Consider the following 144,179-nt stretch of genomic DNA (forward strand, 5'->3'; position numbering starts at 1 on the left):
GGAAAAAAATTGGATGCGTTACTTCAATTAATTTGAAAATTATATATTTTATAAAGCTGCTTAAACCTCATACCAATTCTTAAAATATTAAACTGAAACAAAAACTAATTTAAAATAATTTTTGAGAGATTAATGTGTTTTGAAGATCTCAGCTGCAGTTCTGCTAATTAGATTCACAATAATCATGTTCCCCATGTTCCCCATCTTAATTAGTCACATCAAACTTTCACATTTTTGGGAGTCAGATATCACCATGATAAACAGATTATACAGCACTAGCTACAAAACCCACTATCCCAAGAAGCTACACTTGTTGTTCAGGTATCTGGTGTCAATGAATCTAACAGGACACAGACCTAAAAAAAAATGTTCTAAGGGTTCAGAGTGAAAGGTCATTTACTTAAATCCCTTCAGCCTCCTCTTTTTGTCTTTGCAGCTAATCTTCCATAGAACAATACAAACAGCAAAACAGAAACATGCAGTTAGAAAAACTCTCAGTGCTTTTTTCATCATTTACAACGTAGAGCAGTTAAACAGGGTGTAGCATTCCCAAGTTATTTTACTAATATCAATCAGATATCATTTCTGCAGAAAAACAAAGTTGCACTGAGAGAAGAAATTACAAGACTTCTTCTCAAGCAAACAATGCCATAAAAAAACCCCTAATATCTTCTACAGTTAACTTGAAAGGGATATACTATCTCTAGATAAAATTTAAATACATTATTTGTGTTGAGACCAAAAGATATTTAGAGTCTAAAAGCTTCTAAATAACTAATTGTATATTCACTATATACTTAAGAAAGAAAAAAAAATACCATCAAAATATTTTAAAGATGTTAAAATGGTCACTTCCACAAATATAATAAAAGCAAACAAATTTTGTCATTATCTACCGAAGTTTTCCTTTTTTTTTCTTCCCCCAGGAATCTCCAGAACTCTGAACATAATTAAACACAGAATTTTTCAGTTCATGGAAAAACCACACAACAGCAGTCTTCACAAATTTTAACAGCTAACTTTTGTGACAGACAGTGACTCAGATGCCTCCTATGTACTGAAGTTTTCTCATAAATATATCAAAGATAATAGAAACCGGGTATAAGAAAAAAAACCTTGCCTGACTTACTAGACTAGGTGTTTTCATTAAGAGCCAGGTCCATCTAAATACGCTGGGTTTTTAAAAATAATTCTATTTGCTTAAATGTTATTTAAAACAATATTTATAACATTTTTGTTACGTTTCATTTACTGCTTACCATGCCCATCCTCAGACCCAACTGCAAGGACCCCCATGACCTATTACAAGTTGCTGTTGTGTATTTAACTGTGGCAATAGCAAAACAAAGCTTGCTCAGCACCTTGAAAACAATATTTTTGAAGCACATGAATCAGAAAGATCCAGTTTCATTTGTCCCTGCACCTCCTCATCTTTACTGTCCTTAAGCCCAACCTGGCCCCTCATTCCTGTGGCTTGGCTTCCTGTTCCCTGCAGACAGTCCTTGTCACCTCCCACATGCCTTGCTATCCATAACCATACTGCCTCGGGACATACTCTATGTGATGTTCTTGAATTATCCTCAAGAAAAGCTGGAAAAATACACTTGAAACATGCCAGTAGGAATATTTTAGTTAACAAAGGGTATTCAAGATATTGAAGAGTTATTGTGAAAAGGGAGAAAGCATCTACCCCACAAGAAAAAAAGGGGAAGGTGCCATCCTTTGTTTCATCCACCAAGTGGTTCTCAGAAAAGGGAAAATGTCTAATTGTTCATTGTCTTCATGAGATGCTTCCCAAAGTGCAGGGAAGGCAACAATGCAGGGCCAAATACCAGATTAGGCTCAAGGCCAACTCTTTTATCATAGCTCTCCCAGGCAAAACACAACCAAATGATACACTGCAAATTCAGCCTTTAACAAGCCCTCAAATTTGATGTGCAGGAAAAAAATAGGGAGCATGGCAGTGATTAGATAAACGAATACTGTGAACATAAAAATCAACACTGTGACCAACAACTGTCAAACAGATCATAATTATCAGTTCCTTCTATAAGAAGCTGTGGTCAAGTCTGTTATCTCAAACCCGTCAAGCCTGACTCTGGGTGAAAAAACAGGACTGTTGTGATTCAACTTCACTCAGCTGCTCCCTCAATCCTCTGCAGCAGGATAGGGGACACAATCAGAAAGGTAAAAGTGAGAACATTTCTGGGTCCAGATAAAGACAGTTTAATACGTAAAAAACAAAAACAAAACAAAACCAAGGAAAACAAATAATGCAAAAACCCCTCAATTGCTTGCCAGCAGCTGATCGATGCTCAACCAGTCCCTGCGCAAATGCTGCTCTGGCAATCTTTCTCTGCAGCTTTTACTGCTGCACATGACACCTATATGGTACTGGACATCCCTGTGGTCACTTGGGGTCAGCTGTCCTGGCTGTGTCCCTCCCAACTCCTTGGGCACCCTCAGCCTGATCACTGCTGGGGTGGGAGGCAGAAAAGCCCTTGACTCTGTGCAAGTGCTGCTCAGCAACAGCTGAAACATCCCTGAATAATCAACACTGTTTGCAGCACAAATCCTAAACACAGCCCCATACCAGCTACTGTGAAGTTAACTCTAATCAAAAACCTGCAGAGAACCAAGTCTTTATAAATAAATTAACCCGCATTGAATACTTCATTTACGTGTTACAGAAGTAACAATACAGAAGGGAAGCTGGTACAGAAGGAATTATTCAGGAGGGAAACACCCACATCTATTATCTTAGTATATATAAAGTTAAAACAACAGAGGGTGTGCTCCCTCACATGAATGCATCACAAGAGATTAAGTCTATAGACACAGCATTTATGCGTTAATAATTAACAATTAATGATTTCACCCCGTGTAAACCTATAGCAATGTCAGCTACTGTTCACCGTTTTTCCTAGGCCAAGGTTCAGTAAACAGTTCCACATATATTTAGATGTGTTTGTGCATATCTATCTGTCTATCTATCCATCCATCCACACACACATACATACACAGATACATATTCAATTCTGGATACATACTAACTACATTCATAAGTTAGTTATCAGATGTGTCATCACCCAGTTGAGGTCTCAGTGCAAAAGGGAAACTGCCAGTTCTGTTCCCAAGGCAAAGTGGAAAAAGTCAGAAAAAAGGAGGCAATTAAAAGAATCCATAGTGATACACAAAATATCTCTTAATACATGGATACAGAAGTCTTCCTGAATGGCAAGACAGCTTTATACATGTAATAGTTTAAGGTTTGCCAATTGTAATATATTTACCTTTTGTTGTGAAATAGAATTACGAGTAAAAGTAAAGCAGGCCTAAAACTTAAAAAGGGAATAAAGAAAAACTTTATTAACAACACAAAGAATAATAAGTTCAGAACAGATTTTCAGACCAGTTCTTCTTTCCCCCTTTGTTACAGCTTAACAACATACAGGGACACTTCAGTCAATTCCTTACTTAAATAATCTTTTTCAATTCACTTTAGGGAGAGGAGTTTCTTTTTGATTAGCTATAAGGATTTTTTACCAAGAGAGGAAATCACCAGTTCTCTCTTGACTCCACTTTTTCATGATTAACAGCTGCCCGGGATCCGCTATCATGAATTTCCTCACACTTTAGTCTTTTCAGAACTGAGTTGCGGGCCACGTTAAAAAGTCATGGGGTATTACTTTTAAGGATGAGCTACTCAAAGGCAAAAGTTCTCTTCAGCTCACTGCTCTCTGTTCATTCTTCATTCCCAGGAACAGAGATCCCCTTCTTTTCCTCGGGGCAAAGGATTCTTCAAACACTTTACACCTTGCTCCACCCCCCACGTCTTTATTTTTTTTCGTGGTTTAAAGGAATTTTTAATGTAGTACAGTCCACCCCTATAACTTACAAAAAGATTTTTCAGTCAACCTTCATGGTATCTCCTCATTCTTCTTCCTATCTAGAAACGTAGCTTTTGCTTCATTGACTTTGGTGTATCCTTTCTGTTCTTTTTCCTCTCACTCAAGGAAGGATGGAAAGTCTGTAAGTCTTATCTGAGCATTGGAAAAGTTAAAATCTCCCCCAGAAGTTGCAGGGGCTGTGCCAGGCCATGCTGGAGCTGTGTCAGTCTCTCAGACCGCCCAGGCCACGCTGGAGGGGCAGGACGAGAACTGCAAAGTGCACGCAGAGGAGAAATGGGTGCCAAGGCCGTGTGTCCATGGCTTTCCCCGGCGCTGCCCGCCCCCAGCTCCAGCCGCAGCCCGGGGGTTCTCCCTCTGCCCTGCCCAGCACACAAAGCCCTGGGGGCTCTCCCGAACCGGGCCCGGCTGCCTCCCCCCAGCCCGTGAGGGCGGCCGGGCGGGCTCGGCCACCCCAGGGCTGCTCCGAGCCGGGGCAGGGCAGGGCAGGGCCCCCCGAGCCACGGACACACCGGGAAAAGGGCCAGGATCTCAGCAATGGGCTCGGCTTCTTTTGGTTATCGGGGCTCCTGGTTAAAGACGGGGCCCAGCAGCCTCTGGAGCCCGGCACCGCTTGGGCCGCATTGAAAATGGGCCGGGCCAGGTCAGTGTTACATTTTAAGAGGGCGGAAATGCAAGAGAGCTTTCCCGGGCTTTACTTGCTTCAAATGTGATTCACGGAGAGAACCTATTTTTCCAATTGGTTTCTCAAGCTGTCAACAACTAAACCAGCCTCCAATTGGTGCCATCAATTCACAGAGGAAGTTCTCATGGAGGAAAACTTCCTAGTGTGCCCTCCCCTCAGGGTAAAACCAGCATAACAGCATAACATTAAAAAATAAAACCAGCATAACATTCTCCCAATAATGAAATACTTTTTGAGTTAGGTGTTCCTACACCCAGTTCCACAGACAAACAAAAGTATGAAGCATTTAGGGCAGAGGAGAAGAAAAGGGTCTGCCTCTTTACAGCATCATGAGTTCACTGTCTAGAAGTGTATGGGTTTTTTTCCTCCTCAAGGAAAAGAATTTTAAACAACCAGAAATTTTGTTTCAGAAACACTGTTAGAGAAAGCAGAGTATATCGAGCATTTCCTTGCCAGGATGAGCTGCTTTAGAAAAAAAACCTTTGATGAGTAAAGGCAACATATTTGTTTCATGCTTTGCTACAGAAAAATGATAGCAAATCTTATGTTGTAAGGAAAACATGATTTCTACTGTCATGTGATGGAAAGTTGTGAAGACTTCCCAATACTAAGTGTTCGGTGAATAACAACCTGTAGTTACAGTAACGTGGTACTAAACTCAAATGTGAGGGACTCGGAACTGATGTCTTAACTAATAATTTAATTCCCTTTATTGACAAGGATTATGATATAAGACCTACAAGTCTCTGCATCTCATATGCACGATGCAAGAAGCCTTTTTTAAAATCAAGCTTTCATTTTTCCCAAATGTCTGGGACTAATCTAAAACAAAAAAAACGCAGCACACAGTGAGAAAACTACCTTTTTCCTTTTAATATAGATGTAATACAGAATGTTTAATTACAGCAGGACAGTGCTTCCAGTTAAATAAAATTAAAAACCTTTATTTTCCCCAAATATAAAATTACTAAATTAATGTCTTAAAAGAATAAGAATATGGAAAAAGCTTTAAATTATACCACCATTTACCACAGTAACCATGATTACCAATTACATACTCCATTGCTTTGGCAAAAAAGGTTTTTCTTTTAATAACTGCATATAAACCTAACATAGCAAAGACTGTATACATCTTTATATTGCACTTATTTATATACAGGGATAAATGAACTGTAAAGTCTGCATATATTTGGAATGAGCAAATTTTCAAAATAAACTGAAAGCAGAATGGCAAGAGCTAGTATGAATATTTAAAAATGCTTAGAAATGTAATACATTTATGTACAGACTGTATGGACTGTATTAACAAACAATATTTACATAACAATTTACTACTATTGATATTTTAGTATAACTCCGTGTTCATTAATACAGACCTTTGGTTGTATTTAGTTGTTTAGTAAGATCTAAGCTTGCATACCGCCGAAATGCAACAAGGTATAAAATAAAGCACAACAATTTGCCAAATGGTACAAAAACTACTATTGTCAGTTCCATTAAACCCTGAAAACTAGTGTCTCTGTCTAGCCCCAAAATAGTTCTTGTACTTGGAATCTCTATGTGCCATACACAAAAAGAACACCTGAATGTTACATATCTGCAAAATTACATCCCACAACACTTTTTTTTTGTAATGTGAAATTCATTTTAATAATACTTTCTAACAAAAAACAGAAGCTAACTTCAACTTCATAATTTTCCAACACGCACTTCTTCAATGACATTGTGAACACTTTTAAATTTTACCAGCATGATAAAAAAAATATGTATATGTATATATATATATATGTGTGCGCCTCCCTTACCCTAAAAGACAATTACCAGTAACTGCTATTTGCTAAGTGTGCTCAGACATTCGTATGAACTACGCAGTTTGCATGTGCCCAACATTTAGCTTCTAGGTCATCCTGAGTTTGCACACAATGAAGCAAGTCCACAAACTTGAAAAGAAACGAATACACTTTCCTTTACAAAACAATCATGCAACTGAAGAAGAACTGGGCATCCCGTGAACTGTTGTGCTTGTTGGAGTTCCACTTATGGCGTTGAAAATGTGTAGTGAGTTGGGCATGACACTGGCCTTTTCTTCCACTGGAGTAATCTTAAAATGAAAGACATGTATTTACCACCATGTTACAAAATGACACAGGCATGTCTAAAACAGATAACCAATTTCTTGATGGGCTGCTTACCCACTCAACCTCCCAGTACTTTTTCAACTGCTCTAAACTTTTTGGAAATGGTTACTCTTTTCAGCCATCTTCTCCTAAATTTAGGAGAAGTTATTTCTTCAATATCCGTTCTCCTAACTCAGATATTACACTGTCCTCTGTAGAGGATGCTTGGACAGTTTCTATCATTCCTCCTGTTAACTTTCAAAAGGAGTTTTTCATAGTGAGAACAAGCTCACTTTTTGCCCTTTTTTTTGTTTTCCTTTTTTGATTTAGAGGTATGACTTGAGCATTTCTTACAAAAAGCTCTTGCAGCACCAAAGGATTTCATTCTTAACAGCTATAAACAAATTGATGCTAAAATTAGAAATATTAAAAAAAAAGGAATTATATAAAGATTAGACAAACTAATAGAACAGAAGTAGAAAAAACTAATTACCATCCCATCTGACCATACTGTGAAGCAGCAGAGGAGAAAAAAAAAAAACTGTTAAGATTCTTTTATGCATTTTTATAAAGATTTTTTTGCAGTTGCTAAGACCTTGTAGTGTTACATTACAGATAATAGTTTATTCAGTGATGCAAAGCTCTTTCTCCCAAAACAGCAACAGGCAGATACGTAAAGGAGACATTTTTAAAGATTTAAATGAAGACCTTCATGTCTCTAAGCCTTCCGAGAATTATCAGTCTAATTGAAAATAAAACTAAAGCAAAACAAAGCAATAACAGCAACAACACTGCATGTTTTAATTATGTACAACTAATTACATTTGTAAAAGAACACAATGCTAGGCTATTAGTACATATTCTGCAGTCAGTGCTGTAATCCCATTTTCTGTTCACAGTATTTTATGGATATCAGTTGTTTGTCTAAGCATAAACCAAGAGAAGGGGCAATGTGATTTACTCCTGATGTTTCAGGACATGCTTTTTCTTATCACCAATCTTTGGAAACTCCCATAGTTCAGCATTTTTTTAAAAAAATCTACATCTTGCACTGAGTTCAAAGTACTTCTTCTTGAGTGTGTACAATTTTTCATTATATTCTTTTACTTTTTCCTATGCTAGGGGAATGCTAATCTTGCATTTATCATTAAATTCTTTGACCAAAACACTTGCCTCTCCTGTCCAAAGGGGTATTCTGTATCTCTAATTCTCTGATGTACCTTGTCCACCTCAATCAGCTTTCCAATCAGCTATCCTCCATTCCAAACCTTCCTCCTCTTATCAGTGAATCACAAGGAAATGCAGTCAAACTGTCCTACTTCTGTTAGTTAAGCAAACTCTTTTTCTGTCCCACAAAACTTTCAAAACTATTTTCTTCTACATCTGTTTTTTATTAAGAAACCACAGCCAACCACATAATTCTGGAGAAATGGTATCATTTCCTATAAAGTTTGGTTCACAATGTTTTCTATTGATGATATTTAAAAAGAGTTAGTTGTGTCATAAGCTCTTCTCTTTGACAGGATATCAAAAAGAGTTGCCATAGGAGTTTTGGGTACCATCTAAGCAAAGGTAGAATAATCTCTTAAGAATTATAAAACAGTCTGTGGTTCTAGAAAAAGGTTATAAAAGTAACAGTGGACGAAAGAAAAGGATGCTGAAGTTATAAATATAATGAATAAAAAAGTCAAGAAGGCAGGGATCAAGCACTGAACTTCTGCTCTTCCTGTCCTCCTGGAAATAATATCCCTGGCCTTTGAAGTCATGAGACATTTCTACCATGGAACTCAGATGCAAAGGTTGAGTGGTACATCTCACTCCACAAAAGTTCTGGTTTTCTTTTCCCCATATTTCCAGCTTGCTAGTATTGGACTTCTCTCAAGAAAATGTATTGGAATACCTATTGGTACAATGCCAATGTATTGAAAAGACATTTAACTCTTTGCTGCAAAAGCAATTATTTACACCTCCAAAATCAAACAAGAAAGGGCTAAACTTGCAGATTGTATATATTAATTTCATTGCATTTGTTTTATCTTTATTGTAGTCTTCCTTGCCTACAAAAAAACAGGCTGGTGTCAAGGAAATACGCAAGCAAAAAAAAAAATGAAGCTGCACAATTTCATTACAGCCTTATACTCAAATAGAAAGAAAAAAAAAACCCCAGTCCTTTTGTGTAAAGAATTACACACATTTCCCCTATTCATTAAACATTATAGTTACATTCTGAATTATAGTATGGATAATTTAATTTCAGCACATACTTGTTCATGCATTATTTCAGAAAGCTCTTTTGCCATTTCTCTGTAGTTTGCCTTCATTTCTTCTTGATATTCCAACTGATCTTCCTTTATCAGTCGTTCATTTACACCCAGAGCATGCCCACAGGCTTCAACAAATTGCCTGATTCAGAGAAAATAAGGAAGTTCTCAAACAGAAATCCAAAAGATTGATTTAAAATGTCAGCTTAAAGTATGTTTTTAATGAATCAGAACACTCTAAAAGTTGAAAGTTCAAAAAGTAATTTTTATGAGTCTTGCAAAAAAGGTTAATTTCTTTTCTTCCCTCTCCCCCATCACCAAGAAATCCCAAACCTTCCAAGCCATACCTAAAAACTTCTTTTAGAAGCTTTACTTTATTGTCTGGATATCTTTTCGTGTTAGTGTCATCTAAGAAAGCTCTTGCATATGCTAATGGACCAGCATTAACCTAAAAAGAACAAGAATTAAAAAACAGTCAGATATTTGATGTACTGTCTTATCAATAACAGGTAATATAGGCATTTATTGGATTTGATTTTCTTATGAGAATACATTGATTTCAAAAAAGCTGGACTTGGAAAACAAGAAAACTGCTACAGTTGGAGCATTAGAGCAGGAGAGGTCTCTCCAGTGCTATAAACCTGTCCTGGCACAAAGAAACCACTCCAATGATGTGTCAAAGTAACAGTGGATATTGCCAATCTGCCATTTCTGTTTATGAAATTAGGGAGGAAAAATAAGCTAAACCTACTTCTGTTTGGTCTGTGTATCTAGTGAAAACAGTTTTCCAAGCTGAGAATTCTGCAAAAACCTGCAGAAGTTTAATCGTGGTCTTATGGCAGCTACAGGAGAAAAGGTTTCAGTGACTTCTGCCTCATCCTTATTATTCCTTCATATTATCAATACCAGCCTCTCCCTTCTCATCCAAATACTAGTTTGACAACTTACTGATTCTGGAACCTTGGTTTGGTTTGTTTCCCTTTTCTGATGAATATGACAGTTGGTCATATCAGATGACTGTGTTAACAATTCCTTTGTTTCCAATCAGTTCAAAATAACAGAGCAGCACTTCTGACACTGCATTTTTTGCAGATCTTTTCCATATTGACCTGTACATGCTACATCTGCTTCAGGTACCCTATTTTGGTCAATCTGATGGCTTCTTTATACATTCCAGTTCCTGCCTGCCTTTGGGAAAAGGCACGCACAGTGAGATTTTTCTGTTATTATCTTTTTCCTATATATAATCACTCATTCTTTACCTTGATAGGATTCTTATAAAAATATGCTAGACTTACTGTGGGCAGACCTACAGCTAGGCAAAATATTCTAATTTATCTTCAGGTTCATTTATTATCTTTTAGCAGTTTCAGCTTTACACCAAAGTCTGGTGGGGCTCGGAATGCACCATATTCCAGACGTGAATCTTAATTCTTTTGTGTAAATGTCTCTGACCAGTTGTTGTATTAAGTGCTTTCATTGCTTCTCCTATTCAGGAAATAACTGCAGACACTGAGCATATTTCTAATTTAGGACACTCTCGCATGTACAGAATAGAAACCAATTATAAAATGCTACTTATATTTTTTCAAGGACAGAAGCAAATTAAACAGCTGTTTAAACAGCATGGCAAAGGTCTTACCTGAACACTCACACTTCCCTGTAGCTTCAGCTGCAATTTGATCATATCTACTTCAGCTGAAGAGCAAAGCTGCCTAAGCTCTGCAACTTTTTTACTCATTTCATCAATGGCTACCTCAATTGGGTTTAAATCAGTGTGGTGCTGGTACATCACTGGAATGCGCTTTTTGACATATGGGAAACAATGTATAGCTGTGGACAGAAACAAGTTTAACATAGTCAGGAAAAGATTTTTTAATAAGGTGTGCTCTGAGAGAATCTTATGTTAAAATCTCATTTTGATGTAATTAGTTACCCAATTTAATAACTTCTAGAATTAGAAATACTACCAAATGGACAGGGAAACAAGACGCTGAAATGTAAATATGCATAGTGTTACATGCACTATAGCAAAGAAAGATCACTGTCATTATTGCTACTAAGAACCGCCAAGAAATAAACCACTGCAACTTAATTTATGTGAGATCTGTGAAAAGAATTGCTTAACACTCACAAATCTCAAAGAAGAGAAGAAGCAAAAATAGCAAAGCTGTATTTTCTATTTCTTCACAAGTACTGGACAGCTATAAAGTCACTTAAAAAGTCATTTCATTAATATAAAGTCATGTGTTTGTTTTTACAACTATATTAATACAGAAACAGATACTTAACAGAGACAAAACACAAAATAGCCTTTGTCTAAGAAAAAGGAAAGCCAGACTCCAGATTCAGAATTCTGGAAGCTTAATGATAAAGAGATAATAATTTTGAGGATTCCCCACTGAAGAAATCAATCCGAAAAACCTAGTTTTGGCCAAAAATATGAAAAATATTTTAGCTGATAGATATAAAGGAATTAGGTGAAATGAAAAAAAACCCATACAGAATAAAATCAGACCATTTGAACTAATGCTTCCAGTCAAAGCATTCCATTCCATCAGTACCTGTCAAAATAGTCCGTCGCTTACACTGTTCTTCTACTCCTCCTTGTCTTTTACCACCTTGAGTAAAAGGCATCTCAAACATAAAGCGACGAATGTTATGAGTCCTTTCAAAATCTGTTTTTCTTTCCTGCAGCTCCTTTTCTTCAAAGTATGGAACTACGTGTGTAACTTGAATATATGCATATTTTGAATCTAAATCCTTAGGATTTACCTTAAAAACAGGACAAAAAAAAAATCTACATTGTGAATAAAGTGGGTCTAATAGTAGTCACACAACTTCCAGAAATTAAATTTGGTCTCTTAACCTCTAAATTATTGAAAACATGGGAAATGTTCATGCTTTCACAGTGGTTTCCTGTGCTAAGTTTTTAACTGAATTAGGAAGACAGCCAGAGGCATTACAGCACATTGTGGATTTTTTGGTTTGGTTTGCTTTGATTTTGGAGTTTTTTTAACTGATCATGATCATGAAACCAGACTTTTCATCAAGTCCTCCTCTCCTTTTAAAGTTCCAGTATTGAAATGCCCACCATTGCTGCACTTTTAAGGCAAAAAAGCACAGAAATGCTTGAATCAAGGATTCAAAAGGATTCTTATCAAGAAACAAAAAGAGCCATGAAATTCTACAAAGTGGAAGTCACCATAAAGTCTAAGGCTCAGGTGTGGAAAAGGGAGGAACTTCCAAAGAATGACTGTGCATGAATGGGTAAGAAATACAGCTGAAGTTAACACAGAATATGATCATAATCCTTCTAAGATACAATTATTGTTTTGAGGGGTAATACTACAGAAGTTAAGCTTTTTGGTTGTTCTAGAAGGCATACTCAGTAGGAGATAATACTCCTTTCATGCCTTTCCAACAATAGAATTCTCAGCTACGGATCTTGTGCTCCAAATGAGTAACAGACAGTGATCCCACAGTATTTCAAGTAAACCAGTAAAAGCAACATATTAGAATTTTTAGACAGAATAAAGATCATACTTTGCCAGAATCCTGTATCATTTTTACATTTTCAGCTCCAAATTTGTCAGAGTAGAGCTTTTGGAGTCTTTGGGAAATTTCTGAAAGAGGTGTGAGTTTAGGCTCTTTATAGATATATTCCTTTCCATCTTCATCCTCAAAGAAACCCTGTAAGAAATGAAGTAATCAAAATCTTGGGGAATAAAACATATAGGGCAATGACTAAGATGGACATAATGTGTTTGGTTCAAAGGAAATATAAACATTTAACATTAGTATTCAAGCAAACATAAATAGAAGACAGAAATTAAAATCTAAGTAAAAAGGTTTCCTAAGAGAATAAGAAACAACAGAAAAATGTAATTCTCTACTACAACATGAGTGAAAGATAATGGAAACATAGAGTTTAAATTTTAAAAGTTGGTAGCAATTCTATGGTGTGCCAAGCCTTTGAGATAAATTTCCTTCACTTTTATTTAAAAGTGAACTTGCAGCACTGTTTCACTTGCCAAAACTACAAGTCTTGCCCAACAGGACTATCTGATTCACTAGTGACTATTTTGGCAAAAAGTTCACACAAAAATAATCTGAATTTTTTCCCTTAGGTAGTAATAAAAATTAAATCCAGAAGATGAAATTTAAATACGCAAAGATAATAATTTTTTGAGGTACTATTGGTATATATACTTCTTTATTTTATTACACATACTGCTGTTTTTAAAACCACCACTAAATGCACAATGCATGGCAAGTGAAACAGTTCATTGGTTTAAAACAACAAGCCATGTTGAGTTCATGTTTGAAACCAGAAAATAAATAATTTTGTCATAAACGAAACAGACGAAAGAGAAAAGCACAACATGTCATGTATAAACACAGGCTAGATTGACAAAAATACCCACACCAAACTAAGGTGAAATGCAGTAGTTTGTACTGCATTGCTTGCTTTGTAAGCGGTCACTGTAATTACCTCAACATCTGTTTCACTGTCTGTAAACTGGTATTGCTATAAAGTCATAAAAGACAACAGAATACATGTGAAATTATACTGCTCAGAGTATTTTACAATTCTCCATGCTCAGCTGGACAATTAAGCAACTGGGCTATGCATGTAGAGAGTGTATTACTTGATACTGCGTGATACCATAGGGATACAGAGGCATTCTAGACACATACCAGAGGATGTGAAGCTGCCCCATACACAGCCAGAACTTTGGTTTGAAGCATGCAAAAAATACTGATGCAGAGAAAAGAGTGATCCGTTCTCTAAATGGAGCTTGATGTTACTTTTTGACTTGCAATGGCTATTAATGCATACCAATCTAAGAAGCAGCCTTGCAAACCACACCGTAGCACTACGAGACATTAAGTCAATGCATTGCTAAAAACTGATATTACAGAAAACTTACCGCTGCCTTAAGGTAGTAAACAAAAGAAGAAAAAAGGAAAAAAGGCAAAAAAATTTACTGAGGAAAATTATAAGAATTTTACTGGAATTGATAAATGTTTTAAAAATAAACTACTGATGGTGTTTCTTTATTTCATACAGAACACATAGTCCTTGTGTTTTTCATGTCACGGTATCGATAGAGATGATGAAAGAGTAAACCTATGCAGGTTTTTCTTACTTCATAGAGCAGACCAGTGAAAGCAACACTCACTTGTCCAAAGAATGCTACCCTGAAATAAGTTCCCAGCAGCCTCTTGCCTGTATGCATAACTTCTGTAACTTTACTGTATGCTCGATGAAGGGTGTCATATAAGTGAGCAAGCCTCTAAAAGTAAAAGAAAACAATAATGAGGGAGAAGAACAAAGATCTTTCCAATCTTAAGATTACAAATTATGTGCTTGTAGTCAGTAACAACTGAAAACATTCTTTTATTGAATGGTAGTATTAGGTTTAGCACTTGTATCAGGATGACAATATGTAAAACTAATTTTTAATTAGTTATAATTGAAGAAAATAATATTTAAAATTGAAACCAAAATTTAAATGCATTCAAATTTCAGCTACTATTTTAATACTCTTATTATGTGATATCCAATTTGTCATGCAGTTAGACTTGAAAATTCAGCATTATTTTGCCTGAATTTATTTTTGATGAATTAAGTACCTCAAAATCTCTCCGTTTTTCATAAATGGGAATTATAAGTTTATATATATCAGCAATGAGTTCATAGCGTTCCGCCTTCCAGAGTCCATCAGCACACTGCTCCAACAATTCCATGAGCACATCCTAGATTTGGACAAGTATTTGAAAGTGTAACACAATTCAGTACTCATCAAAAGCACAGCAAATAATTATACCAAAGAACTTCCCAGTGAAAAGGGAAATCTTCCTTCAAAACAGAATTATCTACGCTTAGTAATTTAAGCTATTGTGGCAATCAAAAATTGCTAGAAGGAAACAAAACAAGACAGAATGGTCTGGGTGTACACACATACTCCTTGTATTTACAAACAACATGTCTCTTTTAGATAGTCTTGAAATTTCTTTGGATCTTCTGTCATTCTTGCATCACAGTGGTAAAGCCAGAAGCTGGAAAAAACTTCTTTCATGCTTAGAAAGCTACTCTATTCCTCCTCCTTCTTCCATTTGGTAGAGGACTAAGTCCTCTAAGATCACTAAGTTCTTAAACACATTACTAAGAAAATCAATTTTTAACACTGCAAGCAAAGAGACTAAAAAATAGCACCCTTATCCATGTGCTGCAACACACCTTAAAACATTTCCTCCTTTTCCCCAGCCATTTTGGGACTGTACAGACTCCCCAGTATCTCCATTCTAGCAGCCAAGTGGTGACAAGTGACAGACCAGTGTCACTGGTGGACCACAAGGGTTGTCCACAAACATTGGTTCATGACACAAGTCTTAATTCAGACACCAGAGGGCATCCAGATGCAGCAAAAGAAGCAAAATTTTGTTGACAAAGGGGAAAAAAAACCATAAAAAGCACAAGCTTCAAGCGGGAGAGCTGATAGGAAGGAGCAAAAGAGCACAACATTTCTGAGCCACATGCCTCCATGTTTCTCCATTCTCATGGTAAAAGCTTTTTTCAATATATGCAGTTTCCCTTGGCACCTGTGAGAACAGCCTCTTGCTCTTTAGTGGTGATCTTCTTGGAAAAGACTGATCCTTCTATTAATTACTTCAGGAGCTGGACTTTTCCCAGTTTGTTGATACCTGTCTTGACTTTTGGTGGTCAGTGCTGGACACAAGGTTAGAGATGGGGCTCCACAAATGCCAAGATAAAAGGGGAAAATCTCACTTCCCCCTGCTTCTTGAGTCAATCCTCTCAAACACAGCCTGCACTGGCTTGTGTTTCCACAAAGCCACACTGATGATTCCCATTCAATATGTGGTCTACTAGAACTTCCAGGTCTTTCTGCAGAGCTGCTTAACCTGTACTTGTTTGTTTGTGGTTTTTTTTTCTTTGTGGTTTTTTTTTTGTTGTTGTTTGCTTTGTTTTGGATTTTTTTTTTGTCTTTGTACAGCCTTAAGAGGACACTGTGTTCCTGCAAGGCTCTTCCATCTACAAGTCAGGATAATGCCTCTCATGGAATGTTACAGGCAACCGACTGTTTTGATGCAATGCACACAGTAGCCTTGTTAAAAAAGGAAAATCCCAAACTAAATTTTGGTTTTCTTTCATCTGGCTAGCTTAGGTAACCCTGGCCTCAGACAGAATTTTTAAAAATTGAGAGTCCCAAAATCTCATTTTTTTTTAAAATGAGAAACTATATGAAGTCTTAAGAAAAATTTCACTTCATTAGGGAGAGTTTTTGTAAACTGGAGAATATGAAAGATATTTTGTCCCTTTTAGAAACATGAAGATATTCTCTCTGATCCTCCAATACTTGTAAATGCTCATTTGGAGCTCTAAAATAACTAGTAAAAAGGGAAATCTCAAGTTTTAAGGGAAGAAATTCCACATGGCTTGTTACCACGTATAGGAAGAATTCTCATCAGGGCATCATTTTGTTAAGTAGTAGTAAAATACAGCCTGAAAATACAGCCTGAAAGATGTTTCTGTTTTTTGACTTCTGTACCCAATCTATTTTTTTTCTCAGACAATGCAGTTCTGCTTACTTATGAACACACTGAGGAAACACAGTCCATTCCTGAAGGAACTGGACTACCTGTTCTGAAGCACTTCTGAAATGATTTTTAGTCTGCTAAGGCCAAACAGTTCTTCCCTATTTTTACTCTTGTTATTATTGCTATTATTACTGCTCCCCTATTATTACTTTTCCCATGTTTCAGATAACTTTTGGAAGTTATCTGAAAAATAGTAATTTTTCCAGTATTTCATCAGTTAGAGTACTAAATGGTTAAGTTTAAAACGGATTGCATGCAGGGAAAAAATGAAATTTGTCTTGTTTTTGATCCTTCTGCAAGCTGTACAGGCTTACAGTTTCACTTTTGGCTTACTTCCGTCCCACGGAAATACTGAGAGAGGGAAATAAATTTGTGTAGGGTTCATTGACCCATAAAAAGCAGCATATTCTTTTTGCAGGGAGTGACTAATGAGAAAAGAATAAAAACATTACAATTTTTTAAAAAATGAATAATACTTGAACCCTGACAAATGGTCTGGCAGGAAAACAGTGACAGAAATTTCCACCAAAACTTTCCACCAGCAGCAGTCACTAGAATTCCTGATCTTCAATAACTCAGAGCAGCCTATATTTTTCTTTGAGTAACACGCTAAATTTCATGCTGAAGCAGAAGAATCAATGATTAAAAAAAGACAGCACAAAAACTGAAAAAAAAAAAAAATACAAACCACAAAACAATTTGCAGTCAAATAATATTGTCATACAGCTTTACCATACACTAATTAAAACACAAAAGAAAAATATTTTTGTTGTACAATTATGCTTACAAACCAGGGGTTTTCCAACACGACTGCTGCCAGTAGTGGTCTGTCCCTTTCTTCCACAACTAAACCAGCAACTACATAGTGCAGACATAGCTTTTCACAAGCAAGATTATCATAATATTTTTATATAGGCTGCTTACTAGTAAAATTTACTGTAGAGCCAGCACAGATGGATCAGCAAAGACAAAACAAGTGAAACTTAAGCCAGAAAAAACACATGGACACAAGTCGAGTGTCAGTAAAACTGCTTTCATTGTTATGGCATATTTGCTTAGGGAAACTGTAAGCAGCTGAAACCAGCAAACACATTTTCATGATTTCTGGTGGAGTAATATTCTAAATCCAAGTCAGTTTTACAAAACAAGAGATTCTGCTAACTCTAATAAGTAATCCACATTAGTGTTCATCCTGTCAACTAGAATAAAACCCCATTTGGCTTTTATTCCAAAAGTGGTGTTGAGTTGATGTGCTACCACTATATTTAAAATATATACATAGTAAATTACCTAAATCTGAGACATTTCATAGATTTTTTTTATTTCAGCTTTAGGGTACAAATGGCAGATCAGGAAAGAATTACTGTACCCCTTATATCAGTAATTCTCCAGACTGAAACATAAAATATACAAAAAAAACCAGCCCTTCCATGTATACAAATTTTAACATTTTTATGTTTACTTACTTCATTGAAGTGAACATCTTGCATTCCAACATCCTCCATCATTGAAGCCTCTTCATCTATATTCGGTGTGATTACTCTGAAAGCAGTACAACCTTGCCTAAACATCCCTGTCATTGGAATAAAAATATAGAGAAATTAAATTTTCTCCAGCAGAATAACACTGGGCCATTTAGTGACCCTGCACAAAGCAGGAACCATGTTTAAATATACCTACCACCAAATAAATAAAGAAATAGATCAGCATCCCACTGATGCATGATTCAAACACAAGACTTCACATTACTGTCAATGTACAAATAGGTTTTAAAAAACCCAAAATTGTTAATATCTGGACCCTTACCTACCACACTAAGTACTGTCTGAATCTTCCTATCTTGAATTTTTGTCTAATCTACTCCACCCTAAGTCTCAGATACTCAAGGTAACTTGTACAGTATTTAAATAAACTGCCATGAAGTCATGCTGGAACTGCATACAGGGGCAGGAGCTGGCATGTCATTTTTTCCAGTCTGAACAATATGAATGACATTAAGCATAAAAAATGTTAAAGGGATGGCAAACCAAATTATCCAAACATGGAAAACCAGGAAAAAAACCTAACAAAATACCAGTCTACCTTCATCTACTGAAAAAAAATTAACAAAAATGGGGTATAGAATATTCCGACATGAAACCCATGTGTTTTACTCATGCTGTTTAGCTCTTTTTTTATTACATCAGATGCTGAATTAAGAAAATGGGATTTTCTCTATCATTTAAAATCAGAAGGGCAATCAGTAAGTATTATGGAAGCACAAGGATTTGCATGTATTTATTTCACAAGCTATTCGTACAAGGATTCTTTCTACTCAGTTAGGAGTTCTAACCATCAGAAGTTTTATTGAATGATTGCCTCAAATGCAAGGGCCTTTTCTGTTCTTAGAAGTACCACAGATGGAAGTTTGATCCTCTGCATTTCTGAGAGGAAACAGATTTTATATAACAGTATACAAAAATAGCAGAACACCCAAAGGATTCACTAATTAATAGAGACTATCACTAGTTCTCAGGTATCATCAGGCTTCCAACTGGACACATTAATTTGTCCAAGCTGCTTATTGCAGATTTGGTCTTAGAGAAGGTTCTGAAATCACTTGGGCAAAGAAAATAGCCTATACACTACACAGGCATTTGGCAAGAAGCACAACAAGAACAGCAACAAGTCATCTTTTAGACTCATGATTTTCCTTAATTTTAAATGGTCAGGCAAACTTTAAGCTAAAAAGCTGGGAACATGAATTTGCCCACAAATCCAAAACACTATCTCAACATCATAACCAGTTTTAACAGATTCCTGAAATTTTCTTTGAGAGGGGTCTTTTTGTTAAGATAAGCCATATCTCAGATCCCTGACTGAGAACTCTTCTGATCCTATAGATGAAAGGTGGTTTTCTAGCCTATCTCAAGGGTCATCAGAATGCACTTTTACAAACAGCTGCTGGCACAGAATACACCACAACAAGGTGAAATGTCCTGAGCACTGTTATCATTGACTGAACATCTGAAAATTTGTACAAATTTATTTTGACTCCTCTTGCAATGCCAGATTTCCCTAGAGGCAGCGAGAGACTGACTACTTGTAGAACAAGAATATTCCTGGATAACTTTGCTTTAGAAAGGAACTCATTTGAGCTATTAGCATTTCAGGCATAAAATTAAAATTTTTACTTTTCAAAAATTTTACTTTGCCTTTGTCTGAAATGCTGCCCCTTAGATATGCAAGTATACTCTTAAGTATGTGAGGATGCTACCTGGTTAGGTCAGATTTTTTTTTCCCTGGTGAACACTGAAATACCCACAACTTCCTCAAGGAAATTATTTTCCCAAACTCTAATAAAAAAATGTATTCAAATACGTTAAAATAAGGTTTTGAAATCGTACCTTTTCGTGTGAGATACTCTGCAACTAGTGCTGCTACATGGACATAGCACATTGCTGCCTGAAACAGAAACAGTAACAATATTTTAAAATACAATTAAAATGGGACTACTAAAAACAAGGTATATAAGGAGAGCAACAGTACAAGACGATTTCTTCAGTTTTCCTTTTTGCTTCTTTGCAGGAGACATTCTATGACTACTGTAAGAATTCTCCACCTCATTGATGTAAAATAGTAACTCCGCAAGTGCACTCACTCCTTCTTAACCAGAGCACTGAGTTGCAGGACAGAAGTTCACAATCTAAGAGTGGGTCACAAATCACAAGGCAAGAATATCATGCTGTAATAAAAACAACTGAATCTCTCTTTTGGGGGTAGGTGTTTTAAGCGTTAAGCTTATTAATGATCCTACTCAACATTTGGTAGCCCTTCTGCTAACCTGTTTTGTCTGCTTTTTCTGGCTCCAGAACAAGAAAATTGCAGAAGAAACTGGTGACAGGGCATTTGAAAGCAGCAAGAGAGATCTGACTTAAAAATGGAATTGGAAGGAATTTGGTTGGTGCAGCTTGGAAAACAGGAAAAAGAAAAAAAAAGAAGAGGGACAGTAATTTTCAGATATCTGAGATTTTTTATGGATTTGACACTGACCACTTTTCTCCACAGAAAGGACATAAAAAAAAGAGATTTGAGATCCTTGTTTTATTAAAAAGGCTTAGGCTTTCAGCAAAGCATTACTCTGACTGTAACTACTATTTTAACAGCTTACATATGGAGGGTGCACAACCTCAAATGATGGACATGAAGGAAAAAGGTTAAGAATGTGCCAGAAATTCTAATTCATACTCTGTGTCAAGTTGAACTTGATGATTTGCAGACATCCTCATCTAATTGCACAGTGAAAGATTCTAAGATTTTAATTTAAAAAAATTAAAAACATAACTTAAAAGGCCTGAAAGACCTTGTCTTCTCAGATAGCTGAAGCTGTTCAGTTTAAAAGACATGCTAACAACAGAGTAATGTGCATGCCTTCTGTGACACTACCATGCAGAAGAAGAGAATTCTAGTACTAAGAATTGAGTTAGGAAAGATAGCACCTTCTATTTCTTGGAGATCTTGACTTGCTTACATGATGCTCATTTTAACAGATGTTTATGAAATGCAATGATTTCATGCAAAGCAATTGGAAAAACCTCACAGAAAGAGACAAAATTAATCTGTATCCAGTTAAAACGTTAATGTCTCATTAAGACATATAGCAATCCCCACACCCAATTCTCCTTTTGGCTAGAACTATTATTTTAGGAGCACAGTTAAATCAGAAAGCTTTCCTTTTTTCAAACAACACAAGAAATTATTTGTTAGTTTTAAGAATATTAGGAGTTTCAGTAACTAATTTGGAATAAAATCAAGCTAATTCTGTAAAGGCAGCTGGAGGAGAATTCAAGGAGTGGCTTTAAGTGTTTAAGCAAGTAATAACAAAGATATTTTTAAGCAAAAGGCCTCTCTCCCATGGCTTGCACTGTGCATTCCATTCTCAGTAGTGTGTCAGCTATAGCAGTTAAACATGTTCCTTATATTAATAACCAGAAATTACTTACAGATGTACTTGGGTAGGACAAAAACTTATCGGCTATTGAAACCAATCCAGTAACAATTCAAAAATTCTTAAAAATACTTATTATGTTACATGCTAACAACTACATATAGTACATTCCCTTTCTATAAAGATTAAGATCATTACAGACCTAAAACTAATTTGAGGTTTTTTTCTCTTACCTCTGAAAGATCTCCATTTTTAACATGGATCCTTGCCATGCTGTCTAACCATGTCTTCCTCAGTTCAGGTGTACTTGCATAAGACTTTGCCAAGCTGTACTGGAGGTCTACAAGCATCTCTGGATCATTCTCATGTTCCTTCATCTGAGCTGTAGCCATCAGTACTGTACGAATCCGTTTGGTTAAATCCTTAACATCAGAAGGGAATGTAGTGTGCTAAAACATGGAAAAGTTGGGTTAACTGCTATGTTTTCCTAGTCATTGCCCAATAAAATGATAGAACATAACTGGAAAAGATGCTATGAAAGAGTCTTCAAGCATCCTTCTACACTATGGAAATAAGAATAAGAACAGACCTTAATAATTCTGTCATTATTGGCACAATTGTTGATGATGGAAAGAGACTGCTGAAATCTAGTTCCTCCAATTCCAACCACATCAGCAATTAACTGGCTTACTGAAATAATAACCTTGAGAGAAACAAATATCTTGTTAGTGCATATTTCATTTAATAACCTTGAGATGTATCTATGAGGCAATTACAAAGGAAATTTTGTTCTTTTTAATTGAAAAATTATTCTCCTAAATAAAATAATGTTTGGGCTTTTTTTTCCAATTACTTATACAATAACATAGGCAAGATACAACAGGCTTATGTAAATTCAAGACATATGACTGACTGCCAGGTGAACTAGCCAGAAGTCATTAAACTGGCAAACTACTTCCCAGCTTTGTCAGGACACACAATTTTCTAATTATTTGTTTTATTTTATTTGCTTGTTGCTGCATTCTTTTCCTGCAACATGGTACACCATTTAACAAACAAAATGACATCTACAAAACAGAATGTTTGCACTGACAAATTGTATTTCCTACAAAACACAGGGTCACCCAACCGTTTCTAAGTATTTCCTTGTACTGAATATATTTTTATGGCCATCTTCCCTTCTTACTCTTAGTACCAGCCTTGCTTGAAACCCAAATAAATCCTTTTAAGTCTTTTTCTGACAGGACTTTGAACACTGGTATGCAACTGTGTATCTACAATATTAAAAAAAAAAAGGAAGAAGAAAATACACTAACTTGCAGATGTGTTCGAACAAAAGACTTCTTCCCTGTGTAGTCAAAATTATTTCTCATCAAAAAGTACAGTAACTGTGAAGCTTCATTGCGAATTGAACTCAGCTTGGAATTACAGTACTTCAGAATTTCATAGCACAGTGCAGAACACATATCAGCTCTACCTTCATAAAATGTAGAAGGAAACTGAAGAAAAATAAGAAAACAAAGAATTTATTCATTAAAACTAGAGTCAGAGCTTGTTAAAATAAGCATGTCAAAAAAACCACAAATATATTCATATCTTCAAACTGTGGAAAAAACAAGAGTTAAGAGTAGTTCATGACACAATACAATTTTTACAGCAAATCAAAGGACAAAGATTCCACACTGTTGAGATCAGATTAGTCCTTATTCATCAGTTTTATTTTGGGATGTTAGTTCTTAAATTCTTGCACAGTAAATTGCTAACTAAAGAAATGGACAAGTACTTGAAGATTAATGTTTTTAAACTTCTTACCTTGTAAATAAGTGCCCTTAAAGCACTGAATACATTTTTCAATGCTGTTTCAGACTGATTCTTTTGAAGGAAGCAGAGGTATACATCAAATACTTTCTTCATCAGTGGATTATGTCCATGATCAGTCAGTAGCTGGTTCTTTAAAATGATAGCAAGAATTTAGGGTGTTTGTACAGAAATACATTTATACTACCCTAAGAACATACAGAGATCATAAAAAAGAAGGACATTTAAAAAATATAACCTCTGTGGCATTAGCAAGATGTTTAGTAACACACACATACCTGAATTCTAATTACATATTTATAACACTTCATTAATTTTGCTTATAAAGGAAGTGTTGCCTTCTGAATAGCCTTGCAGAACAATTATTTTTATCAGTTGTTAATTAAATCCATTACCATTAATAGTTTTTTGAGAGGCACAATCAAAATATTAACAGACTTTGCTCACACTGGCTTTAGCAGCTCAGACAGGGGAACTTTCTCATGGCAGAGAAAATTTTCTCATCTCCTGCTACAGAGTGATTCTACAAGGTCTTGTCCCTTTTGCAACTCACCTCAGTGCACTCATTCCACTCTTCCTTGTCCTTACTGTATACAGGCCTCCAAAGGAGTGGAAGGGGGTGTGTTCAGACTGGACATAAGGAGGAGTTTTTCTACAGTGAGGGTGCTGAGGCAATGGGACAGATTGCCCTGGGAAGTAGAGGATGACCACTTCCCTGGAAGGTTTTTTCAAGGCCAGACTGGATGGGGCTTTGAGCAACCAGGCCTAGTGGAAATTGTCTCTAGAGTTGAACTAGACGATCTCTGAAAGTCCCTTACTACCCAAAACATCATGTGACTCTGATTTTATGTATTTTAGTGGAGTTTATTGAACAGAAGCTCCTGATTCTCTTAGCTTTTTTGTTGGGATCTTTGAGACTATTCTGGCATGCTCTTATCTACTTTCTCCATATACAACACGCAGATAACCTTGAAGGATTGGCATTCCAAGCATGATGGGTTGATAATTAAAGGATTAGTGTTCCTTCCTCATTAAATCTTTGTAGCTAGGTATCTTAATTTTCAGTTCTACCACCAGGTCTGCGGACAGAATTGGCTCCGAACTCTATTAATTAAATTACCAGAAAAAGGAATCTCATTGTAAATAAGCTCATGTTTTCATAACTACATTAAAGACAAGACACTAAATTTGAATCTTCAAGCAAGAATCTGGATACACTGCCCCAGTTAGAGGAGAAACAAGCTAGAGTTATCTCTCCTTTTTATGGCTCCAAATTTAAAGTCTGGAAAACCTCAGGAGAACAGCCAAGAAAGGTAAGTAAGCAGGTGTGCTATATAAAGATTCCACAGGAGAGTACCGCAACTAATATAACTAAAAGAAGCCTTATCAGTGGACAAGGTTACAGAAGAAGAATACACAAATCAGTATTAAGGAGAGTATTACTATAATAAGCAGCCAAGTTCAATATGGAAGTCCACTTAAGAGTTTTGCAATAGATCGTTTACCTCACATGGCCTTTAAAAGCCAGTTTTACTACTAATATTAGGTAGACACTAAAGCTTCTAGAATAATTTTAAGTTAGGCTGAGGAAGGAGCTTTTCCCACAGATTACTGCTAGTATATGATGTGTAGCTGAAGCCAAAGCATTTCGCTGTGAGATACTATAATAAAATACAATGCTAGAGAAGCTAAAAATAGCAATGTTATTTAACTTGACCATACAAATATAATTAAAGATAGTTTTTAAAAGTATTTAGTCTCAAGGATACTTATGGGAAAAGTTAACACCAAGTCATGAACAAACCTTAAAAGCCATTGTGAATAATGACAGAGTGTCCAGAATTGTAATGCAAACTTCGGTGGCAATATTTGCTTCAAGCAAAGACTGGTGAAGGACATCTGCATCTGAATGGCCATAGCCTACAGAAATTCCAAATGAAGTGTAAGTTCTGGATGCACTCATTTAAATGTTTCTTATTTCCAAAAGACTTGCTGAACTAGGAAAAGATTAACAAGTGAAAAGCCTGACAGAAGTTAGTGTTCAATACAGGAAAACAATTAATATGCATTTAAATAGTTTCAAATACGGTCAGATAATTTTTCTAACATAATTTGCACAGGATTATAAAATATATTAACTAAGAATTTCAAAACTAGAAGCATTAAATAGCAGTTAAAAACGATGTGATATTTCATATATATGTGAATGTATACACACATGTATATATATATATATAAAGCTACACATATGTATATATATACACACACACACACACACACACATAAATTGATAAGTAGTGCAGTAGGATGAAGTTACAGCTGAAAATATGTAATTTTGGCAATTTAGTGATGTTACAATGGTCTCAAAGTTAATCATAAGTCAACCAAGATAAAAATACAAAATAGTACGATTTGAAGGAACACAATCCTGTACTTATATGCAGTTTAACAGCTAAGCAATGAATTCTGCTCTTGTAGGAGTACAGTGCAATAGCTTCATATTTAATAAAAACATTCTATCACTTCTAGCTCCATTGTGTGTTTTAATAATTTTAAAAACATATCCTGCCTCAGAGCTGATAATGTATCACTTATGTTCCTTAACAGTGGTCATTAAGCACCAGATTGACAAATGTGACTGGGTTGCTTTATAAAAATTTGGTCTGGGTCATGTTTATATTTTAGATTTACAGACAACTTAGCATCACTAAATCAATGACAAGGATGACAAACTTGTTGAGATCAAGTAAAGAACAGAAGAAATGCCAAACTCTTTTATAATGACACCTGGCCACTTCTTTCTGCACCTTCTTGCTTCCCTGGCTGAACTACACATGTATACCTGTAACCACCAGTTTCTCTAGATTTATACATTCTTTCTCTAAGCACAAAACTATACTGAAATTTCTCAGAGATGAAAGATGTCACTTACTCAGTATTTCAGTGCTATTTCTATCTTAGGTGGTCAGAAATGGAGAAAAGTTTATAACTTCACTAATAGGCAACTATCTTGCCAAAGAATCTTGATTTTAGAAACAAATAAAGCAACTATTTCTACCAAACAATTACTTTCTTCATGTGTTGCACATAAAATATCTACAAGATTATTCAAGTTCTGAATGCTACTTTGGATACATGATAGAGGCAGAGTGATAACTAAACAAAGCTGGATGTTAACAACAACAAAACCAAATATATAATAACAAATTTCACACTTGATGTGGTTTTCACAGCAACATACTTTCAATTCGTAAAATGTTGGTCAATACCATGTGTAATATACTGATATTTATTAATTGTCCATTAATACAAAAACCTATTATTAGTTTAGACAAAGTTTTCTGAATAATACACCTTCCTTCATAACTTCCTTCACTTGGAAAAGAACAGAAAGTTTCTTTTTACATAAGCATGCATTTTTTTAAAATCTTTCAGCTCACTGTTTCCTAAAAAATCAGTAAACATTGCCAAGTTCTGAAAGCATGAAATATGTTTGCACAGGGATGTGTTATCTGTTTCTCTTAAGTCTATCTGCAAAGTATTATACTGTATTGAATGTGTAGCCACATAGTGTAAAGGCTTTTTTTTATATATCAACAACCAGGTAGAAATTATGATTATACAGCAGTAGCAGACAGATTACAAGGGAAAAAAGTAATTTCCACAGACATACTTGTCTGACATATTAAAAGCAAGCAATTGCATTTCTTACATTTAAACAGATGTGAAAATACATTTATGAATAGAGAGGTTTTTTTTCACTATTACACAAGACAATGCATTAAGTCTTGTGCAATTAGGCTAAGTTTTGCTTTGTAATACAGAAAAAGAGCTAAAAGATTTTAAGGGACAGTTAGATATGCTTTGAGAAATCAAAGAATGAACACAGTGAAAATACAGTTAGCTCAAATAATTGTTTTACTGCACACAACTCTTTTCAGTACCAGTGTTGTATTTTACTGAATTAGTCAACCAATTTCATTGTTTTTTGAAGCTGAAAATTGAAAAATGGTGCTTTAGAATACTTTACATACAGTATATTGCAATTTAGAAGCAGAATGTTTAAAAAGATAGGCCACAAGCAGATTTAGTTTTCAATACAGCAGTCTATACAAGCTGACTTCAACCTGATTAAATCTTACCATTGTCTACAGAAATTCCAAGAATACTTGATATCTTTCTCACACTGAAAACAGAAAAATCACTTCATTATTGGACGCTTTTTCACTTCCAGACAAACTAAATCATGGGCTCACAATCTTTGTAAAAATTCTAAGACACTTATTTCTCCTGAGGGGATGTCAAAACATGGAGATATGGTCAGAATATGTACAATTAATTTTAGACTAGTAATTTGTAAGTGAGAGGAAAAAAAATTGAAGCTTAATAAAGCAAATAGGAAAAAAAATTGTAACTATGTGCAGCACACGTTTGAGGCATACGTAACTAAAAGAAAATATTAAAATACAGTTCTAAGATACTCCACGCAATTAACCATGCTCCATGTTATGGCATCAGCCAGCAGTGATTGTTCTATCACAAAGCAGAGAACAGACCATCAACTGCTTCCAGCTATTTGCTCGACCTGGAACAGTAAAAGTCATTGGGATGCACTGGTGTGGCTCTGGGACCTGTCTCTGGTGTTGTGGTACTGGTTGGAGGATGACAGATGTTATCATGTCATGAGACTTACTGTGGTTAAAAGTGAGAGAGTTATCCAGGCTGCTCAGCTGCTGCAATCTGGCATGCATCATTCCTGTTCTGTTACGGGAAACAGGCAATGTCTGAGATTTTCGATCATGAACTATGGATCCTAACCCCTCCTGGTTCCTGCAAGATGGGTGAAATGGGATAGAAGCAAAAGTTAGACATGTCAAACTGCAGCAAGACAGGAAGTGCTGTTAGTTAAGCACAAGAAGTTTTACAGAAAGAATTATAATGCAACCTATTCACTGTTTTCTTTATAAAACAAAAATAGGTAGCTTAAAAAAAAGCATCACAGCAAACTCTTTCTTAAAACCTCAAAGCATGAAAGCAAAAGCACTCGAGCAACCACTCTTGAAGTACTAAATTTACTTCAGAGCTTCTGAAAAAAAAATTTTGAAAACATAAATATTCTGAAAATATTCAGAACCCAAAACTGAATCCTCTATTTTGATTGCAAAAATTTTAGCAAAAAAGTTAGCACACACAGCAGTACAATTAGAAAGCACACATGCAACAGGAGAGCAAGAATTAACTGAGACAGTTTCATATACTTCTTACCCAAGCAGGAAGGGAGAAGAGCCATAGACTTTGTTAAATTTGCAGCAATCAGATGAAGAAAACAGAAAAGTGATCTGTGTTAGCAATCAGTACAGGCTAACTTCCTATTGTGTACCACCACCAGAGCTGATGAAAAATGAAAACCAGTGCTTGAATTGCAGAACTCCCTGTTTCCTTTCTTTCTCTGTCATTTGTGTATTTTAAGAGTACGTGCATTGACTGTGACATACTTCAGTGTAGTGACAACGTGAAAATTACATTTACTGGGAAAATTCACAACACCAGATGCTTTCAATAGCTCGACATTTTCAACATTAACATGCAGCACACAGACCAGGTGATCAGTAAAGAAAAAGGAAGTGTGGTAGTGTCCTCTACAAACTAGTCAAACAAAGCAGTTGGAAGAATTTTTACAAAAAGCCTGAAAATTATAGACTCCTGTAATTCCAGAGTTTGACGTACACTTGAACACAAAGATTACAATCAAAACCTAAAGAAAGCCAGATTTTTGAGGTTTTTATCTTATGTGAACATTTCCCCCCCTCCCCCCCCCCAGAAAAATCTTCAAGGAGATAGTCAAGTTTGTAGAAGAAGATTCACATTATCTCAATTAAAAACATAAAAAGCTAACATTATAGTTAGAATGCACTGCCATCCACAGTCAGCAACAACTTTCTCACTGAGTTAAAGAAGGCCAGAATTTTAACCACACCAGTTTAATTATAACAGTATTAACAGGTCAATCACAGCATAAAGCCTAAAGAAGTTGCTATATTTTACTCCATTGGAAACCTCTTCGTATTTTAAAAAAACGGCAAAGATATAAAAATAAATTAATACAAGTTTTTGACTCCCACAGATTTTCTTCAGACTTCAAACTGAAATACAGCAGGGTTGGAAGGCTCCCTACTCACCTTCAAGTAAAAACACTATATATACAAAATTTCTAAAACATTTCAATTTATGTGGTTTATGGCCAACTGAATAAACAAAAGATCATAAAACTTCTTTCCCACAGACAGTATTCCAAGGAAAAAATTCTGTAAAAGGTAGCATTTAAGGAGTGGATTTTAAAGTCATCGTTAACAAACAGCTCACAGATCATTTTTAAACAAACACCAGACTTCCAGACAGGATACAGATTTGTTAATGTGGCAACCAGTTACTTACTTCAAAATCTTATGCATCACTTCACAGTAACTCTTCTACTTGTGCAATTTATTTGTTACAGAGGTTCAAGGCATATTTACACAGTGTAATTATTAGCAAACAAGGCAGTGAAATTTAAATTCCACACAGTACCTGGCTATGTATCGTTTTCCCATGTACTGGAACTGATGTAAGCACACTCTGCAGAGAACACAAGTCAGAGAAGCCACACTTGAAAAAACCTTTTCTAGATTTATGTAAGCTGGAATTATTCAACAATTATTGTTAACTTTAAACTCTTACATCATAAAAGTTCTTTACTTCTCCCAGCCTTAAAATTCCCTACCAGATCCCAGGCCAAGAAAAGGTAAACATCTCACAGTCATAGTTATCTACAAATGGAAAACAAGCCAGGGCAACTAACATGGAAGAGGGAAGCAAAGAGATAACCAGACATTGCCTATTAACACAAATTTTGTAAATTATGTGTAAGTGTCCAAAACAAGGGCAAAAAATTTTGCTTCTCCCCACCCCAGTCTAAACTCACTTGGCTACAAATAGGCTCTTTTTGTTTTGTTGGGTTTTATTTAAGGTCTCCAGATTCTAGGATAACAACAGGGTTTCTGAAAGAACTATTTTCAAAAGGAAATATGCTTTTAAAACAAGATGATGACAAAGTAACAAAAGATTTCATTAAAAAAATAATCTATATTACTGGTAAGTGCACAACACTAATGACTAATTAACTAGAAGTCGTATTTTCAAATCAAGAGAAGTGGTGTGAGTAGTGGCTGTAATATGGATTTTATTTTATCCTTTTCACACCATAAATATTAATTCAAATAATACAGAAAACAATGCAACACCCCTTAGTTCCCCCAGTAAGATGTCCTAAGAGTTCTTTAAAGTGTAAAGCCAAAATGAAAGCCAGTTTTCAGGCTCTGTCTCCCATGTGCCTGCTGAGAATGAGAGAAAAGATTGCCACAATTTTTTACTGAGACCTTGAGTAGCTTAGCTGCCTCCAACCTGCAAAGTTAGAATGGTGTTTGCCTTCCCCAAACTTGTAATTCTGAGCACAAAATAACCTCAATTCCCCTTTCTGATATCTTCTTGTCTTTTAGATTCTAAGTTTTCAGATGGAGCGTAAGCTGATGACAGCAAAGAGTGGACTCATCCTGTATCTATTCCCTTAGAGAAGAGCAGAAGACACATGAGGAATGCTAGGAGCACGGTTCTGAAGTTATGCAATTCAATCAGTTCTGCTATGCAACAACATATTTGCTATTTAACAGCTGATGTTAAAAGATGCAATTCAATGCAGAAAGGTATCGAGACAGTTGGTTCCTCTTCCATGAGCACTGCAATACTCTGAGCACTGCTTGTTGCTCAAAAACTTCCTGAGACCGCTTCTGTATAGCCTGATTCCAGAGGCTATCATGGAATTGGACAGATATGCAATTGTGGACACCAAACTGGGGACTTCTGAACAGATCAGGACAATATTATTTAAAAAGCATTTTCACATGCTTATATCCACGCTCATGTTGTTAACAGAATAGCAAAAGATACAGCTGCATGACAAGCACAACAACAACTTACTCTGTAATCGTGAAAAAGTCCATGAGTTCAGATTTTGTAGCCTTGTTCCAATATGTAAACAATGCATCTAGTAAAATGAAAAACAGTTTAAAAGGTAACACTTACTATTTGAAGTTCTCCTTAAAGCTGATTATACAAATGCACATATCAGTTCTCCAAATGAATTTCTGCAATACGATGTTAATTAATTAACCCATAATACTCCCATCACTTTAATATTTTACACAGCAATAATTGTATAGCCTGTAGTGCCAGCAGCCCTGTAACAATGTAAGACTTCAGAATATTTCAGACTGTTAGTCCTATAACCTGCTTCTTTACAGATTGGTCCCAACATTTTTTCTTAAAATTAGAATTTATTATTTTTTTCTTTGACCACAGACAGGGATGATTCCAAGATCTATCATCCTAACAAGTAAGATGTGCCATTCGTGGCATATTTCTGTACCCCTGTAACTTTCTCCAGGATAACATGACTCTTTCAAAAATTCAGTGGATCATCTCACAGACCTCTCAGGAGAACAAAGAAGCACTAACATCCCCATATTGCAGAAATGGAAATATATGCAACAATCAAATCATTTGGTCCCTTGTAACACAGCAATTTCTGCAGAACAGAGGAACAAACTAGCCCAAGACACTTCTACAGAACAATGAATTATTCTTCACCTGTGTTTTCCAAATCAAACAGTATAATCACACACAAATATTCACTTTCTTAAAAAGTCCTTTAGTTGACCTCACACTTTGAATAAATAATGAACACTTAATGTTTACAGGGTTTCAGTCAGAGTTTAATTTGAGTGATCACACATATTTGTAAAACACAGCACATCATGGTACCTACACCTAAAATATTCTGCTGATTTTGAAAAGGTATTTTAATAACAGGCATAAATCCACCAAATTACTTTGAATTTATAAAAAGCAGGAGGAATTACCTACCATCTGACATGCTTCTTAAAATATGAAGGAAACACATGAGCAGACTTTTGATCTCTGCTTGGTCAAGTTTGTCGTATCGAACAACAGAACTTCCTAAAGTGCTGCTCTGTTGATTCTAAAAAGCAAACAAATATATTTTGGCTGTAGAGCTCTTAAACTGAGAACAAATTAAATTGTTTACAATTGTTTTAATAATTCCTGCAACAGAAAAAATATCTCAGAATGGAGACAAAAATGTTTCATGTAGAGACGGGTCACTAAAACACACATTACACACATGAAGTATACCAAATTAAGCCTCTTTGCTTTGCTTGTTTTAATTCCTTCTAGGTGTATTTTTTTCCCTAGGAGCAAAAGAAAAAGTCACCTAAGAGTGATTATTAAATAAGTTAACTATACCTAGGTACTCACATTGTAGAAATCAAGTCTGCCCCTTCTGCTTAGATTGAATACTTGAAAAACAAATGCTACTGTTAGGTGATAGATATGCTCCTTTACTTTTCAAGAGGCTTTATGTTGAACTGTAGACAGGACTGCCTCTACAAAATTCGTTCCATTTAAAGATTCAAGAACCTCAAGAAAAACATACATGAAGGGCAATAATATGCATTCTGGAAGAAATAACTATTACTAAGTAACTTGGTCTTGCTCTCCCCTCCTCCTCCAACATACAAACAAACCCAAACAAAATCAAAACCCTCTCCCTGTTTCATTTTTTAATGTAATTCCTACACTTGCGGGAAGTTTATCAGCAACCCACAGTACCATTGTCTGTGCAAAAAGAAAAAAGCTCATAATTGGTCTTTCAAAATGTATACCACCAAACAAAATGGAAAAATAAAAATTGTAAAAATACAGAAATTGAACTTCGGCCAAAGACCCGTAAAAGAATAATTTCTACACAGTCAAGTGTCACAAAATCTTCAGTCTGAAGCTTTTATAGATATACTGTATAAAATTTTGTTTAAAGTGTAAATTATGCCCTTTACAGTGCCTAATTATCACATCCAATATGCCACTTATGCAAATGGAAAATGAACCAGACATTTAATAAGTTTTCTGTAAAGTCAACAGTCTGGTATAATTTATCTGTACAACGCTTTCTATAAAAATTTACAAATACAAAGGTAGACTCAAGGGAGAAAAGCACTTGGTTTCACAAACAAAGCAAGAAGTAACATTAGAACAACCCTTCCTGGAATACTCCTAACTGAAAGCAGAAGGCATACTAACCATGAAGGAACATTTCACACCAATCACAACCATTGACTGCTGAGCCCTTTTTATGCTCCTTATTCTGTTACAGTAAAGAATTCCTGTCCTAAAACAATTTGTGTAAATCTGATACCAGTAACTGTGTAAATCACATACTAGTCACGGAATGGATGTACAGTGTAACTGAATGCAAAACTATGATGAGTATTAGCCAGAAGTTACTGTAATTTAGGAGGTGGTGGATACCTCTATAAGCCTGATTATTGCAGATTCTAAAAACCTCAAAACTGTTTATCTCTGAAATATCTCTGGTGAACAAGGAGGAGCTACTCTGCAGCTTTCTGGATGCTATAACAGAGCAGGCAATCAAGGGGTGACAGAGCAGAAACAGAATTTGTGTTTTCTACACTTCTAGAAACTGCCCAGAGCACTAGATAATACTCCCACTAAGACTGTTGAACATATACATGGGTAAAATAGGATTATAGCTACTCAGAGGCTTAGTTAAAAAACACGTCAATAACCTATAAAGTATGCACATGTTGATATAGAAACTGATATACTTCCAGTCTATTCTGATTCCACAAGCATAATGCTACAGATTATTCTGAAAGAAAATTAGAACAAAAACGTCTCTTTGCTATCATGATATCAAGCAATAAGCAAAAACTTGGAGACAACATGCACTGAACAACTGATCTACTAGAAAGAAAGTTCAGAAAGCAACAAATAAGAAGCCAGGATTAAATATTATTTGGGAAAATACCAACAGCATGCAAAACATAAATCCTGTGTTACCTAAATTGGCAGACCAGAGTAGAATTTTCAAAGGATGTTGACTCCTTTGAAAACCCTTTTACTGGGTGAAAACACTACACATTAGTAATTAACAACATGACAACTAAGTAAAAGATGACAGCATTGCCATTTAGCAACAGTGTATACCAAGGCATTTCTTTATTACCTGGGTCAATACCAAAAGAGAACTTTCAGTTCTATCAAAGACCCCAAGACTCAAATTCTGCAGTTATTTAAACTGAATGGATTTTTTATACTTAAACTAGATCACGTGCATGTACGCCAGGTTTGACCTTTGAACATATTTTACATGGTCAAATTGCATACATTGGGTTTGAGATTCAACTGTTGCAAAGAAGCGGCAAAACTACTGACCACACACTTCACTCAGAAGCTGAACTATACCAAGCACAAAAACCAGATACTTCTTGTAACTGAAGAGAGAAAGAAGTGTGTAAAATTTTCTCTGGCAAAGCTGGGATTGTCAGAAGTGAAAAATCCATAGTAACACGGTTTTTCTTTGGAGGGTGAGAATTTTCTTCTTCTTCTTCTTCTTCTTCTCCGTTTGGGCGCAAAGCATGAGCTGAGTGCCTTCTGAGAAGCTTCTCTCTCTGCCACACGAAGGCATGTCAGAGTCAAGGGGAAAAAGTTAACATGTTGTGACTTGCACAACCAGAGCCAAGAAAATGAAAGGTGATCAGTACTGACACAAACTCTAGAAAGACAGGACTGAATACCTCACAGCTACTTCAGCCAGAGCTCCTAACTTGTAACAGCTTTAAAGTGAAACAGTTTAGAAAAGTCAAACTAGGATAAAAGAAATCACTCAGAGAAGGCACAACTGTTTTTTTCAACATTTGAAAAATGCTAACTATATTGAGCATAGAAAGGGATGGAGTGTTGGTCTCCACAAAATCAAAAAAGCTCTTCTAACTGGAATTCAGTCCTCTCGAGCAAAATTCAGTACACTTGATCTAGTGCCTTTCTCTAGCAGAGGAAACAATAACCGCTCGCTTTTGTCTCTATATTGAAAATTTGTTTGCATTTCTGTGAAACAGCTCAGTAAATGCAGTGCAAAAGGAGTTCACAAGATAATTATTTTGCAAAAGATTTACATAAAATACTGCTTTGAAGTTATTCAAGAAAGCCCATTCACAATGGAGATCAGAGTAGTTAACTTCTGTGAGACTAGGATGAAATTATAGAAATACACTTTTAGGGTTTATCTTGGTTTGTTTTTTATCTTTTTTTACCTTGTCAAGAGAATTGCTCTTGTCACTGTGTCTTTCTGGAAGACTGTTTCCTGAGTCTGTGCTTATAAGAGAGCCTCTTGAGTCAGCATTCCTCACACTATTAATATTTGGAGTTGATGTGGTATATGGGGAAGCTTAAAAAAAAAACAACAAACAAACACAACCCCAAACAACATAAAAATCTCAAACAATACATACAAGTCAATCCATAGTTCAGTCAAGACTTTTAAAATCACCATATATTTTTGAAGAAGGCAAATAATTAGTTCCATTTGGTTAATTTTAAAGAAGACAAATTTAATCTAGAATTCCATCAAAATATGTATGTAAACACAAACACACCGACTTATGTACAGCTATGTAGATAAATATATTAAAAACATAAGTAGCAATACATACACACTTCCATGAAGAAGCATGTCTATTTCATAAAAAAAATCACCTTTCCCATTTTTTTTACATCTTAACCATCACCTCTGACAGGATAAAAAAGCTGCCCTGCTCCAGAAAATAACTTTAGTATCATATAGAAGAGCAAACCCCAAAAGATCCCAAAAGACAGATTTCATGTACAGACTGAAAAAATTAAAAAGGTCCTCTTTAATTACTTTATTATACTTTTTTTAAGTGCTTACCAATGCCAGAGATAACACCAAACAGATCTTTAGGAAGATTGTTATCCAATGTGTTTCCTGATTTTTGTGGTGTTACTAACTGACTTGCAGTTGGCAAAATCTGTGCATCATCTTTTGTGCTCTGTTTGGAGAAGAGAGGAAAATGTGATTATTTTCCTATATTACAGACTTTGTGAATATGACACATCTTATAAAGAAATATTTGTTAAGTATTTCTTCCTTAAATTTTTATTTCTCTTAAATAGGCTCAAAAGAGATGTTCGCATATTTGCAGAAGCTTGGGATCCCCTAAAACTTAAGATACTTTAGGAAATATTGAAGAAATGAGTATTCAATTGAATTTTAAACACTATAAAGCAGATATTTCTAAAAGACTCACATTACTTGCATTTCAAACACCCAAATATTTATCTTGTTGGAAGAGTTTGGGCGATTTTTTTTTCTTAATACTAAATGGAACACAACAAGATAAGGACAAAAGTAAAATACATGCATAATTAAATCTTAGATTCAGAAACTGTTTACAACCATATCAGTGTATACTCTTCACACAGTACATTTCAATTAATTCTCCTGTAGTCCTCTTGCACTACAGCTCTTTCAAAATCACACTCCTTTAGGGTTAACTTCTGTAATTTCTAGAAAATTAGCAATCCTCTTGTGGTCCATTTGTTTCAGTGTTGGACTGCACTGAAAAACTGCAGAATTCTGAAGCTTATGAAGCTCCTTCTTTGCATGGAGTATGCAGTGTTTCACATGCATGTTACCAATAAATTATGATGAAGACAAGTCAGAATACCAAACAGAAATTGTCACTCACATTGCTGGAAGGGTTAACAGGAAATGGAGACACATCTTTAACATTGATCCTCTGAACATTTTCTATGAGGAGACCAAAGAGTGGCAAATACATAGTGGCTATTCTTGCCTGATGGCCCTAAATAGAGTTTAACAGTTCATTAAAAAATTATAGTTTTAATTTTTAATCACCAACTAGTTTTAATCTATTCACTCCTAAATTACAAAAGAAATAAAAAGAGCACTTAATAAATATTTGCCAAGCCAGAGCTCACATTCACAAATTCATGAATTGCATTTCATTCTAATTTACAGAAGATCAGCAAATTGTATTTACTGTCTGAATATAATGCAGAACAACTCCAAAATTAATGTCACTTCAGCTAAAACTAACCAAGTAAATTAATGTTATGTTAGATGAATTAATGATATCTTTCACTACAATTTTTTTGGCTTCTCCACAGCACCACTGATGTCAACAAGAGTCGGAAAATTAAAAATCACTCAAAATTCACCACCACGACTTGCAGTTTTCTTATACCCACTTCAACAAATAATAAATAATAGAAGGGCAACTGCCAAATATTAAGAGCTAATATTTAAAGAAATGAAGAGCTTAAAACACGCACAGAAAAATCTGATTACTTTAAGCACAGCAGTTATAGTACACTGTGCTAAAATACAAGCCCACATATAATGATATTAAAAGGTGTTTTGTCATTTAATTCGGTAAAAAGATGGAATTTGCAGATTGGTCTTGATACAATATTCGTTACAGTCTGAGCAGAAATAATTTTGCTGAAAATTAACAACGGTTTCTTCTATGAAAGAAAAAACTTTCTGTACGTGTGCACTCCTAATCTTTATGATTTTGTACTACTAGCATAGCAATAGACTTACCCTGGTAGCATATCTATCATCAAAAGAATGCTTTATCATCAAATTCTTGAGCACACTAATGGCAATCTGCCGCACATCTCTGAACTCTTGTAAGGCATTGCCCACCTCCCTTAGAAGCAGTCCAACCAAGAAGTGATTTTTACAAAATTCATCAGTTAATGAATAGTCCAGCTGAAGGTCTGGAAGTAAAATACAAGTTTCACGTAAGGAATGTTTTTATTTAAATCAATTTGTCAATCAGCTTAAGGCTGAAGTAAAGCACATCAGACACAGCAAAGTCAAACTGGTCCCTCTCCCAAGTACTTTTCATGTAATAAAAGAATCCAGTTCATTTATGTACTGAATTTTTGACATCTTAAGGGGAACTGTAGCTAGAAGGGCTCTAATAAACTGAATTTATTAGAACATATATGTTTACAACGTCAGCTGAGGTGTCCAAGAGTTTCTCATGCTCACTGTGATTGCTCAATACAGTAATCAAAAACCAGATGCTAATCTCAAAGCACTTTCATTTTCCAAAAACTCTCTCGGTAAGGGAATCCCTTAAGTCAGAAAGAAGCCTATCTGAGACAGCACAGCCACTACACAGACATTCTACAGGCATTCTTGTAACTCACTTAAGAGCCAGCCACATCACCTGAGATATCTTCTGCACAACAAAGCAAAACAGAGCCAAAAACACCTCTGATAAAGGGGTTCTTTCCTGGCTGAACTCCTAGTTCCTACAGAGCATTTTATACTCTTCTTTATTGTGCAATCAGAAACACTGTCTTCTCTGAATTTGCTATTTTTTAATGTTCCCTAAGCCAGGAGCTCATAGTCTCTTTTCTATGAAAATATTTATGCAATGTTATCCAAGACACTCCTGAAGGCTGAAAAAGCCAAAGACAGAAGTTCTAAGCAGCTGTTCAGCTCGTGGTCTCAAATCTTGCTTTACCTTGCTCTACCTTGATGAAAGTGTTAATTAGTTATACTAAACTTTACTAACTACCAGAGTCTACTGAATAAAACTTTATTTAAAAAAGCCTATTCCACAAAAAACACGTTAGGCATGTTTATGTATTCCTTGTAAAAGCACCTTCTTTGCCTCTTTTTAGTAATTTCTGCTGTAGTTCAGTGCCTGGAAGAAATTAATGTGTCTTCACAGCCACAGAAGCAACAGCTGACATGTGACTTGTTTTGGCACAAGACTGGAAGTACCAGGAACCCAGCTGGGCGACACAGGATGTTCATGACTGAGCTCCTGCACACACCAAGAAAAAATGGAAAAAAGAACCATGAAGTGGAAGCGAGAACAAGCTAAAAAAGAGGAATACAGATGTATTCAGGGAGAGTGCCAGGAAAGTCAAAGCTTAGCTACAGCTAAAACTGGTAATGGACATCGCAACAAGAAGAAGAGCTGTTACCACTACATTAGCATTAAACCCCTGAACAAGGAAAACAAGGGATATTTGCTAAATGGGGACTGTGATTTAGAGACAGTGGGCTTGGATAAGGCTGAGGTACTTGATAACTGTGTTACTTATCCTTTGCTGACATGATTCCAGGCCTTAACAGTCCAGAGACTATCCTCAAGAAAGACAATAAGTGCCATTGGATAAGGATCAGCTCAGGGACCCCCTGAGAGACCTCAGTCATGAGGTCCCTGAGAGACCTCCAGTCATGCAAATCCACACCACCAGATGAGACACTGAGAGAGTTAACTGGTGCCATTGGAAGATTGCTTACTATCACCTTTGTTAAGGCACGGTGAAGTCATTTCTCCTCAAGTGAAGAACAGTGTGACTGGGAATGGCCAAAATAAATTTACCAGGGCAAACAATGTTGCAAGACTGGTCTGTTTTAAAGGGAGAATAGCAGATGTCAACATGGTCATTGTATCCAAGCTGAGACATTTCAGTCTAGGTGAAGAGACACCCAAATGTGAAAAATAACTATGTGGATCACTGGGCTCAAAAGATGGAGGTTAATGGTTTGTACTCTACTTGGAGACAGTTGCCAGAGTTTCCCAAGGACTATCCTACTTAATACTACTTCATCAACAATCTGAAAGGGGAGATCCTCATGATCCTTGTGGATAGGTACAGTCCATTTGCTCAAAGGGCAGAGCTGCATTTCAGAAGAATCTAGATTCTAGAGAAATGGCAATCAAATTCCATAAGAAATAATGAAAAATTCTGCACCTGGGGTGGACAAACTTCCTGCAATGGCACCAGCTGTGCAAGGACTAGCTCTTCTAGAGAAAGGAAGGCCTGACATGATCAAATCAGAAAACTAGGCTACAGACCTACTCAAGTCCCTTCAAACCTGAATGAATACATGAAAAAAATATAATTTCTTTCTTTGGAAAAATTACTCTGCTACCTAAGCACTTCCTTTAACTTCCAGTGAAAGGATTGAAACTTTAGATTTCTTTTTAACAATTTCAAGCTTTCCATCATCTCACAGACCTGAAGTTACACAGTGTACACATCTAATAATAAAAAGCTGACATACAAGAAGTATGTCATACACTACTTCAGAAGAATTTACCTTGGTATCTCTGAACTCTGCCTTTTCCAAATGGCATTGGTAGATTCAAAGGTATATAGTGCTCATGATTACAGACTACACGAAGAAATTCAAATTTGAATTCAAAAAGAGCCTGCAAAAAGAAAGTATAAATTAAACAACTGATGCAATGATTTGAATAACATATTAAAAACAAATTTTAAACACAAAAGGGTGATTCATTTCAGTCTTGCATCATGCTGGATATAGACCTGTCAAAGTTCCACATGTCAGCACAAAATAGAACCAGCATAACTGTTACTTAACAACTGGTCCTATTTACTATTCCCATTGTCCGAAGTTTACAACCCTATTATGTACTGATGCAAGAAAAGTTTGGACACACAGCAGAAATTCTTTGGGCATCTGATACATGCTTTCCCCACTCCAGTAAGTGTAGCTTAGGATATTCAATATCAGCTCTTCCAACTTCAGATTTCTTGCACTCATGCTCAAAATTTCTGCTCAGTGTTGCACCCCCACACCCCACTACTTCCGTGATTCACACACTCTAGGATGGCAAAACTGCACCTGAAGATGGGAATCAAAATAGGAAACAGTGGTTTGATGGAAAATAATGCTCTAGGAACAAAGCATGGACTTCTAATATAACCACAGGAAAAGGTCTGAAGACTTAATGCAGGACTTTATCCCCATGCATCAAGAAGAGACAACTTGTAAAAACAGCTTGTTTCAAAACAGAGTACCTTTGGATCTCCTGGGGCAAAGCAGCTGATGTAATTATTGATTTGCTTGAAAACAAAGCCTCTATCCATAAAAGTGAAACACCTCTGGGGAGAACAAGTGAAACCAAGATAGAATTGATTTACTACTGCCTCTGCATTCAGTAATTATATTTCTTTATTTAATAAGTTCATTTTCCAAATACATTGTTGACATTACTGTTTGAATATAAAAAACAATAAAACAAGCAAACTAAATGTATGCACACATATATGAATACTAAATTTTCCCTTAAGAGTGCTGATTTTAAATCACAAATAAAAAGCAGTTTGAAAAGAACTCTATCTTGACAGAAATGAAAATGTAATGTCACTAGAATTTTTATGTACCATTTCAATTCCCATCCTTTTTTCTCCCTAGTAGATATTATGGGCTGAAAAATTAAAGGCACTGAAAGTCTTCCCACATAAAATGCATGCAAATAAAGCACTACTGTAAACTTCTGCAGGATTTGAAGGCAATCCAGATGATATTTTTAACGGAAAAAAAATTAAAATACATTTTGAATAAAATATAAATTAATTTCTTAAATTACCAAATTTCTGAATGGATGTCATCTTGATTACAGAAGATGCAAATTATACTTCAATGCATTTTAACATGGACATAAAATTACATTTAAAAGGCTTCATGCATATTCATCTTTATATGAGTTGGCTTTAAGATTCTGTAAAAACCATACAGAAGCAATATCATTGAAAGAATAACCACCGAGTCCAACTCTCTCGTGCACCTACTTTAATAAAGGCAGCCAGGCTATGGTTTGCATTTTTTGAGGCCTCTGGATTGTCTCTGTACTTCTGAGTGATGTGTGGCATTAGCATATTAACAACTGTTTCCACTGCATGATGAAAGGAGGCAGAAAATCTCTGGTTTCTCAACAGCTAGAAATTAATTCAGATGCAATATTAAATATGCTTCATAACAGTAGACTATATTAAAAAAACATACTTTAGATAACATACAGATAACCTGACAGGGAGAAAGGAAACAGTTTTTGAACATTCTCATTTTCTAGACTGAAGGGGGAGAAGGATCATTTGTTTAAAAGAAAATATTGTAACATGGACTAGCAACTATTACTGAAATTCAAGCAAGGAAGTCTTTGATGACATAAACCACATGTAAAAAATCTTCTAAGTATAATGCATTAATATTTTTATATACTTCAATAAATAGCACAAGCTTAAGAATAAGAGGGAATCTTTTAATTTTACCCATCTTCCTCTGCAAAGCAGACACCAGCTGGTTCACATATACTAACTACATTATCAGTTTCTTCTGTCTTGAAAAAACCCCATGTTTTGCTGTTCTCCAACTATCTTGGTAATAAATAACTGCTTTCACCATTGAGGAAATTGTCATCCATGCTTCTTTCTCTCTCTTACGCCTCAGCGACTTCAAAATCTCATCTCTTCAGGCATGAGAATCTTACTCTCTGTGTTTTTAAGTTAGCACAATCAGAACTCTCTTCTCTTACTTTTTGGTAGTTTGCCAATTAGCTTAAAAGATTTCCTCTTAATTCATAATTTCTTTCTTTCCATTCACCACCTATATTATCTTCATCAATGAATTTGTACACTCTGATAAATTATGATCAGTAAGTGCTCTTCAGCTTTTTGGCACTGCAGAGTCTCTTTTATTTCTCTACATCTTACAACCTTTACTAAAAATTCTGTCTTTTGTCTTTAGAGACTTAATGATATGTGGTGTGAGGCTGATGACATTGGCAAAAATTGTTTCAACTGTACAGTCATTATGTCTTTTCTTTTTGAAAACTGAAATCAAAACATCCATATGGTCTAAGTACTTTTATTTAAATAGCTTTTTGAACTACATCAAACGCAACATTCCTAGGCAGAACAAGTCATTATCAAGGCCCTGCATAAATCAACGATTAGATAATTTGATTCATTTGTGTTTCAATTGTGGTGCAAATTAGAGCTGCAGCTCTAGTTAAAAAAAAAAATTAAAATAGATATTTAGGCAGAAGAAGATCCCTTTATAAATATAAACAGTACTCATGAATGAAATAACAAATAAGAACCAAAGACTGTGTTGTGAGAATGACAGTGTCCTACAATGCCCTTGTAGCTCAGTCTTTGTTGGACAGTAATTAAACATAATTCTTGCTGTAGAAATAATTTTGCTGCACATAGAAATGTCTTTTTATCAGATATCTTAAGCAGGAAATATCTGAGTGCATGTTGCATTTATTACATTATCTAGTATGGCAGAAAAAAATCTAGCTAAATAGTTTATATTTAAGGGGTTTGTAAATCAAGAAGGAATGTTCAGGGGTGAGAATACTTGCAAACTGCAGCAAGTTTTTTCACCTCTCTCTTTTGCATTACAGAGAAGGTAACAATGAGGTTACTCAAACTGGGACTCAAACTCTACTGATCATATTACCGAGTATCATGTGTGGAACTATAAAGCTTTTTACCTGATCATTGTACAATAATTTTTCCCTCATGTACTTCAGACTTCCAGTTATATTTTAAGTGAAAACAGTTATAACAATATCACAATCTGATACGTTACTCAGCTAAGACTATATTGTATACTTAAAACTTTCAAGACTTGTTTCAATCCAAAAGCAAATAAACTAAAAAGTTATCACCAATGCAAAAAACACTGCTTACAGGCTAACTTTGCAGAAAAAATGCATTTCTAAAAGTTTGGCATTCTCCTTCCATTGTAGGAAATAACACAAAATTAAATACTGACACTTCTTACCACATATAGAAGACTCTAAATGTCATGACTCACTGTTCTCAGGGTCATTTAATATCACAGCTACAGTACTGCTTAGGAAAAAGCCCACATTTTTTTGGATAGTGCTTACATCAAAGTCCACAGTTATCTACTGCTCCCAATTTCTTTGTACCACAAGAATTACAGATTCCTAATTGAGAGTCTGATGATTTACACAGCCTGCTCTACTATATGGATTTTAAGGGTTTATTCTATTATATTAATGCTAAATCCAGCCCTGTAGTTTCTTCTATCTAATATTTCAACTGATTTCTCCTGCTGCCTCTTTCTCTCCCTTTCTGAAACATGGGATTGGAAAAAGAAGAGACCATATAGATCTTCCTTCAAATGTTTTTTTTGCAAAAGTTGACATACCTTCACTTTAGAGTTTTCTATCAAATGTTGAGCCATTGATTTTATCAGAACGTCAAAGAAAAACCATGAATACTGCAGAGAAAAGAATACATTCAGTAAGACTGCCACATGCATTCAACAACTATTTCAATAATTTAGTTCCTGTTCTTCAGTTATGACTAGATAAGAACCATACAGTAAAAAAGAACAGTTCAACATATACCTTAAGCAGCTTGTTGCTCGTAAGAAAGTCAGCAGATGGCTTCAAAATTGTTGTCATTGACTTTGTCAACTCTTCATGTACTGTCTTATATTCAGAAGCAACATAGGGTTCAGCTTTATATGCATACTTGGGGAGGAAAAATAGAATTAAATATGAAATTATGGCATAATATGAAAGAATTGAAATTAAATAGATGCAACTGAATTTAAATATATTCCTTCTTAGGGAAATAAAAAAGAGAAATATTAAATTTACTTTTACCTACCTTCACATAAGATCTCAGGTAGCTATCCAAGCCTTCTTCATGACACTGAGCAACAATATGGATAATAACCCTAAACAGAAGTCAGAAAACAAGTAAACCTATAAAAAAGCTGTGATTGCAACAACAAAAATGCTACTCAGTTAGAGATTTATGTGATAATCCAGTCATCACATCGACTCTATGAACCTCTTAAAATTCTTTACCTTGTCACGTTGACTGCAACTTCCTCTTGAGTTGCTCTGGTGAGAACTCTGAACAACTGGTTTAGAACAGTTGGCAGGAAAGCTATCATCACATGGCCTTCCATAGCATGAAGACTCTAAAAGAGAGTAGTAATACTGTCAGTCCTGTGAATCAACAGCATTTAAATCACAAGTTCTGAAACCATAGAATTTATTGCAAGTCTTTTTCCAAAAATACAAGATGTTTGCACCATTTGGTGTTTAATACCAAAAATATGGCATAGAAAGCAATTGAGGGTATTCTCTAGTATAAATATTTAGTAAATGTTTTCTACAGAAAAGTAAATTAGGGTATAAGTTAGGTGTTATTAACTGCATTTTAGAAGTACTTATTTGTACTTTTCCACTGAAATGCACTCTAGGTAATGATTCAGTGAAAAGTCTGTACCCAACAGCACACTGAGACTGACACTGGTATATTTTGGTACTTCATCCACCAATGCAGACATGTAGAAAACAGAAATTCCACAAAAACATGAAGATTTCTTACCTGTGCTAAGTGCAATACTAATTATACTAGTTACAGCTAAGCAATAAACAAGCAACTATGTTAAAACCCAGGATGAACTAAAATCCCTAACTACTTAATGGAAATTGGAGACAGTGAATTATTAATGACAATTTCTTCCTGATATGCCTTTGCCTTCCATCACATGCAAATGATCCTACAGATATAACCACCCTAACAGAAAAGGCAGGGTATGAAATTCATCCTACAAACTATTATGCCACAAAATTCCCTGGAATTAAAGGGAATTTGACAAAAAGAATTCATTTGCTCAACGTGCATGCAGACAACAAATGTAAACATTTCCACTGAGTGTTAAGAGTTAAGCGGCTGTCTTGTCTCTGACTGTTAGCCTGCACATCCAGGCTATTCAGGACACAAAATGTTCTTTCTTTCTTTCTTTGTGATCTGTGTCAGAAAAAGCTGAATTGGAAACCATGCACTCTATTGATCTAATCATGAAAGAGAACTGAAGACATGACAATGATGACCTTCTAAGCAAGATACTAGAAATATCCAGAGTTGTGGTTCTTCATAATTTCCATACAGTTCAATTTGATTATTTTGACAAACTAAGCCATTAGTGTTTTGAAATTTCCACTCATCAGGCTGAGCAATACTGCCTCATTATTTCTTTGTGGTTTCCTCTTACATTACAATTGTAAATTTATTTAAGGCAGAAAGTATCTTTGTGGTCTTTTTCCACAGCATATTCCATTAATACGAGTCATAGTACTAATTCTCACACTGAAAAATGAGTCCTATAAAATGTCTGAAAGCTCCAAGGCTTTGCAAAAGCATAAATGAATTATATAATCTGTTATTAACTGCTATTTCATACCTTAAGATATTTTACAAGATCAGTTCCTAGTGCATGAGCTCCGGACTCTGTTTTCTGACAGTACTGGAAAAAATTATGCAAGTGCTGGTCCTGTCAAAGACAAAAAGAACAACAAATTAAACAATAGCTAACATTACTATCTATGATCCATTAAAAAGATTTATATTTATATGAATAAATACATATCTTTTTCCATAGATTCAATTTTCAAAAATAATAGTTGAAGTGTATTGTTCTGAAGACTTACTAAGTCTTATTGTTTTAAATGAAATTTCAAATGTTTTTTGAATATCCATTATAAAAAATGCTACCTATATTTGCTTCTTACTGACATGCAGAAAATAGCATACCTAATTATCCCAACCAATCATAATATGTTTTCTATTAAAAGGTCTACCAGGACTCATTGCTTTGCAGGCATGCCAGTAAACAGCTTTTAGACAACTATGACCTCTCATCTAACTGGAAAATTCAGACTGGAATGGATGACAGGGGAAAAAAGGTTCATGTTTTGAATAGCTTCCATTTAAGATCTTCTGTTTTTCAGATCTGATGTAACCATGAGAAAAGCCCAAGAGACAAAAAAGAAATAAGCATACTGAATTTTATAATTTTCCCATATATACTATGCATACTACAAACACACATAATTCCTGAAAGGTTCTCTAATTAAATTTGTTTTATAACTCACCTGTGTATACACAGTTGACACCAGATGAGTGGATATTTTTAACAGTTGTTTGCCTCCATCTACCCATTTAATTTCAGGACCAGAATGCTGCACACACACATGAGGGGGAAAAGTAAAATAATGTAGCAGTATATTAAAGTAAAACAATTAACAGTACCATTAGCAACACTTCTTTAAAAAACAAAAAAAACAGGTTGAAGAAATGCAGTGTGCAATGAATAAAGTCATAAAAAAGCAAAATTATGCAGGCAATATTTCCAAAAGCATTTATGAAGCTTAAAATGTTTTTTACAAGTCCCACAGTATTTTCATTGATGGCTAGCAAAATTGATTCTCTACGAGTCACAGATTTTATGTTTCCCCTACAATTCTGCAAAGAAACTTTTGACTAGAAAGAAATATTTACTAGTTCTCTCAGAAAAATAACACAAGGATTTCCACAGATACTCACAAGGTTTAAAACTTAACATATATCACTGATACATAGCAGCCAGTCCTTCCTTCTCATCCCACTTCCAAAGAACTGAGAATGAGAATGCTGACCCTGACAGCCAGTTAGGGAGAGATTTTATTGCTAAATCTATAATTAGTCATACTGGTCCTAACCTTCTACCCATGGGCATGAGCAGAGAAACAGCAGAGGAATAAAGAATACACCTATGTGAGAAGATGAAAGATGTGAAGGAGATGATGATTGGAAAGCTTACAGCAGAATTTGAAAAAGACCAGGTGGTAGAGCAGGAGGAGAGCAGCACCTCTTGCTGTTGATTTTAGGTCTCTTCCTCCAAAATTAATCAATTTTGTCTCTGCATTTCAATCTCTTCATCAAATTCCTTATCACATTTTTGTTTTGTATCCTCCTTGGTACGATTTTTATTACTACAATTATGCAAGCTTTCTGCTTTGAAAAATACAACCATAAATTTTACTTGTGAAGTATAGAGATCACAAAAATCAAGATGTGTGAATAAGACTTTTTCAGGAATAAAGGACTTACTGAAAGGAGACAGCATGAAATGCTAAAAAAAATTTATTAAAGGACTTCAGATTATTTGCATACCTTCATAAACTCAAAATAATTTTAAATGTTTAAATTATTGTAACTTTTAGTTAATTATTACCATAGAAAATGAAAATTAAGTATTTCTTAATTATATGAACTAAATAACAACGGAAGTGAGTATGTAACAACTTAACCTTCTGACTTTGACAATAATTTGACTCAACCTGCCCTAATACTTTTTTTTTGTCTCCCATGTCTCTTTGGGTTTGTCTACGTCAGACAAGCATACCATATCAACTATAAAAGAAAATAAATTCTGCTAGAAAATTACTTAAATCTTATCACCAGACTGGGGAATTACAACCAAACCTTTTCTCCACAATGTTTGGATTCTTTTTTAAGGTTAGAGTAACTTTCTACAACATACCTTTCCAACACCCACTTCTTGATAACTAAGATAGCCTGATGGAAGATTTGCTGACACTGGGATTTGTTGCTCATTGGTGACCACTCTTCCATCTTTTATCAAAGGAAGCCATGAATACCCAACTACAGAATATGAAAGGCAGGTAATTTTAAATATTATGAAACTTCACATACACCCTTACAACAAATAATTACCAAACAATTCTGACAGGTAACTCATAAAACAGGAAATATTACTGTAAAGGCCAAATGATTTGAACTCAAAGAAGTACAAAATATTGAATGCACAAAGTAATCATCACTGATTTTGAAAAACATTATACATTTGATGGACACTCTAAATCAAAATTTGAAACATTTAAATTAGAAGAAATATCTTATTAAATATTCAGTCAGTACTATGTAATCAGAAAGCATTATATGGATAACAAAAATTATGGGTTACCAGATAAGCATACTTCAAAAAAAATTCCCTAGTAATTACTGAAAATAAAGCATTAATGCACAAACCTTGTGTTTCAACAACATCTTTCTTCTTTGTACTCCCTTTGCTTGAATTATCACAGCTGACATGGTAGAAGGTGAACAACAAATGGTGCTTTTCATGTAACTGAGTGGGCAATTCTATTTTAATCTGAAAGGCAAAGAAATCTCTCTAGAAGTTTTCAGCTAGAGCACTGATATGTTACCAGTTCTACATTTAAAAACCAATTCCATGTGGTATGTAATTTGAAGCTAGACCACAAATCAAACACACAAAAACTTAAAGGAAATCCCTAGAAAGGTGACCTGATTCAACTGGGAACTTTTCAATCTTCTAATATTTTCTTGTATTTTGAAACTTACATACTACCTGACCTGCTAAAAGTTTCCTCAGAAAGGCAGCTTACCTCATCATAAAACTCTGGATTTTGATGGTGATGCAGAACAGCAGCAAATGCACTTCTAGTAAATACTGGTCCACCAGGCCTTCCATAGATACACTAAGAATAGACAAAAGGAAAAAAGAACAAAAAGACCCTGTGATCCCGTATTACTCTCAGCTTAGAATGTCTCACCCAGAATTTAAAATATTTTAACTTGTGTTTAACTTGGTTTCTTTACATGATGTTTAGTCTGCCTGCTATGCAGTAGAGCCAACACTGAATTTCACTTCATGATGTCTCTGCATTTCTCTACTTCTGCTCTTCCAGGCACCTTTTATACACTGTGACAGCTCATAAAATGGAACTTGGCTCTGCAGTTGATATAAATCTTTAATGTTTTAACTTACAGGGGAGCAGGTATAAGCGACCCTCGTTTGCAACAAGTTTATATATGGAATTTTAGTGAAAAAATATTAAATGCTCTGAGGACTCTTTAGAAATCTCTTTTATCAGAAACAAGCAACCTATCCAGAATTTACTCTCAAGCCACCATCCCAAACTGTATCAATTAATCCAGTACTACTGTTACTTACCTAACTGCTCACTATTTACTTCTATCAGCCACAAAAATGTGAAGACTAACCTTCAAAGGCAAAGAATCCTCTTCATCAGAATCCTTGAACTCAACACACACTGCGATATTTCTAGCCTAAAGCAGTAGTTAAAAACATAAACCCAAGCAATTAATCATAAGGATCATCACAGAAATAAATACGTAAACAATCTTAACATGAGAAAGAAGGTGATACAGGTTTCCTCGACTCACCTTTGCAAAAGACTTTTGACTGTCATATTTTAAGTGCTTCGGATAAACATAAAGATGATTGTTGTAGATGGTAAAAGGCTGAGTACATTTTGGTATACAGGGAACAAACTCCTCTATTTCAAATGCTGTGAGGGTCTTGGTACTGTTTTCAAACTGTTTCATGGGAATGTATGATGAGTTAACGTAATCTGAAAATACATTGAAAAAAAAAAACAAATAAAGAACTGAAGAGGAAGAAGCCTGAAGCCTGAATGACAATTTAACACTGTTTGTTAATACTTACTTGGAAAATCTGGTGACACGTTGTCAATTGTAACATCCAGATTTCCTAAAATAACAGGAAGTTTGGCCATCTTTTCAGGTCTGTAGGAAGGGGGAAAACAAAAAAGCCCTCAAAGTCAGGCTAAATGCAAATCAGATGCCAGCAAAAAAAGATAAGAGGAAACAGAGGCAAAAGTAATATCCTGAAATAGGAGTATGAGAGGAAAGGTGGTTTGAGGATGCACGAGTGATCTGGTCTTGTTTTTTGCCTGCATACACAGTTTTCTTTTCCTTTAAATTCTCAGGAAAAAAAGAAACAACAGAATACTTGACACACAAGTGTGTCAAAGGTCACAGAAACGCATGATTTTTTTCTTTCTTTAAATCAAAATTAAACACTTTGTCAAAGGTAAGTTTTGCCATGTAGTAACTCACTATCTGTAAGTAAGTTTTAAATCTCAGTGGCCAGTGATAAGCATTTATGGTAGTAGGATAAACCTGGGAAGAGAAATCAGCAAGTTTCTATTTCCTCCTTGTTCTAGACTAAAAATTCACCCTGCAAAGCACACCAACTATAGATGTTATGGTGTAGCTATTTCAGAAACATGAAGTACAAGTATTTTCCACGCCAAAATCATGCAGAACCCTTTATTAGTAAAGACAGTCAGCAGCATGATTTTTTATAATTATTGCACAGCAAATGGATGCAAAGTTTTCCCAAAAAAGAATCCCATGCTGTGAAGCAAACTTCTGGTTGGAGCCGGGATTCTAATTCCAATAGATATGCCTTAGACATTAGAACCCCTTTCTTACTGTAATTCCAGTGAAATACTGTACATGGTTCCACAAACAGGATGCTGAAATAACCAAAAGCACCTCCTTAACTCACAAAGTAGTGTGGCAGGGTAATTTACTGTTTGTTTCAATTCCAGTAATAGTTTTTATGGCTATTAAGGAGTATCAGTATACAGAGCAATTTCACTGCTAAGCCAAGTTCAAGGAAACCTTCAGCCATTTGCTAGAAGTGAGCTAAAATACCTGCTACAAACCTCATCTCCTTATCAGATTTGCAAAGCAAGAGGAAAGAAACTGTAGCCCGTGCCTTTTGTGCTTAGTGATTGTTCAAGTTAATACCACTCCTGCTAACTGTGCTGTAACAGAAGTGGAAATTTCTTTGCAAAGCAGCAGAAATTGCTCTATTATTTTACAGCCTATTCAATAAGGGGATTAACAACTTCATTAACATAGTCATATGTCAGTTATATATCCATAAGCCTTGCACACAAACTGATGAAGTCTTTAAGAATACATTGGGAAAAAAAGATAACCCATGTTTTGTTATTTAGGTATCCTGAGACACATGCATTCCCAAGGAAGGTGGACTAGAGACTTGCTTGAATCCCTTTCCCTGAGAGCCAGCATCCCCTGTCCAAGGTCAGGGAACAGATGATTTATGCTCATACTTGTTTCCCTTTGAGAAACAGAAGAGCATAATGTGCAAACATAACTCCTAGCACAGAGATACTTCAGGATTATGATGCTGCCTGCGTGTTACATGTGGGACTATACTTCAGTCCTGCTTGTAGCCCCCAAACCCTGTAAAAGAAAGATCTGTAGCTTGTTTGAATGCCTTAATTATATTCATACAGATTCTATATTTGATGTGAAAGACATATACATACATACATACATACATACATGCATACATACATCAAAATATTAGTTGTTCCAGTTCAAGACTGCAACAAAATATGGTGTGGCTTATGGTTAGGAGTGAGGGGTTTTTAGGGTGGTTTGTTCTGTTTTTTCAAGTGGGAAAATCAGACTTACTTCCTGAAATCTGCTAACAATTTCAACATGTCTTCATTTGAGAGTTTATTACTGTCTTGTCTGAAGAGAGCAGAAAATCTTGCATTTTTGTCCAGGGTTCCTGAGGCATCTTTAAACAATGTCCTGAAAATAAAAATCTTGCTTTCAGTTGAGTTTATGAAAATACTGAAATTCATTTCAGGAATTTTTTCATTACAAATAATCCTTTATTAATATTCATTAAGCATTCAATATTCTTGTCATTGTAGGCGAGTTTAACATATAAATAGCTCAGTTTAACAAATAAGTGCAAACCATTTCATCCTTAATAACATAAAAAATATTGACAAAAGAAAACAGCTGGCAATATCAACAGTTTGAACAATAATGTAATGAATGTAATTTATAACTTTCTTCCAACTACAGAGCTGAAGTGCAAGTTTGTTGGAAATCTTTGGTTAATTGAAAGCAAAACAAGAAATAATTTTAATAACATGTTAAGTTTTACAAGAAGGGAGATGCAAAATACCATGTCAGAGAAAAGTTAGGGAAAAAATACAGGTTGACAAGATTTGTCCTCACCTAGCTGCCCAGGCAAAAGGCATTCTATATTGACCTAATCTCTGGCATGCCTGCTTAGCATTCTTCAAAACTTTCTGTGCAACCTAAAAGGGACATAAGAAATAGCCATATTTGAAACGCTACATTTTTCTGAACCATTAGTACACAAGAAAAAAACCTACATATTGACACTGATATGAATTAGAAAATCTTCTTTAGAAGATTATAGATTAATCCTAAGTATATGAGGGGAAAGGTAACTGATGCCTCTTAACTATTCATTTCAGGTTAAGCACAGCCTGCTGATTTCACAGCCTTATGTGGGTGAAAACAGACCCATCTACACTTCTGGTGAGAAATAATTAAGCATGAGAAATATTATTATATAAAGCATATAGACAGAAAACTAGAGCAAAATTAAACTGTTTTTTACAACAAAACTCCAACCCCAGTAAAACCCCCAACATTTCCCTTCTCACTTGCTCCCCACCTATGTACCAGAACACATTCCTGCAGAATTAGTACAATACTCTGCAAGGCTTCTACTACAAATACACAGAGACTATGGGGAAGAGTTGTATGAACATCACATGGACAAGACTGTATAGTGACTTTGCAACATTGTTCTCATTAAAAGTTTAAATTCTTGATTTTGATAACTTTTAAATGAACAAACAACTCCATTATACAGAACCAGCACGAACAACAATCAGAGCTAGAAACCCACTGGTCTGAGATCAGCTGAACCACCTGGGCTTCTCTTTTCCAGAAATCAGCTTTTCCCATGTATACACATACAGCAAAACTCTTTGCCAGAGGCAAAACCACCTACAGAGTAAAACTCCCTGAATATTATCCCTGATCTGTGCTGTTGGTATCATAAAGAGCTGATTCTATTAGTGTGTTTGAGAGAACTCTCCATGACCCTTTCCTGTAAAAAGGGGGAAATAACACTCGGAAGCACAAAGCCTTGGTAAGTAATGATCATTAAATCACTGTATTCAACATTTAAGGGGAGAAAAACTGATTTATTTATTTTTTTTCTACAGAATTTGCTGCTTCCATTTTCCCTTTTTATTGTCCAGAGTAGTAATTTTGCAAGGAACTGGAACTCGCTCCCTGCACTGACCCACATGGAGGCTTATATAGCTTGTACTGTTCTATTTTGTTTCAGATTAATTCAGTGTAGTCTCTGAGAACAAGAACAGAAGGAAAATTCCAGAATGTTCATTTGTATAAAATTACAAGCAATTGAATGCCAGAGAGCATAAGTTAATATAACCATGAGCATTCCTACTGTCTACTCTCATTGCACAGGGCAACTACAGGTCCAGAATTTAGCATCAAATGTGGGAATACCTGGGCTTACTTAAACTCTCCACATGGCTCAGGCCCAAGGACACCAAAATCACCTACACTAAGTTCAGGTTTATTTTAACGCAGTAACAGTCAACATCAAAACCAGACTTCTAAAATACAAAGCTGCTGTTTTCCAACAATAGCTGAGGCAAAGAAAAATAACACACACATTCCCAGAAAAAACAAATCAGTAGGCTGATCTATATTAAGACCAAGTGAAAAATACATGTTTTTTTACATGCAGCTTAGCCAGCATCAAATTTGTAGGGAAGAACACTGCTGTCCTGCAGAGACTGAAAGTTAACTGTTTCTTCTTAGCTAAAAACAGGCAGAATGTCAACAATAGCTGACACTGCTTACAAAAACACTTTCCTCTTGTATGCTGGTTTGGCTATTTAAACATAACTATAAACCAAAAAAACTGAACCTCTATTTCTTCATTGACAAATGAGAAGTAGCAACTAACAAAACTTTTTGTAGATATGTTTCAGAGAACATCAAAATGCTATGCTATCCTAGATTCCTGGAAACTTAAGATTATTTCCAGAAGTGATTTGGGGTTCTATGAAATCTGCAAAGCATTTTATACATAAAACCAGAAGCTTAATGATGTCAATGGTTCTAGATGAATAAAACAGCAAGAATGTAGATAAAGTTACAGTAAACTATTGCCACCAGAAAGTGAGACAAAGAAAATGTCAACTATGTTACACTAAGTTAGATGCACTAACTGAGAGAGCCATACAGTTATGACCCTTATTTAGTATTTCACTGTTCAGCAATATTCAACTCAACTTTCACACTGAAGTCCAATACTCTTTTGTCAAAACAGTTTACTTAAGGACATTCTAAAAATTACATTGTCACAATTATAAAAAGTGAAATACATGTTCCGAATAAAATGTTATTTTGTCTATAATGTAATAACTGTTACTAGAAATAACTACAACTTACTAAATCAAATTATGCAGGCACATGAAAATACTATAAGACAACTAAGATTTTGATTTATAGTTATTAATCTGAAATCAGTCTGGTTTGCCTCAGCATTTTTTCACACCATAGAAGAAAATAACATACCTTTGACGAATCTGAACTTTTCATATATGGTTCAGCGCAATGTGTAATACTTCCCTGTAATACTTTTTCTATTCTAGCCACAAGGAAAATGTCAGTATGAGGACATGTGACTGAGAATATTCCCTAGAAATAAAACAAGAGATAAATATAGAAGGAAAATGCACATTTTACATCACATAATAGAAAGCAAATGAAATCATGTAGGAAATCTGCACCCAAAATTCTACTAGTTCTTCAGGTTCCTAGTTGTTACCTGCTTTGGATATTGCAAGACAATCTCATGAATGTCCTGAATCCTGTGTAAGCTTTCACCACTACCATTCATCATTTGTTGAGATGCACTGGACAGCATGTGCCTTACTGAGGCATGGTTCAAATCAACATGGAAATCTGCAGAAATCTTCCTGTTGTTTTTAATATCAAATAATGACAGTGTGACAAAGAAAGGTTCTACCTAGACATTAAAAAAAAAAAAAAAAAAAAATCAAGGGTCAGTGCTGGCATCTAGGTCACTGTAAAACTGTGTATGAAAAAAAGATAAGTAACATTTTCATGAACACATAGGGCCATCACCCTAGGTATTACTGACAGCAGGTAAAAGACAGCAAAAAAAAATTTCTCTCTCCACCACCCAACAAAAATAATAGCAGCAATATTATTTTTTGTATTATTTAGGCTTTCATTTTGATTTAAAAGAGTAAAAATCCCCATAATATAAATTTCTCGATCACAGCGAGGAATCCCTGCCATTAAGGATAGCGCCAACCAAACAATAACACATTCATTTCCAAATTAACAGAATGTAATTAGATTAATTACTTACATTTGTTGTTGGTCCTTCTTCATTTTCTGCAACACAGCTTTGCAAATTAAAAGATAAATCATTACACCTTACAAGAATTTTTTTTCCAAATTTCTCTTCAAATGGTTTCACTTCTGGTTCAATACTAGAAAAATCAAGTTTCTTTAAAAAGAGTAAAGCAAAATTAAGGTTAGTTTGCTTTTATCTCAAAAGGATCAACATAAAGTACTCCTGCTTCCTTGTAAGAAGTCTAACCTGTGCATCCGGATCCAAGGCAAAAAGTTTAACTCTGCTTTCAGTTTTCAGCTTGATTTCTGCTTCTCTGGTACTCTGCTCAAAATAAGAAAAGAAGTCTCGGTATCACACTATTAAAGTGGGCTTTAATTTCATGCCTTTTTCTGTGATGTTCAAAGTGTCACACATTTTTCATTCATGCATTCATTTCTCCCTTACTGAGCTTTGTACCTCCTTAGTTAACATTGATCAAACATGACTAAGCACAAAGGGAGAGCCTCTTCTCCCCATGCTTTTTTTCTAGCCCTAGAAGCATAAAATCATACATCAGCAACATATAACCTTCCAAGCTCATGGGAAGTAGACTTCAGTGTAATATATATATATATATATATATATATATATATATATATATATGCCTCATTAAACAATAACTTTCATAATCCTGTTTTATTTAAATGAAAACACGTGGTATAAAGGTTAAAGCAGGTTAAAGCTCAAAGCTATCCTGAGACCATAAGATTGCCTAGGAAACAACAAATCACCTAAATTAAGAAACACCATCACCATAGCTTGCTTTCTTCTTCTTGGTTGCTTTTTTTCTTTTTTTTTTTTTTTTAACTTTTCTTGAGCTCCACTGCCAAAGAAGTGGTTTTCCTGTGGGTAGCTGGAGAAAACCCAAAATCTTCCAAAAGATAAACCCCTCACATTTAAAAGTTACTTTGCAGAGTTCACTGTACACTGCCTGGGATTTGTGGATACCTATCTATTAACAGTAAAACAAAAATGAAGTGGAACAAAATAGAATGCAAAAACTGATGGTTTACATAGGTTACCTTTGTTTGAAAAAGGTATTATTTAAAGAGCATCCCATGATATTTAAAGTCACAGGACATGACAGATGAACAGATGGGTGTACCAAAATTACCCATGCAGGAGAAATGACATTCTTACAGTAGCAGCTGGCTAAACAAGGATACAAAATATTACATTACAGGCAGGTGTTTCTTTTTGGATCAGCCTGTATGGGTTAAAAGAAGTTACAAACCCAAAATGCTCATCACTGACCATCAGCAGGAAGTGATCTACTGTCTACATCTGCTTTGCTGGAGACTGAAGCAACTTCTATTATGTCTCAAGAGAAAGAAAAAAAAACAAAAGAACAATCTCTATGAGCTCATAACCCTATTTTTATGTTGATAACAAGAATTTAAAAAAGAATTTGGCTTAAAGGACGTATTACAGAAGAGAAACTTCTGAGGTGCTATTTTGAATATAAATGCTCCAATGGTTTTCATTCACTTCACTTTGTTAACTTTAACACAAAAAGAAGAGAGGAGAGTTGTTGTGAAAGAGACGACCCAGATACTCAATACCAGCAGACTACTGGCAGAATTAGCTTGTTGAACAACTGGAATAATACAGAAATACAGGAAATGTGAAAAAGTTTAAGGATGGCAAGAAAGTTGTGTGCATGTTTTGCAAAGGTACTATTTAGTGGTAAGAACTGAGGATGAAGATTACCTAGCCATAGGAGCTAGACAGAAACTGCTTCAGCTAAAGCAACTTGAATTGTTTTAGATCCTTTAGTGATGTGAAGATCAGATGATCATATGCATTTCTGACTGACAGATCAGGGGCAGTTGTCAGAAGTCAAGAACTGAAAATGAATGTTACCATGAACCCTGTCTATAGCACAGCAGTGGCTCTGTGATTTTATTTCCTCATCTGTAGAACTGAGACAGTATTTTGCCACCTCAAGGTATTCTGGGACCAACAGTGGTTAAGGAGGTGCTAGGGCACACTGATCATGACAGTCTCAGCTATTTCAGTGGTCTAATTTATTTTAAGATTAACAAACACAATGAAAATAAACAACCCAAACCAACCACAAAAAAAAATCTACTACAAAACCCCTTTATTCACTCTTGGTACTTAAATTACAGATACATGGAACATGAAATAGGTAGGAAAGACAGACCGAGATAGATGCATGCTCATTTGTGCACTGAAGTGCAAAATACCATCTTAATTAGTTTATGTTATAAACTATAACGAAACTATTGATAGAAAAATGAAGGCTTGGAGATGTATGTACCCACAAGGGTTAAGCCCTTCCTAGGAAGTCTGTTTTTTCCCCTACTGTCAGGTGCTCTGCAATCACCCCTGAAGGAATTTCTCTCTCCTCATAAGGATATGAGGTCAGCTATTGTGAAATTCTCCTCCTAGAACCAACAAAAATAATAGAGCAGCTATAAACTCTTCTCAAAGAAAGCCCAATGCCTTGCAAGGCTTCCACTGGGGAAAAAACGAACCAAATTCAAACAACAGCTGAAAAGACAAGGCAAGAAAGAATAAAGGACAAAAAAGTCCTCCAAACAAACACCATTTATATAAAGCAATCAAGTTAAGACACAAAGAGTAATGCAAATGGACAGAGTTTTCCCTGTAATTTTCCTCAGGAAAAAAATGGCTAGGAAAACACACTAGAGCAAATTATTTTGAAAGGCAGTGTTTAGTAAATGTGAATTAGAAGGGGAAATTTTAAAAAAATCATTTTGAAGGAAACAGAAATGTAAATGGGTTATAACAATGGAATAAATAATAATAATAACAAATGTCAGTGCTTAAAGAGCTAAGCAAAAATAATGTTCCAAAAAATAATGAGCTTTAAGAGCTGCATGCTTCTGATTCAAAAGTTATGGCACCAGGAAGTGGCAACTGTAATACTAAAACTATATGCAGGTGCTGCAGCCCTGAAGTAAAGTTCCCTCTGGAAGGAATATGGACCCTAAGCACTGTAATAACTGACTATAAAGAAAGAAAAATCTTCCACACAATAAGAGCATCTAATTTCGTATTTATTTCTGAAATAAAATTTCATAGCCTCATGCAAATATGCTGTTTGATGCTTACAGCCCTTCCAAGGAAGCCTTGATTATATGCACCACAACCCCAATTAATTTCCAAGTGCAGTCATAGCTGGAGCTACATTATCACATTACAGCTTTTTGTGTACATTTGCTAAATTGATTACAAAGCAGTAACAGAAAGAATTAAGTCAGCCAACCAATTTGGGTGCTAAAAGCTTGTTAATGTATTCTGACTGGATCCTTTGATATGCTAGCTGCTGTAGTAGATAGAATCTGGTTTGCTTATTCTCAGTTCATAAGCTGCACTACCTTCAGGAGTCACTGGGTCAGACAGATCCTCAGAAAAGAAAGGGAGAGCATTTCCAGAGAATGGTCAAGCAGAAAAGTTCCAACACTCCAGGCTGTACCACACAGAAGAAAGAGTAAGGAAGACACAGGAAGGAGTTTGGATTCTGCAGCTTCAATAATAAAGGTCACCAGTGACCTTGGGTGATTCAACAAAAATTTCTCCCTTTCAGAACTCACAAAACCAACTGAAACATACAACTCACTGATTTAACTGAAATAAATTCTGCAAATGGGCTGAGGAAGAGTTACTGTGATTTTCTATTTGGTTCCGTTTTATTTCATGCTTGTTTCTATCACACTTCTCTAAGAAAAAAACTGAAAAGCAAGAACCATGGCAACACAGGAAGCATCCATGGACCTGCCAGTTCATTATAAACACAAACATCTTAAAGTACATTCACTTCATCACTGCTATTAAGCTGCTCTGGATCTTTAAGTCTAAAAATTAAACTTGACTTCAGTATAACTAGATTTCTATCAGAACACTTTAACACTTACCTGAATGCAATAAACCAATACAAAATATAATGAATTAATAAAATAATACAATAATAAGACATGCTGTATTTAATGGCATATTAACATTTAGATAGGGAACTTCAAGACAGTGTCTTGTTTCCTTCCAAAAGCAGAAAAAAAGAAGCTCAATAACCACACCTAATCACAAAGAGCTTCTAAGCTTTCCAAGCACCACAAACTGACTGAAAGCTACAAGCCAATGCCTTACCTTTACTGAAAATTCATGTGGCTAACTTATGTTTAGTACTTTATATCCCAAGTTGACATGTACAATATATATTACCTTGGCAATTTCAGGATAGTAGTTATCAAAACTACTTGATGAGCTTTCCAGTTTGCTTTGTTCATCATCTGAAATTACAAAACCTCATTTTAAAATAAATATCAAAATTCCAAAGTGCTCACAAAACTCCACAGCAAAAGAATTTAGTATTTTTTAATCTCCTATCCCCTCAAAAATGATAACTGTTAACATAAATAGGTTGTGGACAACTGCATCATTTTGATACAGTGATTTTTACAAAGATGTAACTAGTTACAAAAATCATGAAAGTAGCAGCTATTTCTAATCTTACCAGAAGACATCTTTAATTTTAATTTTGATATCTGCATGGGGCAAGCAGATACTCAATGCAAACTTTACTCATTCCACAATGCATTGTAACTTGATTTCAAAACAAATTCCCTCTGTTCATTAGGTTCCCAGCTCTACTCACCAACAGTTACTGGATTTACAAAGCAGCCATTCAATTAGCTACAAACATCTTGCAGTGCTAAGGTCAACTAAGCTCCACAGACTAAAATTACTTTCCCAGAGCTAGATGCTTCTCCTTTTACGATTTGCTTTTCTTGCAAACATCACAATAAATTATGACAGTCTTTGAAGACTGGGATATTTTAAGATCTAATGATCCCTTTTGGCACTTAGTTATATCTATAAAAAAACAACCTCCTGTAATCCCCTCCAGGTTCTTCTAGATATGCATACAGTTGGTTTCACACCAGTTTCCCTCCCCATTCACTCTCAAGAGGAAAAGTGAATGAGAGGACATCTAGACTATCCTTTTGTTGCTGAAATACTGGTGACACACATTGCATTCCTTACAGATACCTGTATTACCTATTCTTCAAGGGCTCCAACAGAAAGGATTCTACACCCAAGTAGTCTATTTCAATAATTACAGGAAATATTTGTGGTCAAGGGAATTATATTTAAATTTAAGCCCCACACTGCAAACACGATTTCTGCCTACAGTGACCACAGAACAGATTACTTCATTTTCAGCAGCATTTTACACATTTCAAAACAAATCCATCCTAAGTTTTTTTTATTCTTTCAACTGCCTCAGTCCTGATTTTACATTGTGGGTTCTACTTTTCTAAAGTTAATCAGTCTCATAATTATCTTCTGGACTTGACTCAACTGGAATCAATACAAAACAGTACTGCTTTAATGCCCAAAAGGTCAAAATGCTCATCAAAGTGGACAGTAAAAAGTCCTGTAATTTTTATGACCAAAGAAAACAAAAAAGAAAATTTAGCCACATTAAAGCCTTTCTTTCCAAAATGCATGTAAGAGGACATGGTCACGTAACATTAGTCTTGCTGGAAACCCTGCTTACCTTCATGGGACTCGCCATTTCTTTTTTCTTGCATTGCAGCCTCAAAGTTAAGTTGAAGGATTTTGTTCAGAGTGTTTATCCACTCTTCCATTTCAAGTTCACTGTCTGCAGCTAAAAGGAAACTACTCTTGTCTTGCATCTTGAGCTCAAATGCGAAACGCCTGACTTTATTGTTCTATAAGAAAATAAAAGACCTGTGTAGCACTTCACATACTGTCTAGCCACCATCAAAGGAAGTTATACATATTTCAGATATTCTATACAAAAATAGTTTGATATTTTGAAAAAATGTATCACAATGACATTTTTTGCTCTCTGACACTTGACTTTTTTTGTAGCTCTGCAACAAGTGCAAGTAGGGAAGAGAACAGCCTGTCTTCCATTTCTCAGTCATCATTCTGCTTGCAGTCATTTTATAAAAACCCAAAAACTCCAATTTCCAAGTATCAATTCCTAATGTATTCAGATCACCTAGAAATGAAGCTAACTATGGTCTACTGAAAAAAAAAAAAAAGGAAACAAAAAGAACAAAGCACTATTATATTTCAGTGACAACTGTCTGCAGACGGAGATTTTATACTGCAAGTAAAATTATAACCAACATCAACCCCAAATGCCCTGATATTGTCAGTCATATTGATACATATAAAGTAGGGAATCAGTTCCTCCTTTTTTCCTCAACCATTTCTGTCATCCTTCTCTGCATAATTTAAACCAGGGTTTCAAATGCTACTTAGCCTGACTCATGTTTCTGGGAATGAATTCAGAAGTCTTAAATGAAAATTCTATATTATCATCAATTTAGTTTTGCAAATTGGTAATGCATTAGATAAATATTAAAATGAACAGTAAGACAGACTTAATGGTTGGGAGATTTTTTGTTTAAGTTAAATTAAATGCCAAACTACATATTAGTTTCACTGTACCTCAGATTCTTCAACTAACAGACTAACTACTTGTTGACAAAACAGGCAGTTTTCTACCAAATTGAGCTTCTGTCAAGCATACCGACAAAAGTGTGGACTTCAGACCTAAGGCAATCTTACCAACTGAAATCAGTGCTAAAATAAATGAAAAATCCTGAGAAAAGTAACTTCTACATTTCACAGTATAAAGCCTTATACACAGGTAGTAGATGACACAGATCTCAGCTTTCACAAAACTCTGAATTACAGGAACTATATCTGTACATAAGGCTGGATGTGGGAACAGATACACTGCATATATTATGTACTCAACATCTCTGATCAGAAAAGTCACTATATAGTTTAGTATTAAAACAAAAACCCCAACAAAACAAAACCAAATCCAAAAACACCAAACAGAATTCCAGGAATTCCAGTCTCTTTACTTAAGTTTGGGGGAAAAAAAAGGAAATACACCCAAACCAAAAGCCCCAACCAAACAAAACCCCTCTTGCACAAATTCAGCATTCCTCTTGATACAAGTTCTGATGAAGAAGAATATTCTGGTCTAACTTCACGTCTATTAGTGAAGTCAGTATTGTTTCCTCTGGCATCTACTGTCTGACAAAATAAGTAAGCAAATTCACTGAATGAACACAAACCAGAAAAGTGTTATAGCAGTGCAATAGGAACTTATCTCTCCTCACTAAAAATACTGACTCTGAAACAAGTAGTTTAATTCTGAGAACAAAAGCTTGTAAGCATACCTACCTAACAAAAACCATTTCTATGAATTCCATGTCAGACTACTTCAAAGTAATATGGCTGGGGTCCTTACAGATATTTCCCTTTGTTCTCCTCTTCTGTTAAATGGAAGTGCAATTTCTACTGTGCATTTACCACTTTTTCCCATATGAGTTTTTAAATGCTAATTCAACACCCATAGTAAGTAACAGTAAAACAATAAGGTCAGCCAGAAAGGATACAGGACATAATATAAGATCATAAAACTACATGTCTGGAATAGGGACCTATAATATTTTACAATTGAAATCAGCATTTACTTGCCCGCCACCAAAAATTCAAGTGAAGAAAACAGTTATTTCCAAGCCCCTTTATTCTAGCCACTGAATGACTACCTGGCTTCTTGGAAGTGAGCATTAACTGGTTTTGATTTTACACCTGATGCTAAATTATAACTAATCTCAAATTTTTACATGCAGTTTTGAAGAACAGGTGCCAAGATGAACACTGAGGGTACTGTACAATACAGTATAGCATTAGAGATATAGCCAACTATAAATCTTAAAGCATCCAAAGTACAGTTTTACTTTAGATGACTGTATCAGCCCTACTTGCAGAAGAACAAAAGAAACAGTAATATATTGTTTGTTTTAAAAAGCAACTTCTGGCAGAGTCTGAGGAAAATTGAGGTTAATTGGATTGACCTAACGGAACAGAAAGTATGGAACAGTATGAAAGTATATATGAGGAAAATAGATTTTCAGGTTTTAAATCCCAAAATGATAGAATAGTTAGAGGTTAGAAGGGGCCTCTGGTCGTCATTTCATCCAACACTCCCTCCTCAAGAACAGCCAATTAGAGCCATTCAGCATAGGATTGTGTCCAGGGAGCTTTTGAGGATCTCCAAGCACAGAGATTCCACAACCTCTCTGGGCAGCCTGTGCCAGTGTTTGGTCACCCTCACGGTGAAAAGTGTTCCCTGATGTTCAGAGGGATCTTCCTGTGGTTCAGGTTGTGCCTGTTACCTCCAGCCCTGTCACTGGGCATCACTGAGCACAGCCTGGCTCTGTCCTCTCTGCACCCTCCATCAGTATTTGTATATATTGATGAGACTACAGCTGTGTTTAGGAACCACATTTGTGTTTGTTGGCTTGTTTTAAAAACACAAAATAAATGCATTTTTAGTGGAGTTGGCCAGAATTGTATCTCTAAGGCAAAATAATTCCTGCAAAATTATATAGAGAACTTGCAATATGATAAAATTTATTGCACTTTCAAGATTTTCATAGGAGTTAGCTATTAAATGTGTATCCAAAAAACAATACTACAATATTCAGGGGGGAGGGGAGGAAATCATCTGCAAAGCTGTATTATCTCTTTCAGTAAATCTTCAAACAGCTTTATGCTACAAAAATTTTAAGCAATAAATTTTTATTGAACTTCGCCTATTTCTGTACAAGTTAAAAAAAAACCCCAAGACCCATGGAGTTTTTCCAGGTATGCTGTGCTTAATGGAACAGTTACATGCTGTACTATAAATACACAGCAGAATCACAAAAAAAAAGGAAAAATAATCTTTTCTTTGGCACTTGCTACTGACAAACATTTTACCAAAGCCCTTAACTTTTCAAAATAAAGAAAAGCATAGAAAAGTAACATCATAAAGGTCAAACAAAAGCATCTGGAAGGGTGTTTGAATTCAATACAATTCCCGCAACAAAAATCCCACACAAGAAGCTATGAAAAACATTCTACAGCTCATGCAACCACAAAATCTAACTGAAATAAACTTCAATTTTATACTGTCATTACTTTGCCAAGTTCGGGGTTCTTTGTGCATTTGCCTTAGAATTTGGTTTGCTAAATACTTGACACCAACTAGTAATTTATGTTGTTTTCAGAAGATTTAAAAAATTCAGTCTCCTGCCCTTTGAAATCTTGTTCACTGCTTCGGCAAGTTGCAGCTTGTCTATTTGTTCCTCTGCATAATAGGTATTTATCTACATTCAAAAACACTAATCTAGATCTTAAATAAAATTTAACTTGCTAATAAATACAGAATTAATTGGCAAACAGGCAGAATAATTATAATTACCTGAACCACTCCCATGCATGAATCTAAAAATATTGATCCTTTAGGTTCTTTTGATATTTTTTCATCTTTGTAGAAATTGAGATTATAGGATCCATCACCAAGCTGGATTAAGTGGAAAAATCTTCTTTTAAATGACTAGTGAAAAGAAAGGAGGGAAGAAGAATAGTGACAACACTAGTATTAATTAGCTCCAAATTATATACTCGTAAGTGCTATTTACATAGTAGGTAATAGAAAAAAAGCTTTTATTTATAGATAACATAATCAGTATCTGCAGAAAAGAAAACAGAAACCATTAATTAAAAAAAAAATATGATATCTTATGATATCTGCAGCAGGATTGTACAATATCCTTTGTCAGTAATTTTTACCTATTGAAAGGTATTTAAAACTGACTCCATAATGTAAGACTCAAATTTAAAAATTATAGTTTTATATAAAATACAATAATACAAACAAATACACCCCCTCTCCTCATATTACACAGTCTCTTTTCTACTAAAATCACACCAGGGTACAGTTAGGAAAATTTAACTCCTCCCACATACTTGATTTTTCATGGCTTTTTTTCTGATTTACATAAAATAAAAGCAAGGTTTCAGATATATGAAGTACATACAAGCTTCCCTCTTTCTTTTCAGGCAATTTTTCTTAGAACTAGACCACATACCACAAATTGACCTCCCCAAGGCACAGGGATATTTAATATCAATATTCAGCTTTTTGTCATATTAAGATAATCTTAAACCTACTCTCATTGTCACACTGATTGCACTGTTCATGTTGCCTTTGTAAAGCCATCCTTGTTTTGTTATTCCACCCTTCTGAGACCCAAGAGATGCTGCATCCTAGAGATGAACAAAGGAATTCGGGGAAAGGAAGAAAGAAAAAAAGAAGAAAAATAAAAAGGTAAACTTTTGCATCACAGTCCATGTAGCATTTACCAATGATTTCAGACGTCATTTTAGAAGTTGGAATAACTATATTCATAACATAATGATAATAATGTACTATGAGTCCCTGCTGAAATTCTATAGCTTTTCTATTATTTTATTTAAAGACCTGAGGTGAGATTGATCTCATCTAACTTTTAATATGTAATCTGGCCACTTCTACAGGCTTTATCTACAGAAAACAGGATGATCTAGCATATGGATAGCTAAACGTTAGTGAAGACAAATCCTAGTGAAACAGGGGAATAAGCACAGTCAAAATTTAAAACATTTACTTACATTTACCTTGTAACCTTTTCCACAGAGTGTAATAATTTTTACCAATTACTATTGCCAAAAAGAACAATGCAAACACATGCTTGTCTAAAACTTCAATCAAGATTTCTCAAACCATTTTGCTTTACATGCAGTACTTCAAAGACATTCTCTTCTTAAGAATTTAGAGAGAATTAATTCTTGTATTGGATTTGCCCTTTTACAGATCAGAATCAAAGCTTTGCAGAGGGAACAAGACTGAACTTGGCAGCTAGGCAAGTTCACAAACAGCAGATCCAATGCAAGCATCACACATCACACCCACTGCCTGTACACCACATCCATCTGCCAGTGGAGGGACTGAAAGGCTGCATCAAAAACCTTAGAATGTTAACAACTATCAAAAAACAACACTCTGCTATCAAAACAGATCAAAAGGACTGATTTATAACTGCCACTGAATAAATTTTAAATCACCAGTTCCAAGTAATTTTTTAGAGTAGTATGAAGCTGCCATTACCATGGTTTCCAGTTGATGTAACCCATTTTGAAACAAAACTATTAATGAATTAGACATGTAGGAGGATTTATCTGTCTAAAGGAAAATTACTCCTGGTAATTTTTTACCGAAACATTCAGAATTAGCTGAGCATCCAGCTGAAAATAAAATCACAAAACATCCTTGAGTACCTCAAGTACTTTTGCTAATTCCTTTTGTCATCTGTTAAGAAAACATGCAACAAAACCTGATTACTTAAGTGGGAGAGAGTCACTAGTTCAACAACTGAACATGAAACCAAATCTTGGAATAACATGAATGTGTTTCTGGAACTGAATCAAGGAACATTTTGTAAAAAGTTACTAGGTAATTTATTTACAGCTCATTTAGTCTGTCTAGCTTGCATGCTAATAAGCACACGCATATGTGAACCTCAAAAAACTGTGAACAGAAGGCATCAATCTGACCTTTTAAAATTTACAGTCAGCTTGGTACTATTGAAGTTAGGCCCAGTAAGGATGACATGGTCATCAACTATCAGAGCATCTAATATAATGGCCCAAAGGCATAGATCAGAAATACTCAGTAAATCTTCATGTGTCTCAAAGAGTCTCACTGTCCAAGTGACACAGCCATCTTTTTTTCATATTTTCAAGTCATTAGCCTCCACCGCTGTTCTGTTACCTAGATAATTATTTTTCTTGTACAAGAATAAAGATACAGACACAACTTTAAACACTGGCTTTCCAAATATGACTCTGTATGACTCTTCCTTCCCTTCCCTGGTGTGAGTCGTTCCCAAGGAAAGGGTGGGTTTAAATCACCTTTGCAAGTGTAAGGCGATGAGCAGATGATGAGTTATTACCAAAACTTGGCACAAAACAACCACTGCTTTTCTATAATTGCACAAACCATACACAGGATCACCTCACATGACTAAAATTCATTATCTGCATTAACAAAAATTAAGATTTAGCTCTATCAAGACTCCAGTTCCCAGTCTCTGAGGTGCACAATTTCCCAACTCTATTGAGCTGCATGCTGTTTTCTAGCAATAAAACTGAGTGCCATTTGGGCCATTTCTTTCTGTTGGGCAGAATTCCTGCCTGCAGAGCCAAAAAGCTCCTGAATCCTTCCAGCTGACCATCTGTTAATACAAAGGAACCCAGGATCCAGTTGTTAACACACGACTCTTACACTGAAAACATACTTCCTGTTTCCAACTGGTAAGGTAATTTCCTCACTTTTATCATTACTGCTGCACACTGTGCTGCACTTTTTAAAGTGATCTTTCCCACAAACTTGGCTCCAAAGTTTACTTCAACAGCAACTGTTTCAACAAAAACAACGCCCTATCTTGATCCCATACTGGATTGAAAAATTCCATTTGCAAACATCAACCTGATGGCCTGATAACCCGAATTAGTTTTGGATAGGTAGTTTTCTCCTTTTTAATGATGCATGATTAAACTAATCTTTATCTGGTTTTCCTCCAATTTTTAATCATTTGTAGCTCTTTTTTTTGTATCATTCTCTTAATAAATCAGCTTTCTTCAAACACAAACAAAAGCGAAACAAAAAGACCAAACAACTTTCAATCTAAGGTTTGCATCTGTGCTTTTTGGCATAGAAAAAAATATATTAAAGTCTGAAAGAAACACCTCTTCCATTAAGTCTTCCCTTATGAAAGAACTTATGGTCCCCCCACTCTATTGTCCCACTAGCTTCCCTTTTCCTCCTAGCAGGTCTATTTCTTGTGTTTATTTATCAAGTTCCTCAAAAAGCAACAGACCTCTCCTCCAGTGATTGTACTTCTGAAAGAGATACCCTGCTCCTGCCTGTTCTTTCAGGACACAGGCAGTCCTCTCCACTTACACTTCCTGGTAAAACACATAATATCTGCTGATAGCCAAATCATAGTTTTTCAGTGTTAGTAACTAACTCTACCCATAATGTATTTCCTGGAAAGAATTATAGTCAATCATATATCCACTTAATTTTTTAGTGTTTAACTCACTGTTTTCTAAAACACTTCTGCTGTCAGAAATATCACAGTAAATAATGCCAAGTATTTTAAATGTCAGTATAATAGTAATCATAATTATTCCAATCCTACAAATAGGAAGTTTTGGATACAGATGCATAAAGTTATTTGTCCAAATATCACAGTGTGGATTAATAGAAGAGCCGGGTAAATGTCAGCCTGGGACTCTCTGATTGCAAATCTATCAACTCAGATGAATTCCCCAGACAACTTTTTCACATTTAATCCTTTCATTTCATATGCAGGAGTTCTGAGTACCAGGAATTTAGAAGCAAAGTAACTGTCAAAAGGTCAAAACCACAAAAAAAGAAAAATTATTTTATTTTAGTTCTTGTTTGAGATGTAAGAGTCCAAGTACCTGTAAGGAAAGGTAATAGTGGCATTTAAAAACGTGTTTTGAAACACGGTGTGGTAAAAAATATATAAATCACAAAAATAACAGAAAGTTGCTGAAAAAAGTCTTTGGCATTTGAAATATACTTGAAAATTGCTTGATGCTATACATCACTCCTTAAGTCAATGACTCCAACATCTTGGAGTTATAGTCAATTTTTTAACCTTTTGTTTCTGTGATATCTCTCCAAGTCTTATCCTACACTCAAATTTGTGATGAATTGATTTTAGCTCACACTGTAGTGTCATGCATGCTGAAGTGTGTGTGCTGTTGTTGTTGTGCTGGAACAGATTCACCTATGATTTTACTCAATTCCATGATTAAACTGCAGGAAACACTTCTCTCTGGAGATCTGTCTACAGAGACACAGTATAAAACAGATTTTATGACAGCTGAAGGATTACATGTCACTAAGTGCTAAAACTTCAACTTTAGTATCTGTCAAAACTTCTTCTAACTCACCTGACAGATCTCCAGAGAACAAGGTTATTTCAAAGGAGACAGGAAAAACAACTAATTTGTTTCCTAATAAGGTGGTTCAAGCTAATCTCTGTTTTCATATACTGACATCAACACTTAATCAAATTCACAACCTCTATACACCCAAAATTCCTTAATGAAAACAAGAGAAAGTAAGGAATTGCTATTATCTCACCTCATCTTTATCTGCTTCTTCATCCACTTCATATAAATGAACAGGAAGCTTGTCTGGCTTTGTACCTTTACTACAAAAGAAAAAGCTTCTGAAGTACTAGGAATTTTGTGATTAGTTACATATTTTATTGATGCAAAAATTAAGATGTTCTCTTCCTACTGAAGCGGAAAAAACGCAAGAAAAACTAAGTAAAATCATGCATTTTCCATTAATGCTATTTCTTAGAAAGCAATTTTCCTCATTTGTACATCTGGCTGCCATGTCCCTTTGTTCTGCTTGTGACTGTGCTAACCTGTAACTGAAGAGAACAAATGCTTTCTCATTCACTGCTCTCCTAATACCTTATGAGTAAGAATTCATACCTGCAACCCCTGGCTCCTTGCAGGACAATGCATTTTTTAAAATTCCTATTGTGGTTTCTGTTCAGGGGTATGAAAACCAGGTACTGACTTGTACAAAACCTGTGAGTAGATCAGAACTTTGCATGGGGCAAGGTAACTATTTCTCAGCTGATAGATGCAGGAGAGCAGTTAGGGAAGACACAGATCTTCCAGAGTTGGAGTATTCAGAGTATTTAGCTACTCTCACACATTTTGAATTAAGGTCCTAATCTCTATATTCCTCCCAGAAAACTTTGAAAAAGTGGGAAGACATTTCTCTAGCAGATGGCTTAGAAAGTTTATAACAGATGTCAGTTAGACTTTTACATTGAATCATCCTGTGAAAACCTGCTCTAACCATCTCAGTTTGGTTCTATTCCCCAAGTTCCTAAAGGGAGTTCCAAAAGCTGCCTTTGAAGCAATGAAAACAGGATATTACCATCTTAGGTTCATCTAAACATTAGCCTGTTTTAGTTATCATACTTAAATTCACACTGTCAACGATACAATGTCTTGTTTTGACTTGCCTGTTAACAAGGCAATGTTATTACAGTACCTTCCCAGAAAATGGTTTAACATGGTATTACACATTCAAGTTTATCAATTCCATCCAACAAGTCTTTATCATCTCTACTGACCATTAAACAGGGATATAGCATATTTCAGTTTACATATTAGAGATATTTATATACTTCTCTAATAAATCTATATTAAATGCAAAGTTCCTTCACAATTTCAATTTATCATGCCACTAAATAAACTAAATAACATACTTACTTTGGAAGCTGTCGAAACTCTCCTGAGTAATCTTCATATCTATAGTTAACAATATGCCAGTCTGAATTGTAGGTTTTGATGCACTGTTTAAATGAAAACCAAGTAGAAATATTAGTTGCAAGAGGATTAAAGGCATTCAATGGACACAGCACAATAAATCCTCTTAAGATATGTCTGTTTATGAACTATTATGGTTACATATCAATCTCTGAAAATCCTGTACACTTCCTTTCTTTTGCAATAGTCTAATGCAATATAGCTTTTTGGAACAAAAAATGCTAGACATGCATTTAATAAAACCAGAAAATGGTGAATGCACTCAACATCTGGATTAACCATCTTCAGTCGTCCAAATAGTTAAACCAGCATTTTATCACAGCAGAAAACACAGCCAAGCCTTAAGTAAACTCAGGTGAAGCTGAAAACATGACTGAGCCCTTAGGCAACTCAGCACAAAAATGGACACCTTATTAAAATTGAGTATTCAATTGTGCACATACTGTTGCAGAAAGCCAAAAACATATTTTCCTTGAATTTATACTTCCAGTGCAATTAAATTAATACTTAAATTTAAACTGCATGGTTGAAAAGCAATTATGTCATGAAGTTCTGATCTAGATCACAGGAAATACCATTTTACTCCACCCATATTGTTACAATACAAAAGTACTGATTTATCTTGGCTTTGAACAAAGTAACATAAAACTGACAAAATCTGTTGACAGAAACCATTGAATGTAAAATTTTGTGTTACACAAGAAACCTACATATACACAAACACGGCATCCAATAAATTGTAAACATTTTCTTTATGTTTCAAAACACAAGTTTAATACTTGCCAAGCAATTGTCTCAGCAGAAACTCATTAAACTGCATTAATTACCTCTATCACTCCTCCCTCCTCTTGTCTATCCTCTTCAAATTTATTTCAGAAATGTTTAGGTAAGGTATTAAGGGCAGCAGTGTGGATAAATCACTCTGATGTAGATTCAGCTATCTGAAGGTCCTTCAGTTTTATTGGAGTTACAATGGACATTTACTTGTTTCAGATGTCAAAATATCAGCTTAAAGCATATAGTAGAAAATCAGAAGATAATACAAAAAAAAGTTGAAACAATTGAACCTTTTAGTCCTTAAAGGCTTCAACAAGACAATAAATGAAGAGCAGCCTCACAAAACCAAAGGAATGCCAACATAAGCAAACAGTTCTGAGAAACTTTAGGGCTGAGGATATTTCTCCTACATGGAGCATACAAGTTTAATAGTCATAATGAATTTTGGCCTCCACAAGTGTTACAGTTCTGGATACCTCTGTTCTAGCAATCCATACAAGATTATTATGAACAAAGTAAGAATGGCTGGTGTGAGACTTTATCAGAAAAAAACAAGTCACAATGATTCATTCCAGATTTACTAGTGGATCCAACATTATGTATTGAAATCACCCACGTTCATCTGGAAAAGCCAAAACCATAATGAAGGTGGGGGAGAACCATCTGCAAAAGCCAATGATGCAAACAAAACAATTAAAAGCTATCCTGTAAAACTTCTTTTCCAGCCACCAACTGAAAAAATACTAGGTTTTAGTACTGGGTTTTCCTGGAAATTCTGCCTTGAAATAATTGACAAGTAAGTGGCAATAAATAATCAATTCTTTTCCCAGGGCTGATTTTTCTGTTTTGTTTTAAATGGTAAATGAAGGAGAAGAAAAACAAGTCAGGTATAATGCTGTTATTACACACAGTCACATGCAACTTCAGCATTACCTCAGTTACAAACAGGCTCTGAGCTTCTTTCTCTGCATTTTCAGGAACTGTTGAACGAACGTATCGACTCTGCCGCTGCAGTAATGCTGTCTGATAAACAACAAAAGCAATTAATGAAACTTGCAATTAGAGGGCAGATGACACATTATGGCCACACTCAGTTACAACCACTACAATGAAGAAAAGCTCAGCAGAAAACATCCTATGAATGTTTCAGAATAGCCAATTAGTAAGAATTTGCTTTCATTCAAGCAACATGCTCCTTCTTTCACAATAAGGGCAAGCCTGGAATCAGTGAGAAATAGATGCCATAGGACATACATTTTTTCCACTATATTGTCAACATGGGGAAAAAAATACTAGAAAAAATAATTCCACCATGACAACATAACTCCAACATTTTGAAAACAGACATTAAGGTAGTGTTACTACTACACACAAAAACTATTGTTCAAGGAAGGTAAGAAAACCACACCAAAATAAAAGAGTAATTCAACTGCAGATCTCAAGTGACAAAAAAAGAGACTGGCACTGTTTAACTGCAGGTTTAGAGAGAAGGTGTGGATCACTGAAGTATATATACACTTTAGCCTACCAAGTCAGAACTTATTCCTGTCCTGTGTCTGAACTCAGAGAGGCACAGGAAGGCTGCCAGAGAGCAGAAAATCTCTCTGTGACCATGAAATTCTGCTTCTCAGACCTGTGCTGAAGTAAACCTTAGGATACTTTACATTTGTAAAGTTAAAAAGACGAAAACTTAACAGAATCTTCTGGACCACAAATGAAAATAACCAAAGGGCAATAGAAATTGTTTTTGCACTGTGTGGAAAGGAATCTCATAGCTTAGGCCATGAAAGGTGAGCCAGAGAGTTTACACAGCCAGGGCCTGGAAAGGGGCTCTGGTCCTTTACCTGTTACAGGACTCCTCACATCCAGGATGATCAGATTAAAACGTGACAAGAAAAAGCTCCACATGTTATGTTGAAAAACAAAGGGTGCATAAGTACATTACTTTGACTTATCTCTGTTGAGAGTCTGATCCATAAGCTGATTGATTATCTTGGTCATTACCAAAGCCTCACTCCTTTAACTGGGGAGAGTAATTAGGTAACAATATTCAATTACAGTAAAAACTGAAAGGGGGGGAAAAAAATCCTATAGTCATGGTCAACTCATTCATCTAGTCTAGAGCACTAAAAGTGACTAATTCTTTGGGTGAGAAAGGTGGGAGGTATTAAAACCAAATAGCACAAACCCTACAATATTTCATGGGACCAATATACCTTGCACACTATAGTTAAAAAACAAAAATCCAAATTGCAAGAAGATATACATTTATATGCTAACAGCTCTCTAAAATGAAGTTTTCTTAATTCTAGAAATCTCTTCAAATCATATTAAGTATTTGTTTTCACAAGCTATGGAAATAAAAACTTCTACTAAGAGTAGTAAACTACCTTAAGACCAGAATTTCTAGTTACTATTCTAATGAAATAGTCTATTTGATGATAAATTATTTATACTTTATATAACATATAAATATTACATGCAGTATTTAGATATATGTTCTACAAGCGTACTATTTGCTTTCCTAAAAAAATATTATTTTAAGACAAACCAGCGATTAAGGTGGCATCTTACCAGGCACTTTTCATGGGAAACCCATGAACTCATCAATCAAATTTTAACACTGTAGCGTAATTTGGTAAAATTGAATTTGCTGAACATACTTTTAAAATATCTGCTGCTGTTACCCTGCTACACAACTATCAATACAATAGTAAGGGCTTTTTTCTAGTTGTTCACACATAAAGAGATTTTTATCTTAGTACTTTATCAATATCGGTGACAAAACAGAAGAATCTGACTTGTCAATTTTGGTCGTATTAGTAATTGTCTTAACACATCCCAGTCCTTGTCAGCACATCCATCAGCTGCAGTAGTGCAACAAAGAGCCAGGAAATGCAATGAGTGAGGCACTGTGATTTAGAGCAAATTCCTAAAAATAATTACTTAAGCAGCACCACAATATTTTAAAAGCAAGCATGCACACAAATACACACTATATTCCAAAAGAAAAATTAGGAAAGGAAGGACTGTCTTGTCAACAAACTCTCTTCACAACTACAGTGGCTGAACTGTTTTGTAGAAATGAAACTTCTCAACTCTCTGGGTTTGAGTGATCATTTGATTTATGGCAGCATCAGGAACTACAGTGTTTGTCTCATACTCTCAAAGAAACTTAAAAAACCCTTTCAATTACTCTGCTGTCAAAACTAAGGAAGGCCACTTTTAACACAAGCCAGGACTCACACGCACTTAACACAATTAACAACTCTTTTACTGACACAACCTTCTGACTGAATCCCAGGAATTTAGGGTATGTTGAGGTCTCAGAATAGGCCACAGCAGCAAGAACATTTCACCAAGCACACCAGGGAGTGCTTGCTACCCAAAATCCGATGGAATACGGATAGCGAACCTGCCCACAAGGAGTGCAGGCTGTAATGAATGCTCTTTCTGCCTCAAAGTTGTGTTTGCCAGTGAGACTGCTACCACACAGGCTCGTGCTTCAGGTGCAGAGACAGAAATTGCTCTAAAAGACTCAGTGGAAAAGATGGCAGGCTGTATGTGAGATGTGCCCTTAAAACAACCATATGTCAGAAGTGACCTAACCTTCGCATGGGAAGAGTCAGATCCTTCATGTGGGAAGTGGCAGAACCTCTAATATAAAGTAATTTCCAAACTAAGTCGATTTAGAACAGTTGGCTAAAGACTTAAGGAAAAATACATAATCTATTTTAAAGGGAAAAAGTAATAGAGAAACAATTTTAAGTAACTCAACTGACCAGTTTAATTTGTGCTCTCTAAAATGAGGACACCACTTGGACATTTTTTTGCTTTTCCTCTACTGAAGATGTGCCTTCTCCTAGAATGACCTGGATTTAATTTTACTTCTCCAAAGTTGGCATAATATCTATTTTCAGAAGTACTTAACTCACATTAAATAAAAGCTAAGAGCTTTAAGTGAAAGTGTGTTAAATCCATATGGCTCAAACCCAAAAATAACAAAGGTGAAACAGTGTCTTAGCTAAGCACCAAACTGCCCTCAAAATAACACTGCGATAACTTTGCTAAGACAAATTTAAGATGGTTAGGAATGCACCTACATTTTATTTGCTACAAGAAAATTTAGCCTGCATTTGCATTATTTGACAGAAGAAAAAGGAATGACTCAAACTGGAAGAAAGCAGGTTTAGATGAGTTATTAGGAAAAAGTTCTTTGCTGTCAGGGTGGTGAGGTACTGAACACGTTGTCCAGATGAGCTGTGGATGCCCCATCCCTGAAGACATTCAAGACCAGGCTGGATGGGGCTCTGAGCAAGCTGCTCTAGTGGGAGGTGTTCCTGCCTGTGGCAGGGAGTTAGAACAAGATGATCTTTAAGGTCGCTTCCAAGTCAAACCCTTTCATGGTTCTATTATTTTCTTTAAAAACTGAGGTAGTACTCAAAAGTTAGGTATTTTGAAAGAAAAAAAAAAGTATTCAGATAAAGGATGAGTTATTGCCAAGTACACACTAGTACTGCTTTGATTTGAGGTTGCTTAAAATCATTCACTCACTGTGTACTTAAACATAAATATCACCAATTTTGCAGTCATTGAGCATATGACTTTACTGTCACCACTGCTACCATGAAAGTGGCCTGTTTTAAACTAATGCTATTTAGTTATGAAGCCAATTCACTATTGAGTGAATTACTGAAATTCAGGTGAGCAATTTACAACAAGACATGAAGAGGCACAAATTTGGATATAAGAGTATCCAATGGATATAGTAATTCACTGTTACGAAGGAGATGGCTCTTCCCACCAAGAGGCTAGAAGAGGGGTAGCCTTGAAAAACCAGCAGCATTGTGACTGAGAGTAGCAAGAACATTAACAGAGATGTCCCAATGGATGGCAGAAAAATGGTTCTATCATAATTAACAAAAATATTGTATAGGCACCATAATGAAAAAGAGGACAAAAATGATGCTAAAAATGAACATACTACAAAGCATGAAGAAAGTTTAGATATCACACTTACTAAGAATGAAAGCAAATTCAGTGATGCCAACAGCAAAACATCTTTCCAAACACAACACATCTGCCCCCATAAATTTGTTGAGAACAAGGTAGGGAGTAACGTGATAAGTGAATTCAGTGCAGAAACTCAGAGCTAAGGCTTGTGAAAAACAGCTGAAACACAACCTTCAAGTGGTAAATTAAACAGGACCCATTATAATGGTCAAAGTTGCTGATTAAGAGCTCTTCTGGTAACTACAGAAAAGCAAACCTTGCTTATTTAGATATAATAGCATGAAGGGGAAAAAAAAACCTCAAAAGAAAAAGTTTACAAGGCTATTTTTTTGGATTTGAAGCTCTGCACAAAGCAGAACAGAAATCATGTTCTTCTGAAAAGTAAATGAACTGCTATTAAACATGCATAAAAAGAGTTCTCTCTTTTCATAACCTCAGCTAACCACATTTGGGACAATGGCAAATGCAGTTAAGTGGAAATCTGGAAAGGTTCCTGTAACTAGATAGCTGGCTGAAGATCAATCCTTCAAACTTCAGGAGTTTTCCCAGACTGGAGCATTTGCTGCTGCATCCTTGCTTAAATGTTCTTTTGGTATTGATTTGAGCTTAGAGGTGCTTCTGACAGCATGTTTAGAGAACAGTCATACCTGAACAGAAAAAGAGTTATTTTCCCCCTCCCTTTGTGTTGGTTTTTTTTTTTCCCCTTCCCCTCACTAGACAAGTACTTTTCATCAGGAAGAAGAGAAGAGGAAGAGAAGAGAGCCATATATGATTTTACAAAGCCAGTTACTGTGCTTTTTCATTTCTGATATGGACTAAAAATTAATATTGGTTCTCCTTAAGTACTAGCTTCTCACACCTAATAAATTACATTTCATTTATCTCACTGCATTACCTGAAAAATAAAAAAATCCAAATCAAGCACAAATATTTCTTTCCAATTTCTCTCTACATAATTTAAACTTTAACAGAAATCCAATGTTGGTATCATCGGTGGTGCTTCTTTGAAAACATGCAGCTTCTTTTGCAATCTTCCAAAAATTCCAGAAGTAATATCTAGCACTGCTAGATATCACTAGTGAACTATTTTCTGTGCCATTTTAAGCGCTGGATATAGGGCCATGTTGAACAAAATAGCCTTACTCTTAATGTCATTATAAATTAACACTGCTGGGCTTCCTTCCCAGGCAAGGGATTTTTAGACTGTAATCAATTTAACCTAAGTGTGAGGAAGAACTTTGTAAAGATAAAAACTGAATGCTCTAAAAGGAAATAGCTTGAACAGGTTTCTAGACAATGGTAGGCGTTTCCACCTATAAACAGTTCTAAGTGTGTTTACAGGTAGTTCTAAATGCTCTAGCTCACTATTTTAAATTTTTCTTGAGGGGGAAGAGGCCAGTATCAAACATTTGAGCCCTGGCTCACACACTGAGTGACAGCCGTGAGTTAAGAAAGAGGAATTAAAAAAATACATGCAAAGCTGACTGACAAACACAGAAAATATGCCTTCATTTTTTAAAAAATTACTCAAATGATACTAGCAACTATATAATGACTAGTGATTTCAAACCTGTAAATATGGCTATGGAAAAACGAACAGGGTTAAAAGGTTTAACTTTCCAATAAAAATAATAAGCACTCAAGGGTTTTCTGTTATCTGACTTGGGAATATTTTCTTAATACATTGAATGACAGATTTAAATGCTTTGTGTTGTTGAAAACAAGCAAGATAGATCAAAGTAGTACAAAGAGTTATGTGTACAACAAAAATATTTGGAGTCAGCTTGTGCCAGCAAGTCTTCCAAATAAAATAAATAATAGTTTGATATAAAATTTGAAATAAAAGTTTGATAATACCATTTGACAGTACAAACCAGTCTTCATGTAAATAATGTATAAAACGAGACTCTGAAGGAAATCTTCCGATGTAACACACACTTTAATGCCTGCCTTGGTGAAAAACTGATGACAGAATCCAAACAAAGGATGACAAAAGACATTACAATTTATGACAAAACTCAGTCATTCCTTTTGAAGGATGAGACTGAGAACTATGGTCTATATGGTCTAGCTTCATTCATACAGGCCTGAGGACAAGAATTGCAGGAGGTCACTAGAAATAGCAGTTAAACACTCCAGACATACCCCCAGACTGCTCAGATGAAACACCAGAGGATATTCTTAATAGGCTTATTTCTTCTCCATTGATAATTCAGAACTGTTCACTGGAATGATCCTAGTAAGTGAACTAGTGAATCAGGTAAGAGCACACTTAGCAGAAGTAACCTAGATTCCTCTTGATCTGTGATTCTGAAGAGACACACTACAGAATGGGATTTTGGTGGTGTAGCCTACTCATGCTTTTCAGACCTGAAGCCAACACCTGGGGTAGGGTATCATCCTGGTGACTCCATACTTGAAAATTTCTATCAGTACAACATCTTTTTCAATAAGTCTTACTTCCACCCTATAAACTTCCATGTGTGGCTGTGAACACATGAAGTCCAAACTCCTCTCTAAATAACTTTAGCTTCCCAAAACTCAGGTTTTTTAGCTCAGAGTGTGAAGGCTACAAGTTATTGATGTCAGAATTAATGAAAAAGAAGCCCCCAGACTGTATTAAAAAGAGAGTCCAGCTGCACTCAGTTAAACACTCTAATAGGCCAGAGAAAATTCATTACAAATTCAACATGTCATTTATAGGACTTTAGATGTCCTTCTGTAGAAATATACCAACTCATCATCAACTCTCCCCATGGTAAACAAACTTAGCTTCAACTACTTGGCTGAATAAAATGAATTTACAGACTGTTCAGATGTCTGCATACTTTTCAAACAGACATTTTGATTGCAGGTATGGGCATGTGGACAAGATACGTTCCTCACCATTTACTCCAACTCCAGTCTCTAAGATGCTTGGTAGTTATCCTAACTAGATCTACAAGCATATTTTTAAAGGTGTATTTAAATAAACAATTTATTTAGATAAATGTGGTCATTTAAAAAATATATAACAAGATTATCACAAAGCTTGGTTAAGGCTGGCTTAATCGAATCAGAAACTCTCTTATGCAAGGGGTATTTTGCTGATTTTGGCTGGGATGATGCAGCTAAGAGTAGCAGACTGCATTTGAACAGGTTCATGTCCTTCACTATTAAGAATGGGGGGGGGGGGGGGAAATCAGTTTAAGAATTAAAGAAAGCAGACGCTTTTCTCAAACAGACATCACATAATTTCCTACACTGGAAAGGGGTGGGGGGGAATAGCTACAAGTGGCTGATCATCTACTTCAAAAGGCTGTAAAACTGTTGAATTGCAGAAGTAGATTTTATAATCTACACAGAGGAGGAAATTGTGCTATTTCTTCTGTAACCAAAAGAATAAATCGACCAGGGTAATGGGACTCATGGCAAATTTGTGGGGATTTTTGGAGCTAAAGAGAGTTAAGAAACAAAGAAATAGGAAGTTATCACCTCATGGCTACTACTGCTAAAAACAGGTGCTAAAAAGAAAAATCAACCCCAAACAAACAAAAAATCCCCACAACAAAAAGAGAGTGGATTAAATTACCTGGAAGTCATCATAAGGGAACAGTAGCATCTCACGTAGAGGATCATTCAAAATCTGTGTCTTCCTCTGAACGATGACATTTTCGTAGTCTATTGGTTCTATAAGCTTTGGTTTTGCCTACAGGAAAAAATAAAAAAATCAAAATAAATTCAGGTATATTGAGGGAAGATTACAATTGTTGATTTAGTTTAGAAGTTACTCTTTAAAAGATTGGCAGGATTATTTATATTGCATCTACATCAAAAACATACAGTATTCAAAATGCAGACTTTGTCACATTACACCATATGGGGAAGTGCAAGTGACAATTAGAGACAAGCATGCTGATTGCCTCAGAACTATTTCACAAAATCCAGCAATACAGATCTTATTAGCATAATTACATATGTTTTCTCACTGCAAAAAAACCAAAAAATTATAAAAAAATTACTATTCTCTTATGTTGATGGTTGCCTTTGCTTGATACAGCCCAGAGAGCACTGATCTGGGTTTAACAGGAATGAAAACAACCTTGTCTCAAAGACTGAGCTGTATTTTAATTCAGCAGTAACCTGCAGCAGGGGCAGGCTAATTGACATTCCGCCTTCTTTATACTTTTTTTTTTTCAAAATTCCCATAGGCCATCTACTTCCCTCTTGATTGCGCAAGTAGCTTTCCTCAGTAACTGCATTGATTCCACATTAAAAACCCTTCCCACAGATGAGGCATTAGAGCTGCCCCTGCACAATCAAACAGAGAAAAACCTTCAACCTGCCAAGCATTCTGTTAAGTGGTCAGATGGCAAAGCAGGTTTAGACAGAGCCCTGAACAAGGCAGCTCTACCTTGCAGTGTGCAAACTAATGCAAAGATGGGGTTACAATCTAACTTGAATTATTTGCAGCTAAAATTCAGCATCACAGTACCAGACATAAAATTACTTTTTTTTTTTACAAGAGGCTTTATAAATTGTACTTTCACAAGATCAGCGACACTAATTTAGAAGTAAAGTAGATTAAAGATAACTGCAGCAGCAAGAACAGCTTCTATCATCAATGTAGGTAAAATGACAAGACAAACTTTATATACTGTTTTGTATAACTCATGACAATAACCTTCCAAATTCTACTTGTCCTACACAGGAAAAATATCTCTATCAGTACTGCTGTTAATCAGTAGTATATTAATAATATTCCTGAGAAACCCTACAGGTGTTTTCTTCATCCAAAAGTGAATCAAATATTTTTTTTCCCAAGGAATTAGTAAAGCTTTGGTCAGAGAAAGTTACCAAAGTTTTCAGGCTTAGTTCACAGGCTACTCAAAAGCTTTTTGAGATTTCCCTCATAGTACCACAGTAGTTTTATTGGGAAGAAAAATGTGAGAACACAACAAAACATAACAGCTGAAGAGGCAAAAAAAGCAAAGTCTGGGAAAATCTACCAAAAATTATGAACAAAATGCAGCTTTGTTAAGAAAAATAGGTACTATTTACAATCACACAGGAAGGATTTACTAGAAGTTCATTAGCTGCATAACAACATAGTCAGCACAGACCAATACTTCTGAGAGCCATTATTATTATGTTGAGTTTGACATCTTTCTCCTCAGATGAGGTGGAGAAAGACTGTTCAGTTCAGTCCATATTGTACTCTGACACATTTTGAGAGTTTGTCACCTGAAACCCAGCTACTGCCTCATCTTCTCCTGTCCTTTATGAACATGAGTTATCACAAAGCCAAGAACTAATGTCAGTGTCCATCAGAAAAGGCTTAAGTTAATGTTCATGCACCCATCTGTAGCTGAAATGGTTGGATAATTTAGCTCAGAAAAGCATTAAGCAAACACAACCTAAGAAAAGATTACATTTTCTCTAATGTACTAATTACACAAAATATTTCGGTTGCAAGTTTGCATTTGAGTGCTCAGACTGCTTCAGTGAATCCCAAGTTAATGAAATTATGTGCTTCACACTTCCTTAACAACTTGTCAATGCAACTATTTGAAACATTTCCTACATACTGACACTGCAGAACTATCCCTTCACAAAATTTCAGGTTGAGCAGCCCCACTCTAACAGATTGTCATAACCAGCTCTGATTCCAAATAAATTACATTAACTTCACCTCTTCCAACTCTTCACTGAGGCAATAACTGTCCATGGTAAATTTTTTTCCTTAAGCAGAGATAGAGATAACAGAATACAAAGAACATTTCAAACTTTATTGGTCTATAAATGAAGTACACATCAGCCAGAAAACAAAACCCCCTTTGCTCACCTTTCTCTCACTTTCAGTGTAACATGTCTCTCTCTACCTATCCGGGCAAGCAAGACGCCCACCTGCCAACCACTGAGCTTGAGCTCTGATGCAATTACACTCTTCCTTAAGTTAAAGCAAGGTTTAGAGATTACTAGAGTAATGTGGCCCAGTCAATCCGTTTGGTCAAGTCTGCCCTTCACCTGTGACCACTCCTTCTCAAAAGTTTGTCATGAGAAATTATACGCAACATGCTGCGGTGACAGGTTGGTTTGAGAGTGGTGCAGGATGACTGACCTTTAGGAGAAACAAAAATAAATACTGAAAATTAGACTGTGCCTAAAAAATGACCAGTAGAGTTACATATACCCTTTGATTTGGGTATACAATCAGTCTCTGCAGCTAGCTCAAAAGGTTTGGCTTCACAATTAGCTTAAACTAATTAAAAGCAGGGCTGACACTAGAAGGACCCTTCCCCTCTCTCATGCCACATTTCTGAGCCTTCTCACACTAAGACCTACAACTGAGCCAGTGCTTCTGTGACAGATTAGGAGGTGATCTGGCTTGAGAGAGCTCCTTCCAACCAGGGGTCTTCCAGTCAGATTGTGTCTGAAATGCTGATCAGACGTCTGTGTGACCACTTGTGGCAACCTGGGGAGCTTTTCAAAGGAAAGAATAAACACGTGCATGGTCAATATTGTCAGAAAGCTCATATACCAGGACATCTACTATCTGAACTAGTAAGTGGATAGATCACAGCCCCAATTCTGCAGCCTGGCAGCAAGGGAAAGTTGTCATCTCAGATGGGTAATGGATTTTTACATGATGCTGCACATGAACAGCACTCTCATCCCTGGTGCTGAAGAGCTATGTCTATCCTCCTGTTAATTCTTTTGGGAAGGGGACAGGTGAAGACTGGAAGAAAGCTACTTCTGGCTTCTCTCATTTTACCAGCAAAAACAGAGGAAAAGGATGACTTTTAAGGCCAATGTAACTAAAAATATTACATGGGCATGTAAAAGCATACACACACAGAAACACACACACACCCTTGTCTAGCACAGCTAATTCAAAACCCAAAGATGCATATATTGCACCTTTAAAAATCATCCAGTTAATTGCCTCTCTCTGCCCTGCAGTCACAAAAATGGTTCACCACAACTATAAAATTCATTAAAAGGAATCTTAAAAGCATATAAACTTTGCTTACATTTTTTTTGCATGCTGTAAACACAAGATTAAAAAAAAAGAAGATGAATCCTCCCTCATGGGAAGCATTTAAAGAATCTAAAGCTCACTGCAGCTGAGATCTTTGAATACAGACCTCTCCTATTTAATCAGTAAGATACTTGATTGGCAGAAATATCATTTATGTAAAAATTAATTAAGAATTTGCTTCCTTAGGTTTCTCCTAAATGTTCCTCATTTTTTTCTTAGTCATATGTCAGATTAAAAAGGAAGAGGATGTTTTATCAGTTTGAACCAGATATGAAAAAAGAAAACAATAAACAACACACTGGCATTTAGCCATACATAAAACAGTGCAAGGAAGCAGATTTTCTCTCAGGCTCTTCTACATGAAAAAAAAAAAATCTGGTCTATTATTTCATAGAATATAAAAGAAAATATGATGGGTAGTTACACAATTGTTAAATACAATTCATGGATCAGCAGACACAGATAAAACTCAGCCAAGTTAAAACTGCAACATGAAGTTTATAGGCACTAAAAGTCAGTCTTTCCCATAGGGCTTAACTTCTCCTATTAATCTGCAGCCAACAACATTTTTATTTCTGTAATCCAGGAAAATGCTAAGAGCACAGGGGCTCATGGCTGGTCTCAAGCCAGCCAATGCTATATTAGTTGAAATATAAAAGAACAAATTTTCTGCCGTACCACTTTGGGTTTTGTTTAAGTACTATAAACATGAAAACTTATCAGAAAACAGCAGTCGTGACACCCACACAGTAAGCATTTTAATCTGTCTGAATACAGTTAATATATTTGGACAAACAGTGTCAAAATTTATCAGATAAAATAAATTTTAAGCTAAGACTTCAGTGATTGCCTATATTATATATTACAGAAAAAAATGCCACGGTACATGTTTTTCTTGCATGCTTTAACTGAGACAATTGTTATTGTCCAATTCTCAGAAAATAAAAGATGTTAAGGCTAAACATACTGAATATTGTTAGCCTTCTGCTCCACAACATTATTTACCTCATAAAAACATCTTTGCATACACACCTGAAAACTAACAAGTTCTCACGAGGAATAAAATGGAGCCATAGGCACTAGCAGGAAGCAGCATATAAATAGATGAATAGGTGTTATGTATTTCTCAGTAGTGGCCTGAGGAAAGCCACTCTGGACACACAATAAGATTATTTAATACTAAACATGGGTAACAGCTCCATGTATCTTACTGTGCCACAATAAGTATTAAAAAAATTGCCCAGGTTGAGGTTTTAAAAATTAATGCAACAAATTATTTGCATCCTAGAATTTACTCTTAACCATTACATTTTATACTGCCAGCAAGCTTCCAAGCAGAAATATGACCTCCAAAACATCCAGCTCCCCAGAAACATCATCTGTTTTGATAAGCAGTTAGTACTTGTGACTATCAAAGTGCAGCTGGACAGCAGGCATACTCATCCAGTAACTTCTGCAACAGCTAGCACAACAGCAGCTAATCCCAAGCAGGGTTTTGAGGCACCACCTGGAAAATTTAAATGTTTTTTTCCATGGGCTCTTTAACCTCCAGAGCAAAGTTATGACCCAATGTAATTCAAATCACAGGGACACAAGAGAGCACACATGCTGACATACTGGCACTGAAAGCAGCAGATGACTCTGCCTATAAACCCACCCACATGATCAGGAAAATATAATTCAGGACAGCACTCAATCAAATAACATTGTTTCAATAACACATGGGATGCTTCCAGTTATAAATACCCAGTCCCTCAACACTCCAACAGACTCCCAGTGAACTACATTTTTAAAAATTAAATGAATATGACATAAATTAATATGACAAAAAACCTGTTGCTTCCTGATAGATGATTCTATCTCATCTTAATAAAGAATACCTAAATTGAGTGCTAGGCAAATCACATCATATTTGCACAAAAGGGATACATCCATGCTTGAAAGAATGTTTTAGACAAAAGTCAGTGAGAAATATTACTAGAGTAAACCAGAAGCCTACTGTTCCATATGCTTTTGAGGATTGCTATCCAATGTAATTCCCAGATTTTCAACCCAGGAAACAAGAAATTCTGCTGTTTGGAATTTGTTACAGCAACTAGCAACTTTGTCAGTCTTAGTTATTACCTTACTGCACCCTGCACCAATGACAGGGTACATCCACTGTGCCAGTCAAAATGTAGTGCAACATCACAGCCCAGTGAAATAAAAATGGACCCAAATGTCAATGTCAAATGAAATATACCACCTTTCTTTTTGCTTTGTGCCTGGCAGCACACTTGCTGCATGTTACTTGCACCACTTCATCTAGCTTTCCTCAATAACTAGATGAAAGTGATCTATAATCATGCTATGTAGACACTTGTGAATATATATATATGTGTGTATATATATATATATCTGTACAGGTTAATACCAAAATAGCAACTGAAATAACAGTGAAGACATTTTTAATGTGACCTATGCAAAACTTCAGTGGTCTTCCCTTTAAATATTGACCTTTGTGGTGAATGCCTGTACCTCATCCAAAAATGAAAAAATGAGAGCAAACACTGGTGGTATACTATTCCATGACCATTAAATTAAGTAGTATTTGAAAAATTATAAGGAGGTACTTAACAAATGGTGATAAGTAAACACAGTAATGTTTTATACTTTTTTTCTTCTTAAGTAAGTATATGTGCCTTGCTGATTAGCCACAGTACTCCAAGTATCTGCAGAAACACTAATATCCTCTCTGAGTACTCATGGGGGAATAAAAACAATTCTAAATAAAGTTAAACATTCCAAAGGCAGGAAAGCACACACAAGATTAGCTCATATTGTACTGATGAAAATCTGGACCAGAAATCAGAACACACCCATCCAAAAAACCCCCACATTTTACTAACAGCTCTCTGAATAGAACAAAACTAAAAAAGAACAGTGACAAGGAAAAGAAAGTTTGTCTTACTAGCACACATGTAAGCTTTCAGTTATACGCAGTAAAAATTCTCCAAAAGCTACAGATGAGTATTAGTAAATACAGATGGCCAAAATGTCTTAGTTCAATACTTAAATACATCGTGTGAAGCTCAAATAAAAGGGAGGGGAGGACACCATAATTTGAGGATCACCCCACCCCACGCAAAGACAGGACCATCAGCAGCAGCAATTAAACATGAAACAATACTAAATAAAGTTGAAATTTTTAGTAAGAACTATCAAAGTACTTCTTTCTACTGATATGTAAGTATTAGTTTACCAATCCTCCTCTGAAGACAGTTGGTGGATTCATTACAGCTCACTTACTATGTTCTTTTGCTGTACTATTAAGGTTCCAGCAGAACTGTGTCTAGCAGTGTTTTGGAAAACATAGCTCTTATTTGATTATTTATCCCACATACAGAAATTTTCCCTTTGCCTTCACTGGAAACTATTTTAAAACTTTGAATTCCTAAATAATGTTGATTGAAATAATAGAAATGTAAGGCCTTTTAACAGAATACTCATTAATTATTTAGATAGTTCTTTGATCATTGAAGTAAAATTTAACTGTTACACACACACTTCAGGAAGTTCAAAGATACATTAATTGGAAGATATACTGGGCAATTAAAAAACAAAGGTGCTAGAAAGAATTTTAAAGCATATGTAGTTTTCATGCTAGGTTCAAAGAGCTGCATAAATATGCTAGACAGAAGAGACTGAAAAGCAGCTAGTCTGAAAGCCAAATTCCAAAGTCACACTCAAAGAGAACCAAAGATCTGGTAAACTAGAACAGCAAATATCAATTAAAAAGGCAGACAACACACAGAGAATCAAACCTAAACCTTAATCATAAGTAAGAGTGCTGGAACTGCTCATCGGCATCAGATGGAGAAGTTTTTCATTGACAGACAGAACTGGATTTATGAAAGGGAAGAAGCAGCTTGTTTAAAGAATTCTTACCAGCACAGCCACAGGACTCTCCACTTGCACTTCACAAGGACCTGCATCCTTGCCCTTCTGTGGAGATTCTATAGAAAGCTCTTTCTTAGGATTTCTGTTTGTTCTTGCCTGCATTCTTTCATTGAAAATACAGACAGCAGCAAAACTGTATGCTTTTTGGCATCAAAGTCATCAATATGCCAGTGATCCAGTGAAAATAAAAGCTTTTCCCCTGGCACAAGCAGCACAAAGTACAAACTAGTCTAACTTCTCAGCTGCAGTTTGCTAAATCTGTTATGGTGGGAATGCATGACAGACAAAAGCCAGCCCCTAAGCATGCTGTATTCCTCTGGGGAAAAAAAAAAAAAAAGGTGGATCCATTTTAACGCCTTAAGGTTATGAGCCAAACACAAAAGAGAACGTGTGTATCTGAAATTACTACGTAAAACAGGCTGAGTCTTTTACAGCATGTATAAAATCAGGGCTTTAATAATTCAGAAATATTTTTAGTATAAGAATTAGTCTATTATTGACAGCTGTGTCTTTTTAGAAGTAAAAAACCCTAAGTATTGTGCCTTTAAAGTTATTTTGCACTAATGTCACTTACTCAGGTGCTATCAACAATCCACCACAAATCAAGGACATTCTGCATGATCAATGCCCTGAACAGACATGTTGCTCTTTTTTGGGGGTAGAGTGGGCATGACCTTTTTTATCTTAGTCCCTAATCTGTATTAAAGGTTTTGCTTAACACCAAACTGCTGCCGTCACAGTAAAAATCTTCCATACTCCACAATGATGCTAACTCAAACTAAAATTAAAAAAACCTTAACTCTTCAACTACCAGTATCCCTCTGCCTCTTTCCTCTCTTCAGCCAGTTAGCTCACTCCTGTATTGCACATTTGTGCTCATTCCTCACTTCTCACAATCCTTCAACACTGTAGGTGTCCATGACTGATCAACATCCAAAAACACAGAGAAGACAATGCAACAGAGTCCTCAGACATTCTGAGAGAAGACACTTGGGAGAACCTTCTGCAGCCACGAAGACCAGCCAGCCATCACTCACCATCTCTGGCCAGTACAAAACCCTGCAGGGTGTCACCCTTGTCTTGTGAACAGCTTGCAGAAGTGTCTCTTGGCCTCAAGATATCCAAGCTACAACAGTGCTCAGTGGTTGCTCTCTTCATTCTTCTCCTCAATTACAACATAAACTCAATTCATGCTTGAACTCTGCTTTTTTAACCCAACCTACTCTCTTACCATACCACTACTCACAGTATTCAGCACACACATACAGCAGCAAAATAAGAAAGACCAGTTTTATTGGAAACATTTCTGTGCAACTGCAAAGCCATTTTGTATGCGACCTAACTGACATTTCTGCAAAATTTTTAAGGTTTGACTATGCCAGCTTCCCCAGTAGTAGTTTTGAGAGGAATATTTTGGTTTTCCCTTTCTTTCTTTTCAGCACTATTGAGTTGCAACCTCCAAGTTCACAAACCTCAGTAGCTGTATTTACCAAGCAAAAATACATCTGAGAGAAAATTCAGCTCCCCAGAGAAACACATCCTTATTTTAGATTCTATGTCTACTCAGGAACCATACAGCTGTGGAAACTAAGCCACCACCTTCACTCAGTTCTAAGTTCTCTTGGTACAGTTAGTTATCTCACTTCAGTATAACTTAGATCCTAAATTTAACTTGACATGAACTTTTATCTACTCTCTAATAGAAGAGAAAGCCACCTTAAACTGCAAAAAGCAGATGAAGTTGTGGAGAAGCACAAATATCTTCCTTTATTGCTGGTATTTTTAAGAAGGCACAACTTAAGGCATAGGTTTCTTATCTTTCAGACCTAAGACATTGATATCCCTTTCTCTCCCCCTTCTCTCCACTCTCACACTTGTGTAACATACTCCTATTTCAGCCTGCACGCTTGAAATTGAACTCTGAATTCAATTCAGAATTGAAACTCTGAGACAGAGTTTGCCCTTCCCATCCACAATGCAAGTACATTTCTAAAGAGTAGACTGAAAGAAATAATAACATTTCAGTCCAGACAATAATGATTTATTATGTTTCTGATTTCTTCTCTAGAAAATACACGTTCAATTCATGCACTTTTTAGGCTGCCTCTCTTATAGTGAGAAACTGAACTCCAGAAAACAGAACATTATGGAGCCTCATTAAGAGTTAAGAAGGAAACCAGAAGTTTAGTCAAATTTACAAAACAGATCTTCCTGTGTAAAGCGAGGTAGACAATAGTTCAAGAACATTTAGTTACACTTTTTATTTTGCACCAGCCCCCTTTGTTTTCAGAGAACGGAAGCACAGAACAGCTTAGACTAAATTACACCATTACTTGAGGATGCAGCTGCCAAACAGGAATTTGTTTCATTGAGATGGTCTGCAATTATACTTAACTGAAACCAGAAATGCACAACCTTTTTATGCAAAAGGCATTTGTGAACACTCACACTAATAAAAACTTTAAAATTATATACATTGCAAATAGCATTTCTTCTGCTTAATTTAACAAAGGATTCTTCTTCAAAATGCCAACATGATTTCACCCTGGTCAGTTACTTCTCCTGAATGTATTTGGATTGCTTTAATTCAGTATAAATGTGATTTTATTTCCCTGCCATTCTTCCTATTCTTCTCAAAATGTGACGAGGGACAAAAAGTAAGCCAAAAGGCTAACATTTTTATAACACCAGTTTAAAGATATAGAAGCTATTTCTCCTTATGAAGGACTAACATAATTTCTAGTTTGTATTTCACTCACAGATATATTGTCAGAAGAACTTTCATTTAACAAAAACAGAAGTGTGAGGCAGTACCTCTGGAATCGTATCCTGCATGAAACAGACCTTAACTGCCAAACTGATGTGTACCTCCAACATTTATTTTCTGCTGAGGACTGAGTGATTACCTCAAGATTTTAATTCATTTAAAAATACTTGGGGGGGAGGGGACGGGACGGACAAACAAACAGAAAAACACAGCAAAAATATCAAAGTAAACCAAACAAACAAAATCCCAAGAGATGTTATTTATCCAGGCATCACACAGTCAAAATATTTAAGTTACTTTAATAGTGTATTGAAACAATTTACCAATAACACATTAAAATTCAAAAAGTGAAATATGAAAACCAGAACTTTAAGATATAATGAAACTTTTATCATCTTAAAATAGGTAGTTTTATCATCATAAAGAGGTAATTTTAACCCCCTTAACTGCAACTGAAAAAAAAAACCAGTTACAAAAAAAGTATTCAATTTGTTGCATCAGTCAGTTAGTTACCTCAGTAACAGCCAACAGAAAATCCAGGAAAACAATGCACACACGAAAAATGTCACTGTACAAAAACTGACTATACTTCCAACACGGCTCCCAAAACTGCAGGAAATTGCTAGCTAGTGACCTATCTGCAAAGTAACTCACATTATTACAGAATTAATGCAATTTATCTTTTTACAAACATTGCAGCTTGAAGGTCTTCACGTGGTACTTTTAGCAACAGTAGTTTTCACACCACTTCCAACAGCCAAATATGTGGCTCTCTTCTTGCATCATGTACTCCTAAGGAACAGCCTAAGTAATTACAAAATTACACAGGTAACAAAGTTCTCAGTATTTCTGACATACCCCAGTAATTCATCCAGCCAATTTGCTGCCCAAAAGACAAGTTCCTCACATACACTCTCTTATTCCTTCAAATCACTTTTCATTCAAGAACTTACTTAGCTAATGCACAACATCACATAATAAAAAGTGAGTGATGGTAATGGAACAGGCAGCATATGAGAATTTCCTTTGAATGTTAATGGAAGAAAAGATGACTACCCAGCCTCCTTGTAGGAACAACCTAAAATCTGAGTAGTTTGGTTTGATGGCCCTTCCTTTGCTTCAAGTCCTACTTAAAATCTGCGTCAAGAGCACTAAACCTACTAGCTATAATTAAAGCCATCAAACTTCCTCTGTAAGCTGTTCTAGGGAAAGAACTGTCCTTAACCTGCAGCAACTGGGAGGAGTAGGAGAAGAAATAATACTGCTGTAGATTTACATGTCCTTATGCGAAAACAGAAGGATGTGATATATTTGCTAAAACCCTGCACCTGTTCTCTGCTCTGCGGCTAAGCTCTCTACTTGGTGGCTCTAAATTCCCTGGCAACTCAGAATCTTTGGAAAAAAATTCAAAAATGAGAGGGATGGATAACTGGAGGGGGGTTGATGCTTTGTTTTCTTAGGGCTTTGGGGTTTTTTTTTGGTTGGTTAGTTTTTGGCTTGGGCTGGATTTTTAAGGCAGTGGCTCATCTGAAAATATGGACCCACTTTAGCAGAGTGACAAGGACCATTAAAAGCCAGTACTTCTTGCTCTCATCTGTATTAGTACAGATATTCCACACTGCCCTCCCACACTTGGCAGCCTGCCTTGCAGCTGTATTCAAGGCTAACATTTCACAAGTCAGTGGAAGATTCAGTGTTGCAGCTATACATATCTTAATGCTGCCAAGTTTCACAAGTGACCAACAGATAAGTGCTCCCCTGGAAGAACATATTCACAAGTTCAAGAAAAAGCCTGATAGCAGATGGAATGCAGCACACAATTCACCTGGCAATTCCCTGCGTTCCACACTACACTCAGATGAAACAGAAAAACATCATACAAAACTCAGGAAGACTCCTTCCATGGCAAACAAAAATGTGTAATTTGCAGTCCCACCAATAAAGAGAACATTCTCAATTGGAAACAGGGATGAGAAAAGAAAATGCTTAAAGCACAGATATGAGTGTGCTACATATAATGCAACTTTTCATGTACACTTCCTTTGGCAAAGCAAGAAATAAGCCTGTTTTATAACGCAGAGAACAACAACCCCTCTTTGTAGAGAAATCTCGAAATCAGTATGAATGACACAATCTTAAATTTTGCATTGCAGGTAAAATTACTGTCAAAACACTATTTTTAGGTGGAGAGTTAAGTAGCCTGGATAGGACAGAGATGCTGAGATACTACACAGAAGAGATCTCAATCATGAGTAGGTTACATCAATGAAAAAAGGTAATACCTTGTACAGGTCTATACTATCACTCAAGAAGGAATAAAAAACCCCTTTCTTTAGTAGCATAATAAAGTTAAAGGATTCTTCCAGTGAATGTCTCTATTGGATCCACAGTGATTCTGCACAATGCATTTTTAAAAGCTTTATTTCACAGAATAAGAATTTGGCTAAATTTGTCAACACAAACATGGTATATCTCATTATACAGTAGCTTAGTTTGGACACTCTTACACTGTGACAAATAAAAACCAAAGTAAGTAAAATCACAGCAGAGCTAAACAAAATACAGATTCACTTTTGTCCACGTATCTGCATACCATAACCTATGAAGTATCAACTTGTGATGAAACTAATTTCATACCATCTTAGTAGGAATCCGTTTTTGGGCAAAACCGGACTTCCTTAAGGTCCCATGGAAAAAAATTCAAGAAAACAAATCAGTAGAGTTCAGTATAGGAGATTTCAAGAATAAAACTGCCCTTCTGAATTAACTATGGTTCTGACTTATGTCCTTAGAGACAGGACATACACAAGCAGACTGACTGTGAGAACACTATTGGACTAAAGATGGCTTTTTCCTAACTGGACAGGACCTCATGACTATCAGAAACTAACAGGACAGAACAGACACACAAAAAGTGGATCACACCCCCAAGTCTGAAGATCTCTCAAATGGAAGTAGTTCTGTGCCAAGCAAGCCAGGGGAGAATGTGTCTTCCCACTGTGTAGCACCAATCTCACATGACTTTCTAGAAGAACAATTTATTTGCTCCTGGAGGAGAATGGTATTTCACCTCTCTCCTTGAGCTAAAGTAAGAGTACACTTTTGTTTGCCCCTCAACTGAAATACAGAAGTGTCTCAGACTTCACACTGGAGAGTTTTAAGAACATCGTAAGAGTTAGCAGGTGGCTCCCAGCTTTGGGTCTTCAGCACGAGACCCACATGTTGGGTGGGACCAGAGGAGGGCCACAGTGTTGAAGCACCCCTCTGACAGGCTTAGAGAGCTGGGATTGCTCATCCTGGAGAAGAGAAGGCTCTGGGGAGACCTTAAAGCAGCCTTCCAGTACCTAAAGGTGGCCAATGATAGAGCTGGAAAGGGACTCTTTACAAGAGCCTGTGGTGATAGGATAAGGGGGAATGGGTTTTAAACTGAAGGAGGTTCAGATGAGGTATTAGCAAGAAATTCACTAGTGCAAGGGTGGTGAGGCACTGGCACAGGTTGCCCAGACAAGTTTGGATGCTCCATGCCTACAGGTGTGCAAGGCCAGGTTGGATGGGGCTCTGAGCAAGCCGCTCATGGAAGGGGTCCCTTCCAAATCAAACAATTATGACTTACTTTAATTGTACTTAATTTCATGACAGAATAGGGTACCTACATCCATAGATGAATCAAATGAGCACTTGAGGGCTGTTCCTAAAGCAAGTGGATAGAAGTATCGATTGAGAAAGAAGAACAGAGATGTCAACTCCTTTCCATATACTCATTAAGTCTAACCTCTGGTCTTAAAAGCCCCACCTGTGCAGCTTCTCCACCACAGAAATCTTCTCATTCCTTAAACCCATATAAAATTTTACAGGAGGGTTTCAGGAGTTTGTTTTTTGTTTTTTTTTTTTTTATGGGGTTTTTAGGGCGGTATGGGGTTTTTTGAGAGGGGTGGGTTTTTGTTTTCTGGGGGTTTTTTTGTTTGGTTGGTTTTTGTTTGGGTTTTTTTGTTTGATGGGGTTGTGTTGCTCCTTGGGGCTTTTTTAGCTCCACCCATTTTAACTTCTTTAAGCACAAGATACCCTTTTGCTACATTTGAAGGGAACAGGTTTTCTACCTGGTTGTAAACTGGTCCAATCTTTCTGTGCTGGTCCAACATCTATTGTCATGGATGAAAAATGGTTTTACACATGTAGACTTGACCAACTATCCTGATTTTATCCCCAGGCCTAAGTATTTTTTTCCTGAAAATAAAATGTTTAATCTTATCTTCTTCATACCACTGCACTGAATGCTTGCCAACCTGTTTCTGATTGACCTCTCATGCATCTTTCAAAGACGTGTATTTGATGCAGATGCCACGCACTTCATGAACATGTGCTGCAATTTCCCCTGCTGAGAGGGCACAGGGATATGAGGACATGGACATTAGAGCATTCTTCCCAAAGGAACCTAATGAAAGGTCAAAACAAAAGAAGTCTACAGAAACCATCAGGAGATTTAGCCAAAACTACAAGTCAGCACATCAGATGCCAGGTTTTTATTGAGCCAGAGCAGTAAGATGAAAGGAGATAAAAATAAGTGCTCTAATTCAAGCGACCCATGGAAAAATGCCATGCCACAGTTAGATGCTGTACTCATACATATCTGTTTCTTCCTCATTAAGAGGCCTAATGAAGCCGAATGCTCCTTTTGCTGATGAATAAAAGCCACTCGCAATACAGTTACAAGTTGAAGCAAGTTATGCAAGTGTAACAACAGACTAACCCATACAAATTGTCTGCACACCATTACAGAATTGCTGCATAAGCTCTTTGAGCATACTAAAATAAAAAATCTTCCACTTACTCAGCACAATTACTTCCTTAGAACTCTCTCCTTTTTTATAATTCTACTTTATTTCTATTAAACCTTTCTACCTCATATAAACAAGTTGATATTAATTTGCAAATTCAGACAGCAAGAACACACCTTAATATGAGCAATTTATTAAATGAAGGCTTTAAGGTTTATTTAAAATATAACACAAATTAAGGAGAATCTTTTTTAGTCTAAATTATATATATACAGTTTATTTTGAAATCAAAATATCTTCAACTTGAATGTCTTCCGTGGAATTATTTCCAGAGTGATGTAGCTCACTGCTGTCATCAGTCAATCTTCCCACATACCCAGACTTTGGTGTATCTTAAAGATGTCAGAGTTTATTAATAAACCAAATGACTCATAAGCAGCACAGGAAAAGCAGTCACCAAAAACTCAGGAACACCTAATGATGATGCTGCTGTCAAGACAACTGGTGACACAGACTAAGACACTGTAGCTACTAAAACACAGCAGGTTCTGTTTCCAGCCAACACCTAAATCTACCCTATTAAAAGCTGTACAGGTACTATTTCAAAATGCCCCACATTTCTGCCCAGAAATTGTGTAAGTGCAATTTAAGTAACAGATATTTTATATATGTCAGACATAACAAATTTAAAGACTACTTAAAATTATTAGGCCCCATCTTGTACAAGCTACAGCTATCACACTACCTTAAGTACATTTACCAAACTACAACTTCATGAGAGAAATGGCAGTGCTGAATAGGCCATTAGAAGCAAATGGAGCAGAAAGCATTTCAAGCATGGAAAAAAAGGAGTTTTCTACAATTTTCAGAAAAAATATAGATTAAAAAAAAAAAGTTAATGTCCTTCAGCAGTTTCTCGCTTCAGAATCTTCTAACTCTTCCATAGGTGCTTATAGCCCAATCACCCCAGCTTCTTCCATCACTGAATATTTCAAGAGGCTTGTTAGCAAGCCTCAAACTTTTTAAATTTTTCCTAGCTCTGTTATCACCACGTCATTCACCCTCGCTCATTTGCTACCTTTATCAATCACACAAAACAGGTGCTTAGAACCTAATTTGTACATCAACATTTGACTCTGAGATAATGTTTGCTTATACAGCGATTTTTTTAAAAAAGAATTTTAATAAAAAATAAACGACGTGCAATATAATTCTGAAAATTATTTTTTTTTTTAAATCACAGGAAAATTAAAACAAATTATGTAGATAAGCATACAAGCCAGTATTCTGGAACTATATCCTTCAACTTACTACAAAATTAAGCACACTAAATGGTTTTCTCAACACTTGCCAAAAATAAATATGCCCAAGATAGGCATTTGGGGAAAATATAATTTCATTAATTTTGATGCGACTGTTAACAGCCTCTCAAATTAAATTTATAATCTTTTATTTAAATAAAGATCCTTATCCATGTGGACTCAAAGACACCACAAGACCCTGTGTTCTAGCAATACAAAGTGATAGGTTAGAAATGATCCTGAAGCTAAGATACAGTATTTTCATTGCAAGTGTGAATGACATAAGATGGACAGAAATAAACTGTACTTCTGAGAAGACATTCTCACATGGGCTTTATTTTATCTTTCCTTCAAGCAATCAAAAGTGCAGGGTCACTTAAGATAAAACTGTAATTAGATTAAATTAGACTTTAGAGTTAACCTCCTGACATCTGGGTTAAGGGTAAATAAGAAAAACATATGCTAAATCAACTGCTTCTGCCTACTTACTTTCTTCTCAGAGGAGGTGATTTTTCCTTCAAGGGAAGCTACTTCCTGAGAGCTTCCTATTCACTGGAAACTTTCAGGTTTTCAACACTGTTTTTACAAGAGGATCAATGTGCTCTAAAATGAAAGGACTCCCTGAAATTCACCGGTGCTTTGACAATAGCTCTGTATCAGAAGATACTTGATCCAAAGTGGCTGAACAGACCTGATAGGAGCTACAGCCAAACAGGCTAAGCTAAGACACTGCAGCTCAGGTATGTGTTACAGCACAGACAAAGAGGCGAAACCACACACCCACTCGCACCTGCTGCAACAATCACCAAAATAAAAAAACAACACAACCAAGTGACACTGCTTTTGGTATCGCTCTTTTGGTCTGGTTCTCTATCTGTGACATGAGATTCCCGGAGCCTTCACCTCCATGCACAGCTTCTCAATGAGGAGCAACATAATTTCTCCCCCTGAAAGCCACCACTTTGGAAGGAAGAGTGAGACAAGCCAGCTTTCACAGCAAAGAGTACAGACATCATGTAATTTAAGAGATATATGTCTTATATATTTCAATGAATTCCATAAAATCACTTGTCGCCATTGCCAGGATTGCAGTATCTTTCCCCTTCTTCCCATTCTTCAGAGAATTCTGCTTCCCAACCTTCAGGGCTAAGTCTATGGCAACTGCTCCCCAGTCTCAGACAGCACCTAAGAAAGCAATAGCCAGTGCCAGCTCTGATTATCAAGAGCATGACCTCTAAACAATGTCCTGGATTTGTCCTGTAAAACCCTGACTTTTATTCTTATGGACTACACTGGTCCAGTACAATGAACAGAAGTTCATTCTGACCCCTCGATTCCACACACTCCTCCGTACCAGCCTTCAGGTATTTTTCCTGGAAAAATATCTTAATCCACTACTTCCAGTTAAACCAAGCTAACAAGCCATAGAGGAAAATTTTTAAAAATAATATCATTATTTAAAAGCATCTAGACATTTTGGAGTAAAAAAATAAAAAACCCAACCCCCTAAGAGACAGACGTGGAACTTCAGTTGTAAATGGTAGATTAAATACATTTTGTGCTTAATCTTGCCAGTTTGTACCAATTCTGTAGGGATAAATTTAAAAAAAAATATTGCTGAAACAGTACCATGTGAAACAAAGAAGAAATATATACAAAAAAATGTCACTGCACACTCCAAGTTACAGTAAGTAATACTACATTAAAAAAAAAAAAGGATTTTTTCATTCAGTCGCCCAACTATATGTAGAATTCCAGGCCAGTAAGGGTATTAGGTCTTAAATTCAATGGGTTACCAAAGTTATTGAAACTATTCATTACACAGAATTTAACAGATTTCCAACAACATTCTGTATGAGGCTAACTTAAAAATGGATAACAGTGTAAAAAGGCTTATAATAACCAGAGGAAGCCATTTTTATTTGTAATATCAAACCATATTAAGCAAATGCAATGCTATCATGAATGGTAATAGACATGCTATAAATTATTTTAAGCAACTGAAGACAGTTGAGATTATTCTGTGTTCTCTCCTAGGAGCCTGTGTGTGTATCCATGTATAGAAATATACATATACGTGTACATACATATACACACACGTGTACAGATAGAGTCACACATGTGCAACCACACACCTTTTTTTCCCCTTAAATTTCAGTTCAGCAAAAAAAGAACCTGAACAGCACAAAGGCAACAAAAAAACCCAAAAGCTTTATGAAATTTCTAGAGACTTTCCATAGCTGTAACTGCACAGCATGGGTATGCCAGCAAGATAACAAGCTCAAAATCAGTCCAGCTATTTCAGCGTACCACGCCCCTCTTTTCCCAACTACTGAGCCAGTGACAAAGCAATTGGCAAGTAAACTCAAATTGGTTTGAATTAATATTTAAATCCTTAACTAGCCCAACTGTGAAGCAACATTAGTTAGCTCCTGCTATTCTACCCCCTCAAGCCTAAAAGTAATACACCTGACGCACAAACACGTCATTAACCTGGGGGGTACAAAGACCACAGTCTCACTTTAAAGTCTGGTTTCTTTACATCAGGAAACACCTAAAAAGCCTCTGAGAGCAAAGCAGGTTCAGGAAACAGTTATTGCTCCCCTTAATTTTTTTTTTCCTTCTAGAATGCTCCTTTATCCCTTTCAGTAAGTTAAACAGAAATAGAACAGTTAAACAGCTTCAGAGAAAAAAAAAATACACTCAAATCCATAAGAAAACAATAAACCTTAAATGCTGGGTTACTGTTTCCTCAACAATGTCTTCCTTAGTTTTTTCAAATAACATAATCATCAGTTGTTCCTCAGTCCAAGTGCCAAATACATGCCAAGAGTATGTTTAGAAAGATCTAACAGCAGACAATGTTCTATAACAATTAGAGTGGAAACTCTTCAGAGCTATCAATACAAATCTAAATTATATAAGGAATATGAATCTTAAGCTTTACCATTACAGCTGTATGCACACATACATAACATGCCACATGCATGCACTAACATCCTAGAAGACCAGGACACAATACACATGTATGTCAGTACATAGCAGATGTTAAATAAACATGCTATTCTGGTTTTAGCTTAGCTTTTAATTAGCAGATAAAATTATTAATAAAACAAGTTTTTATTTACCAGGAACGAATGAATCAATATTTCTGAATCTTCATCTGGCAAGCTGAATGCTGTGTATTCAAGGGCATTGTTTTCCCCTTGCTGTTTGCATATATAACCACAGTTTCTCTCAAAAACTGTACGAATGCCTTTAAACAGAATCACACTTGTCGTGCAACCCATTCCCAATCTGTTGAATTTTGCATTTCTAGCAGCCCTGATTGCATTTGCAGAATGTCTTCTTCCGTTGCTCGACTCGAGTAATTTTCCTGTGCTGTGCAGAAATATTTCTTTGTACAATCCTCATTATGTCCCACATTTAGTATGTTCCTCGACTAGAAACCATCAGCTACTGAAATGTAATCCTATTTGCTTAAACCAAATACTGCCAAAAAAATCCAGCCGCTGAAGACAAAAAAATCAGAGGGCGATGAAAAGCAAAGGATACCTCAGCTGTAGAAGATAGGAGGCTTTCAGCATGTGCTGTACTCCACCACAGAGATGAAAAGATATTCCAAGGGGGTATGGAAAGGGCTCCTGTATTCAGAGATCCTCAGAACATAATCAAAGATGAAAGGAAACTGCAAAGATACTGCTGCAGTTTCTGCTGCCAGCCACAAAGAATCCTCATCTGCTGCAAGAAAGCAGTCTCCCAGAATGCTTAGCACAGAGTTCGTACTGGCAAACACTTCTTTACTTGACCTACATGTGCTTTTCAATGACTGAAACAAAAAGCTTCAGTATAAAAAACTGAAAATACGAGGAAGAAATTTTTAAATCACTGCTGCTACGCAAAGAAAACAGCATGCCATATACACTTCTTTCAATCAAATCTGTATGTCAGAGCATGCTGTTATCAGTTCAGGCAAACCACAAGGGAGCTTAAGACTGTCTTCACTTCTCCCTTTCTTGCATGCAGTGATCTGTCAATTCCCACCAGCCCAAAGCTGAACTTATTAGTCCTTGATTGCAAAGAAACAATAATAAGAAAAATAAAAAAGACTATCTAGATCAGATCAACATCCACCTCTAAAACAATAATATAGAATCAAATTTAAAATACATACATCTCTTGGTTTTATAGTGATTCACACCTGTACTGACTGAATTTATCACTACAGGACACTAGATCACATACTGCACCAGTAACTGTCGTACAAGTACATAAATATCTTTAATTGAAACTGAAAAGAAATATTAAATTTTTTGAAACTACTTTTAAAGGCAAGCAATTTGCAAAAAATAACTGTCCAAATCCACATCACAAGAGTGCAATATCACCCTGTCAGAGAGTCCTAACAAGTTTTATATTTCTGCTAAACTGAAAACACTGAGATGTATTTACTTATTTACTTGCCAAATTGTAAAACTGGATGAAAAAGTGATTTCACAAAATCACAACTGCAGCAGTGGAGTTAAAACAAGCTAAATTAAAAGCATAGAGGGAGGGAATAAACAGATTCAATATGTCAGGCACAGATTTGTCCCCATGCAAATTTTCTTATCAAGAAAATATCTGCAAGCTATAATGATACTTCGCAACAAATATTTCAGACTGAACAGCATTTTTCCCTAACATCTGCCTAGCTAATACATGCCAATATGTTTCTCATTACATTTCTAACCTAGATAAAACATAGTAACATGCAGAAACATCAATAAAACAAAAAACAAAAACACAACAATATTTGACAGTGATCTAAGTAGTTCCTGTCAGTCCCATATTCACAAAGGCAGAAGTTAGATCACTTCTCATACTGGGAGAAATACCAATTGTTTTAAGGCAGTTCTCCTAATAATGAACAGTTTTATCATGACAGAGAACAAAGAAGGTAATGGTGAAGAATTCGGTATAAATTGTACTATAAAGGACAGAGATACTTCATACATAACCATGAACCTTGCACAGCAACGTGTCCCTACCTGTCCCATCCTCTTTGAAAAGAAGAAGTAGGTCAGTGAGGGAAATGCTGTGCTCCATTCACTAAGGCTAGATAAAGACATCCTTGCAGACATGCAAGGGAAAACAGGCATGGGACTTATCACAAAAGGTGTACCCCAAAAACACATTCAAGTTAACTGTTTCTAGTGCAGAAGCCCACTTCATTCCTATCTGAAATGTAGGATTAGAGAGACCTGACACAGTTCAGGTTACAAACATAATATCAAAAGTTAAGAAATCATTAAAAGGAAGCATTATTTAGGGGGTTTTCCATGCAACTTCAAAGACCTCATAATAGCAAATATCTCTAGAAAAAAAAAAGTAGCTTACACTAAATAGTTCTTCCAAATGTCTAGAAAATTACCTTACTTGTAAAATAGTAGGTAAGCTGTGGAAAAACAGGAAGACAAACTTTAATTTGAAAAGACAAACATCATAGTCTAAAACTGAGGTTGGAAATTACCCTGGGAGGTGCTCTAATTCAAAACCAATTAAGAAAAAATTCAATTCCAACAATATCTTGAATAAATTTAGCATCATGTTTCTACAGTATTTTAGGAACAGCAACTGAAACTGACATGGATCAATATGATGGTAACACCATCATGAAAAGCATCCTCATCACAGTCTACAACTTCCTCATCGGGGTAGGGGAGGATCAGGCACTGATCTCTTCTCTGTGGTGGCAGTGACAGGACTGAGGGAATAGCCTCAAGTTGTGTCAGAGGAGGTTTGGATTGGATATCAGGAAAAGGTTCTTCCCCCAGAGGGTGACTGGGCACTGGAACAGGCTCCCCAGGGAAGTGCTCACAGCACCAGCCTGAGAGAGCCCAAGAAGCGTCTGGACAGTGCTCTCAGGCACAGGGTGTGATTCTTGGGGATGCCCTGTGCAGGGCCAGGAGTTGGACTCAATGATCCTCGTGGGTCCCTTCCAACTCAGCTTATTCTCTGATTGTGTGATTCCAAATAGAGCTTGAAAGGGAAATAATTATGGGGATATGAAGGGTGGGAAGAAACCACAGGGAGCAGGAGAAATCTGAATAGTATACAATGCACACAGTCTGCCAACAAGCAGACATTTTATTAATTTGGTGCAAAGTGGAAGTTTTCAGCTTCATTAAGGAGATTCCTTGAATTGTAATGAGCAACCACACTGCACAAGCAGTGACTATCCAGGCAGCAATGTGGCACAATGCAATATTATTCACTTTAGTGTCACATCTCATAGTGAAATGGTGTCATGGTTCAGTAAAGGTATTCCCCAATTTAATGTTCCCACTGACACTCCAAACCATGTGCCCCTCATTCACTGCCCTCTGCTCTTCTACCACGTGGGTTGCTGAAGAAGAGAACTAGGGGCATAAAAGGTAAAGACCACAGGTTGAGATAGAAACAATTTACTAGAAACAGCAACTGAATAAGAAAACACAGTACCAGCAGCAATACTAGTTACAGTGTACAAGAAAGGTGAACCATTCACACAATTGCTCACCACGTGCCCCCGGTAATACCAGAATCACCATCCCACTACCCCCACTGCAAGAGACCCCTTCCCCTGTCCCCAGAAAATGACATCAGGTGGTAGAGAATGACCTCTGGGAACTAGCTATGTCCCCTCCTGGCTACTGCACATATTAACCCTGTCCTGGCCAGAACCAGGACAAATGGGAGGCCGGAAAAATTCTTACAAAGGTCTGACAGCACTTTGCCCACTGACGGGAGCTAAAAGACAGCCCAAGGCAGGTAAAAGTCTTAATCCAATGGTAAAAAATACCAAAGCAGAACAAACCAGTATACAAACAAGCCCAGACTGTACATATGAGCAGCAAACTATCCATTGCAAACTGCCTTGAGCTGAGCCTGGGTTATGGAAAGGTCTTTTTCCATAAGACGGAGTGGAGGGGAGGAACGTAAGGCTATAGGGAGGAGACAACACTAATGCCTGTCTTCTCTTGGTTTATTAAAAAGGGCCTACACCAGAAAGCATGCACACTTACCAGCTATCTGTGGTATCCTACAATGAAAATATTACACTCCTAAGCCAAGCCACTCATTTATATGGGGAAAAACAAGCTCCTTCCTGCTATATACTATATTCAATCTCTGCTGACTGCACCATGAGGACAAAAAAATTAATTAGCTGTGTTAGCTCCAGATTGTTCAGAATCATGTAATTTTGAGACATGTTCTTTTGGAACAGTAATAAAGAAGTTCTAGTTTCCTCCCAAAAAAACAAAATTGCTTTAAGGGCCTAACCACTCCTCTGATTACAGTAAATTACTAATAATCACTTTGCACTTGGGAACTAGAGGATATCAAATCAACATGTTAAGCAATCCTTTGACAACCAAACGACCTCCAAGAAAGCATGATGACACAGGTACAAATTAAATGTGTGTTAGCAATCAGACAGTTCTAAACAATGTTTACAAATTTCCATTTGGCAATGTTTATCACAGATGAAGGTTAGGGAATCAGCCTGGATTGATATAAAATCTTCAGCTCATCCTATAAAGTTCTCACTATCAAAATGAGAACTTAAGAGACTCCTAGACAGAAATTGATCAGTTAAGAGGATAGACATCAAACTAGGAAGACCTTCCAATTGACTGGGTTACTACAAAACATGCTTCTGTCTTCAGAAAAGCCACTTCTAAAGGAAAACACTTCATAAAGATACAACCTCATATCTGCAAGAGAACATACTTCAGGGAGGATTCAAGCACTTAAGTCCTAGCATAAGAGCCACAAAAATATCCTTAATCTCCTGAAACATTAGAAGCAGGTACTTGTATTTTTACCTACAAAGTTGTCCATGACTTTTAAAATGCCCAAACTAATGCCATTTTGACATGACTGAACATCTGGTTCCTTAGAAAGCTTAACACGTCCTGACTGAATTCTGCTTTTCACAAAACATGACAGTATTTGCAGGTGGAGCACTACCTCTCATCTGGTAGCTGCCTGTGTATTGGCTCAGAACACTAGAGATGGGGACCTAGAGCCTCCTCAGTCCAGAGGTGAAAACTGACATCACTTGGCATTTTTGGAAGGCCTTAACAATCCAATTACAGCATTTCAAAGGCAACATACTCACTTCTGCCTAAAAAAGCTGTGCTGCAGAAATGACCTGAAGATCCAATAACCCTGCAAGACTAAAAAGAAGTGTATATAAAGCACTTAATAGCAGTGTTCATAGAAGACCAGAAAGTTCAGGTGCCGAGTCCTTTTGCAAAAACTGTTTCTGTGATGATTGTTGCATGCAGATTTCATAGAAGAGTTTTACCAGGTAATTTCATTCAAGAACTGATGCTTCTTAAGAAAGAAGAAACTATGCTGAAAGTTTATTTGTGGCCACAACAGTGAGTTTTATTTTGTCTTAAAATTCTTAAGCACTTGATTTATCAAAACTAGTGCAGAGGGTGTGTTTGAACATAGATTATCCTTAGTAATCCTCATATTTGCTCTCCAAAACAGTAAAGAGAATATGGAAAACTACAAACTAGTCAGATTCACTCCAATCTCCAGAAAAATTATGATGCAAATCCTCCTGGAAGCAATTTCTTGACTTATAAAGAGTAAGAAATGTATATCAGTTCCAAGCAGACCACATAGCTTTACCAAGGACAAATTATGCCTGACTAGCCTGTTTGTCTTCTGTGATGTGATGGTTGGGTCTGTGGACTGGGAGATAGCATTGGACACTGGATACTGTTAGTAAAAGAATGCTTCTGACTGTCTCCCATAGAATCCTTGTACCCCAACTAGGTAGATGTGGTCTGGATGAGTGGATAAGGATGGATGAATGGATAAGGATAATATCCTGCTGAACAGCAAGTTGAAAGTGCCAAGCAGGCTTCTCAGTACAAGAAAGATATTGACATTTTGGACTGAGTCTAACGGAGGGCCATCATGGTGTTTCACATATGAGAAAAATCCAAGAGATCTTGTATAGTTCAGCCTTAAGTGAAGGCTAAAAGGAAAACTTATTTCTGTTGCAACACCTAATGGGAAGCTAGAGAGAAGAGTCAGACTCTTCTTGAAAATACAGACACAGAATACTCAATTTGCATAGAAGGATTTATTTACTTTTTTTTTTAACCATGAAGACTGACAGCTAATGGGGTTAAAGTATTTCCATCTCAGTGGATATTAAAACCAGATTGTCACAGTGTCTGAGCAACCTGTTCTAACCAGATCTGTTTTGAGCAGGAAGATTGCACTAGGTGACTTTCAAAGATCTGCATCTCAGCCAGTGCATTTCCACATTTCTGTGGTGGTACACTGGATAGCCACACACTAACCACTGAAACAGAGAAAGATAAAAGCTCCAAGAGAATTCCATCCTTCAGAAGAAAGGTGGTGGTCTTGAGAATAGCATGGTTAAATGCTCAGTAATTTTGACTGAGTATCTGTGCACTCAGCAAGACCCTAAGAAGAGATTTTCATCCAACAGAAACAAAAAGCTACCATGACATTAGAAATACTGAGTATAGCACCAGGCTGAAGACCAGATGTAGTTTATCACTTATACAAGATGCCACAAATGTCAAAGATCATATCAAAAGTAAAAGGAAATACTTATGAAAATTGGAGCAAGATTTAGTCTGTGCTACCTGGACAAGGTATGTTTTGTATCTATTATGCCTTTTATATATTTAGAGAAGTGAGGAGGCATAAATGAAGCAATCTAAGAAATGCTATTTCAAATTTTACATACACGTCTGACAGGTATTACATAGGCACCAATGGAGAGATGCACACAAATTTACAGCCCAGCTAGTTGCAAAATGCTAAATAGCTAATAGTTTAAGGTTTCTTATTTAAGAGCTGCAGAAAGCTCAGTCTTCTCACAGGTCCACTCTTGCATGAGTAACAATACCCTTTGATCCACAGATGAGCAATGGGATCTGCCAGTTCTGTGCCTTAAATTCAAACTTAACTCAACTATACCTTGAGGATACACATACCAAGAACAAGCCAAAGAACTTTGGGAAGTTGTCCAAGTCAATCTAAACTGAATAACTGAGCATTGATTGCTAAGCATAAGACACAAAACACCTACACCTTTTAACACTGCAAACCGTAACACAGGATTTCTGATACTGAAATATGCTCACTGGACTCCATCTAGTGGTCATGTAACTTTCAGCTTTCTGAAGCTGAAGTGATTATTCTGGGATTTTAAGCAACTGATACAATGACCATAAAAGAAAATTATTACCATTAAAGAGCTACAAACCAAGATGGCAATTATAGAGTATTATTTTAGAAACACTGATGAAACTATGATGGAATAAATAACAGTCAACAATGCAGCAAACTAGGAAAAAAATTAAAATCCATTTTTTTAGCAAGTTTACTGTATTCACATAAGAACAGCAGAAACTTCAGACTCAGACATCTTTTTTTTTTTTTTTTTAAACATTTAATTTGTCTCAGAAGGTCATTCAGGTTCAGGTCTTTCTCCTTTCCTTTGTTCCAAGTTCTGCCAAGAACAAGTTCCAGCTTCCCCTACAGGAGATAATTTGCTGCCAAAATATTGTGCTGGATGTATTGTCCCTTGAACTTTATCAGCAAGACTGTATACAGCAGAACTACTTTATTTTTCTTTCCTATTAGGAACATCATATTTAATGTGAGGAAAAACTTATTGCATCACGTTGTATGCTCTGGCTGGGAATAAATTAATATAATAACCATATTAAGCCATATACAATACCAGGCAAATAACTCCAAAGTGATAACAAAGCTTGGCAAGCAAGAGTCCCAGGACAATTTCTGAAGGAAACTAGAATAGCATCCTTCAAATAATTACGATGTGTGTCATCTATTCATTAACCTGAATGCTCTTTATAAACTCACTGACGTTTGAGGACCAACACAGATTTAAAATCCCTTTTGTACTAGCAAACAGTGAGAGTGTAGCCTCCTTGAACATCCCTTAAAGACGAACATACTACTACGATTTTCACAGAAACCATCTACCAAACCAGACGTGACATTGCACGTAAGTGCCAGTGCAAGTGGGTGCAAACATGTCTGGCAGAAAGATGCCTGAAATACAAATAGACAACATCACTGTACCGGGAAAAATGAGACATGGGCTAGGTGAGATCACTTTCTATCTTATTTTCACAAAGCTTCAGTTCCGTATAATTTTGTTGCCTGGTTGTAGTCTCTTACCAACATGGCTACTAACAAGCCTGGAAAGGAATCAAGTGAAGGCCAAGCAGATTCCCAGAATCTGAGCCCTGGTGAAGAACAGGATGACTTCTGAAACCAAGGGATATAAAGACCATTATGCAACATTAAAGAACAGAGTGTGAAATAGCACTGTCAATGTGATCAAATTGGAAAATGGATGACAACCCTTCCATCACTTTAAAACTCAAATCACTTTTCTGTATGTTGATACCCACAGCATTTCCATTTAACTTCTGATTTCTTAACAAACCTGCTAAAATGAGAACAAGAACTATCTTACTGACATTTACCTCCCCAAGGAAAACACCCAGCTCTTTCTGTGGAGCATGTATGTTTCAGCACTCCTTTCAGCCTGTGAAGGGCAGCTGTGCATTGGGTAACCAGTAAGGTAGCAAGATCATATACCTCTATGTTAAAACTAAAGCATTCAAAGGCAGTGGAGACTCCGGATTTGCAGGCTGAAACCAAATTTTATGTCTATAAACTCAGTCACATTGAATTCTAGGCTCCTGAAATCAACTACATTACAATTTGGGTGTTATAACAAGTGAAATTTATTACATCCTACACTGATGTAACCCAATCTCTAAATGCTTTCTCTACTTCAAATTATGCAAGCATTATCTATTCTGATTTAAATTCTCCCACTCTTTGTTGGGAGAATAATTTTACAGTAGTCCAAATATAAGCTCTTGTCTTATCTCTGAATTCAACAAGCAACTCCTCACCACCCACAGAGTACCTAGAAGTACTAAAAACAGTTTCATCTATGCCTCAAATTTCCAACCCCAGATCAGTATCTGTCAACATACCATTTCTTTTTAAGTCAATAGCTACACCTGAGTATCAAAAAGCACCCAGAAGTACACAAAGCAGCAGCTAAGGATTATTTATTTACACTGATGGATCTATATTACAGGCTTCTCTGAACCCTAGCAGCTATGGATCAGCATTACTCCTTCTCAGGTTTGTTGAGACTACATTTATGTGCTCACCTTCCTTGGCTTTTTTTATTTTGGGTGGTTTGGCATTGTTTCTCTTGTTTTCTTTGGGCCTGGGGAAAAGTTGTGTTTTAAAGCATGTCTAGGTAGCTTAGCTAATTTTTTGTGAGGTCACTTGATATTTCCAATGCATGAACAAATATGTTTCTTAGCAGAAGGGATTATTTGATTTTCACTTGTAAGGACCATAACACTACTAATTCTTACCTAAAAACTTAAAACAAGTTTAGAAGTGTAAGATATAATTTCGAAAAGTGACTACTTTTGTAGATTCCGTGTCCTACATTTTTTATTTTCCTGTATTCTATCCTAGAATTGTTACTAGAAAAAATTTTCCATGAGTACTATAAATACAGTTAGGAGAAAAAAAAAAGCCAGTCTAAATAATGTTTCCTTGATTTGCTCAGAATTATAAAGCTGACTCTTTCTGAACTATCGTTACTGAGAATGCGGCACAAAACAAGGTCTGCTTTGCATTTAACCTTTCCACAGAAATACTGTGAATCTGATTTTGTAGGCAATATGTAGCCTCAGCTGACTTATTTCTTCCTCCTCCCAATCTCCAGATTGAAAAATTATCCAGAACACTTTTTTTTTTTTTTACACAGTTGGAGGGGTTGAATTACAATTTTTGTTCTAAAGCTACCTGGTATTCTTTTCATCAGCTACTGAGTGGAAAAAAAAAAATTCTAGCTGGTTCTCTAGTGATTCTCTTACTATTCAGAGAGGGCCCCAACCCAAAACTTGGCCCGGACCCGGAGTTTTAAAACCGTAATTCCAGAAAAAAAAGCCTCCATTAACATTGACACCAACAAGTACTCCAGTCTGAAACAGCCTGCAATCTGCTTGAGCCACAGATGTACTGGAGAGCGCACAGCAATGGGCCATAAAGATGATTAAGGAACTGGAGCACCACTCCCTTGAGGACAGAGAGCTGGCACTGTTCAGCCCAGAGAAGGCTCAGGGGAATCCCATCAATGTATATAAATACCTGCAGGGAGGGTGCAGAGGGGACAGAGCCAGGCTGTGCTCAGTGATGCCCAGTGACAGGGCTGGAGGTAACAGGCACAACCTGAACCACAGGAAGATCCCTCTGAACATCAGGGAACACTTTTCACCGTGAGGGTGACCAAACACTGGCACAGGCTGCCCAGAGAGGTTGTGGAGACTCCATCCTTGGAGATCCTCAAAAGCTCCCTGGACACAGCCTTGACAACCAGCTCTAGGCAATGCTGCTTCAGGCAGAGGGTTGGACCATATGACCCCCAAAGGCACCTTCCAGGCTCAGGTAGCCTGGGACTGTGTGACAGAACCATGGCACTCCTTCCCATCCCTTAAACAGATCGTTCCCGCTGCCTTTTTTTAAATTCTGGATATTCACCACTAAGCCCCAGGTAACATTGCCTTACACAGAGCCCTAGTCACAGAATGGAATGGTTAGTTTCACCAGCCTGAGGTGCCAGATCCATACTTTCTAACAAAGACTTTTTGTTTCTTCTTCCTGAATTTCCCCTCACTTGAACCGCCAGAAAGCTCTGGACACAGCAGGAGAATGTAGAAGACAGTGCCTGGATTCCCCATTACTCCTCTTATACCTGATTCACTGGGCACAGATGAGGGGATGACAAACTGTTCTAACAGATGCAGCAATCCATCCTTACACTAACAAACAATCCCATCCCTCACTCTTTGCAGTCAGATTAAGACTTTTTGTTTTCTTAATTTATCTGCAGCAAAGCTGCTATTTCTCCCAACTGGTCACAATGGGAGTATAAATAGAAGATAATGCCAGCAACAGATGTTGGATTTCTCTGACCAAACCTTTGTGGTCCACAAAAATTTTCTTCATAAAACCCTGTTCAAAGCTTCTGATCAACTTTCTGAAGACCTTCAGACAACCTAGCACGCTTTTTCCCAAAGCAGAGTCCATTCCACCAATGAAATTCTACCTCTTGCTTAATGCCAGAAATCTAGCCCATAATGTTAAAAGGGTTAGGTTTTATTGCGTGTTAATTTATTGCATTTTTAGTGCCAGAAGAAATCTCTCTTTTGAGATAGTACAAGCACTTTCATTCTCACAAAAAGAACTTGACTTACAATAAAAAAAATTAAAAAAAACAACAACCCATAGCTTTCTCAAGAATAAATACCTACCACATCTCATAGATTATTAAATTTAAGAGACCAAAGACACCAGTGCCTCTGGACTAAGACACAATATAAGCCACTTTTCAAAAAAACATCTATCTACTTATCTATCTTCTAAATTAAGGTCTTGAGTAAGCTACATGACCGGAATTATTGGAGAATCTACTTATTTTTGAAATAACTTATTTCTAAAGACACTTCAATGAGAAAATCGTTGTCTAATTCAATTGTCTAATTGTGCAACTTCTCTGCCTTGCATAATTAATGCTTTTCATGGATACAGACAATCCAAGGAGGGACAAGGGAAAATTATTTGTCTTTAGTCTCATAAAAATGATAGAGTACCCAAATCCAATAAAGTACTTGATACTGTTCAATTTCAGAATCAAAAAAGAAACACTAGCTAAGGAAAAGTTTTACATATATATTATTTTAATACATATTATCTTTTATAGTCATTCCATTAGTAAGTTCTTCAGTCACCATGAAACTTCAGGGTCTAAGTGAGAGGTTCCTGGCCACCAGCATGGATGATGTTACTATGCCTTTTATCTCCATAAAGAACCAGTGGCATCAAAACACTTCTAACACTTACAAAAATACTTAAATAAAGCAATATAGGCTATACATTTCTCAGGAGGCCACAATCAAGCTTATTGCTGTCTTGAAAACTTGAACTCTCCTTATTTGTTTCAACAACTTATGAATAACCTCTCATTATTTTTAGAGCAGACCCACATGAATCTGGCAGACTCTCCAAGTTACCTCAAAAACACAAATATCTGGCAAAACTGACAAGCTCACAAATGGTTGACCTTGCACACACATCCATTTCTCTGATGGTTTCATCTAATCTCAGGCACTCACTACTGACAAGAGAGCCCAATGACCACACAGGCTTAAAAGTTACTTGAGCTTTCATATCTATGCAACAGAAAAAACAGTTTACACTAAGGGTCTAGTTTTCTAGATGAGTGAGATACGGACCTTTTTGAAGCATTTGCATGGAAGCATAATGTAGCATAACCAATAACTTCAAGTGAGGAAAAGGCTTTTAAGTTTATTGCATAGGTTCTTAGGAAAACAACAATCACAGAGTTGTGAAAGTCCCAAGTTTAAATGTAGGTGTAATGAGTTTTACTTCCATTGAGATAGAAACATCCTGATTGAGGATTAAAGGGCATGAGTAGGAGGAAGAGAAGAAAGATAAGGTAGGCTGTGGTATCCCGTGTTGCATAAGACGGAAAACCCAAACCAGCATCACGTGCAGCTGACATTTGGCGTATTAGAAACAACTACTTATAAACCACTTAATCTTCTATCTTAAACATAATTATCCTTATCTAGCAGGAAAGAAAAAAATTCCAGAAAATAATAAAGAAAGAAACTGCAGCTTACAAGAATGATCTAATGTTGTTTAAAGTTTAAATTCTACCTTTCACACAGAAATTCAACTGTCCTGTATTTTGTCTGTCAAATTGCCTCCCTGAGCAAGAACTTTTAAATTCAAATAAATTTAATGGTATTTCTTAATAGAAACTTTAGTACTGTAGTCCAGCTTCTGAATCTTTACAACCACAGAAATGTCCACCATATCCAGTAAGTCCTCTTTGCAGTATCAGACATCCCAGAAGTAAGTTTTTTAGCTACTATTTTGTATCCAATCAAAAAGGTTTATATATTGCACTTCACTAAAATAAAATCAGCACCTTTATTAAAAAGATCTTATTCTCTGAAAAATTTTATTTGATTTACAAAAGATAAGCAGTACATACCATAAACTAAAGTAACTTCTCAGGGTCAAGTACTAGGCTTTTTCTCCCAGGTAAAGAAAGTTCAGCAGTTCAGAGTGACTGAATTAGCATCACCATTTTTAGCATGTTCCTACAAGATGAAATACGTTATGGTGATTCATTGCCAGCAACGATTTTTCCCTTAAAATCTTGAGTGTCAGTTCTCATCTGCCTGCTTCCACTCATCCATTCATAACAATTTGCTGCTTCCAAATTCCTTATGTATACAATCTCACATTCCATGTACAGAAAGCTCAAGCTTTATCCATGTTTCCAGCTTTTCTGCACCCATCAGTTCCCTCATCCTTTTAGCATTACATACCACTTTGAATTCTTACTGTCTTAAAGGAAGCCATCGACTCTTCCAGACACACAACTGAAATCTGGCAGCTAATGAGGATCCAAATACTCTGTTCATCCATATGGAGAAGCTGCTCCACAGAGAAACAGACAACCCCTCAGTCCACACAGCATATGAAATTATATAGAAGTCAGAAAGGAAAATGCCAACCAAAATAAATACTACATAATCCTCCCTGTATTTTTGGATAAACACTATTAAAAAACTTGGTAATAATACAGCATAGAGTGCACCTCTCCATCTTTTCTTATGGAGTTGAGATTCACAGGAAGCAGAGATCAGGATCGGAAGGACAAAGTTAACGAAAGTTTTCTTATAAAAAAAAGAATGAATACCAGTGAATTTGAGATCAGAGATTCAGTAGGAGATCCAAGCACTTTTGATATACAAGTCATTGTGATATACTGATTTTCTACCACGTCTGAAAAGCTGAATTTCTGAACAGTTTTAGAACTCAAGAGCTCTATCAGGCATCTGAACTTAATGTATGAAGGCCCAAGACTCTCTTAACATAAAGTTCTGGCCTTCAAATAATCAAATCATATTTTACATATTAAAGAAGAACTGTATAGAGCAATTTGGAAATCTCTCAGATTTCATCCTATATTCCCATATCGCAAGTTTCTTCTGTACAATATTAATTTTGACATGGAGGAAACAACTCTTGCTGCATTATTTGGCAGACATATTTAAAGATTTTCATTATCTGCATATTGACAGCTAGGCAATAGTAGATCAAATTTCATATGCCAAACATCTTAATTGCTTATTATCCTTAAATCTCAGCTGTAATATAGGTATTACTATTATTATAAATAACCCTAATGTAGAGTAATTTTGTCACTGAGAGGAGTTATCATTAACATACTATTGAAAAAGACACTGATCTTTATGCAACATGCTTGGAGTAACTCATCCTCACTTAAAGACACACTTTCAATTACACATAATACTAAAACTGCATTGAAAACCGCTCTTGGCAAGATTGCTGGTTTAAGAGACACACTTGTCATTCCCATAATCTTCCCTCTCAGACATAAACGTATTTGGGTGGCCAGAGGCATCAAATTAAGTCACATGACCAGCCTGAAGTCAAAACAACATCAACAATGCACAAGAGGATATTCAGCAAGGATGCTACTGTCAAACAGAAAATAGGAAAAACTGAATCCAAATCATCAACAAATACATTATGTGCCTTACAACACAGGGAAAAGCTGATTGCCAAATAACAAGATTTCATTTCAGCCAACCAAACTGCACTTGTTGGTTCAGCAAACTACCTCTAGCAGAGAGAATGTATGAGATGTCAAATGGTGACAAGAGACCTTGCTTCATTCTGTGATGAAAACTAGTTTGGCAAAACATATCTGCTTCATGTGTTTTTACTATACAGTCAAGTTATTTAGTCTGTCGGCTGGCTCAAAGTCTCTGACTTTTAGATCCAGCGAAGAGCAACCTGAAAATTTAAGATATACCACACTATCCTACTGACATGCTATTTTCAGTTCTCTTTCATCAACATAATCTCAAGAACATTAATAAAGCAGAAAAAATGAGGATATTTTAGTAACGTGATCTAATAAACCTCATTTAAAGATGGGCGAAGCTTTTCTTTTCCCTTTTTAATCTAACCATGCACTGTTGATTGTAAAAATGGATGGAACTGTTTAACAGTAGCCACAATAGCAACTTACAGAATCTACTCAAGCTCAGAGATATTCATAGCACCCATATATCTGCTACTGCAAGTAATGACTGGATGATTTGCATCACTGCTTAGTACATTATGCTGCAGAGGTGTATAGTGCAAAGCAATAGTTGGTTGTAAAGACCTGGGCAGATCATCCACCATGAACCAGTAGTTTGAATTAATTCTTTCCTACCTCCAGATTCTACACATCATGACTAGTCAATGGCAAGCAGCTTCAGCAGTTTTTCAGTACTGAAAAACCTCAGCACTTGCTCATGAGCAAGTGATGACAGTAAAATTCCTTTAGTTACCAATGCAGAAATAGGTTTTAAGCAAGACAATTTGTTGAAAACTCAGTTGAAAAAATCCTGGGAAAGTGCTTTATCAAAGAGCTTTGAGAGACAGCTTTGGAAGGAAAGTGGATGTCCTTTACTTTAAAGTCCCACATCTGAACAGAGTATTCCACAACGACTATAATACTGGTAAGACTTGTATTTTCACCAGGTCAGCCTGTGAGACTTTTCAGATAACAAAGCCCAGAAACTCCAACAGATAAGAAGCAGGTCAGCCTGTCAAATTTACAGATGCAAATATTTTTTTAAAGTCTTTTATAGCAAAAAACCATACTATCCCACCTAAATTTCACCTTTAAACAAAAGTACTATTTCATTCCAAACATCAATGTTCAACAAAAAGAGTTACAGCATATTAACAGGAGGAAGAAAATGTTATTGTAAACATGCCATTACTAGCCTTTCATTTCATTATTTAAACAGTGTATGCACAAGAACACTGGAGTTCAGTGATAAAATGAACAGCATTTATAGTAAGAGAGACATAGCAGCCAGGGCAGAATATGGCTGAAACAGGAAGGTGAACTTCAGCACAGGACTGTATGTGAGAGATGGGGAATCAGCTTCATGCATCAAGCTGACATAAAAGGACCAAAAACCTGACATGAATGTTAAGTCACCATGAATAGCAAGTCACTCATTTTGCTTTCTAAAATGTTGATGAAGACCTTACAAAGAATAAGATCAAGATAGTACACCACTTTGCACCATCACTTCTTTAATTTCCATAAAATTCTGCAGCATATGCTGTTGTGACAGCTTAAAAACACCTGGGACAGTAGTGCCTATCACCCTATTATGTATTTGGTCAATCTGAATTAATTAAAGACGCACATAAATATTTTCCAACTCATTGACACTAGTCATAAGTGAGCTAAGGAAAAACCTTCTAAAGGTGGAGGAGGGAATGCAGGGTTGCAGACTACTGCAAAAAAACCCCACATCTACATCATGAAAATACCTAAATCTCCTTTGTGCTCCCCCAAAATGAAAAATATTTTAAAGTACATATACTTTTCTTCCACAGTGCCAAATAAGTATTTGATCCCTGGAGAAGTGTTAACATATTCAGATGTTCACTTCACGTATGTGTTAGCACCTTGTGGAAAGATGTCAGTATCCAGGTAGACTCCAAATTCTGCATACTAGTTCTTTTACAAATTCTGTGACCCATAGATAAGTAAAAAGCAATTTAATTTTAGAGCCATTGTTTTTTAAAAGGAAAGCATTTGTCTTTCAATCACAGCTATAGCATTTGTTACTATCACAACACACAGCTATGACGAGACACTGTCCCGACAGGAGGTTTAAAAAAAGACAAGATCATACTCAGCATTAGCAAGAGCAAAGAACAAAGGACAGACCAGCTTCCAGTATCAGGAATCCTAGCACCCAAACTTCTTCACTTACACAGTTAAATGCTTACTGAAACATTCCCCTTGGAGATAACAAAACCACAAAGAAAACAACTGCATACAATGAATAAGAGTCCCAGGAGAGAAACCCTGTAAAGTCTTATTGAGGCTGTTTAAAATGTCATCACCTGCTGCCTCAGTACAGCATCCAACAGAATCACAGAACTGTTACAGACAGAAAGGACTTCTGGAGATCATCTAGTCCAAACCCACTCCTAAGGCAGGGTCACCGAGAGCAGGTGGCACAGGAAAATATCCAGGTGGGTTCCGAATTGTCTCCAGAGAGGGAAACCCCACGACCTCCCTGGGAAGCCTGTCCAGTGATCTGCCACCCTCAATGGAAAGAAGTTCTTCATCATCCTGAGGTGGAAATTCTTGTGTTTACAGCCATTGCTCCTTGTCATTTTAAAGGGCACCACAGAAAATAGTTTGGCACCATCCTCGATACCTGCGTTTGAGATATTTATATGCACGGATGAGATCCCCTCTCAGCCTTCTCCAGATTAAAACACTTGGTTTAGACAACTATTCACACAAATTTACCTTCAGGAGTTTAAATTAAATGAACGCGCCCAACTGCGCACTGGAGAGAGCAGCAGCCATGTGCTAGCACGGTACGGGACAGCCGGGATAAACAACACACTAAAACATTCCTGCTACACTTGCCAGCGCTCATCTTCCATTCCGTACGCCACAACAAAAAAACTGCATCTTAGTTGTAAAGAGAGTAGAGAGCAGCAAGATGAAAAAAATTACTTTCGCACCGCTATTTCGACACGCGCGAGAGTCACTCGGTCCCGCCGCGCCGGGGGCACCAGCCGCTCGCTCCACAGGTGAAGTTTGCAGGGAGCGGGCGGGCGGGAGCGCCCAGCCGTGCCCGCCGGGCGCCGCATCCCACGGCGGCCGGGAGCGCTCCCCCCGCGGCAGGGAGCGCCCGCCCCGCCGGCGGCCGCACCGCACCTCGGCCCGCCGCAGCAGCCGCCGGGGCAGCCCAGGAGCCGCACGCCCGCGAGGCATCAAAGCCTCAAAGCCCGCCGCCGTGACAGCCCGGCAGGGATCAAAGGGCCCGTCTCCTCCCTTCGGGGGCCGCCGCCGCAGCACCATGAGGCCCCGGGCCGGAGCCTCGCCTGGGCCGCCGCCGCACTCACCAGGAGGACGGAGCCGCGCACCACCTCGGAGACGCTCTGCCGCAGCTCGGCCGCCGTGCCGGGCTTGCTCAGCGCCCGCGTGAACTTCCGAGTCTCCGGAGCCACGAGTGCCATGGCTGCTGCCTCGGCGCTCCCTTCCTCCCTCTCCCTCTCTCTCTCTCTCTCTCTCGGCGCGGGGCCGCCGCAGCCCTCCCGGCGCGGCTGCCGGACGGACGGACGGACAGGCGGGGGTGGCCGTGGGGGGGCGGGCAGGGAGCGCAGCCCCGGTGCTGCGGGCAGCCCCTCCCTCCTCGCTCGGCTCCCTCCTTCCCTGCTTCCCTCTCTGCCCCGATTGGCGCGGCCGCCAGCGGGGCGGGGGGCGGGGCCTCGCCGTGCCCACCTGTTCCCGCAGCGCTGTTCTGATTGGCCGCCGGGTTACCTGCCCGGCTGCGGCTCCGCGCCCTCATTGGCCCGGCGCGCACCCGGGCCGCGGCGGGGCGGGGCCGGCCCGAGCCGGAAGTTTCCGCCTGCCGAGCGGCCCCGCCCCGGCGGGAGTGGCGGCGGCCGCGGCTCGGTCGCGGTCACTCGGCCGGGCTCTGCCCCGGCGGAGGCTGGTGCTGCTGCTGCTGCCCCTGGTCGTACCTGCGCAGGCAAAGGAGTCGTCCTGCCCGTCTGCTCAGCCCTGGTGAAGCCGCATCTGGAGTGCTGCATCCTGTGCAGTGCAGGAGAGTCCTGGAGCGGGTCCAGTGGCGGGGAACAAAGACGATGAGGGACTGCAGCATCTGATACGAGAAAAGGCTGAGGGAGCTGGGCCTGTTCAGGCTGGAGGAGAGACGACTGAGACCGGACCTCATCAATGCCTATCAGTATTGAAGGGGGGGTGCCAAGAGGATGGAGCCAGGCTCTGCTCGGTGGTGCTGAGCAACAGGACAAGATGGAAAGGGCAGAAACTGATGCACAGGAAGTTCCACTTGAATATAAGGAATAATTTCTTTATTATGTGTGTGATGGCGTGCAGGAGAAGGTTACCCAGAGAGACTGAGGATTCTCGCTCACTGGAGATTCAAGGACCTCCTGGACACAGTCCTGTGCCATGTGCTCTGGAATGACCCTGCTTGAGCAGGGAGGTTGGACAAGATGTCCCACTTCGTCCCTTTCAGCCTTGTCCATTATGTGATTCTGTACCTGTAGACACACATGCACATGGAGCTGTGTAAGTGGAAGAGTCCAAAACCTTGGGAAATGGGTGCTGGAGCTGCAGCACCCACAATGTGGTATGAGTGTGTGTGCTGCTCACGCATCCAACTTCTTCTCCGAGACTTTCCTTTGTAGTTTTTGCCCTCACAAATAGTACCTATTTGTAGGTAAAGTTGTACGTGTGTCCTTATTTGAGTAAGGACCACAAAGGTGATGAGCGCTCTGGAGCATTTCTTGGGAGGAGAGAATGAGGGAGCTTGGCCTGTTTAGTCTAAGGAAGAGAAGACTGAAAGGGGATCTCATCAATGCATATAAATGTCTCAAATGCAGGTGTCAAAAGGATAGTTCCAGACACTTCAGTGGTGCCCAGCGAAAGGATGAGGAGCAATGGCCATAAATACAAGAATTTCCTCCTCAAGATGAGGGAGAACTGCTTTCCATTGAGGGTGGCAGACTAGTAGCACAGGCTGCTGAGGAAGGTCACCTGGTCCAGGTGACCCTGCCTTGGCAGGGAGGTTGGATTAGATGATCCCCACAAGTCCTTTCCAACCCTAAGAATTTGATTCTGTGATTCTTTAGAAGTGGGGATGCCTCTAGCATGCTTAATTACCATGAATTCCCGCTGAGAGCCTGGCTAGCAGCACTGCTGGAAGGTATACAGGCATTAGACACATTTAAATGCCTGGAGCATTTGAGAGCATTAGAGCTTGTGCACCTTTATCTTCTTAAGCACCTTTTTATATAAACTAGCAACACTTCTCTACACTGAATATACTGCTTACCACTGATGGAGGGAGGGACTGAGTGCTGTGGACAAGGGGTAAGGGGGCTTTCAGGTGAAAAAAAATAGCACAAAGTGTTTGTGTATGAGGATGCACATGCTGCTGGATAAAGGGCCTACTTTTTTGGCTGCTTCACAGATACATCTGTAACTAATAAGATTCCAAGTAATTGAGGTAGTTCCTTCAGAAAGACAGAGGATTAAAAAAAAAATGTTGAAATGCACAAATTTGTATCTTACACAGAGTTTTTGTCCCTGAAGGATCTTTCCCACAGATACTCTTCAGACCTGCATCAAAGGCTCATTTGTTCAAATACACAAGCTGTTTTCTTTTTTTTAGTAGGATGTCTGTCACAACTTGAGTGTTCAAACTAGTTTATACCTTAAGAAAGACATAATGTGCAGACAGTGTGTCTTGTCAGGCTCAGTAAAGATCACTAGAGTTTCTGTTTTCTCAAGTCCAAGACCCGTGTGTTTATGAGTCAATGTTTAGGCTGATAAATCAGAAAATTGCATACTGGTGAGAGAGATTATCTGAATACAGCACTGGATGAGCAGCTATGTAAACATTTAGCTAGAATGAGCTATCTTACGATCATCTTTTTGATTTTTGTATCTCAGTCTGTAAGGTATGTCTGGATCTCAAACCTCCACAAGTAAACATGCCCTAGATTTTATATAAATAATAGATTATTGTTTTCTAAAATTAAATTATTTGTTATTTTCAGAGCTCTCAGGTGCTTTCAATTCTGATAATTCTGACCAATTTTTTTTAAAAAAATCTAATCTTGAGATTTTAGCAGTTGCCAGAATGTAAAATGGCATAATTAGACTATGTTTGCATAATTTAACTATGTTTGTTATCTATAAATATTTCTCCTGTATATTATGCATTTTCCTGGAAAAGAGACATTGTTCCAAGCCTGGGAAAGCTCTGAATGACACCTGCATAGATACAGATATGTAGGAAAAATAGGTAAATGGTAGTTTACATAAGAAAACCATACAAGATACCCCAAAAATGACAATCATCAGAGTTTCTTTTCAGCTAAACACGTTCACTTAAAGAAAGAAAAAGAAAGTGACAATTCTAAGTATAAAACAAAAGGAAAAATATGGAAGCTGATAAGCAGAAAGGGTAATTACAGTTGTGAAACAATGACTACTAGTAGCTAAATATAGGAATGAAAAGTCATGGATCATTGCCTAAAGGGCAGGGGAAATAAATATTTTAAAACATCAGGATCAAGAAAGAAAAAAATCTAGACAATGGTTTGGTTTCCCTGCTATTTTGAAATACACAACTTTCAGTAACAATGTCAATGCATAAAAATACTTTTTTTCTAATACAAAACTGGAAAATGCAGTAATACTTCATGGATGTAATTGCAAATAATTTATTCTATCAGCACTTAGTAAGGCTGCTAAATGGCAACCAGTAAAGGTTAAAGCATTTAAACTTTCAAGACCAGCTAAGTCATGGCACAGAATTTTAAGGAATTCTAAATTATTCATAGTAATAATTGACCTGTGTTTTTTTCCAGAAATTAAGAAGATAAACTGATTTGGTGTCCATTAGGAGTGTAAAGCAAAGGGGGCTTGGAGCTAAAATAACATGATGAGAATCTTTGGCAAAATCAGGAAAGTCAAAAGTAAGAATCATATGTAGGAATTAAAGAATTACTGAGTTTCTACTATCAACATGATTTGCTGAAATTTAGGCTTGTTGCTTAATGGGATTAGTATTTTACCTGGCAAGGGTCACTGTATAATTCTGAGTTTCTGTGAAGACATTATGGTATATTCTAATGAATGCTAATATTCTATTAAAAATATTTTTATATGAAACTCGCAGCACAGCTTTATCTGACAAAAAAATAGATGCAGATATAAATATTTATAGGAAAGAAAGGCATCTAAGTACAAAGAATATTTTAAAGTCAAATAATAGAGGTGTTATAGTTTGGCTATGAACAACTCAAAAAGATTAATGCTTATGGTACAAACTTTGGATTTAAAAGTGAAGGAATATTAAGAAGTAGTAATGATGATGTTGTATAGGGCATTCATTAAACTTTTACTGAAACAGTGGTATTGCATTCCACCACAGATGATTGACAGACTGGAAAAGCCAGGAAAATCTGCCTTGCAGTGAGAAAATGAAGAAACATCTGTCTAGCTTATCCAAAACCTTGATCAATAAATGGCAGGTGAAATTATACTCATGTAGAGTAACATCCTTCTCTTTTAGCCACAGGAGGAGTTATTTGGTATTATCCCTAAGGACCCACTAAGCTCTATTTCCCAATTTCTAAATTAAGATTCAATAGCATTTCTAAATCCTGTGATCTAAGTCATCCCTCAAGTTACAAACTCAAAGCAAAGCTCACATTGTAAAATTTCTTGGCTTTTGTTGCTGTGGAGATCAAGATGATCATAACCTTTCTGGCCTGAAAATCCTTTCAGTTGGGAAAGAGTTGTTGAGGTAAAGGTCACTAAAAGTACCAATCTCTTCACTCTTGTGACCAGTGACAGGACTCGAGGAAACAGCATGATGCTGAGTCAGGGGAGGTTTAGGTTGGATATCAGGTTTTCCACCCAGATGGTGGTTTGGCACTGGAACAGGCTGCCCAGGGAGAGGTCACAGCACCAGCCTGAGACAGTTCAAGATGTGTTTGGACAGTGCTCTTGGCCACATGGTGTGACTCTTGGGGAATGGTCCAGTGCAGGGCCAGAGGTTGGACTTCATGATCCTTGTGAGTCCCTTCCAACTCAGCTTATTCTATGATAAGGCCAGAGTAGGTGCTAAAAGACCAGAGGAAGCAAGGGTGTACTCCCTAAATATTAGCTAAGCAGACAATCTGGAGGAATAATAAACAACTTAAGAATGGATGTTAAAATCCAGAGAAGATGTAGGGGGTTTTCTGGTTTGGTTTATTTTGGTTGGTTTTTTTGGGTTTGGTTTTGTGGGGTTTTTTTTTGGGTTTTTTTTGGTTTTTTTTTTTTCTTTTTGGTGGTCTAAAAGGCAGAAGCATAAAAAGCTATATTTTGATAGCATTTTATCAGTAATTTAAAAGGACTTACTAGTTTTCTATACCTGTAAAAGTTAAATTGAAACTATACTGCTGATAGGTAGATTTTTTAGCATCTTGAAACATACTAACCCATTCAGTGATGTGCTAGAGTAGGTTCATTTGAGCTCCTTTTTAAAATTCTCACAAAGTCTGAAAAGAATAATGGAGTGTTTTTACTGCATCTGGCTAAGATTGACTTTGTCCCAGATACAGCTAATTTACCCTTCCAAATGTTATACAAGCAGTCCACACAGATATTTCTGAATAGCAGCATTTAGTTCTTCCCCACCACCCCCAGTGGAACATAAGAGCATGCCAAAGTTTATGTACAGAAAGGTACAAGCATTTAAAAATTACTTTGATTATACAGCACTGATCTCTTCTCCCCCATGAAATCCATAAAAAGCCTTTTTAAGATAACTTTTTTTTTTTTTAAATCAGATGGTGTCCCCAGGTCTACAAAGTTCATCCTAAAAGCAAATACCTGAAAACATGTTGTTAGTGTAAGGCAGAATAAATATGTATTTCCACTGAGGAGATATACCATAAATTACTTTGAGGCTGTTTCCTTTGATTATATTATTAAAAAAGAGCACATACATGTTTCTACTGCTCATAAATGGAAATGCAAAAATTATTTTGGTTTGTTCCTTACCTGAAAATCTGGCAATATCATGAGGTGAAAAGAAGGAGCATTCAGTAAAAGTTTCTCCATAATTTTCAGCATGTAACTGTTCAGAAAACTATACCCATTGCCTGCTTTGCAGAATGATGCAATTAATTTCAGTGTAATTGTGTGTTTTAGGCTTAGTTCTTGTAACCCTGCCAATAGAAACTTGAGGAAGGACCAAGTGGATATTCCATGATCTTTCTACCCATTCATGTGCAATTTTAAAAGCTTATTTTTCCAATTTTATATCTCACATTCAGCAGAGGTATTACAGAATTAATATAAGCAAACAAAATCAGAGGTGATGTTACGTCCCATGACCTGGCTGAACTCCAACCAGGGTAACTGCAGTTCTATGCAAATAAATTCCTATGCAAGTTCACGAGGATACAAAATAATTCACTTTCTGTCTTTTCTACTGACTCCTAGGACATTTATGACACTTCTTTCAGTTTATCAGTCAATCAGTTTCACTCAGGCTTCTGGCATAGTATTCCTTCTTCAGCATTAGTTGTAAGAATCTACCTATGAGCATTGCTAACAGCTTTTAGAGAGATAGTCATGCAATGTGAACTGAGTTCCACATAACTTTCTTCTATATCCAATGGAGGACAACAACTGTGTGATTTTAAACCTGATAGAAAATTGATGCAGGACTTCTGAGTGGCTGCTCTGATTTTGTTTTAGTTTATTGTGGTTTGTCTAACTCAGTCTAAACTCAGTTTAGATAGATTTTGTTGAACCAAGTTAATAAAGCCTACACTTAACCAAAAAAAAAAAAGTAAAAATAGATGCATAATGTTTTGTACCAATAAACTCATATTTTAAAATTATTTAGAGTTTAACTTTTACGATTTAAAATGTTTATTTGCCTTCACAGCTTTCTATGAACTGCTATTTAGTATTGCTGTGTACTTTAAGGAGATGTTTCATGTCATGCTGTGACTGCCAGCAGCTGCTTAAGAGCCTACCATGGGATACATCTTTCTTTTATCATCAGCATAAGGATTGTTGAAACCTTTAGAAGAGGATTTCTCTTCTCAGTAGGGATGGAGATTTCCAGCTAAGCCAGACCATATGCTGATTCCCAGATTTCTTATCTGTAATCAGTCTTTCTTAGATGTTGTCAAAGCTGTTTCCATTAAGAGTGCAGAATAATTCTGGTACTTCATCAGTGTTCATGTGCAGTGTTTATTATTATGAGACTACATCCCTTACTACAAATTTGTATTACTACAAATCAGTAATACATTTCTTGCAGTGTTAATGTTTGTGATTCCCCACCTACTTTAAGCTAAGAGCAGCATGGCTGATAACCTCTTAACACATGAAAGTACTGACAAGGTCTCCTGCAGACACTGTAATTCACAGTAGTCTGTGTGAACACAAATCCTCCTTTATTGACTTGCCTGCTCATTTGCTTAGTTCTACATAGCTCACATTTCTTCCATTCTGAGTAGGTAACTTCTTCCTACTCAAAAGAATTTGGATAAGTGTTCCTTGTTTCAAGGTCAGTTTAGATACAGTTCCAAGACATGATCTGAAAAATAAATAATAGGACATGATCTGTATTCAGCAAAGCTTCTGAGCAGCGATTGTTTACACTATAGGTGAGTCCTAAAGCTCACAGTTCTTACCTCCATGGCAGAGGAATGGGTGCAGCAGAGATCCTTGCTGGGACCAGGAAACAGTTTTCACTATATGTTGTTTGTAAGAAAAGGAAAACACTTTGGTTTTTGATTTTTTTTTTATATTGCATGCTCGTCCAGTATCTGTTCAAGTAGTGTATTTAGGAGCTTATTTCTCTGGTATAAATATATACTCTAAAATGCTAGACTTTGGTTCCTGTTCTTTCTGCCTTGCCAATTCTTCTGGCTGTCATTTATAATAAACATAATCACAATAAGAAACACTGTCACAAATAAATCCAGTATACAGTTGTAAAATAAAATTATCATGGAATATTTTATTATAAAGGTTTATATTTTAATACAATGTACAGCTATTAAAAATAACTGCACAATTGCTAATTTCTACTGGCTAAGGGTTTGGTTTGGCAGATTTTGAAACTGCTTGCCAACTGCTTGCTGTGGTTGGCTTATGTAAAGTAACTCAGTGGAAGCAGTTTTAAACTTTTTAAAGCAATTTTTAAATAGCTGCAAGGCAATCTTAAAACAAAATTAAACAGAACAAAAAAAAATCCAAGCAAACCTGAAAAACAGTACACATCCAGAACCAAAAGAAAATATTTAAAGGGTTTGAAAGTTTCCTGTTCCTTTATAATTTTTGCATATTTGTAGTCTATGATGGTATACCACAACAATAAGCCTTATTCACATGGGGAACCACAATGACACTACTAGAAATAATCACATGAGGAACAGCTGCAAGAATGAATCTGTGGATGTGGTGTAAATAAGAAAATTGTAAAATGGAATGCTGCAATTATCATGACTAGTACAGAACAGAAGGGGAAAAGTCAGACTAAATACTAAGAAAGTTAAATACTTCATAATCAATCCTGGACTATATGACAGACTGAATTTATAACCTTGTGCAGTAATATCTAAGAACAACATCTCCTAATCGAGATAGTAATTCAAATCCTTATTCAAAACCTTTCAAATGTGACCAGTGATCAATGTGACTTAGGCTAAAAATCAGATTTCTTAGGACAGTTGAAATTTGTTTAGTTGTTACACACACTGGTCTTAGAGGAGGATCCCTGTGAGTGAATCAATCAGATTCTACTGTCTCCTATCTTCCTATGAAACATGATGAATGGAAGCTCATGAGCATCTGTCAGCCTTCCTTTGCAAGGACAAAGCAAAAAGGTCATTTTAGGTTTGATTTCCTAGATTTTCCTGATGTACTGTTTAATATGTATTTATGCTGATCCAAAAAAGCAAACAAACAGAAAAGAAATTTACATTTCTTTTTTACATACATACAAACTGATCTTGCTTGCTATATAGGATTTATATCACTTAGATGTTACTCCTCTGTCCCCCCAAAAACTACCAAACAGGCCTTGTATTTGATTTTAATTGGATGTGTGATCAAAATTAGTTGTCAACAAAATGATTGGGTTACTGTCTGTTGGAAAGCTACAGCTGTCTTGTTATGTGTAGTAGTATCTGTAGCAACCATAAAACCTAAGGGCCTTCCAGAAGCCTCTTAGGCAATGTGAGTAATACATTTTTGTTTGGGTTTGTTTTGGTTTTTGTTTTACTCATGGAAAAATGTGCGTCTGCTGGAATGTTCTGGCTGCTTTTTAATAATACATATTCCATCCATTCATCCACCAGTGTACTATGTTTTTTTTCTTCTGTTAGACAAGAGAAGTTCACAGAAAGAAGCCTTCAATGCCTGTGGTGTAGAATGGAGAGGTAATTGCTGGAGGTCCCTGGAAGGCTCTGTCTCCTCCATTGGAAGTCTTTTCCTCTGTAGAAAAGTCTCACGTGTCAGACGATGGAGCAGCCAAACCCAGATTTAGTTTGGAGCCATGTTGTCCTTAGGTTCTCTCCTAAACACTTTGCAGCTGTCCTCTAAACTGATAAATCCTTCAGGAGTTAACATGGCTTATATTCCAAATACAAAAGCAGCTGTAAGGAGACACAGGGTCACAGATTTACTGGCACATTCCAGGGGCTGCAGCAGTGATAAATTGCCTGTAAAACTCATATTTGTGATGCAAGCAACCATATAAACAAATATGCTATTTTTATATTTTACATATATAGTAAGTAAACAAACATAAAACCTTGTGTTTGTCCTTTCTTCTGACACAAATTTTGTTTTCATTTCTCAGCATTGTTGCTCAATCCTATAAGAGTGAGTAAAATTCCACTAAATAAAAATGCTCCTGCTTTCAACAAGCTTTGCATTTATTTTCAGAAAAACCCCTAATGTGTTGGGCAATGTCTTCAGCCTTTATTGTCTTTCAGATCTGTGTTCAAGTAACAGAGATGATCAAACAAACTGTCCTCTGTCCCTGTGGCTCATACAGTCAGCATTCCAGCCCTGTCCTTTCTCACTTTCTCACTTTCTCACTTTCTCACTTTCTCACTCTCTCACTTTCTCACTTTCTCAGGGTCATCTCCTTACATCTTAATTTGAAGAAAAGGGGTCATGTAAGTTTGTAGAGCACAGATCACTTTAGAATACCATCTGTCCTGAAGCATCATATCTAGATTCCTTGTTTGCTGAGACTTAATAAATCATGCCTCAGTTTCTTTAGATGTTCTATTATGATCTAGTTATCTTCAGTCATAATTTTTAATTGTCTAAAATATCATTTTAAGAAAAATTCCCGTGTCCTTTAACTGAATCCTTACATTATCTTCTTTTCTCCTCTTCCTTTAGTTTATGAAATGTATTTCAGTTTCATTCCCTAGAACAAATGCTATTTTTATTGTTCTTATCACTGCCTTTCCTCCTTTTTTTTTTTTTTTATTACTGGCCATGTAATTAAACCTGGAAAGGAGTACAAAATATATTTTTACCTGTTTCAAGAATTGGATACATTCACAATAAGTTTAAAAAGAGAAGGTGCCATAACCTGGAAGGATGGTTGGAAAATGCTGCTTTAGGTAGATAATCCAGTGTAAGGTGAAAGAAACAGACCAAAGAAGAGTTACAGGTTAGGATCAGATAGATAAAGAACAGAACAAAACAAAAATACAAACAAAAAAAACCCTGTCTCAAATGTACCAAAACAATGTAACAGAAAAGGAAAAGAAACAAAGTATTTAAATTAGCTTTAGGGCTAAGCATAAGAGGAATAGTGTAAAGGAAACTCTGACTTCCAGTTAACAATCCTGCTGCTGCAGTTTTAACTTCTTGTAATTGTAACCTAAGAGTTTCCTGGAAGCTGCTAGCACGGAAGCACATTCAGCCTACAGAAAGGCAAGTTTTTCAAGCCAAACATTTTACTTGCTGTTAAAATGAACTTGAAATCTGAATATGGTCCATTTTTTATAATACCACATCACAATGCACATTTTAAAGCTCCAGTGAATCAAGGTAAATGGCTATAGTACTAATGCCCTGTGCCACCTCTGCTTTGAAAATTAACTCTTCCCTTGTACCCAAATCTTTATTGGTTTAGACTGGAAAGAGCAAATAACTTTGATTTAAAGAGCAGAATGAATGTCCTAGAAAACAGGTTGCACCTTTCCACCCAGGAGACTATTTTGTTCCAGCAGCCGGAGGAGCTGATGCAATCTAGTGGCCAGGTCCCTGAGCACGGATGTGAGTATCGCTCCAGGGCATCCCCACAACATCCTTCCCCCAATGCACAGCCCCCAGCTCCCACCACAGCAGCAGGTCATTCCCAGACAGCTCTCCAGTAGCCTTTCCACTAGCTGAGCTTTTCTTAAGCCACACCTTGTGTCATCTCCACGTGCGGCAATGCCAGTGTAAACTCTAGTGTGGAAAAGTCAGTTAGGTCTGCAGCACCCCATGGAAGAGGCACTGGGGTGTGGCAGACATGGAGTATTGCTGAAAAATGCTAAGGAGAAGCTACTGTGGTGGTTGGATAATGCAAAATCTGAACTTTAGACACTGGCTTCTACCATGGCCTAGGTGAGTTGTCTTCATACAAATGGGTAACAAAGCCGGTAAAACTGTGGGTTTTATTATCATAAAACTATTTTTCAGGTAGCAAAGAGTTGGCAGAATGCCCTTGTCATGCCCCATCAGAGTACCCATCTTGGCTATGACAGTAGACCGGTATATTCTAGAAGGAGTGTAAGCTTCTCTGGGTTTGTGCTGAGTCCTGGAGAGCTATGTCTGCTGTCTTGAGGAAGCTGCAAATTTCCAATGACCTTGGGATCCCACCAGAGGCTTTGCATGTGACTTTCACTTAGGAGTGAAAGCCTAAGCAGAATAGATGGTTTGGTTATGTTTTCAAAACAATATAGACATTGAAGTTGGGGTACATACAATTCACCACCTAAATAGTTTCCTAAACCCCACCATTTAGATAAAGGGCACAAGTATCTCCAGAAGGCACTTTGTTGGATCTACTTCAGCCCTCTGTCTTTGAGTGATACAAGCTGCTCTCTGCTGGTGTCCCTTTCTGATCATCAGTGCTAAAGGGAGACAAATGCAACTGGTGTAGACATGGAGATCCATCTTTTAGATACTTAACTTTCTTCCCCTCCACTCCCCTATGTGAGATTCCCTTCCAAGCTGCAGCCTGAGGAGGACATAAGTGGGAAACTGAAACTTTGGCAGGGATACTGATAGGACATGCTCACACCATACAATCAAAATTAATTTTAAAATCACACGGTAGCTCCTCTTCTTGATAAAGTTGTGTCAATGAAGACAGGAGAGTGCATGTAACTCATGCTCCTTACAAAACAGACACAGGATTGTGATCTGAACTCCTCCTGTGTAGTAATTTCCTTTGGCACTTAAATTGTTTTTTTCTGTGCTTTTCATTTGGAGATGCACAATAGAATAAACTTTCTTCTGTTTTATACTCAGAAATACACACGAACAACGTACCCTTGCCTTGTAGTCTCTGGGAGTCCTTAGATCAGGCCTTGATTTCATACTCTTTTAAAAAGGAAGGGGGAAGAAAAATATGTAGGAGACTTACTCAAAGTAGTATTTGAATTAATAGAACTCTGTGGATTGTTGACATATTTTGTACAGTTTAATAACATTAGGCTCTAAAGTATTTTATGTGTGCTTCAATTATTTGACTAGTAAAATGAAACAAGATTTCACATAATACATTTTGTTGTCGATAAGCTTTCAACAGAAGTGTCAAAGAATGACTTATCTCTACTCAGAACTAGTTCTGATTCTAATAAACACAAAAAAAACTTAACGGGACTTCAAGTTACAGTTTTTAACATAACATTGAAAAATAAACTCTAAATTATTACACAAATTAATAAAGGTCATATAATGTTCAATGACATCTATCAAAATCAATGATTTGATTACTGTTAAAGTCTATCTTAAGAGTAGTGCTAGTTTTACTTGCCATAAAAAACACTGTGCTTCTGAAAAGCCCCCTTGAAATGAAAATTTTTGTTGGAAAATATGGTAAGAATCAAAAACTGCAAAGTTTGGGTATTAGAATTGCTAGCAGAATCAGACTTAACTTTATATGTCCAAATACAAAATAAATCATCTGTTCAAACACTCTCTCACTAACAGATGATATGCTGTAGGCATCAGTCACCTATAAATATATAAAGATATGCAAAATGCATGTTCTATTTAATTTCTCTAGATATCAAAAGCACAATTATTTTGTTAAAAGAATTCTTTTCCATAGACAGGTTGGTTGACATACAGTCAAAACACTGACACAAAACTTCAGGGTATATGTGCTGTGATAAGAACAGCTGCTATTCATACTGGAAAACTGGTTAAGTGTAAGCTGGTTTAGAAGTCAAATTAAATATATGCTTAATTCTGTGAAGATAATTTCTTTCAGGCTGACCAAGCCTTTGCTTATACCCTTATATCTAGCTATAATGATGTTTTTCTAACCTTGCCCTTCTCAGTGACAGTCTGCCTTTTGAAAGTCTTCATTACCCTCAATACACTTTTCCCTTTCTCATTGATTCAGCTGCTCTTAGGGTTGCCATAACTGTGGCAGTTCAATTACTGTATTTCTGCCTACCATTTCCTTTTCTCATTAAAGCTGAATGTGCAGCTTTGAGAAGGAGCTGTTGCAGCACACTCTATGTAAGATGGTACTTGGAGGTATGAATGAAATAGCTGACAATGGTGATGGTCCTTGTGAAAGCTCTGCCTTGATGCTTGAAAGGCTGCAGTGGCTTCCTATTTGTCATTACTTGTATGTTGGCTTGTTGCAATTGGATCTTCAAAGTACTATGTGGTCTGAATCCTGCTATTTACAATGCCACTTCCATCCTGGTGACAGCTGAGACAATCACATCTGCTTTGGTTAGCCGCTCTGGTACTAGCAGGTGACTAAAATAGTACAGTTTTTTAAAAAAGCAAGAAAGGCCACCTCCAGACAGGTGTCAGGTCCTTGACTCTGTCAGCAATTGATAAAACAGAGTCCAAGGGTATGTCAAAGAAATGAATGTAAGTGTGGTTTAAAATGCTTGCTGTGGTACTTGTGATAGCATGAGTTTAGTCAGGGCTTCATGGGACAAATAGTTTTGTTGCAGGCAACACTGGACAGAAGCCAGGGCTGGTCACATCCACATCCAGATGAGGCCAGAGAAAAAAAATCCAAGAGTTATTTTGCTTTTCTTGCATAAATGTGGGCCCTTGAAAAGCTCTCCACAAATTCCATTCTTGGGATGCAGAGTGACTCGTGAAGGCCATGTTTATTCACTTTGCCTTGTAGTATGTGTGGATTGTCTGTACAGCATGAATGAAGACTGAGCCTGACCAACTGAGTGCCTTGGGATGGAGAGCCAGTCTGGGTGGCTGCAAGGCTACAGGACTCGTGTGGATCAGGTACACAGTGCACAACTCATGGCTGGCTGAATGCAGTATGGCAGGAATGACTTGGGCACTTTATCCACTTAGGTCCAGAAAGCTGCTTACCAACAGTCTCCAAGAGTTGCCACCTGCTATGAAATACAGGAGATGCCACATCTTGTCCAGTGCAATTCCAGAGATCCTGTAAAGTCTGTACCAACCCTAGCCCTGGCTGATTAGTATCACTGAGGACTTGGGCCCGCCACTGTCACTGTACTCTCACCAACCTTGATAAAAGCATCTTTCTCGTGGCAGGTTTATATGCATTTCCATCTTGCTAGAGATAATCCTGTGGTTTTCAAATTTTGGATTCAGTCCCTGGATGCAGGGACTCTTGGACTCAGTCCCTGGATTCAGCCCTCTTGCCTACCTCCCAGCTTTGCAGATGCTTGCAAAGCCATCAGCAGCAAGTAGGTAAATTCCCTCCAGGGATCTGTGGTCAGTCTTACCAAGGTTACTGAACATTTCTGTTCTAGCCCAGCTTCCAATTCACCGAGAGAGAGAGAGAGAGAGAGAGAGAGAGAGAGAGAACAGCAAAAATCAATAGACACACCACTAGTCTCCTACTTAAAGCCTTTCAGTGTTGCAGTCCCTGTTGCAAGGAGAGGGAATTGGATTTGCTACAGCCATCCTATAATCCTGTCTGAGTCTCTGCCAGGCCACTCTCTTCAAGGTAGTGCATCCCTCCTATGAATGACCATCTAGCCAGGGTAGGAACAGATTTTCTTCCCTTGCCAGCCTTTTACTGCTGGAGATGTTCCCGAGTACCAGCGACCTTTGGCATCACACTGGCTCACACACCTGAGTGCAAATATCCCATTTGTTCTCCAAACAATGCTTCCTTCTTTCCTCCCTTGCTTTGCTCACTCATTCATTCCCCTGGCATTCTGTACAGCACAAAGCACTCCTGTGAGCCGGCAGGGCTGCTGTCATCCCTCAGAGCTTGCTGAGAGCAACCTGCTACTGCTGGCAAGCTCTTGCAGAGTGATGTAATCCTGGGCAGATCTTACGCCACCATCCTGATGCCAGATATTGTGTTGGCTCGTGTTGTTCATTACAGTGTGTATGGCTCCTTAATTTTTTTCCCCCCAAAGGATTTGAAATTTGATCCACGCTTGTCTTTCTGTTTCTCGGTTTTTCTGTTGGAGAGCTCTGAAATATCCCTGTCTGGCATCCGTGGAAGGCTCTTGTCCTTCCTCTAGTATGTTTCCAGCTGGGCTAGGTGATTTCCTCTTTCAGAAATTCTAGTTGTTTTGTTAGCATTTAACCCAAATCTTCCAGTCTTATGTTCCAAATCCAAATAGCCTTGCTTCATCTGAGTCAATTGTTCAAAACAGTCAGGCTGTCATCAGTCAACCTTCTCCATTTACCCTCTTTACCTAAGTTCTGATGAAAGAAAGTTGGGTGTTTTTTTAATGCTTAACTCCTGCATTTTCACATTCTGTAATACCCTTTCATGATTCATCCCCCTGGTTTCATGGCCCAGTATCAAAGCTACAAAGTGCTTCAACGCCTTGCCAGAAACAAAGCCAGGACCTGGCTGGTTTCCATTTTGCTGCAGCTGTAGTATTGTTACAGCCATTATCTTTCAAGTACCTGGGTGAGATAAATTTTGTAACAAGAAAGGCAAAATACCTTTCATTAGCCTGACTTTTTACAGACACCTCTCTGGTTTATCCTCTCAGATGAAGGTCATAAATGTCCCTGCTTATCCTCTACATTTCCTGACATTTTCAGCATATAAGGACCAATATGCAGCTTCTCTGTCCTGCTCAGACATTTTCTTGGTTTCTTTACTACAGTGTTGTTTGTTCAGTGATGACTCAGAACAGAAAACTATGAAAGAGGTCAACCTCTTCGTTTCCCAGCCTTCTAAAGGTGCAGTTATCTACCCCAACAGGAAATTCAAGACTTTGTGAATGAATGTTTCAGAGTTGCGGCGGCAAGAGAAACCCCAGTGCCGTGGCCTGGCATGTATGCAAGGTGACTTGGCCTAAATAAATTAGATTAATTGAGTGGAAGTAAAAATCTTCACTGAATAAAATACACTGAAAAGAGAAAGTATTTACAAACTGTGTTGCAAGGAACCTTGAAAGGTTTTTTTCCTTCTCCTGTGCCCTAAAACCTGTGCACTGACTCCTGGAAGGAGCTCACGTAGGAATCCTCTCACCAGGTCCACACTAAAACCACTAATAGGTTAGAAAGGTGATGTTTTCAGATTTAAAGTGTTACTAAATGATACAAGATAAACAGTATTACAACTTGACAGTTGCTCTGCAACATGGGAAAACACAGATGTTCCAGCTGTTTGTAAGACATCTCACACACAGCAGGGTCTGAATATTGAGGCATGCTCTAGAAATTACTGGAATCTCCCTGCCTGTTGAAATGCTTTTGGATTGGGTAAGCAAAGCTCGTTGAAGCAGATGTGTGCATTTCAGGATTTTACATCTACCCTTTGACTGCAAGGTTACAGTGTTGACTCAACCTCCAGTTTACTTCCTTTCGGATTTCCACATCTTCAGATTTTGTTTCCTCTGTCTATTGTAGGAGTGAAATGTTACAAAACAGGAATTGAGATACTTTCATAAACATTGCTTTTGAGTAAAATTCTGGATTAATGTAGATTTATAAAATTAGATTTATTGGCTATTAACTGGCAACAACTAAGATGTGCAATTTTTTTTTTTTTTTTGAGGATTGACACTGATTTCTTGTTCATGGCTGAAAGACATTTAAAATCTTGATTCTGTGCAAGTCTTTGGCAACACTCTCTTCAGTATGATGCACCTTACCATGAATCTTCCTTTCGTGCAATCTGCTTCATGATCCATTACTTTGGAGTAACAGAAGTCAGAATTGTTTAACTTTCAAGGAGTAACCACTGGAGAAGTTATGGGTTTCTGTTTCCTCACTTCTGAACGAGATATGGGGAATGGTGCAAGAAAATTTGGACCAGCTCCCTTAATATGGAGCAGCTTGCGGAAGAAGGACTTGGGGGATGAATGAGAATCTCAATATGGGCAACATGTGCTGGTAGACCAGAAGGCCAACTATATCCTGGGCTGCAACAAAAGCAGCATGGCCAGCAGGTCAAGGGAGGTGATTCTGCTTTGGTCAGATCCCATCTGGAAAACTGCAGCCAGCACTGGGTCCCCAGTGTAAGAAGGGTTTTGGAGCAAGTAAAAAGGAGTACTACAAATGTGATCAGATAGATGGCTGAGAGCTGGGGCTGTTCAGCCTGGAGGACAAAAGGCTGCAGGGAGACCATGTAGTGGCCTGCCAGTACCTAAAAGGTGGTAAAAAAGAGAGGGATAGGGACTTTTTACAATGGCTTGTAGTTATAGGACAAAAGTGAATGACTTTAAACTGCAGGAGGGTCGATTTAGATTAGATTTGAGAATGAAATTCTTCTTTCTGAGGCTGATGAGACACTGGAACAGGTTGCCCAGTGACATTGTGAATGCCCTGTTCCCGCGAATATTCAAGGTCAGACTGGATGGGACTCTGAGCAACCTGGTCTAGCAAAAGGTGTCCCTGCTCTTGTCAGGGCATTGGAACTTGATGATCTTTACGGTCACTTCCAACCCAAACTATTCTATGATTCTAATATTCACAAATACCAAAATCACACTTTGAGGCTTTCAGCTCCTTTGTCTATTCTATTAATAAATCCTTATATGACTGTCACTGAGTGACAACCTTTTTGGGGAAGCAGAGGCAGAGCAACTTGCCTGTGGCAGCACAAGTCATGGGTGGAATGAGGATTATAAAACAGGATTTCCTGCCTCCCAAATGTCTTCAGGTTCTTCCAGATCAGGCTGCCTCCCAAGCAGGTACTTACCTCCATATCAGTCATACCTCTTATAATTTTCTTATCTTTATTTATGAGCTGTAATTCTCTTACTTTACTCAGTTGTATTTCACTGCATTAATTAGCTGTGCTTAACAAAACAAGTCAGAGAATTATTTAGTTAGTGTGTTCATGAAGTCAGTTCCAAGAAAGGTAACTAAGCTTTTAACAAGGCTAGACAAAAAGAAACACCCAAAGCCCAATTACAATATATTTTAAAGTGCTTGTTTCCCTGCCAATCAAATGTGGTAAAGACATTTAATCACCCACAACTCTGAGGGTAAATTAGATTCAAGGAAAATTATAGTTGCACATGTTGTTTGTGTTCAGGAAAGAGATTTGTGTGCCTAAACAAAATGAACTTTAACACAGTTATAAAAACTTGCACATTTTGTGAGATGTTTTTTGTATAAAGTGATAAGAGGAAGCTATATCTTTTCTCAGTTTTGGAAGAGGAAAAGGGCAAATACTCAACTGCAATAAAGTGATTTTGGTTCAAGGGAATGAAGAGATGGAGCCAATTTTTTTAATCCATCTAATGATCTACATCAAATCTATGAGACTTTCAATTCTGAAATTAATTTTGATAGGTGGGAGAGAATGGCTGTTTTGAAAGCAATCTTGCTTTGTTGGCCAATTTCATTAGATTTGTTGCATTGTTTCATATTCCATGTCATTGAACAATTCTGCTCTCTGTTCCAGTCATCCAGTACTTTATCCTGTGAGGCTGGTGGGTTTGTTTCAAAAGTACAGCATCCTTTGGACATTTTATCCAAACTGAATTGCTTCACAGAATCATGGAAAGAATTATAAAATATTCTGAGTTGGAAAGGATCCAGCAGGAGCCTTGAGTTCAACTCTTAAGTGAATGGCCCCTATGGGCATCTTCACTGTTTCTGAAGAGTTCTTGCCTCTCTGTCTCCTTTTAAGAAGGGGCACACAGAAAGCAGGATGCCAGCTGCACACACCAAGACAATGGCTAGATGATATTGCCCAAAATACCTAGGGAAGTGAAAGTCTGAGCACAGAGTTTCTGCATACTTTAGGCTATTTTGAATGTACACAGCCACAATTAATTTCTTAAAATTAATAATTTTCTGATCTGCTGCTTCTAACTCCTTCTGATCTCCTCAAAGTGTCAGTTAGCTGTGTTTTAACATCACTATCAGTTTGCCCAAGAATTTTAAGAGAACAAAAGACAATCATTGCTCTATCCTTTGCATAGCTGGTCTGATTGAAAGAGCATTGCTACTTTTACAAAATAATTGTAGTAATGCTTTACAAATATTATTTTTGGTACAATTGGTGAAATAGAGTGGAGGTGACCCTACAAAATACTGCTAACTGCATTTCCCAAAACACATGAGTAAGCCTCCAGAGATAATAAAGTACCTTTTATTAACTTTGGTATTTTATTTCTGAATCTCTGGTCCGAATTAGCATCACATTTTTCAAATCTTTCTTTGCAATGTCAAGGCTCAAAGGCCTTTCCTCTGGAAACACAAAAGCAAGAATTCTCTGAAAATATCTGGGTTTCACATAAAAGAAGATCAGAGAAGGTACTAAATCTCATTAAAAAGTTATGGGATGCTGTAATACATCTGGGCTGCTTTTCTATATTGCAGTGCCTGCAGTACTAAGGCAGAATGGCAAAGGCAGGTACTGAAACACACACTGCTACCAGCTTGTTTGTACATGTTATCCAAATAAATAGTTCTATGCTTCAGGGCTGTAAATTTTGATGAGCAAAATATATGCATGTGCTATATATGTATGTATATATATAAACAAAATCTAAAATCACATTAACATGAGAGGAGAATCAAACCTTTATCTCTGAATAACTTTTGAGTACTTGTCTACACAAGGGACAGCCAAAACTGGAAAGGAAGTAAGAACAATCTGCACATAACCTAGTCATGGGACTAACAGACAAGGAGAGATTATCATATAAATAACCAAGCTGTTGACCTGCAGTGCAGAAATAACCCCATCTGAGTGCTATATTCATGGTTCATGTGTGTAAGACATGAAATGGCTGAGCAGGACAGCACAGGAGTGTTTGACTCCTGTGCAAGGTGATGCTTTTCATGAAGGTAGTATTGATGGAGGTCATGATGGACTGGGTGAGTGAACACTGTAGCCCCACATTTGATTTCCACTTGTAAACTTGGGCTGGAGAGCAGCCTTTTTACCATCACTGCCTTGCTCCCAGCATCTTCTTGATTAGTGAGCACAAGTTATGAAAAATTCTGTCAAGTGTGTTTACATGAAGGAAAAGCCTGAAATAAGTGCTAGAAAGATGCTGTGAAGCAAGTGATAGTATTGAGTCTCTTGCTGGTGTTTTGTGTGCAAAAGTTATTCTGTTAAACCTCAAGACAGCTCTTCTTGTAAAATAGGAAAGTCCATGCAGAGGACAGATATTAAATAATTAATACACTGTAATTATGTCTCATAGCTATTGCACAAGAGTTTCCACACAGGAAGCCTTAAAAAAAGTCACTTGACATAGGAGAAGAGTGGGTGAGGCATTTGGCCTCTGGCACTTATGCCATAGAATCATAGAATCATAGAGTCATAGAATCATAGAATCATAGAATCATAGAATCATAGAATCATAGAATCATAGAATCATAGAATCATAGAATCATAGAATCATAGAATGGTTCAGGTTGAAGAAAGGCTCTAAGACCCTTGAGTTCAATCAGTAACCTGGGTTGTAACAATCTGCTGCAGGGGAGCAAGGGAGAACAGTAATATTAATTATGTAATAGCTCATGACAGCACTCAGGATGAACTGTTCCATGACCTTCCCCAGCACTGAGGTCAGACTAACAGGCCTGTAATCCCCAGATTCTTTTTTCAGCCCTTCTTGTAGATGGGTGTTACATTCAGTAATTAGGGCATCCCATTTGCTGACTTCCAGTCAACCAGGACCTCTCCACTGAGCCAGGGCTGCTGGTAAATGATGGAAAATGGCTTGGTGACAAGTTCTGCCAAATCCCTCAGTGCCCTTGGGTGGATCCCATCCAGTCCCATAAATTTATGTGTGTCTAAGTGGTATAAGCATCTGAGGTCACACCTCTATTTTCATTCTTTTGAGCCCACACAATTTAAATTTAATTAGGGTTCCCTATTGCCATAAAGCAGCATGGCTGATTGAAAGACCAGGTATCTGTGCAAAGAAACTGTGACAGAGCCATATTAGCAGCCCGCTCCCTCAAGTTTGGGCAGTGGGAATATGCAGAACTAATTAGTCAGATTATGAGCACTGTCACAGCAAGAAAGAGATTAAATAATCCCTGTTGGGTCTGAAGACAGTTTGATTATGAAAGCTGTTGGCAAAGATTCCTAGGCCTAGAAGTGATTTATCAGTCAGGCTACCCCATTTTGTTATCATATTGTGAATAAAAGCCGAGATGCTCATTTGTACACTGTGATTTAAGGGGGCAGGGTTATTGGTCAATAAAGCTTTGTAGGAGACAGGAACATCTGTTGTTTAATCATCTTCTCAAATAGGCCAAAATCCAGAGTTTCTTATAAACATACTTGAATTTATTTCCCTAAATTATTAGTTGTAAATATATTCAAATCTCTTTCATTCCTCAGATCTATGGGAAAGCCAGCCAGGGTGCTGACAGAGGGACCATAATTGCTGTGGTTTAGCCAAGACAATATTAACACCTGGATTTTGGCATCATTGTCTGCTTTTTTCTCATGAGAAAATACTCCAACTTCACCTCTACCCACTGTGAAAGTCTATACATTTTTTTCCTCTGTACTCTAATTCAAACCTTGAAGTTCTTAATTCTGCAGTGACTAATATACTACCCCTTTGGATCTCAGTTCTGTTCTCAAAGTCTAAAACATTCTTATCTTGAATCCCAGCCAGTATCTTTTTAATTATGGCTATGTCTGAGAAGATCATCTCCATTGTTACTATATCAGCAAGACAAAATGAAGAAATCTAATACGTGATGAAAGACACGCACCTTTTATAATTTTCCACATCTGTAGTGTTTCTCAGGCCCCACCCCACATTCCTACCATAGCTGGTTGCACAATGTCACTTGAATTAAGTGATCCACTTACTGATTTTCTTCCTTGTGCTTCTTTCAGAGAAGGGAGAAGCCAAGTTTCATGCCCCCTGAATTTAGAAAGTATTAGTCTCTTACTTGCAAAGAACGTTGAAACTTCCTTAAAGGTGCTTGTAGCAATCACCCAAACATTGGTGAGTCATCAAATTTCAGTTCAAAGTCTATACAATCTAGTTTTTAATTATACTAGGTTTTTTTTCTAACATAGCACAATGAGATCTCTTCCCATTTTCTGCTCATATCACGGAAGGGTTCATTCCCATAGGCTGAAGCCGCTGATAGTGGTTTTTAGCAAGTGCCATTTGACATGGTCACTGATCAGCCCAATTTTTCATTAAACGCTTTCTGTGACAGAAGTACCAATAGCAGACAAAATTACTTTTTAAACTGTGGGTTTTTTTCTGGAGCAGTACCCTGATCTTTTTAGCAGCCTCCCAGCACCTCCTTAGTTTAGCTCGCAGATTATGGATTGTGTGTATTGTGGTTCTGTGCGTGCACACACATGAAGCACTTATTGGCAAGTACTCTCCAAGAAAAAGTCACCTACCTGCACATTATTTGGAGGGTTTTGCTGTGTGTTGCCTATATCCACACTCAGAAGGTCCTATAATATATTCATTTTACAGAGGAAAGACACTTTATGCACTTCTTTTGTACCTCATGTGGAATGTGAGGTTACTCAGAATACAGAACACCCTCATCAGGGCAGCTCAGAAAACCCTTTTGTTGCATGAACTTACAGAAAAGAGACTTTGGATACCACATACAAAGCAATCAGAATTCTTCAAGATAATTCAGTAACACTTCTTTTAGTATTTTCCTTTATCTGGTTTTGTTTTTCATCTTTCCTCTCTTTTTTTAAGTCATCATGCCACCCTGCACAAACCACCTGAGCTCCATGCTATTATGTTACCTTTTCTGTCAATTCCCCTTACCACTTCTCCTCCTCAGGGCTTTTTATGGATTCCTCCTCCGCCTGTGTCAGGGGTTAAGACCTGCCAAATTGCATAACCCCAAAGTGTGCCTCTGTTTTTTATTCCTGCCTCTTGCTCCACCCTGTGCTAATTCCACACATTCCACCCAGCCTTCCTCTCGGACCACTCCCTTCCTCTCTCTTTTTGTTCTCGCCCTAGTATCTCCATTCATGCCATCACCATCCATGTAGAGCAAAGGCAGCCTCCCACTGGATGTCAGCTCTGTATCCTCCTGCTCCCTTCTCCAAACAAAGCCGGCAGAGCCCATCTGCTCCCTGAATCATCCCGGCTCTGACGGCCACTTTCCATCTGCCCCAGCTTGCTGCTGCACTGTCTGCGGTTTGGAAGTTTAAAGTGCTCCCATCTGAGCCAAAGTCTGCTGAAAACATAGCAGGCCCCTGGCTGATGAATTCAGGGCACTGTGAATCAGGCCATAAATCACCTGGGGCTGACATGCTCTTTTTTTGTTGCATTTTTTTTTTCCTTTCCTGTTTTACAGCAAAATGTACTGACACATCTCAAGTGTTGCATTAAGTGCAGATACTTAAGCCCCAAATTGGTGCTTTTCCTGGGCACGGTGTCTATCTACACACAACAACCTTCAGAAGAAAGCAGTTAACTTACAAGCCAGCAGGGTTTCTGGGGCTGGTATGAGGCAGCCTAGGAGACAAACGCTTAATTTTTCCCACCAAATGTACATGTCACCAGCAAAATTATTGATGCTGAATTCAGCTGAAAAGCTGCTTCTCCTGTATACACAAACATATAAGTTCTTACTCATAATAACTGCTTAACAATACCTAACAATAAGTTCAAATCATATTTTATTGAGACCTCAACCATGCAGTTGTGGAAGGACTAATTGCCATGAAATCTGGAAACAAAACCATAGGAGAATGGCTGAGAAAACTTCCTTTACAATACACATTCACATACAAAATTAATCAACAGCAGTGTCCTGTCCAGCACTCATGAAGTACGTGTACTAACTCTTTCTTGTCACCTGTGTAACATGACTTACATGGAAAATATATGATTACTAGAGTAAATACTCAGGAAATATATACTTAAGGAACAAATGCTGCAGTGAATGCATGTCTGATACACATAAAGGAGTGTATTGACTTTGCTGGTTTATTTTTCTCCCACTTGAAAAGTTTGTTAACTTAGTTTACAGTAGGGACAAATCAATAAACTTGAGCTTTAGTATGAGCAGATTTAATATTTCAAAACTCTTTCTTAAGGGCTGAAAATGGCCTCTACACAACCTTTAGCACAACTTACAGATCAATATATGAGCCAGGACATCTCTGGGCTCCAGCTACCCAACTCCTCTGTGCTCCCAGAGGAGTCTGTGGCAAGAGCTCCAGCACATGTAAAATAGAAAATATTAATGGTGTGTTTTACACACCTCTTCAAATAGGGCCTTCCAGTTCCTCCTCTTGCAATGAATTCCCAATTGCTATCTCATTTTCCCTCAGTGCAGCTGCATTTGCTTCAGAGGAGCCACCAAAGAGCAGTGAGGCTTGCAGCCCAGGCTGGTCTGTCCAGGCTGAAGACCATGTGGGATACATCCTCTGGAAGCTTCAGCACCAAGGCACTTTGGGGTTTACTTTGAAAATGTCGGTACTTGTTTCTCTGGTTTAACACCCCATTCAAGTCTGTGCTGGGAGCTCATGGCAAACTGTGCTCACTGTGGTGCCAGCTGACCAGCAAGTGACACCATCCCACCTCCTGGGTGAGGTGAGGAAGAGCCCAGAATGGCAGCTGAGTGAGTCATCATGCCAGCAAAGATTTCTTTGCCACTGCTGGTGATTTCTACTACAACTAGCCCCACATCCACAGATTTTTGTAGTTCCCAAATTTATAAAGCACTCTAAGTATTTAAAAAAACACATAAAGTATATTAAATTGTGTTCAGCATGTAAAACAATGAATACTTCCTATGTGCAGAGAATGCAGTTAAAGGAGCAGTAATTAATTGCATTTAATTAGTTTTATATTTCAGTCTGACTAGATGCAGTCTTTAGTTTTAAAAATCTACCTACCATTACAATGTCTGCAGCAGCAAACTGATAATGGTCCATACTAGAAAGAATGTAGCATAGAATCAAGAACTATTGTATTAAACCATATTTTTTGTGATTTTAATAGCCCTACAGTACATAAACATTATTTATTAATCCACTGATTGTTTTTACAGTAGTTCCTTTTTCTGATAATGAAAAGCAGCTTGGCTTTCTGATAGTGATTTAAAGGACACAGCTGGGCAAAATTTTACACTTTTGTATGCTAAAGCTTTTTGACACCTAACTTTGCCATTGCCAACATTTTATGGAGGAGAAAAAAAACCAAACCTGGGAGTGCTTATTTCCTGTAGGTGTACATATTTCTATTGCAAAGATTGTGCAGGTACATTTCTGGGGTGAACATCCTTAAATTTTTGCATGTTCTTCTGAGACATCATTGTATTTCAATAAAATTATATCAACACAAACTTCTGATTTCAGTAATTAGGTGAAAAAAGACAAAACCATTCCTTCATGTTCAAATTTAACTCAAATACACATGAGATAATGAGAACTGCATAAAGCTTTACTGCTTTTTTTAATCTCTTAGCAGTGTTATGCTATAGGCCTGATAACATCATGATACGGCTCATCAGGTATTCCCTTAAACACAGATTTGCCTCCAAGCATAAACACGGGTGATTAATAATCTTTGCACTGTGTGTATTAAAATATGGATGTGAAGCAAGAGGATGAGGATATCTGAGAAATAGAGAAATATGGGTAGGTATCAGGGAGAAGGAAGGCCTTTAAAAACCTTATAATCTTCTAACATCTAATTTTCAGAATAGGCAATTTCAGCACAGGTGTACCTGT

General features: G+C 36.9%; 1 protein-coding gene across 1 annotated transcript; it reads right to left on the reverse strand.

Moving 5' to 3' along the window:
- Window positions 1-5,726: 5,726 nt before the first annotated feature.
- Window positions 5,727-100,304, reverse strand: DOCK9 (dedicator of cytokinesis 9). Its single transcript, XM_062514862.1, has 54 exons — window positions 100,143-100,304; window positions 80,783-80,899; window positions 73,132-73,221; window positions 71,365-71,447; window positions 70,208-70,277; window positions 66,160-66,255; window positions 65,408-65,542; window positions 61,664-61,838; window positions 60,325-60,392; window positions 56,323-56,397; window positions 56,089-56,229; window positions 55,519-55,719; window positions 55,266-55,388; window positions 52,848-52,930; window positions 52,287-52,409; window positions 50,479-50,558; window positions 50,196-50,383; window positions 50,013-50,078; window positions 49,394-49,486; window positions 49,014-49,137; window positions 48,505-48,626; window positions 47,075-47,161; window positions 46,384-46,473; window positions 44,996-45,111; window positions 44,793-44,862; window positions 44,528-44,653; window positions 44,326-44,397; window positions 41,931-42,077; window positions 41,157-41,240; window positions 40,432-40,543; window positions 37,900-38,078; window positions 37,022-37,138; window positions 36,202-36,322; window positions 35,567-35,700; window positions 32,301-32,415; window positions 31,356-31,422; window positions 29,910-29,957; window positions 27,485-27,528; window positions 25,147-25,262; window positions 23,337-23,474; window positions 22,841-23,023; window positions 22,114-22,227; window positions 21,758-21,973; window positions 19,984-20,041; window positions 18,064-18,170; window positions 14,612-14,734; window positions 14,158-14,271; window positions 13,467-13,502; window positions 12,518-12,664; window positions 11,536-11,746; window positions 10,614-10,804; window positions 9,319-9,419; window positions 8,975-9,113; window positions 5,727-6,694 (listed from the first exon to the last, which is right to left on the reverse strand). The coding sequence occupies exons 1-54, from the start codon at window positions 100,302-100,304 to the stop codon at window positions 6,572-6,574; spliced, it is 6,261 nt and encodes a 2,086-aa protein (XP_062370846.1). The 3' UTR covers window positions 5,727-6,571.
- Window positions 100,305-144,179: the final 43,875 nt, after the last annotated feature.

This window comes from Cinclus cinclus, chromosome 2, assembly GCF_963662255.1.
Source record: "Cinclus cinclus chromosome 2, bCinCin1.1, whole genome shotgun sequence".
Lineage (NCBI taxonomy): Eukaryota > Metazoa > Chordata > Aves > Passeriformes > Cinclidae > Cinclus > Cinclus cinclus.

What these genes read in the sequence shown, in the direction of transcription:
- DOCK9 (XM_062514862.1), bottom strand. Translation starts at nt 100,304, where the DNA reads ATGGGTTGCACGACAAGTGTGATTCTGTTTAAAGGCATTCGTACAGTT. An exon ending in CTGTTAACCCTTCCAGCAAT is followed by an intron (nt 36,323 to 37,021) that starts GTGAGTGACAAT and finishes TTCTCCAAACAG; the next exon opens with AGCACAAAAGATGATGCACA. An exon ending in AGAGCAATTCTCTTGACAAG is followed by an intron (nt 32,416 to 35,566) that starts GTAAAAAAAGAT and finishes TTTGCTTTTTAG; the next exon opens with AATCAACAGAGCAGCACTTT.